This window comes from Odocoileus virginianus, chromosome 3 (genome assembly GCF_023699985.2).
Source record: "Odocoileus virginianus isolate 20LAN1187 ecotype Illinois chromosome 3, Ovbor_1.2, whole genome shotgun sequence".
NCBI lineage: Eukaryota > Metazoa > Chordata > Mammalia > Artiodactyla > Cervidae > Odocoileus > Odocoileus virginianus.
Genome location: NC_069676.1, coordinates 12,370,525 through 12,494,464, shown reverse-complemented (window position 1 = coordinate 12,494,464; position 123,940 = coordinate 12,370,525). Strand labels below are relative to the sequence as shown.

General features: G+C 48.8%; 4 protein-coding genes, 2 non-coding genes and 1 pseudogene across 9 annotated transcripts in view; 3 read left to right on the top strand and 4 right to left on the bottom strand.

The window, feature by feature from the left end:
- Positions 1 to 15,316: 15,316 nt before the first annotated feature.
- Positions 15,317 to 88,323, top strand: OLFM2 (olfactomedin 2). Of its 2 annotated transcripts, none has more exons than XM_070464031.1 (6): positions 15,317 to 15,497; positions 81,321 to 81,470; positions 84,361 to 84,507; positions 85,013 to 85,232; positions 85,562 to 85,668; positions 87,157 to 88,323. In XM_070464031.1, the coding sequence occupies exons 1-6, from the start codon at positions 15,426 to 15,428 to the stop codon at positions 87,832 to 87,834; spliced, it is 1,374 nt and encodes a 457-aa protein (XP_070320132.1). In that variant the 5' UTR covers positions 15,317 to 15,425; the 3' UTR covers positions 87,835 to 88,323. The 2 variants fall into 2 exon arrangements, with proteins under 2 accessions (XP_070320132.1, XP_070320123.1); XM_070464022.1 differs by lacking the exon at positions 15,317 to 15,497 and adding an exon at positions 33,591 to 34,085.
- TRNAD-GUC (transfer RNA aspartic acid (anticodon GUC)) lies at positions 17,015 to 17,087 on the top strand. Its single transcript has one exon. It is a non-coding gene; the product is annotated as a tRNA-Asp (tRNA).
- LOC139034550 (small nucleolar RNA SNORA70) lies at positions 58,142 to 58,276 on the bottom strand. The gene has a single exon (XR_011487088.1). It is a non-coding gene; the product is annotated as a small nucleolar RNA SNORA70 (small nucleolar RNA).
- LOC139034551 (small nucleolar RNA SNORA70) lies at positions 77,908 to 78,049 on the bottom strand (annotated as a pseudogene).
- Positions 88,324 to 92,927: 4,604 nt separating the features above from the next.
- On the bottom strand, positions 92,928 to 104,968 carry PIN1 (peptidylprolyl cis/trans isomerase, NIMA-interacting 1). The gene is made up of 4 exons (XM_020908302.2): positions 104,821 to 104,968; positions 102,289 to 102,501; positions 94,387 to 94,497; positions 92,928 to 93,548 (listed from the first exon to the last, which is right to left on the bottom strand). The coding sequence occupies exons 1-4, from the start codon at positions 104,876 to 104,878 to the stop codon at positions 93,439 to 93,441; spliced, it is 492 nt and encodes a 163-aa protein (XP_020763961.1). The 5' UTR covers positions 104,879 to 104,968; the 3' UTR covers positions 92,928 to 93,438.
- Positions 104,969 to 112,275: 7,307 nt separating this feature from the next.
- UBL5 (ubiquitin like 5) lies at positions 112,276 to 113,926 on the bottom strand. Its single transcript, XM_020908297.2, has 5 exons — positions 113,732 to 113,926; positions 113,312 to 113,429; positions 113,071 to 113,154; positions 112,872 to 112,909; positions 112,276 to 112,436 (listed from the first exon to the last, which is right to left on the bottom strand). Exons 2-5 carry the CDS (start codon positions 113,365 to 113,367, stop codon positions 112,393 to 112,395), a joined length of 222 nt encoding a protein of 73 aa, XP_020763956.1. The 5' UTR covers positions 113,368 to 113,429; positions 113,732 to 113,926; the 3' UTR covers positions 112,276 to 112,392.
- Positions 113,927 to 118,706: 4,780 nt separating this feature from the next.
- Positions 118,707 to 123,940, top strand: part of FBXL12 (F-box and leucine rich repeat protein 12) — a 6,797-nt gene continuing 1,563 nt past the window's right edge. The window contains exons 1-2 of one of the 3 annotated variants that reach the window (XM_020908292.2): positions 118,707 to 119,051; positions 119,162 to 119,234. In XM_020908292.2, coding sequence (XP_020763951.1) covers positions 118,966 to 119,051; positions 119,162 to 119,234 — 159 coding nt within the window. In that variant the 5' untranslated portion in view covers positions 118,707 to 118,965. The other 2 variants (XM_020908293.2, XM_020908295.2) reach the window with 2 other exon arrangements.

The window sequence follows — 123,940 nt, the reverse complement described above, 5'->3', positions numbered from 1 at the left end:
CACCACAGCTAAATAAAATAAATAAATAAATGCATCTTTTAAGAAAAAAAAAGAAGGTCTATAATGGGAACTACCCTGGTGGTCCAGTGGTTAAGACTCCAAGCTCTTAGTGGAGGGGGCTCAAGTTCCATCCCTGGTCAGGGAACTAGATTCTACATGTAGCAACCAAAATCCTGTGTGCTGCAGTCAAGACCCATCTTAGCACCCCCAAAAGAATGCTTAATAGTATCACTAATGCTGTATGTTATTTTCCTCTTCCTGGGCACACGTAATTGAGATCACATCTCACAGCTCCCCTTGTAGTCAGGTTGGGGACAACTGGGTCTTGGCCGATAGGATGTGTGTAGCCATAAAACCTCCCACACAGCCCTCCTTGCTCTTTCTCTCCATTCCATGAAGACCTTAGAGATCACATGTGTCAGAAGAGAGTATCACATGTGGAACTAGAAAGGCTGCTTCCATTAGTTATTTACAGCTGACACTTGAACCAAGGCTGGGTTTAGGAAAGCCAACCCCTGTATAGTAAAAAATCTGCACATAACTTTATAGTCAGACCTCTGCATCCATGATTATGAATCCATGGGTTCAACCAACCTTGGATCACTGTAGTACTGTGTGAGCATGCTAAGTCGCTTCAATCATGTCCAACTCTTTGCGACCCTGTGTACTGTAGTCCACCAGACTCCTCTGTCCATGGGATTCTCCAGGCAAGAATACTGGAGTGTTTTGCCATGCCTTCCTCCAGGGGATCTTCCTGACCCAGGGATCGAACCCACATCTCCTGTGGCTCCTGCTTTGCAGGCAGATTCTTTACCGCTGAGCCAACAGGGAAGCCGGTGGTACTGTATATGTTTATTGGAAAAAAACCTACATACAAAAGAACCTGTGAGTTCAAACTCATGTTCAAGGGTCAACTGCACTTGGAAGAATGCTGTCAGGGGGAACTCCATTAGATGTGATCAAGAAATTACTTGTTTTAAGCCCTTGAAATTTTTTAAGAGTTGCTTGTTACAGCAGCTATCATTAATTATCCTGACTAATACAGTGAAAAAATCCAACTTTTACTGAAGGTCAGCATGTAAGCATGTGTGCAAACCAGGAGGTCTCATTGCAGGAAAATCAAGCTAAAATTTACTATTGAATATCATTATCTTCAAATGTGTCCACCACTGTGAATTTGTCACTGGAGATGTGCTCTTCCCAAGCCCAGATTTCCTACCATTCTCTCGCCCCCTACCATCTTTCCCTCCCTGATAGCTCTCCTTGCCTAAGTCTTCACTCCTTTCCTCTAAGTCTTTCTGCTCTTTTTTTTTTTTTTTTAATTTTTGGCCATGCAGTGTGGCTTGTAAGATCTTAGTGCCCTCACCAGGGATTGAAACCACACCCCCTGCAGTAGAAGCACAGAGCCCTAAACTACTGGAGCACAAGGGAATTCCCTGGATAAAATTTATCTTGCTAGATAGAATTTATCTCACTTTCTTATGAAGAGTAATCCCCTCAACCCTTCTTTCAGACCCTGTCTCCATGCCCACATGATCCATGATTAGTTCAACTCACACTATTAATAATGATAATAAAGATCATCAATTGTCTCCATGCCAGACACTGTTCATCAAATGTCTTCCCTGAATGCTTTTATTTATTTCTCATCACCATCTTTGAAGAAGGTTCTGTTGTGCTCAATTGCTCCAGTCGTGTCTGACTTTGCAACCCTATCGACTGTAGCCTGCCTGGCTCCTCTGTCCTCTAGGCAAGAATGCTGGAGTGGTTAGCCATTCCCTTCTCTAGAGGATGGCAGATTCTTTATTGTCTGAGCCACTAGGTTCTCTTACTACCTCCTTTTTGCAGATAAGGGAGCTGAGAAACAGAGGTAGAGAGTAACTCGCCCAGAGTCTACAGCTAAAGATTTTGCTAAGCAAAAAGTCATCTTCTCCCTAAAGGGAATTATTTCCAACATAATCTTAAAAATTACACCCAATAACAGCCCAGGGTTTGAATGCAGGTCAGCCAGCATCTGCTTTGGCAACTGCAATCCCATGCTGGTACAGGTATTTTGGAGGGGAGGACCAATTAATAGTGTAATGAGGACTCTTTAATTAGGTAAAAGCTCATTAAAGAATTAGAAATCTGCCCTGCTAAATTAAAGGGTAATTGACAAAGATGTAAGGAGGGAATTCTAGGCCTGGCTCGCCTCTGCTCTGTGTATTTACTCAGCATCATCACCAGCACCCAGGCGGCTGCTAGGAAACCCCCAGCTGATTTGCATATTCAGCAGCCGTAATTAATCACACCACTAGTGCTTCTTGAGTAATTACTCTCGAGGTGGTGGTGGGGGTGGGGGCATGGGATGGCCAGCAGGGAGGCCTGCCTGTGGCTTTAGACTGGGCTATAGAGGGTGGCTGGAGCAGGGGAATTTACACATACTCTCTGACAACATTGTCAGAGATACAAACAATGACATACACAGACCAAGGGCAGGTGGAATCAGACCCTCATCTTGTCACCTCCTCCCCTCCCCCTCTGCCACCAAGGACTGCAAGTCTGGACCCACAAGCAGACTCAGAGAGGCAGACCTGCCTTACACATACCCCTACATCCTTAGCCAGATGCAGATATGCTGAAATGCATAGCTGGCCACAGACAGTTATGTCTGGTTGCACACCCAGAGCCCCCCAGACAACCGTGTTCACAAACCCACACTCAGAGATGGAGCCACCTCTGGAGGGAGATCCTCATTGTCACACACAGAAGTACCACATCCTGGGGCCTGGCAGACACTATATACACAGACGGACACACAACCCCACACACAGACTTGCCATCAACACACAAGCCACAAACGTAGGTCCAGGTAAACTCCATCACGGTTGTTTCAGAGACAACCCTTGCTCTGCCCACTCATTCATTCAATCAATCCACCAATGTTTTTTAATATTTAATTTATTTATTTGGCTGCACTAGGTCCTAGCTGCAGCATGCTGAATCTTTCATTGCAGAGGCCCACAGTTTCTAGTTTTGGCGTGGTTGTGATGCAAGGGCCTAGTTGCCCTGCAGCATGTGGGATCCTAGCTGCTGACCAGGGACCGAATCCACATTGTCCCATGCATTGCAAGATGGATTCTTAACCACTGCACCACCAGGGAAGTCCCAACAAATCTGTATTAAGTACCTATCAGGTGCCAGGCACTGTTTTAGGCTCCAGGGACCCAGCCGTGAACAAAACAAAGATTCCCTGCCCTTGTGGAGTTAACACTCTAGTGGGGCTGACAGGCAGTAAGCAGATATATATACATGATGTGTCAGGTGGCACTATGAAAATAAGGCAGGGAGGAGGACTAGAGGGGTGTTCTTTAAGACACGGTAGTCAGGGAAGTCTTCCTGGAGAAGGCATCTTTGAAGTGGAGGCTAATACAGAGAGATAGAGGGGGAGCCAAGCAACACCTCACACAGCCAGGCCCAGAGGCAGTGAACCACTCAGAACGACGCCGATCCCCACCTGGTCACGCAAAGACGTCCTGACCCCACAAGAGCAGACGTGTGGCCTCCCATGGTTAGTGTCCCAGACATATCAGAAGTTCCTTTCGAGAGGACGGGCCCTGACCCTGAAGATGACTGTAGCACAGGAGAGATGGGAGGCTGAGCAGACGAAAGACCAGATTGACATCAAGAGATTGTCATATCCCTCCGTGATGCTGGTCTCATCTCCCTTATATACACTTTTCCTCCCTTGCTATATTTATTTTACAGTTTTTTTGTGTTGAAAACTACATAACATAAAATTTACCATCTACCATTCTAGATTGGACAGATCAGTAGCGGTAAGTATGTTCACACTGCTGGGCAACAACTTTTTCATCTTGCAAAGCCGAAAACCTATACTCATTAAACAACTCTTCATTCCCCCCCACCTCAAACCCCGGTGCTCACCTTCTATTTTGTTGTTGTCGTTGCTGTTTGGTTGTTTGTTTTTGGCTGTGCTGGGTCTTGGTTGTTGTGCACAGGCTTTCTCTAGTTGCAGCAATGAGGGACTACTCCCGAGTTGTGGTGAGAGGGCTTCTCACTGCAGTGGCTTCTTTTGTTGCGGAGCACAGTCTCCAGGATGCCTGGGCTCGGCGGTTGTGGCACACAGGCTGAGTTGCCCCATGGCATGTGGAATCTTCCTGGATTAGGGAATGAGCCCTTCTCCTCTGCATTGGCAGGTGAATTCTTTTTTTTTTTTTTCCATTTATTTTTATTAGTTGGAGGCTAATTACATCATTACAGTAATTTTTGTTATACATTGAAATGAATTAGCCATGGATTTACATGTATTCCCCATCCCAGTCCCCCCTCCCACCTCCCTCTCCACCCGATCCCTCTGGGTCTTCCCAGTGCACCAGGCCCTAGCACTTGTCTCATGTACCCAACCTGGGCTGGTGATCTGTTTCACCCTAGATAATACAGATGTTGCAATGCTGTTCTCTTGAAACATCCCACCCTTGCCTTCTCCCAGAGTCCACAAGTCTGTTCTATACATGAGTCTCTTTTTCTGTTTTGCATATAGGGTTATCGTTACCATATTTCTAAAGTCCATATATATGTGTTAGTATACTGTAATGGTCTTTATCTTTCTGGCTTACTTCGCTCTGTATAATGGGCTCCAGTTTCATCCATCTCATTAGAACTGATTCAAATGAATTCTTTTTAATGGCTGAGTAATATTCCATGGTGTATATGTATGGCAGGTGAATTCTTTTTTTTTTTTTTTTTACATTTTTTTTTCTATTTTTTTTTTTAATTTTTATTAGTTGGAGGCTAATTACTTTACATCATTACAGTAGTTTTTGTTATACATTGATATGAATTAGCCATGGATTTACATGTATTCCCCATCCCAGTCCCCCCTCCCACCTCCCTCTCCACCCAATCCCTCTGGGTCTTCCCAGTGCACCAGGCCCGAGCACTTGTCTCATGTACCCAACCTGAGCTGGTTTCCGTTTCACCCTAGATAATATACATGTTTCAATGCTGTTCTCGGCAGGTGAATTCTTAAGCACTGGCTTACCTGGAAAGTCCTGTCCCTAGGAATTTGACTCCTCCAGGAACCTCATATAAGTAGAATCATGCAATATCTGTCTTTTTGTGACTGGCTTATTTCACTTGGCATAATATCCTCCATGTTCATCTGTGTTATAGCCTGTGTCAGAATTTCCTTGCTTTTTCAGGGTTAGTAATGATCCATTGGATGGTTGGCCCACATTTTGTTTATCCATTCATCTGTTGATGGACACTTGCTTTGCTTCCAGATCTTGGCTACTGTGAATAATGCTGCTATAAATATAAAAGTGCAAGTATCTCTTTGAGACCCTGCTTTTGATTCTTTTGGATCTGTACCCGGAAATGGAATTACTGGATTGGGTATTATTTCTTTTTAGAAGTTGTTTTCATTCAGACATGCATTATGTATAATAAAATGCATTGATCTTAAGTGTTCTTGTGGAGGAATTTTGACAATTGTCTACACACCCTAAACAAGATGTAGACTGTTTGCAGCACCCAGAGAATTTCTCATGTCCTTTCCCATGCCTCCCCCAAGACACACCCTCTTCTCAGATCCGTTCCATGTGTGACAAAACCTATGAATGAAAAAATGGAAGTTGTACAGAGGCTGTGAGGTATAATGTTTAGAGCCAAGTCACACGGTGCAAGTGTCAGATCCTTTGCTATAACAGATGTGACCTTCACCACACTGAGTCTCAGTCTCCAGAGCTGTAAAATGGGGTGAATAATAGCACCTACAGCATCAGATTTGTGTGAGGACTGAATCAGTTAAAAGAGATCACACACTTGGAACAATGTCTGCCATGAGGTAAATGCTATACAAATGTTGTATTTAAGTGTTGCATATGTAAAAATATGCATATATATGAAACACTTAAATGCAGCATATATATCCACATATGGAGAGAGAAAAAGAGAAATTTTTTAATGAACACACATATGCCTACCACCCAACCTAAGAATAAAGCATCATAACCACAATTGAGATCCGTGGGTTGGGAAGGAGCAGGGCATGGCAACCCACTCCAATGTTCTTGCCTGGAGAATCCTATGGACAAAGGATACAGTCCATAGGGTAGCAAAGAATTAGACATGACTTAGCACGCACGCACACAAGATTATATTTCCACCATGGCATTTCTCTTCCTTCTCCACCAAGGGTAGATGAATTTCAGTGAAAAACATGGGTTTAATTGTGGTTGAAAGTATATACTATAAAATTTAAACCATTTACCTATTTTAAATGTCCAGTTCAGTGCCCCATCCCCATTGTTGAGCCATCATCTCCACCATTCACTTTCAGAACTTTTTCATCTTCCCCAGCTGAAGCTCTGTCCCCATGAAACACTAACTCCCTATTTTTTCCTTTCCCTAGGTTGTGGGAATTTTTGACCTCATTATTTCTCCATGTTTACCTCATACAGGAAGTTGTATCCAGGGGTGATGCACAACATGATTTGGCAAGTTTCTAAACTGTCCCACATGGGTACAATATTGAACATGCTCTTTTGCGACTTGCTTTGTTAGCTCAGCCAGAGATTTTTTTTCCCATCTTCTCCATGTAGACACAAGTATTTCTAATCTTGTCTCTTTAATTGCTTTGAGAAGGTTTACCTCAACAGAGTTAGCTGTTTTCTTACTCATAAACTTTTAGGAGTTTCCCATTTTCTTCCTCTGCAAACATCCAGGCATGTGTGCACATGGCTAAGAGTATCCAGGGCGTGCATGCTAAGTCACTTTAGTCGTGTCTGATGCTTTGCAACGCTACGGACCGTGGCTGACCAGACTCCTCCATCCATGGGATTCTCCAGGCAAGAATACTGGAGTGGGGTTGCCATGCCCTCCTCCAGGGGATCTTCCCCTTCTAGGGTGTATAAATATATAACAAAACAGGAAATTTAAGGTCAGGGAGAAAGTACATGTTCATCTATCCTGAGTATGATCTTCATGCTGGTTGTCCAAACTTCACTGTGTACCTTTCAGCTCACCACCCTCCTGAGGCTCCCTGTTGGCCCTGAGACAAAGTCCAAGTTTTCTACCTGCCTCTCTGGTCTCACTGGTCACCATACCTCACCAGAAGACATAGCCTCCTGTACCCCATGGCCCCAGGTCCTTTGTACCTGCACTTATTTCTGCCCAACACACCCCGTCAGCTCTTACTCAACCTTCAGGTTGCAACTCTGGTGTCACTCTGATGCTGACACCCCCAGTCAGCAAACCCTGCCCCACTCCTAACTCTCAATTATTTGAAAATGGGGTTGCCTCAAATCCAGTGCAGGCTGGGCCCAGATTGAGTTCCCCGGTCTCTGATGCTGGCTAAGCGGAGGAGTCCTTGCATCTGCCTTAGGGCTGGGGCGGCAGCTGCAGAAACACCTGGGCTCCAATCCCAGTTCCACTGTTTCCTGGCTGTGTGACCTCAGGCAAGTGTCTTAACCCCTCTGAGTTCCTCACGCTTCTCTTCTGTGAAACCCTTCCCAGGGCTGTTGCAGGGGTTCAAATGAGCCCCAGCCAGACCTGGCTCAGGATAGACCCCTATTGGTAGGAGCTGCTGTGGTTCAGAGCCAAGTTCCAGCCCCACAACTTTGGACTAGGACTTCACTCCTTCCTGGCTTGGCAGGGCTGGGAAGCAATGCTGGGTCTCCTTGTCCCGCCAACTCAACCCTCAATTCCCAAGCCTTTAATGAGAGCCATATGCGCTGGATGCCTGCCCACCCACCCGCCTGCCCTCCTCAGCCTCCTCCCCCAGAGAGGCCTCCTGAGTCATCTGGTCCACTTCCCCCCTCCCAGCTTCTCACAGCCTCATTCCCACGCTGCCCCGGCCTGGGATTTGCGTGTCCAGGATGTTTGTTGTCGTGTCATGGGTCCCTGTGGATCTGTATGTGTGTCTGAGCTGTCTGCCTGTACTGTTTGTGTGTGTGACCATGTCTGAATTGTGGGCCTGTGGGTAGGCTTTAAACAAACAATGTGCCTCTTTCTGTGTGTCCTTGTGTTGCATGCAGTCTACCTGTCCTGTTTTGTGTGATTGCCTTGTGGGTTTGTGCATGTTACTGTATTTTAAAAAAATGTTTATTTATTTATCTGGCTTAGTTGCGGCATGCAAACTTATAGTTGCAGCTTATGGGATCTAGTTCCCTGACTAGGGATCAAACCTGGGCCTCTGCATTGGGAGTGCAATTTTAGCCACTGGACCACCAAGGAAGTCCCGCATGTTAATGTAGTAACAATCTGTTTTACAAATCTCTATGTGTGTGAATCTGTGTGCATGAGTGTGTGCCGGAGCTGTGGGGTTTGTGTATTTTTTGTGTTGGGGGTCTGTGTGTGTATTGGGTCAGTTGTGTGAGCGCTGGTTCCTGGGTAACTGGCTTGTTCCCCTCTGATGCTCTTCCTCCCTTTGATGGGTGTGTGTGTGTGCCGGGGTTGGGGGGTAGTTTCTGTGGGCCCTTGTGCCTGGAACATGTATCTGGCTGTATGTCGATGGTGGTTGTGTGTACTGGGTCTGGGTGACACTGTTCGGTCTGAGCATGGCGTTGTGCCTGGACCACTCATGGGGGTGCAGTGTTCCTGCCCATATGCTCATGTTGTGTGCTTGTTTGTCAGTTGACTTGAGGCCAGTCCTGTGCAACTGGGGGACAAATTCCTATATTCAAGTGATCATTCAGTGTGTGTGTGTGTGTGTGTGTGTGATACCTGGGGAGGAGGGATTTCCTGGGGTGGCTACAGTCCCCCGCTGAGAAAGGCCCACAAGAAGGAAAGAATGGGGCTGGATGGCGGGAACAGTCTGTGGGGAACCCCAAGTTCAAGGGCTCAAACTTGGAGCCTTTTCCAGGACACAGAAAGAGAGGTGGGCTCCATTCTGGGTGAGCAGTGGGAGGGGCGGGATTGGGAGCCCTGGACCGGAAGGGCCCTGGAATGATCGCCATGGAGATGCGGAAGCTGGGGATGGGAGGAGATGATGCTTAGCTCACCTGGGATGGACCAGGTCTTTTGGAAGCCTCGCGACACCAGGGGAGCTGGCCCAGATATCCCCGGCAACCACAGCATTAAGAGCCCTGTGGACTTCTCTGGTGGTCTGGTGGTTAAGAATCCTCCTGTCAATGCAGTGCACACGGGTTCCATCCCTGGTCTGGGAAGATCAGATATGCTGCGGGGCAACTAAACTCATGTACCACAACTATTGAGCCCACACACCCTAGAGCCTGTGCTCTGCAACGAGAAGCCACTGCAATGAAGGGTAGCCCACAGTCTCCAAAATTAGAGAAAGACTGCACACAGCAATGAAGACCCAGTGCAGCTAAAACTAAATAAATAAAATTAAAAAAATAAAGAACCTCGTGTCTGGAATTGCACATGAATCAAATTATGGTCTTAAGCTCTGCTGTACACCCTCTGTGGCCTTGCTCAAACATCTTAAGTTCTCTGAGCCTCAATTTCTCCATCTGAAAAATGGGACTGAGGCAGATGATGTCAGTGCCTTGCCTGTATACCTTTTGCCCTCACAGGTTCCTGTGCACATTTCAGCCTCAGGGATCTCTCAGCTCACATGCTGGCCAGACCAGAAATGCTGAGGAGCTGACACTTCTGGGAGCAGCCCTCCCCCAGTGACACGTGGGACTTGGAGGATAAAAACGCACCTCCCTCACCCTCCCGTGGGAAAATTATGAAAGGCAGCCAGCATCTACACACTCTCCCAGGGGTCTCCAGGAGAACTGAGCCTCAGTTGTCTAATCGGAATTGATAGGAAAGGAAAGATGCAGATCAAATAACCCAATACAATACTACGGAGGTCAATAGGTTGACTTTGAGTCAGACAGAACTGGATTTGAATCCTGTGTCTGCTATTCATAGCTGGGCAGCCTTGGACAAGTTACCTAGCTTCTCTGAGCTTCAGACTTTTTGATCTTAAAATGGGGATAATAATTCCTACCTCAAGGCTTGTTGGAGGAATTCAAAGAAGCAATGGAAAAGACTTCACCTGGTGTTGAGTCCTAAGTGGGAGCTCGATGAGTGGGATGGTTGTTATTAAAGAGATGTAGGAAATTCCCTGGTGGCTTAGTGGTTAAAACTCCACACTTCCATTGCAGGGGGCATGGGGTTGGTCCCTGGTCAGGGGCCCACAAACTGTGAGGCATGGCCAAAAATTAAAATTAAAAAAAAAGAGAGAGAGATGTAGACCTGAGTGGGTAGTCTCACATAGCCTGGGGTATTAGAGCTTCATGAATGATGAGGTTTTCTCCATACAAAGAAGAGGAATGCATGTTCTAAGCACATGTCAATCAGGGATTAGCTGTGGGAAATAAGAACCAAAATCAGGGAACTTTGTGCTCCTAGGAGCTTCTGCTTCTATTATTCACAGGAAGGTGGGGAATAACATACTGGGAACCACTGACTTCAAGAATATACCATATTGCGTAAGTAAAATCTGGTCCAGTCCTACAGTGGAATACTGCGTGCTAAGTTGCTTCGGTTGTGTCCAACTCTTTGTGACCCTATGGACTGTAGCCCTCCAGGCTCCTGTGTCCCTGGGGCTTCTCCAGGCAAGAATACTAGAGTGGGTTGCCATGCACTCCCCTAGGGGATCTTCCCCACCAAGGGGTCAAACCCACATCTCTTTGTCTTCTGCGTTGTCAGGCAGGTTCTTTACTACTATCTCCACCTGGGGAGCCCACAATGGAATATTATTCAGCCATAAAAAGGAATAAAGTTCTCACACTTGCTATACCATGGATGAACCTCGAAAACATTATGCTCAGTGAAGAGGCCAGACAAGAAAGGACAAATACTGTATGATTCTACTTATATGGAATATCTAACATTTTGGGAAGATGAAAAAGTTCTGAAAACAGTCTCATGGGGGAGGGATAATTGGGAGATTGGGATCGACAAATACATATTACTGCATATAAAATCGATAACTCATAAGGACCTACTCTATAGCACGAGGAATTACTCAGTACTCTGTAATGACAGATATGAGGATAGAATATAAAAAAGAGTGGATATGCGTATATGTATAATTGATTCACTGTGAAGTACACCCGAAACTAATACAACATTGTAAATCAACTCTACTCCAATAAAAATGAATGAAAAGTAAATAAATTAAAACTAAAAATTGAAAAAAATAGTGTTGATAATTTCACAACACCACAGAGGTAATTAATACCACTGAATTGACCCTTAAAAATGGTTTAAATGGCAAATTCTATGATACACGTATTTTAATACAACTTAAAAAAATTAATACTGCAATATACCAAACTCCACTGAATTATACATTTTAAAGAGCAAATTATATGGTATGTGAATTATATCTCAATAAAAGTTATATATATACACACACACATATATACACACACACACACGTATATATACACACATACATATATCTCTCCCTGGTTTTAACTTAGAGATTTGGAAGCTTCCATCATTGTCACTTGCAACTGCCTCTCAACAAAAGTGAGTGCAGACAGTAACATTCCTGCAGGAAAACCTAGTTTCTCTACAAACTGTGCTTGCTAGACATCACTGCAACACAATAGAAAGATGACCTCCACCCACCTTCACTCACTTCCTCACCCACATCTCATGCTTCTAATTGATAGCATCTCATTGCCATATGGAAATCTAGCTGCAAGAGAGTCTGGAGAACATAGTTTTTAGCTTTGAAGCTTCTGTAGTATAGGAAGGCACACTAGGGGTTTGGGGTGGTGCTGAGACAGTTCATTGTCTCTTGGTTTTGATACACAGAAGTTTTTCCCTCTTTCAAAGGTAAAAGTTTCATATCCTCCACCCCTACCCCCTTGTTTTCTATCCAAATGAGGCTAACTCCTCTTTCTGTTTCCAGAGGGGTGATCTATGAACCAGGTCTGGTCAGGCTACACAGTCAAGTCCTCTGAAATATGATTGGCTCAGAGATAGGTACATAATTTGAGATGGGCCAATGAGAGTCATTATTTTGCAAGCTCTCTTTTTGCTAAAGCTGCTGAGCTTGGAAGATGAAAGCTTCTGGGAAGTATCTATGTCATCTCCTGGCTAAAACAGATCCCTTATAGAGAAGAGGGATTAAAAAGCAGAGACATCACTTTGCTGACAAAGGTCTGTTTAGTCAAAGCTAAGGTTCTTCTAGTAGTCATGTATGGATGTGAGAGTTGGACTATAAAGAAGGCTGAGTGCCAAAGAATTGATGCATTCAAACTGTGGTGCTGGAGAAGGCTCTTGAGAGTCCCTTGGACAGCAAGGATATCCAACCAGTCAATCCAAAAGGAAATAAATCCTGAATATTCATTGGAAGGACTGATGCTGAAGCTGAAGTTCCAATACTTTGGCCATCTGATGCAAAGAGCCAACTAATTGGAAAAGACCCTGATGGTGGGAAAGATTGACAGCAGGAGGAGAAGGGGGCAACAGAGGATGAGATGGTTGGATAGCATCACTGACTCAGTGGACAGGAGTTTGAGCGAACTCTGGGAGATAGTGAAGGACAGAGGTCCTGACATGCTGCAGTCCAGGGGATCACAAAGAACTGAACATGACTGAGTGGCTGAACAACAACGACATAGAGAATAGTAGAGATGATAAATGGGGAGAGACAGAATTCTGATGATAGAACAGAATCCCTGGATCCACCCATGCCTGCATTCCATTACCTCTGGATTTTTTTTTTTCAGTTATGTGAGATAATAGATAGTCTTTACTGTTTAAGACAGTTCAAGTTGTCTTTCTGCTACTTGCTATCAAAGGAGCACTGAATAATATATGGTGGGATTAGCAAGAGCAAAGGCATGGATAGACATGCATGGCTTAAGTTCATTTACTCCTTAAATTATTCTTGATCATCTTGTCCATGTCAGGCCCTGTGCAGAGTAAAGGAAAACAAAGGCCTGGACTGTTTCTTCTTCTAGCTGGACACATAGAGGGGTCATAGGTGAGGAAAGCTAATGGACCCAACAACACCTGATGAGAATTTGCAGGGATCTACTGCTCACCTACTCTACCTCTGCACACTGTGGCGAGCTGACTGCCAGTGCCAGACCTCAAGCCACCTGGCCCAACAGTTTTGTTGTACAAGGTCCTTGAGAAGCTGATCTCTTTTCAACACTGGTGCTCAGTTCTGACCACTACACTAACCACAGAGGAAGGCAGACACCACGCTAATCATAGCATTGACCATGGTGCTGATCTCGGTGCTGATCTCAAAGCTGATGACGGTATAGCCAGGACCCTGAGCATGACACTGACCACAGTAAAACCTGATCATGATTTTGATGGTAGCATGGCCAGGGTGTCCCAAGCTAGGTCAGGACCCTGACCACAGCATGACCAGGACAGTGATCGTGACTCTGAGCACAACACAGCCAGGAAGCTCACCACCACACTGACCACAGCACAATTAAGACCAGTAGAGACCACAGTACTGACTGTAATGCTGACCCCAGTAGAACCAGGATGCTGATGGCAGCACAGATCACAGTTTAACAGGACACTGACTACAGCGTGATCAGGACACTGAAATTGGCCACCGACCACAGCTGTTGAATGTATTGGTCAGGGTCCAGTCAGAAAAACAGAGCTCACACCAGATAGTTCAAGAGCAAGAATTTAATATGGGGATTTAGTCACAGAGATGGCAGTTAAGCTTTAAGAGTAAATAGGAGAAAGTGAATCTACTCAGGAGCAGCAAGCTACCACCTCCAAGGGCTGAAGCAGCAAAGGGAGGAGGGCATTACCAGGGTGATGGCCACCTGGCAGGAGCTGAATGAACCATGGTGAGGACTCCCAATGGCACTGATGTCCAAACTGACAACGTACAATCAGGACACCGAGTACGACCCTGACTGCAGTATGACCTGATCATAATTTTAACATATCCTTCATTGTAGTAATGCCCTCTGGGAATTGAGCGCTGGCTAGGTGCTTTCTTTATGCATGAATCACAAAGTCCCCAACAACTCAAGAGGAAACAGTTCTCCCAAGAGAACGAAAGCTCTTTGCCTGGCATTGCATGGCTGAGAACGGACAGACCAGTGTGGAACCCAGGTCTTATCATAAAACAAGCTCTTTCTCCTTGCTTAAGGGGCTTCCCTGGTGGCTCAGAGGTTAAAGCGTCTGCCTCCAATGCGGGAGACCCGGGCTCGATCCCTGGGTTGGGAAGATCCCCTGGAGAAGGAAATGGCAACCCACTCCAGTATTCTTGCCTGGAGCATCCCATGGTCGGAGGAGCCTGGTAGGCTACAGTCCACAGGGTCACAAAGAGTCGGACAAGACTGAGCGACTTCACTTCTCCTTGATTGACAAAAACATCCATAACTTGTTATCTGTCCCACACAGTAGGATCAGCAAAATTCCATGCTTCCCCATTCCCAATATTTATGATTGATTCCTCTATAACCTAACGGGCTTGCTCCCTCACTACCCCTCCCCCCAAAAAAAGCCATAGAGGGACTTTGGAGAGAGAAGATGATTGGGAAAGCCGAGGAGGGGGGAGGCAGAGAAAGGATGGAGGCAGGACAAGGACGCCCTTCATATGCAAATAGCTTCGTGTGGAGGTGGCGTTAACAACGATTCTCTTAGGATTCTAGTCTCCAGTCTTGGGCCATTGAAATGAGAGGGAGAGACTGTCCCGGGTGTGGTGGGGAAAGGGAGACTGAGCCCGAGGACCCCTGGAGAAGAGGAGGAGGTGAAAACAAGGTTCCCACCAGCTGGACACCCCCTTCGGCCTAGTCTGACGATCTCCTGCCCCCTGTATCTGTCTTCCTTTTTGTCCCCATCTTCCACCCCACCCCTCGCCCCCCATGTAATGGCCGTGACCCCTTCCTGCAAAGAAGAGTTTCACAGACCCTGCCTCAGTTTCTCTGTTCACTCCTGACTTCTTTAAACATGAGGCCTCTCAATGTCTCTTCTTTGCTACCAGGCCTTCCTCCTACTACTCCGTCCCTTGATCCGTCTCCCACCCCCCACTGACAACGTAGGAAATGTCCTGGGAGGGGGAAATTGACAGCCACGTGATGGAACCTCACCGCCCCCCCCCAGTCTGCATGACCACTCCTTCCATGGCCCTGGGGTTCTGGGTCGCGTCCCCAGCTACCCTCCCCTTCTTCCTTCCATCTTCCATCTTCCTTCCCCCTCTTCCCCACCCCCAGACCCAGCAAGATCCGCTCCCGAAACCGAGCTGGGGGTTGGGCGGGGGGGCGGAGCCCGCAACAAAGACTCTGAGCGCGCGCGGGGGGCGGGGGTGGGGCGGGATCCCAGCCGCCGGCGAGGCGGGGGAGGCGGCGGCGGAGGGTCGCCCTGGCCGGCGGGCGGGCGGGGTCGCGCCTGGTGGCGGTCCCCGGGCCGAGGCGCCGCTAGGGCGGGCGGGGGACGGGACGCCGGGCCGGGGGCACGTCATGTGGCCGCTCGCGGTCCCGCCGCCGCCGCCGCTGCTGCTGCTGCTACTGTGTTCAGGCCTCGCCGGACAGGTAGGGGCCCGGCCGGCAGGTGCGGGCGTGGAGGGCTCCAGGAGGGGAGGGGGCTCAGGGGGTCTCGCAGAAACGGGACTGGGGGCTCCATGCCCCACCCCGGGGCGGTGAGGGAAGGGGGGTCGCCCTGGGGGAGGGGCTGGGCCATCCACCCTGGCTTTGGGAATAAGAAGGGAAGCTTTAAATTCAGCTTCAAAGCATCCTAGGTTTGGGGGACCACCTGACTCCAGCTTCGGGGTTCTCAACCTCTCGGTGACCCGGAGCCCACACCCGCCATCTCGCTCGAGCTGAGTGGGGTTGTGGGAGGGGACTTCAGGGGGGTTTGGGCATTACTTGTCCTTCACTCGCCCCAGCACGGCCCCCCACTCCTCGCCAGCACCCCAGTGTGGGCAGGGGGTGGGACTCACATGTGTGTGACTGATGGGGATGTGTGTGAGGTGCTGGAGGGGTGCTGGGTAAACGTGGGTGCCTTTGTGTACGGTTGGGTGTGACTGAGAGTTTGTGTGTGTGGCTGTGCAGGTGTGGGGCTGGCTGTGCGTGAGTCGGGGCGGGATTGGGAGAGGGTGTGTGTACGTGAAGCAGAGTCTGAGTGTCACAGCTGGAAGCGGTGACTTGAAGGGCTGTTGTGACAGTGCGAGGCTTGTGAGTCTGTGACCCGGAGTTGTGTATCTGTGTGTGACTGGCAGAGTGACAGCAAGTGAGGTCTGTGTTAATCCCAGTGGTATTTGGGCAGCTGCGACTGTGTGTAAAGGACTGTGTGTGTCAGTGTCCCCATGACTGTGTCCATCTGCCTGGGTGTTCTACAAAATGTGTGTGACCAGGTGTGTGGCTGTGTGGGAGCTTTGGGTAACTGTGTCATTCTGTGCCCAAGTCATTCTAAAAGGGGGGTGTGTGGGGCAAGGACTGTGTGTGCGGACGTGTATATCCATGTGTGTGTGTGCACTGCACACCATGCTTTCATGGAAGCATGTCTCATCTCCATGCTCCCTCACCTCTTGAGCAGGCTTTGCAAAATGAGGGGTGGTCCCAGCTTTCTAATGCTATTTGAAAACCTCTTTCCTTCCCCATCTTGGGGGTGGGAGCCCCCTAAGTTCTCATCTTTAGAAGCTCAGAAGGAAGCTGGAATCCAAAATAACAGAATAATAATTAGGATAACAGCTAACGCTTATTAAATGCTTATTATGTGCTGGGCACTGTTTCAAGCACACAGAATGAACTAAGGCATTTAATCAGCAATTAATGGGTGCTCATGTTACCTTCACTTTACAGATAGGGAAACCAAGGCACTGGAAAGTTAGGGCACTTGCTTAAGCTCAGACAGTTAGGCTGTGGCAGAGCTAGGACTGAAGCAAGGTGGTCTGGCTCCCGAACCCACACATTTACCATCTTGTTAAATAATCCACTCCATGGGTGTGGACAGTGCCTGTGTAGACACTAGAAGGGTTTCTAGGTAGAAATTCAGAGGAAGAACAGTCCTGGTACCGTCTCTTTTGTGGTCAAGAGAAGAAAGAGGGACTTCCTTGACAGTCCAGCGGTTAGGACTCTGTACTGTCACTACTGAGGGCCCAGGTTCAATCCCTGGTCGGGGAACTAAGATCCCACAAGATGCGCGGTGTGGCAAAAAAAAAAGACAGAGAGAGCTAAGAAGGAAATCAGACCCCATGCGCCCACCCCGGGGGCCTGGGGACTTTGGGAGGGATGGAGATCGGACTCTAGGTAGAAGGATTTCCGGGCCACAGAGGACCTCAGGAGGCCCCCTCCCTCACTGTTTCCCCATCACAGTATCAGTACTGGCTGGGATAGGGAGTATGCCTAGTGCCAGGCGTCAGGCTGCACTCTATAGGTGCTCGATTGATACATGAATCCCAACGAAGTAAAGAAAGTCAGCTGAGTGAGAGACAAGAAACCAAAAGATGCCTACACTCAAGAGAAGGGTGTATAAAAATGTACCAGGAGGGAAGTTGAATTGGGTTTCCAAAAAGGATCCTTGGAACCACTATCTGGGGACTCTTCCCACACCCCTGCTAACCTTTAGGAAACTCTAGATTTCCTGTGCTGTGGCCAAGATTGTCTAGGGGTGCGGGAGAGTACTGTGAGAGGTGATTTGGGTGACCCCAGAGGAGGGTGGGAGATGCTTGGGGGCGGGGCTCACATGAAGATTCATGGAGGAGGAGCTAAATGAGGCTGTTTGGGGGCGGGGCTAAATGGTGGATGGGGCGGAGCTTAGCTGGGGTAGTCAGTTGGGGTTGCTGGTCGGGTCCTACCACTAGCTACAGTGGGCGCTACTGTGTTGTGTATCCCAGCTTGCCCACCCAGCCTAGCGCCCCAGGGAAGAGAGAAGTCTGGGAAATGGACACTCTGTCCCCTCTGAGTCTCCTCCATTGTTTCCCAGAACCTCCTCCTCCGTCATTGATGGGCCCTGGGCTCCACCAGGGATCCTTTCTGGAAATCATGCATTTGTCCATTCAGTCAGCAGATATGAAGAAGCACTGGAGATACAGCCCTGAACCAAGTCATCAAGTCCCTGCCCTCCTGGGGCTGACCTTGTAGCAGGAGAGACAGACGAAAACCGAATAAATATATGATACAGTGTGAACAACTAAATCAATATATAATACAGTGCAAGTGGTATGAAGAATAATTAAACAGGGTAAAGGGGGTTAAGGGCTTCCCTTGTGGCTTAGTGGTAAAGAATCCACCTGCCAAGCAGGAGATGCAGGTTCTATTCCTGGGTGGGGAAGATCTCCCAGAGAAGGAAATGGCAACCCACTCCAGTATTCTTGCCTGGAAAATCCCATGGACAGAGGAGCCTGATGGGCTATAGTCCATGGCGTCACAAAAGAGTCAGACATTACTTAGTGACTAAATGACAAAGGAGGTTAAAGAATGAGGGGTGGGGGGCAGAGCTGTTTTATCAGGTGTGATAGAGATGGTGTCTCTAAAGAGGTGGTACTTGAGGCTCCCTGAGAAGGTGAGAGAGATGCCTTCTGTGTCCAGCGGGGAAGCTTTCAAAGCAGGAACAGCAAGTGCAAAGGCCCTGAGGTAGGAACAAGCTTGGAGTGTTTGAGGAGCAGCAAGAAGGCTGGTGTGGCTAGACAGGAGTGAGTGAAGGGGAGGTTAAGGGGGAGATGAGGCCAGGGAAGCCAAGAGGGACCAGACCAAGTGGAAACTTGTGGGCTATGGATGGGAGCTTGGATTTTACCCTGAGAATAGGAAAGTAACACGTCAGAGGAGTTGTCCATCCATCCAGGGTCTGGAGCTACCAGAGCTTGATAGCTTCAAGGCGCACCATCTTTACTATTGGAAAGATGCTCCCTTCCTGACCACTGGGAAGTCCTCTTTCAGATCTAGCTACATTGGGATTTCCCAGGTATTCTAGTGGTTAAGAATGTACCTGCCAATGCAGGGGACACCGGTTCAATCCCTGGGCTGGGAAGATGCCACATGCCATGGAGGGCTACTAAGCCTCAGTGTGCCTCAGTTACTGAGCCTGCATTCCCTAGAGCCTGTTCTTTGCAACAAGAGAAGCCACTGTAATGAGAAGCCATTGCAGTTTATACTGCATGCCTCAGGGCCTTTGCACATGTCATTCCCTCTGCCTAGGACACTGTTTCCCTAGGTAGCTACTCAACTTCCTCCCTCCCATTCTGCTTAAATATCACCTCCTCTGAGAGCTCTGACTCTGTGCTGTTTTTCTTGATAGGCTTTGTCCCTAGGTTTCCAGGATTTGTTTATTCACTTATTGGGCTTCTTAGGTGGCTCCGTGGTAAAGAATCTGCCTGCCATGCAGAAGACATGGGTTCAGTCCCTGGGACGGGAGGATCCCCTGGAGAAGGAAATGGCAACCCACTCCACTGTTCTTGCTTGGGGAATCCCATGGACGGAGGAGCCTGTCCGGCTACAGTCCATGAGGTCACAAAAGAGTTGGCCATGACTTAGAGACTAAACAACAACAAATTATTGTTTCTCTCCCCCTAGAGGGGCAACTTATCGGGTCCGATGATCTGTTGTATCAGTGTTTACAGCAGAGCCTGGCACGCAGTAGGATCTCAAAAAATATCTGTGGAATGAATGGATCAGTCCCTCCTCCTCTTCCCCCCACAGAGTCTCTTTCTTTCTCAAACAGTGGGACTCTTGTGCCAAGGGAAGGTCAGGGAAACAACCCTCCCCTTGGGCTATCCCATACCCCTTTCAAGTCAACCGTTTGCTCCTGGATCGCGGGCATTAGGAAAACTCATCTTCATCTGTGCCTAAAAATTCCAGCACTCCAGGGCACCACTATTTAGGATTAAGATGCTGTTCCCCCAGGGCTCCATTAGAAAATGTAAATGTTTCGGGTGGAGGGAAGTAAAAGGAAATCTCGAGGACTCCCAGATAATTAAGTGAATTGGACGTTTTCTTCCTAAGGGGTTGCTGCTGAACTCAAGCTGAAGGAGCTGGGGCGACATCTAGTGGTAGAATGAGGTTTGCTCAGAGACTGTGTGTGTCCCGTTGACTCTGGTGAGGATGTGCAGGCAGATGCCCTTGGCGGGGGTGTGTCAATCAGAGTCCTGGCTAGGGTGTGAGACAGGTGAGGCACTCGCCTTGGGTGCAAAATTGAAGGAGGTGCCAATAGCTTCAGAAACCAATGTTTTTTTCAAAAGATTTATTTTTGTTTTTTGGCTGTGGTGGGTCTTCACTGCTCTACGCAGGCTTTCTCTAGCTGAGGCGAGAAGGGGGGTCTACTTTTCGTTGGGGTGCTCGGGCTTCTCATTGTGGTGGCTTCTCTTGTTGCGGAGCACAGGCGGGCTTCGGTAATTGAAGCCTGTGGGTTCAGTAGTTGTGGTGCAAGGACTTAGTTGCTCCGTGGTATGTGGGATCTTCTTGCATCAGGGATCGAACCAGTGTCCCTTGCATTGCAAGGCAGATTCTTAACCAATGGGATACCTGGGAAGCCCCCAAGATAAATATGTTAATGCAGTATTTTAAGAAAATCAAAATCAATGCAAAAAAAAAAAAAAACCCATGATGAACAAAATAAAATTTTAAATAAAGGCAGAATCCAACACTGCTTTTGCATGACTCACTTCACTCTAACCTTGCCCCAATAGTAGTGTGTCTGTAGTGTCCATGCACATATGTGTGTATGTTTAGGAGCCATGTACTTGGCATTGGTCAAACAGGGCACCAGGACACACGTGTGCCATATTCACACCTATGGGTATATAGACATAGTGATTCTGTGTCCATACAGGTTGACCACATGGATGTGTGTAGATTTCTCATGATCTCAGCAGCTGGTGTTAGCAATGACTCTGTCCCCAGAATTTGGTGGCCAGTGCCTGGGAAGCAGTGACTGGCTGTTTTCACTTATTCATGCATTAATGTATTCATTTAGAAAGCATCCATTGTGAGTCTTCTGTATTTTGAGCCTTATACCAGACACTGAGGCTGGGTGACTGTTTGAGCTCTCAAGGAGTGAGATGGAAGATTTAACTTCTTTGAAGTTGAGTCTGGCTGTGTTGGGGAGAAGGGCATTGTGGCAGGGGCAGGAGACTTGGTTCGCATTTTTCCAGGAATTCATGTCTGAGAACATTGACTTATCTTCACTTCCAGAACAGAAGCCTGGTCTGTCTCACAGCCCCATCCATTCAGACTGATGGTTGCTCAGTTGTGTTCAACTCTTTGCGACCCCATGGACTGTAGCTCTATCTCTGGGATTTCCCAGGCAAGAATACTGGAATGGGTAACCATTCCCTTCTCCAGGGGATCTTCCTGATCCCTGGACCAAACCCAGGTCCCCTGCATTGCAGGCAGATTCTTTACCATCTGAGCCACTGGGGAAGCCCTCATCCATCAGAGCTCAGCCACAAATCAAGGAGAAACCAGAAGGAGCAGAGAGGAGTCAGAATAGGTTCCATGAAGTCTGTGCAGAGAAATTGACTTGTGTTGCTTCTGGGAAATCCAGTAGGTTCTCAGTGCTGGTTTACTCTTTAAAAAAAAATACGTGTTACTATTTTAAAAAAATAAATTTTATTTATTTTTAATTGTCTTTATTGCTCTGGGGCTTTTATATAGTTGCAATGAACGGGGGCTACTCTCAAGTTGCGGTGTGCAGGCTTCTCATTGCGGTGGCATCTCTTGTTGCAGAACACGGGCTCTAGGGCACTTGGGCATCCGTACTTGTGGCATACCAGCTCAGTAGTTGTGGCTCCTGGGCTCTCATTTTAAGGTGTGTAAGGTGATTCTTCATTGTGGCATTTCATTAAGTGATGTTGGAAAAAGAAGAATTAGTGATGTTGAGCATCTTTTCATGTGTTTGTTTGCCATTTGTATATATTCTTTGGAGAAATGTCTAGTCAAGGTTTTTGTCCATTTTCAAAATTGGGATGTCTGCTTTTTTGTTGTTTAAATACAAGGTTTTTAAAGCCAGGAATGGGACATGGTTGGATTCGTAAGAGGGAGGGATCCTCTGGTTGTAACTTGGAAGACAGGCCAGCATAGGGAGAGTAAAGGTATGAAAACAGAATTATTACAAGAGCTAACAAAACCAGAGGCAAGTTGGTGGCATCCATGCGTGGAGCAGGACCAACATTTAGGGGGCAGGGGGAATGTACCTCTCATTGTATACTGTCCAAAGTCCTCAGCCAGGCCTCCTGGATCCTTTGGAGTCTTCTCTTGGAATTCTGAACCAGGCAGGAAAGCAGAGATGGCAAGACAGAGAATTCCAGGGAGAAAAGGCTTCAACACCATTTCTAAACACTTGCTGTAACCAAGCAAATAAAACAAAAAACAACTCAAGGCAGGCCCAGGCTAGAAGATTAACACCATGTGTGTTCTGAGGAATGCAAAACTGTGTACGTGTGGACAGAAATTCATGCCTTTCCTCTGTGTGAAAGAAATATGGAAGCCAACATGGTCTCTTTGACAGAGGCCACTTGGCTTCTTGCAAAGGACACTGAGTTTTGCTTGGTTTATGTTTTCTAGCTTTTCTACTGGACATTCTAGCATTTTTACCTGCTGCACATCAAACAGAAATGACACTTACCTTTTATACTTGGTTGGTGTTAAGTTGCTAAGTCGTGACCGACTCTTTTAGGACTCTATGGACTGTAGCCCGCCAGGCTCCTCTGTCCACGGGATTCCCCAGGCAAGAAAACTGGAGTGGGATGTCTTCTTTCTCCAGGGGATCTTCCCAGATCAGAGACTGAACCCGGCTCTCCCGCACTGGCAGGCAGATTCTTCACCACTGAGCCACCTGGGAAACCTCTTTATGCTTGGTACTTTAGTTCATATTTTTGAGTGAACTTCCTTCTTGACATAAAACATACCTACAAAGAGGTATGCAAATCACAACAGTGCTCTTTAGAAATTGTCTTAAAGTGCCATAATGTGACCGGTACCGGGTTGAAAGACGGAACTTGGTAAGAATCCGGAGCCCCCTGATGCCTGTTTTAGTTGCTATCTGCACTTTCACTTTCTTTTTTTTCCACTTATTTTTATTAGTTGGAGGCTAATTACTTTGCAATATTGTAGTGGTTTTTGCCATACATTGACATGAATCAGCTATGCACTTTCACTTTCCCCATCCACCTAGAGTAACCACTGAAGGTGGTGTCTCTCACTGTGCACTGGTTTGACCTGCTTTTCAACTTAATGAAGTCACTAAATATATAGTTTTTGGTGCCTAGTTTCTTTTGCTCAGCATAATGCTTGTCAGATTCCTCCATATTACTGTTTTGTGGTAGATTGCTTGTTTCTATTGCTTTGTGGTGTTCCATTGTGTGAATATATTGAGTGTGATATATCCATTCTACTGTTTCTTGGCATTTGGGTTGGTGAAGTTTGTGGCTGACATGAACATTCTTAAGTAAACACTCTGACGCATACCTTTAGTGATGCTTGTTTGTGTTTCTGTTGGGTGTATATATACAGTAGATTCTTTTTTTTCAAAGTGATTATGTTCTATAAAGAATTAGTGAAGACTGAATGCTGTGAATACTGAGTCATCACGGGATTAGATTCCTGCAAGGCTCTGGTCACATTTTTGTTTACCAAACAATATGCAAACCCCTTTTATGAATGTTGGTGTTGAAAAATGCTTTATTTAGTATATGTTGCTTATTCATTGGCATCAAACTCATGGCCAAAGGCATTTTTTTTTTTAAAAAACTTAGTTAAATTAATTTATTTGGTCTTAGCTGTGGCTCGCAGGATCTTGTGTCATGTGGGATCTTTCCTTGCGGTGCATGGACTTTCTCTAGCTGCGTCTCTAGGGTTCAGTAGTTGGCGGCAAGGGGCCTCTCTAGTTCTGGCGCACAGGCTCCAGAGCATGCAGGCTTAGCAGTTGCAACACTCAGGCTTAGTTACTCCTCAGCATATGTGATCTTAGTTCCCCCAGCCAGGGCTCGAACCTGCATCCCCTGCATTGCAAGGCAGATTCTTAACCACTGGACCACCAACTGAGTCCCCCAAAGACACTCTTGAATAAAGCTTGTCAATGAGTCCTATTTCCTCTCGAAGACACTTTACAACCTTCTTTTGCCTAGAACACTAGACAGAACTTAGCACTGTGCATGTGGTCCCTTAAAACAGCGAGATCACCAATAAAATACACGAGAATGTGAAAATTTCAGCATCAAGTAGACTGTGAGAAAGTTGTTTGCAGTTTTGAGAACTGAAACAAGAGGCCCACAGCATGGCTGTGTTGGATCTCCATTGGGAACCTGTGTGTCAGTGACTCAATAGTTTTGCTACCCTGCGAACATCCATGGATCACCACAAAAGTTCCAGGAGGATTGATTTTGGGGTTATGGATAAATCGTAGTGAGTAGGTGAGTTTGACAACATGGAACCCACAAATAGTGAGAGTCAAGTATATATACCTAGGAGAAGGACTGCTGGGTCGTAGGGGAGGAATATGGGCTTCCCAGGTGGCTCAGTGGTAAAGAAGCTGCCTGCCAATATAGGAGATGCAGGAGACACAAGTTTGATCCCTGGATCAGTAAGATCCCCTGGAATAGGAAATGGCAACCTACTCCAGTATTTTTGCCTGGAGAATCCCATGGACAGAAGAGCCTGGTGGTCTACAGTCCCTGGGATCACAGAGAGTCAGATATGACTTAGTAACTGAACACATACACAGGGGAGGAATATATTGAATTTGAGGAGGTAAGTGCCAAAGAGTCTTCGAAAGTTTCAAAGACTCTTCAAAGAATTTACCAGTTTACTGTCCCACTGGTAGTTCCTGAGCATTCCAGTTGCTCTACATCATTACCAACACTTGGTGTTGTCTTTCTGTTTCACTTTAGGCATTCTGATGAGTGTATAGTGGTTTCACATTTGGGGTTTAATTTACATTTCGTGATGACTAATAATATTTAAATACCTTTTCACATGTTTATTGACCACTTGAGTATTCCCTTTTGTGAAATGCCTTTTCAAGTCTTTTGCCCATTTTGCTATTAGGCTGTCTGCCTTTTTCTTATTAATTTGTAAGAATATGTGTTTTGTATACATCCAAATGTTGTATCTGTATTTCTGTTTCTCATATAAATTAAAATTAGGATATCCATTCTTTGCTGGACATAGGATTGCAAATATCTTCTCCTACTGTGTAGCTTGTCTTTTTATTCTTTAATGCCTTTGATAAATAGAATTTAATTTGAATGTAGTTTATTTCTTACTATGGTATGTTCTTTTTTTTTTTTAACAAACGAACTTCAATTATTCTTGGCTGTGCTGGGTCCTCATTGTGCTGCTTCTCTGGTTGCAGCTTGCAGGCTTAGTTGCCCCTCAGTATGTGGGATCTTAGTTCCTTGACTAAGGACCAAATCCACGTCCCATGCTTCGGAAGGATAATTCTTAACCATTGGATTAACCAGGGAGATCCCTGAATGTAGTTTAAATAATAATGTTTTCCCTTCAAGGTTAGTGCTTGTTGGTGTCCTGTTTTAGAAATCTTTGCCCACCCCACAGTAATGAATATATTCTTCTATATTTACTTAAAATACTCATTGTTTATCTCTCACATTTAGATGTAAAATCTATCTGGAATTGATTTTTGTATATGACGTGAGGTACAGATCCACATTTATTCTTTCCCCTTTGAATAGGGTCGAATGACCCAGGAACAGGCCCCAGAGTCTGGGCTAGATTCCAGGGGGTCTTGGAAAAATTTCTTAGCATCTCTGTGCCACTATTTCCTCATTTAAAAAATTGGGATTGTAACCCTGTCTACTTCATATTGGTATTCTGAGGGTAAATGAGTTACTACACATACACGGCTACCAGTGGTGCCTAGCTCATGATGTCATTGTTGTTCAGCTGCTAAGTTGTGTCCAGCTCTTTGCAACTCCATGGACTGCTGCACGCCAGGCTTCCCTGTCCTTCACTATCTCTCAGAGTTTGCTCAAATTCATGTCCATTGGTTGGTGATGCTATCTAACCATCTTAGCCTCTTCTGTCCCCTTCTCCTCTTGCCTTCAATCTTCCTCAGCATCAGAGTCTTTTCCAATGAGTTGGCTATTCACATCAGGTGGCCAAAGTACTGGAGATTCAGCATCAGTCCTTCCAATGAATATCCAGAGTGGATTTCCTTTAGGATCAAGTGGTTTGATCTCCTTGCTGTCCAAAGGACTCTCACGAGTCTTCTCCCGCACCGTGGTTTGAAAGCATCAATTCTTCAGTGCTCAGCCTCCTTTACGGTCCAACTCTCACACACATACATGACTACTGGAAAAGCCATAGCTTTGACTATATGATCCTTTGCTGGCAAAATAATGTCTCTGCTTTTTAATACACTGTCTAGGTTTGTCATAGCTTTCCTTTGAAGGAAAGCTCATGCTGCTGCTGCTGCTGCTAAGTAGCTTCAGTCGTGTCTGACTCTGTGCGACCCCATAGACGGCAGCCCACCAGGCTCCCCCGTCCCTGGGATTCTCCAGGCAAGAACACTGGAGTGGGCCGCCATTTCCTTCTCCAATGCATGAAATTGAAAAGTGAAAGTGAAGTCGCTCAGTCATGTCTGATGCTTCGAGACCCCATGGACTGCAGCCTACCAGGCTCCTCCATCCATGGGATTCTCCAGGCAAGAACACTGGAGTGGGCCGCCATTTCCTTCTCCAATGCATGAAATTGAAAAGTGAAAGTGAAGTCACTCAGTTATGTCTGATGCTTCGAGACCCCATGGACTGCAGCCTACCAGGCTCCTCCATCCATGGGATTTTCCAGGCAAAAGAGTACTGGAGTGGGGTGCCATTTCCTTCTCATGATAACTACTCAATAAACCTTAGCAGTTATTGTTACTGTTTCTGACAGTTACAAACTTTTTTTCCTCCTGATAGCTTTCAGGTCAGGGAAAAAAATTTCTTCTCACGGCTCCTGGTGTGTTCAGGTTGCTGTAATAGAATAACATAGACTAGGTGGCTTATAAACAACAGAAATCTATTTCTGTTCTGGAGCTGGGGAAGTCCTGGATCAAAGTGAAAGTGCTGGTAGGTTTGGTGTCTGGTGAGGACCAGTTTCTTGGTGTCTTCTCACTGTGTCCTTATGGTGGAAGGGAGAGGGAGCTCTCTGGGGTCTCTGTATAAGGGCGCTAATCCCATACAGGAGGGCTCCACCCTCAGGACCTAATCACCTCCCAAAGACTTCACCTCCAGACACTATCACATGGAAGGTTAGCTTTCAGCATGTGAATTTGGAAGGAGTAGGGGGATACTGACATTCAATCTGTAGCACTCCCCAACACGATGTTTAGAGCGGTGATGGTGACAATGAAAAAGGGACACTTTCTGGAGATTTCTCTACATCAATTTCAGCTGGCATTGGTGACAATATGAATGGAGGAGTAGGGACAAAGAAAGAACACAAGAGGGCATAATTGATAGTTTCTAACTGTGAGTACATCTGGGCCAGGACCAGGGTAGGGCAAGCAAGAAATCTAGGATGTAGAATTTAAGGAAGGGACTTCCTTGGTGGCCCAGTGTAAGACTCCGTGTTTCTACTGCAGGGGTTGTGGGTTCAATTCCTAGTCGGGGAATTAAGATCTCACATGCTGCAAAAAAAAAAAAAAAAAAAAAAATTAAGGAAGAACTCATTCTCATATGTCAGTACAGGGTTCCTTGCAGGAGGAAGCTTTCAGGGAAAGTTTAGGGATGGTCTCCCTTTTAAACAGTTTTTTTTGAGGTATAATTTACATATCATTGGTCTTCTCTGGTGGCTCAGACAGTAAAGAATCCACCTGCAATGAAGGAGACTTAGGTTTGATCCCTGGGTCGGGAAGATCCCTTGGAGAGGGAAATGGCAACTCACTCCACTATTCTTGCCTGGAGAATCCCATGGACAGAGGAGCCCAGCGGGCTACAGTCCATGGGGTTGCAAAGAGTCTGACATAATTGAGCAACTTTCATTTTCACTTTGTATACCATTACATCCACCTAACTGTGCAACTCAATGACTTTTAGTAAATTTTCAAAGTTGTGCAAACATCATCTCAATCTAATTTGAGGACATTTATATCACTTGCAAAAGATCCCTCACACCTGTTCGAAGTTCATACCCACCCATCCCATTTCAGACAATCACAACTCTAATTTCTTTGTCTCTATATTGGCCTTTTCTGGACATTTTGTGTAAATAGAAGTCATACAAAATGTGGCCTTTTGTATCTGATTCCTTTCACTTAGCAAAATATGTTTAAGGTTCACCCATGTTGAAGCATAGATCAGTTGTTTGTTCCTTGTTTTTCTTTTTAAACATTTATTTAGTTTTGGTTGTGCTGTGAGTTCTTTTCTCTAGCTGCATTGAACGGGGGCCACCCTTTGTTGCTGTTCTCAAGCTTTCACTGCAGTGGATTCTCTTGTTGTGCAGCGCTGACTGTAGGGTGCTCAGGGCCTGTGGGCTCAGTAGTCGAGGCTATAGAGCACCGATGCAATAGTTGTGACACACAGGCGTGATTACTCTGTCACATGTGGGAACTTCCTGGATCAAAGGGTCGAAGCCATGTCTCTTGCATTGGCAGGCGGATTCTTGACTACTGAGCCACAGTGGTATGGATGTGTTCACCAGCTGTATGGATGTACCACAGTGTATGGTACCGTAGTACCACCAGTAATGAGGGTTTCAGTTGTTTCATTGTGAGCAATGCTGTTATGAATATTCATATGCAAGTCTTTCCGTGGACATATACTTTCATTTCTCTTGAGTGGATGGAATTGTTGAGTCTTATGGTCAGTTTCTGTTTAACATTTTAAGAAACTGCTAAATTGCTTCTCAAAGTAGTTGCAAAAGTTTTTTATTTTTTAAATGAATTTTTGGCTCGCTGCACTGGGTCTTTGTTGCTACGCATGGGTTTTCTGTAGTTGCAGTGAGCAGAGGCTACTCTTGGATGCGGTCCAGGGGCTTCTCACTGAGGTAGCTTCTCTTGTCGAGGAGCAGGGACTCTAGAGCGCAGCTTCAAGTTGTGGCGCATGGGCTTAGTTGCTCTGTGGCATGTAGGATCTTCCCAGATCAGGGATCGAACCCATGTTCCCTGCATTGGCAGGTGGATTCATACCCACTGGGCCATCAGAGAAGTCTACAACATTTTATGTTTCCACTAGCAAGAGGTTTTGGTCTCTTCACATCATCACCAGCACCTGCTTCTGCCTGTCTTTTTGATTGAGGTTTTTCCTGGTGGATGTCATATGTGATTAGTCCTGTGAAAGACACAGGTGGAGATGTGCACGGAGGAGATGGGCATAGGAATTTGAGCTCTAGGTGGGGATATGGCCTGTGGAAATACCTTTGGGAGTCTCAGTTGTAGATTCAGTCAGTTCAATCATTCTTGAGCACCTGTGCATGTGTGCATGTGTGCTCAGTCGCTTCAGTCATGTCCAACTTTTTGTGACCCTTTGGATTGTAGCCCACCAGGCTCCTCTGACCATGGGATTTCCCAGGCATGAATACTGGAGTGGGTTGCCGTGCCTTCTTCCAGGGCATCTTCCTGACCCAGGGATTGAACTCGTGTCTCCTGCATTGCAGGTAGATTCTTTATCTACTGAGCCACCCAGGAAGCCCCTTGAGCACCTACTATATGCCAAGCACTATCCTAAGCTGTAAGGATGCAGCTGTGGAAAACACAGGCATGTAGGAGCCCTTGTGAAGCTGAAAGTCTGGTGGAAGAGACAGACCAGAAACAAAAAAAGTACAATACAATGTCACATGGTGATAGATATTGTTAAAAAAAAAATAGAGCAGAGTAAGGGACAGACAGGTGGTAGTGCTGCTGGCGGGTGCTGTCGGACATGAGGTGGCCAGGGGAGGTCTTTGAGGATACAATGGTCAGATCATTCAGAGTCCAGGCAGGGAAACAAACCACTCCAGGTGTTTCAAAGAGAGGAAATGTATTAATAATATAGAGAAGTAGTTTGTCGCGAAATGGAAGAGTTGAGAAGCCACACTGATGGAATGATCAGGGAATCCAGGAAGAAGCCACAGCACAAAGCTACTGGAGGGACAAGACAAAAGGGGGTGTGATGAGGAAGAGGCTCGTGTGTGGGAGCTGAGATCATGCGATCATAAGAGAAGGTATGGCCACTGTCAGAATACATACTCCCACCCTAAGCAGAGAGAGAAAGAGGAAATACCCTGGCCTCTCCCTTCCTCCTCACTCTCCAGTCTCCCTCCAGTGCCTCTCAATGGGTGGGACTAACAGGAAGCCAGGGTACCTGGGAAATGGAGTTTTCTGGAGAAAGGTAGGATATGGCACTGACCTACACAGTGATAGCCCAGAAATATAAGTGAAATAAAGGAATAAACCACAGAGACTTCCTTGGACATCTAGTGGTTATGACTCTGCGCTTCCATTGTAGAGGGTGTAGATTCAATCACTGGTCAGGAAACTAAGATCCCTCATGCCAGGTGGCATGGCCAAATAAATAAATAAATACAGTTAGGGACGTCCCTGGCGGTCCAGTGGTGATAAAACTCTGACTTCCAATGTAGTAAGCCCAGGTTCAATCCCTGGTTGGGGAACTAAGGTCCCACATGCCATTTGTCCCACATGTTTAGTCATTCAGTCGTGTCCAACTCATTGTGACCCCATGGACTGTAGCCCATCTGGCACCTCTGTGCATGGGGATTTCCCAGGCAAGAATACTGGAATGGGTTGCCATTTCCTTCTCCAGGGGATCTTCCCAACCCAGGGATCGAACCTGCGTCTTAAACATTGCAGGCGGACTCTACCATCTGAGCCAACAGGGAAGCTCTCACATATCATGGTACAGCCAAAATAAATAAATATAGTAAAAAAAAAAAAAAAAAAAGAACGTGTCTATCTCTGTTAATAGTGAAGACAGCAAGTGCAAAGGTCCTGAGGTGGGAGTGTGCTGAATGGAACCAAAACCCTAGGAGTGAGTGTGATGGATGGGCCTAGCAGAGAATACAGAATGACAGGGCTAGGAACCTAGGACAAAGCCCCAGGAGACATTTAGGAAGAAGGCAGGAACCTAGGACAAAGCCCCAGGAGACATTTAGCAAGAAGGCAGGAGACAGTGACGGTGCAGCACTGAATTCAAAGGACAAATGACTTTCAAGAAGAAGGGGATGATCCATGAGGGCTTACCTGTGAGAGTGACTAAATGAGGCTGTGAGATGAACAAATTGTAGGGTCACTGGTCCTTTAGTGAGAGGATTGTGGGAAGCACACAGGAAATGGGAGGTGAGGGAGCAGAGACAGCAAGTGTAGATATGAGTGTAGCCCACTCCTTCAAGGACTTTGGCTGGGAGGAGCTAGTGCAGTTTCCTACATCACCAACAGTTAGCGAATGAGAGTATCATCCTGTTCCAAATTCTCTAAACCCGGAGGCCTTGGAGCCCAGTGGCTTGGGGATCTGAAATCAGACCCACCTAGGTTCAAATTCTGGGCTCGAATTTATCTCCTGGCTCCTCTCTGAGTGGTTTCCTCTCTTGTAAATAGGGAAGATGCTGTACTTTTCATGGGAGAATTCACCCAGTACTCAGCAAGTGTATTTGCAAAGTGTTCAGCACTCCTAAATGCAAGCTGTAGTACAAGTAGGCAAAGAGACATCTCATTTTTCTAAAGCTCATTATCAGTCGCAGATAATAACAATGTCAGCTATTTATGAAACACGATGTCCCAGACACGCAGCAAAGTGCTTTACAAGCACCATCTCTGCCCAACCTACTCTGATGCAACCTGCACACTGGTGTCTTTCCTGTTCCTTGAACACTTGCTTCTGTCTCAGGGCCTTTGCACTTGCTCTGCTTCCTGCCTGGAGCTCTTCCTTCAGATATCCAAATGGCTCCCTCCTTCACTTTCTTCAGGTCTCTGCTCAAATGTCACTTTTCCCAACCACCTCGATTAAAGTTTTACTCCCCTGCTTAGTCCATATGCCCCTTCCTCTCCACCCCCATTTGTTGTCTGTCTGATCCTATTGTTGTTCAGTCACTCAGTCTTGTCTGGCTCCCTGTGACCCCATGGACTGCAGCACACCAGGCTTACCTGTCCATCACCAACTCCGGGAGCTTGCTCAAACTCATGTCCATTGAGTCGGTGATGCCATCCAACCATCTCATCCTCTGTCATCCTCTTCTCCTCCTGCCTTCAGTCTTTCGCAGCATCAGGGTCTTTTCCAATGAGTGAGCTCTTCACATCAGGTGGCCAAAAGTATGGGACCTTCAGCTTCAGCATCAGTCCTTCCAATGAATATTCAGGGTTGATCTTTAGTATTGACTGGTTTGCTCTCCTTGCAGTCCAAGGGACTCTCAAGAATCTTCTCCAACACCACAGTTCGAAGGCATTAGTTCTTTGGCGCTCAGTCTTCTTCATGGTCCAGCATGTGTACATGTGTACATGACTACTGGAAAAACCATAGCTTTGACTAGAAGGACCTTTGTCGGCTATAGAATGTTCATCTCCACAAAGGCAGGGCTTTTTAAATCTGTTGTTCATGGTGCTTGGGACATAGTAGATACTCAATAAATTTTTTGCTTGATTGTCAGGACAGTGGAGCCATTTACAGGCGTTAGGTCCTTGGATACTTACAACCATTCACTTTGCAGATGAGGAAACTGAGGCAGAGAGCGGTCATTGCTGGAGGTCACATAAGGGCAGAACCTGCCTCTCCGGATCGTTAAGCTCAGAAAAAAAAAAAAGGATTGTTCAAGACCCCCACCGTCTCTACCCCCCATGCCCAGCGCTTCTCCCGAGGGCGGTGAGCGGCCACTACCCAGGAAATGCCTGAGTCATCGCCGCCTCCAGACGGCGGCGGCCGCGGGCTGAAGGCGACTGTGGCGGCGGCCATGCGAGGTGATGCGGGGACGCCAGGAGGGGGCGTGAGTGCAGGGAAAACAGAGGAAATTAAAACCGGCCGGGCTCTCCTCCTGGCGGCCTGGCCGTCCCCGCCGCCGACTGGTGCGTGGGTGGAAAGTGGGGGGGGGGGCACTGCATTCCCCCCTCCTTCGAAGGGGCGGGCCCGGGAGCTGGTCTCTGGGGTCTGGAGGAGGGTCCGAAGCATCAGTTCCCCGCCCCCACCTTAAGTTCAAGTTGTGAGTGGAGACCCGCCTGGCACTTGTCTGCAAAAGGCTAGTTCCTGTCTCAGCCGTCGGGGGTGGCCATGCCGCCCCTTGGAGTCATGTGGGGAGAGCGGGTCCTCCTGCTGCAAAAGTGACCCCATTCCCGAGCCTTCATCCGAGTAATCACATCTATTGGTCTCGGACGCGCCACTCTAGGCTTCCCTCGTCCGAAAACGACCAAGTGGTCCGCAGAGTAGTCCTGGTACCGAGGTGCCCCTTCCCCAAGGAAAGGAGACCCTTGGCCTTCCCATTCAAGGGAGCGCACCAGAATCCCCCCACCCCATGCTTGGGCTCCCAGTTTTTAGGGAGCCGGGGTCGGTGTCCTAGCACTAGGTGGATGGGGACTTGTGACTCCGGCCCTCCCTTCTACCCGCCAGCTTTAGATGGTCGGGGTGGGGCACCCGGGGGTCTAAGAGAGGGGCTGTGCGTGGAGAGTGGCCCGGGAATACCTCACTGGGGTTGGCGGGGCTGGGGGCGGGGACACCGCTGGGGGCGGGGCCGGGATGCCGCGGCAGTGGGGGTGGGGCAGGTGGGGAAGGCCGCCAGAGGGGGCCCCTCGCGGGATGGGTGGGTCCCGCGCAGAGCGGGGTGGCCAGGCCCAGGGGGGTGTAGTCCGGGCGCCCCCCGCCCCCTGCCGGGCTCCGGGCCGGAGCCGTGACGTCACGGCGGCTGGAAGTGCCCGGCGCGGAGGCGCGGGAGGGGGTGCGGGGGGGGCCGAGGCGGCGCTTTATAAGCGGAGCCCCGCCGGGCGCGCAGAGCCGCAGCCCGCGTCCCCGAGCCCCCCGGCCGGCCTGGCCCCGGCCCGGCCCCCAGCTCGCGCTCGCGTCCCCTGGGGCGACTGGGCTGCGAGGGACCGAGCGCCAGGCGGCGGGCGGCCCCGGGGCATGAGGCGGGGGCGCGATGTCGGTGCCGCTGCTGAAGATCGGGGCCGTGCTCAGCACCATGGCCATGGTCACTAACTGGATGTCGCAGACGCTGCCCTCGCTCGTGGGGCTCAACGGCACCGTGTCCCGCGCGGGCGCCTCCGAGAAAATCGTGAGTGGCCGCCGCGCAGGGGGCGCTCCCGAGGGGGGGGCGTGGTGCCCGAGCCGCCGCCGCAGCCCCCAGGGGCCCCCGCCCCCTTGCTTTCCCCACGCGCCCGGCTCCGGGGGGCGCCCTCCACGGGCTAGGGGCTGGACGCCGAGGCGGAGGCGCCCTGGGACCCCTGGCCACCTCCGCGGCGCCTTTATTATTGTTACGATTATTTCTTAGGCTTAATGTGCAGTGTCCGAGTGGCAACAAGGTACTAGGCTCGCTCCAGCCCCGGGGCGCAGGCGGCAAGGGCTGCGGAATTGAGCCTGGTCCGGGCTGAGTGGGGCAAAGAGGGAGGGTAGATTCGGGGGTCTGGGAGGAACCCAGCCTCTGAATGGGGAAATCTCGGGGTCTCAGAGCGTCTCCACTGTCACAATCTCTCCCTGCTCGTGTCTTGATGTCTCTGAGTAGTCCCGTCTGTCTGTCTCTCTCCCTCTCTTCTAGCTTCGTCTCTCTCTGTTTCCCTGTCTCTCTCTGTCTCCTTGATTTCTTTTTCCTCTGGTTTGTCTCTGTTTCCCCTCTCCGTGCGTCTCTGTTGAGCTGTCTCTGACTTGGTGTTTCTTGTTTTCTGCCTCTCCTTTCCTCTCCCCTGTGCAACCTCGCCCCCGCCCCCCAGCCTCTCCCTTCTAATTACCTGTCTCTCCATGTGCTGAAACCCTAGGAGGCAGATGCGGGTCTCAGACTCCCTGGGAAGGGGGTGTGGGGAGCAGGGCCTGGGGCTCTGTGCTGCCCCCAGAAAGTCCAGGTTTGCTGCCTTCCCCATACCATCCTATCCCCCTCTATCACCTTCATCCTCTAGCTTCCCAAGTCATAGAATTTGGCCAGGGGTTGGGGGGGCACGACGGGAGAGGGCAGGATGTGTGTGTGTGGGGGGGGGGGGGCTCCTTCAGGGCTAATAATGGTGGTCTTGGTATCCTGGGAAGACGTTCTCCTGGACAAATTTCCCTCAGGCTCCTCTAGGTATGCCCCATACCCCTCATTCCTTCTCCTCTTCAGTCTGGTTTTGGGACTCCTCCCAGTATCTGGATCTGGGATTCATGGGGGTCTCCCCCTCCTGCTTGACAGTCCCCCAGCTTCATCAGCTTCCCTCTTGAGCCGCCAATGGCCACCACCCTGAAAGGAAAGAGGTCTTTGCTCCCAAGGGTTGCGTGCAAGTAGAGGCAAGGTGCCATGTCTTTCGCTCAGGCTTCATCAGCCCCTGGAGGGAATTGTCACTCGGCTTGGCCCAGGTGAGGGCTTTCAGTCTGAATTCTCAGAAAGTCAGTGTGTGAAACAATGTCGTTCTGTGTGTCAGTCACATCAAGCAATGTCCTGGCGTATCTATGTGTGGGTTTTGGTGTGTGTATGGGGGCGTGTGTGAGTGGAGGTTATGAGAAAGTTCATGAGCTTTGCTGGCATTAGGGCACAGATGTGTCTGCCTGTATGTAAGGGTGCATTCCAGACTGAGTGGGTGTGTCCCTGGGTACTCACTGTGTCTGGGTGTGGATGTGTCTAAGTGTGTATCTGCAGTTGCATGTCCCTGACTGTGGGTTTGCATGTATGTAATTGCATGTGTGCATATGTTTGCCTACATGACTCTGAGACAGACTTCTTGCTGTTGCCTTTGGGGGTGGGGGGTGGGGGAAGATGCTGTCTCATTGAAATCAGAAGCCGGATTATTCCACTCCCTTACCATCTAAAAAGTGTGTGTCAGTATAAATGTGTGCTTGTATCATGTACAGCATATGGGTAATGTCTGGGGAATGTGTACATAAGTGTATAACAGTATGTCTCTGAATTATGACTGTGTGTGTGTAAATATGTCTTTGCAGATATGTACATGTGCATATAAATGTGGACATGTCTGTCTTTAGAAGTGCATGCATATATGTTCAAGTGTTTATCTACGAATGGTGTGTGTGTCTAGTTTGTATGTGTGTGGGTGGATTCCTGTGTGTGTTAATTTTTCTGTAAGTGTGAGGGTGTATGTGGTCTGATGTGGTCTCCACTCTAGCCTATCTGTAGCTGACAGGACCTTGATCCAATGCTTCCATGACATTGCCTGCTAAAAGCTAATAGTTCTCCCATCCTTGATCCCCACCCCCATCCCTCAGTCTCACTCAGCCTTGCTCAAAGAGCTCTATGGAGTGAGATGCCAAGGAACTCAGGGTAGGACCTAGAAGGGGACTGTGACATGAGAGTGCTCTAGAAAGGGTCTTGGGAGTCTGTAGACATAGGTTGAAATGCAGACTTTCCCCCAACTTGCTGTGTGACTTGCACTCCGGGCCAGTGACATGACCACTGTAGGCAGAAATTTCCGCATCTATAAAATGGGAATGGTAATTTCTACCTCACAGAACTGTTGTGGGTAAGAGGTCTATCATCCAGGTCTTCATCCATCCATCCTTTCATCTATCTATCCACCCAACTATCTTTATACTCATTGGTTCACTACCCATACATCTGTCCACTCACCTATTCATCCATTCATTCATCCAGCCAGCCATCCTCCCACCCATTCATCTCTTCATCCTTCCATTTGTCTCTCCATCCACCTCTCCATCCATCTATCTTTCCAGTCACCTATTATTCATTATCTGTCTCTTAATCAATTCTTCCATGCATCCATCCTTCCATCCATCCATCTCTTTTGTTTATTTGGTAAACTTATCGAGTACTTTCTTTATGTCAAGTGTGTGTATGCTTGAAAATCCCAGTTCAGTCCCTGACATAGTAGATGCTCAGTGGCAGGACTCTGAGTCAGATGAATCTGGGTTTGAATTCTGGTCCTACAAGTTACCAGTCTTATGACCTTGGGGAAAATTATTTAATCTCTCTAAGCTCCAATATCCTTATTCATCAAGGAGGGTCCCCACTAAACCACAGGATCCATGAGGACATCTGTGTTTTACTCATTATTGAAACCTAAGACCTGATGTATAGTAAGCCTACAACAAGTATTTGTCAAGTGGCTGAATCAACAATTGCATCTTCATAAGGATTCCACCTTCAAACAAAAACAAATGGCTAGGCTCAGTAAGGAGAGGTTTCTCTGTTTGCCATTACAGCCAAGCACATAATAGACATGGAACAAATATTTGTCAAGTGTCTGAATCATTAATCCACCTTCATAAGGATTGAGGAACAAATGAAAGGCACAGAGTAGGTGTTTAATAGGGAAGAGTTGTAGGAAGGTACATAGCAGCAGCGTGGTTAAGCTGAGGGGTTCAGGAACCCGGATAGTGAGAATTCCTGGTCTGGAAGCAGACAATTGGATGCTGGTGCTTGACTTTAAAGAGGGTCTCTTTGACGACGGGATGAGCCCAGATCCTCTGGCCATTCTTCACCTCCCTGATCTGATCCAGGGAAACAGCTTAGCATTCTAAGAGATTCTGAGAGATACTGTTACAAACCATCTCTGGAAGAGAGGGGGAGGGGGAACTGCGTCTGCTGCTACCTTTGGCCAACTCCCAGCCATAAACCATCCCTGCGGAATGGGAGCCTTCAGCGGAAATGGTTTCTCACCTGGGGGTCATAAATTCAGAACCAGACTAAGCATTGTCAGCCCCATTGCCAGCGGCTGCCGTCATTACAGGGCCTGAAGTGAGATACCTGCATCTTATATGTTATGCCCTTGTCCATCCCCTCCTCCTTGAGGGATGGAAGGAAGGAAGGGGAGATGAAGGAGGAATATTCTGTTTGGGGAGGACCCTTTTCCTCCTGGGAGAAACAGGGACGGTCTGGCAGCTATCAGCAAGAGGCTTTCTGAGGACTTCCCAGTAAGAACCAAAGTTCGGAATCCTTGTCTTTTCTTGATGGTTTTCAGTGGGGAAAGGACCCTAATACTCAGTCAGTTGAGGCAAGGAAGGACTGTAGCAAGTGGCCTCACTACTCCGTGGTTTAACATGGCATTGGTTTATTCTGTGCTTGCACTATGCATCCATGTTGTCTGGTGAGCTCTGTCCGTGGTAGGGACCTGGAATGAGGGAGGCTCTATGGTCACAGGATCGTTGGAACAGGGACAGCAAGGCACAGCACAGCCCCCCTCTCTGCCTCCTACAGCTTTCCCCTGGAAACCCCCTGTTACTTCTGCTCACAGCTCATTGGCCAGCACAAGTCACATGGCATGCTTAACTCCAAAGCAGGTGAGACAGGAGGTCCTACTATGACCTGGAACAGAGAGAAGTGGCCAAATATTTATGAACAACCCTAAACATGGCTGTATACTACTGATCCCTCCTCCTCTTATTCTATAACAAGAATTCTCTTGGAGATTCTCTCCATTCATTCATTCATTCAACAAATATTTATTGAGCATCTATTACGTGCCAGGCACTCCTCCAAGTGGTAGGGATATGATCATGAACAAAACAGATATCTTGTCCTGGTGGAACTGACATTCTAGGGCAGGAAGAGGGACAAAAAGACAAGTGCACAGATAAATTGATAATACATACATAGTGATACAGGGCTTCCCCCATAACTCAGTGGTAAAGAATCTGACTGCAATGCAGGAGATGCCGGGTTCAATCCCTGGGTTGGGAAGATCTCCTGGAGGAAGGCATGGCAACCGGTATTCTTGCCTGGAGAATCCCATGGACAGAAGAGCCTGGTGGGCTACAGTCTGTGGGGTCAAAAAGAGTTGGACACAACTAAAGGTGACTGAGCTCACACACACACACACACACACACACACACACAGAGTGATAAATGTGTTGTGAAGAAGCATAGAGCAGTATAAGAGGAGTAGAGAGTCTTGGGGAGACTATTTTAGATTGAGTAGATGTCTCTGAGGAGGTGACATTTGAATAGAGATCTGAAGGAAGTAATTGGAGGTAACAGCAAATGCAAAGGCCCTGAGGTGGGAATATGTTGGAAATTTTGGAGTGACGGTGAGGAAACCAGTGTGGCTGAAGCAGAGTGAGTGAAGGGGGAAGCGAGAAGAAATGAGGGCAGGGAGGTGGTGGGAGCCACATCATGTTTGGGGGAGAGAGACTTGCAAGGATTTTAGATTTAACTTGCAAGTTGTTGCACATTATCTGTCTTCCTTTCATGCTTTCCTTTTCTGCATTGCACTTTTTAAAAACAATTTATTTATTTATTTTTGGCTGTGCCTTGGTCTCCATTGCTGCACTTGGGCTTTCTTTAGTTGCGGCAAGAGGGGGCTGTTCTTTGTTGCAGTGCTCGAAACTCTTATTGTGGTGGTTTCTCTTATTGTGGCATACGGGCTACAGGCGCACAGGCTTCATTAGTTGCAGCACATAGGCTTCATTGCTCCACTGCGTGTGGGATCTTCCCGGGCCAGGGATCGAACCCTTGTCCCCTGAATTAGCAGGCGGATTCTTAACCACTAGACCACCCGGGAAGCCCTCAGCATTGCACTTTTAACCTTCTGTTGCTCACAGTGTAGTTGATTTATTTATTTTATCCTCCCCCCTGAAATGCCAGCTCCATGAGGGCAGAGATTTTTTTAAAATCCATTTTTGTTGACTGTTTTAGCCCCTGTGCCCTAGCACTGGGGCTGGCACACAGTTGGTGTTCAGTAAACAGTTGTTAAGTGAATAAATGAGATGCCTGGGGGTTGCTGAGCACAAGCGGGATGGTGACTCAGGTGTTCACAGTTTTTCTCTGGCTCCTGTAGGATGGACAGACTCTGGGAGGTAAGGGCAGGAGCCAGGAGACTGGGGAAGAGGCCACAGCGCTGGTCCGGGTGATGATGGAAACTGGACCGGGGTGGGAATCAAGGAGGTAAAGTATTGTGGATTTCACCCGCACCTGCTATTCACCTGCTCCTAATTGTGGACTTACGGCTTCTGCTCAAACACCTCAAAATGCCAGGAAATAATTGAGTAACTGTTTTGTACTGGGAAGAGTCCTGGACTGTGGAATACAGAGATGAATAAAGCCCTGACTTCAATCAGATCACTCTCTCATCCACAGGACTTGTGACACATCATGGTATGCATGGAGACAGGGATATTTCTAAAGTGTTATGGGGACACAGGAGAGGGGCACTGAAATCAGCTGGGGTGTGATGGAGGTTTCCTGGAGGTGGTGATGTCCAACTGAGTCTTAAAGTGGAGAAGGGATTGGCCAGGTGAAAGCAGAGCGGGGGGACTCCAGACAGAAGGAACAGCACGGACAAAGGCTCGGAGGTGAGGAGCATCCTGTTGAGGACAGAGAGATGCAAGCAGTTCAGAAAAACTGAACACCTGAGTCACCATCCCTCTTGTGCTCAGCACCCTTCCTGGCATCCCGTTTATTCACTTAACAGCTATTTATTAAACACCAATGTGTACCAGGATAGGAAAAGTGTGGAAGTGGCCTGAGTGGCCAGTGGGGACCATGTCATGATGGGATTTGGCCTGAGGTGCCTATACTTCATTCTTTTAAAATTTTTTTTATTCATTTTTATTTTTGGCTGCACCGGGTCTTCCTTGCTGGTGAGGGCTTTCGCTAGTGGCGTTGAGTGGGGGCTACTCTCTGTTGCAGTGCGAGGGCTTCTCATTGCGGTGCTCCTCTTGTGGAGCAGAGGCTCTAGGCTTATGGGCTTCAGTAGGTGCAGTGTGTGAGCTCGATAGTTGTGGCTTGTGGGCTTTGGAGGCTGAGCTCAACACTTGGCGTGCATAGGCTTAGTTGCTCCATGGCATGTGGAATCCTCCCAGACCAGGGATCAAATCCACGTCCTCTGCATTGGCAGGCAGATTCCTACACAGTGCACCACCAGGGAAGTCTGCCTTTATTTCATTCTGAGTGTCAAAGAATGGGAGACCTGGAGGACTTTGGAGCAGGAAAGATATATGAAGCTGCCTGTTGCATTTTTCTAGAGACCTAATTGTTAGCATATCCTTCTAGATTGTGAGTGTGAAATTTGTCTCATTTAAAATTTTCCCCATCTCACTTGCGCCAAATCTAAACTCCTTACCTGGCCCAATTCAGTAAACCTCAGTTTCTTCATTCATAAAATGGGGACAGTAGAATATAGACCATATAGCATTGTGTTTAGCAGTGTGCCCGGCATGTGGAAGGAACCTGTGAAGGTTAGCTATTATTATTATCACAAATCCCTACCTGCCTGAGTTTCAGATCTAGGAAGGACCACTTTTCCATCCCACGCTAGTCTTGTTCCTGTCTCTAGAACTTGTTCTCATCTTCTGGGAACATCCTTCCTCTCATCAGCTCCTTTTCACCCCTCTCAGCTCCCCTGGCCTCCCCAGCTAAAACGCTCCCACTTTATTATTTGAACCTGTTCTGTTATGTTCCCAGTACTCATACTGATCTGAAATCATGTTGGTAACTGTTTTCCACCAACAGGATGGTACTGTCATGCAAGCAAGAACTTTTGTCCCTCTTGTTTATTACTGGAATTGTCTCATTTGGGGCAGTAGGTATTTCCTGAATGTTCTGCCCCATGACACTACTGCCCCTTCTTTCTGCTACTGAAACTTCTGAGCCTTGATTGAGTCTTTCTGTGACTATATGAGTTTGAGCAAACTCCAGGAGATAGTGAAGGACAGGGAAGCCCAACACACTGCAGTCCATGGGGCCGTAGAGTCAGACATGACTTAGCAACTGAATAACAACAACTCAGTCTTCTCCCGTGGCTCAGAAGTGCCTGTTTCTTTCACTTTTCTATTTAATTAATTAATTAATTTGGCACTGTGGCTTGTAGGATCTTAGTTCCCCAATGGGGGATTGAACCCTCACCCTCAGCAGTGAATGTACAGAGTCCTAACCACTGGACTGCTGGAGAATTCCATAGAAATGTCTGTTTCTTAAAATTTTTTCCCCCTTGTGTCTTTGTTTCTCAACTCTTCTCTGTTTGAATGGATGTCCAACAAATGGGCACATTGCCAGCAGCCCCCATGAAAGTGTGAAGTGATCTTGCTACCAGAAAGCAATCGTCCCCGACTAGCAATCTCTGAGCTCTTCTGTGCCAAGTTCTGTGCTGGGGGCTGGGGATACAGCAGTGAACAAGAAAGACTTGGTCTCTTTCCTCACAAAGCTTCGTAGGGAGACAGTGAACCCGGAATTGTGCAAATAGCCATTTGCACACTTCTAGTTAAAAATTAGTTGGGGCTGTGAAGGCGAAGATGTGGAACTGTGAGGACAGGAAGCTGGGAGGGACTGGTCACCTTCCCTGAGGAGGTTATGTTTGCCCTGAGACGTAAGAGCTGGGTAAAGACAGCTGGTAACTTGGAGGGAGAGAGGCCAAGAGAACAGGGCATGTACAGGTGTTGGGATGGAATGGCAGGCGTTCTGTTTGAGGATCTGGTGAGACAGGCAGGGACCATAGCCATTGGGTGCTGCTGACTACCACCCGAACTTGAGGCAGTAGAAATGGCTTGAAATGCTGCCTTTGCCATCCAGTCGGCACCACTAACAGCACCATGGACAGCTACCAAGGGAGGGTGGTTTGGACCTTGGGGCTGCTTGAGTGCAGTTAAAACTGGCTTCCCTCTCTTCCAGAGCGAAGCTCTGGTTTTTGCCTCTTGGCGTCTGCATTCCCCCCAGCATCCTTCTCACCTCTGGCCCTGGGTGGCTAACGCCTCTTTGTGAAGCTCCAGTGAGGAGCAGCCGCGAAGCTGGGCGAGGAAGAAAAGCAGCCTTCCGGGGGAGGTTCAGGCGCTTGGAGAGAGTTTGATGTGGGGTTGGGTGTCTTTGTGTGTGGGAGTGAAGAAGTCGCCACTGAGAGATCTGAGGGACCAGGCTGGTTCTCAGTCCTCTCTTGTCTCAGCCTTGATGCTTCTCTATTTTTAAACATTGTCTTTTAAGTCTCTCTGTGTCTCTCTCTGTGTCTCTCATATCTTTGTCTCATTAGCTATCTTTTTTCCTCTCTCTTTGTCTTCACTGTGTATCGCCATCACATAATAGAAAGTGAAAAAGTGAAAGTCGCTCAGTCGTGTCCGACTCTTTGCAACCCCATGGACTGTACAGTCCATGGAATTCTCCAGATCAGAACACTGGAGTGGATAGCCTATCCCTTCTCCAGGGGATCTTCTCAACCCAGGGATCGAACCCAGGTCTCCCACATTGCAGGCAGATTCTTTACCAGCTGAGCCACAAGGGAAGCCCATCACATAATAGACAGTCAATAAATGGAGGCTTTTTCCCTTTGTTTATTATTTGTATTTATTTGGTTGCACTGAGTCTGAGTTGCAGCATGCAGGATCTTTTATTAATAGTTGCCACCTGTGAACTCGTGGTTGCAGTATGTGGGATCTAGTTCCCTGGCCAGGGATCGAGCCCAAGCCCCTTCGCGTTGGGAGTGTGGAATCATAGCCACTAGGCCACCAGGGAAGTCCCCTCAAAAAGCGTTTGTTGAGTGAATATTGATGGTTATCTGTCTGCCTGTGTCTCACTTCTGCCTCTCTTTGTCCCTGTCCCACTCTCTTCTCTCCATCTCTCTCGTCTCTATCTCTGTCTGTAAGTCTCCTTCCTCCTTCCTGGGTGTCTCTGTCTTTATGTGTCTCTTTCGTCTCTGGTTCTGTCATCTCTGCCTCTTGGTGTATTTGCCACTATACCTCTTCCACGTCTGGCTCATGTGCCATGCCCTGTGTGCGTGTTAGTCGTGTCTGACTCTTTGCGACCCCATGGACTATAGCCCACCAGGCTCCTCTGTCCATGAAATTCTCCAGGCAAGAGTGCTGGAGTGGGTTGTCATTCCTTTCTCCAGGGGATCTTCCCAACCCAGGTATCGAGCCCTCGTCTCCCGCATGTCCTGCGCTGGCAGATAGATTCTTTACCGCTGTGCCACGTGGGAAGCCACGTCTGTCTCAGTCTCTGTCTATCTATGTCTCTCTCTAGGATTCTGTTTCCATTATTGACATAGTTGCTATATCACAGTCCAGGACCCTGACAGGGGTTAGGAGTGAGGCTCAAATTCTCAGACCTGAGAGGGCTCCTGAGACAGGACAGAGCCAGAACCTGTGTTGGGCAGGATTCAGTGAGTGGGACGGGACAGGCCAGGCCAGCATCAGCCCTTGAAGGCCCTGGAGGGACAAGCGGGGAGTGTCTGTACCCCTGGTGATGCTGGGGATGCGGGCCATGCTTTAGTGGGAGTCTGGGGTGAAGGGTGGGTGGGTGCCCAAGCTCTCGGCAAGCCTGAACCCTCCCCCACCCTCCTCCACCCACTCTGCTGCCCAGGAGGGTGTCCCTCTAGGACCCAGCCACCAGGACCCAGCATTGGCTCCAAGATGGAACAGCTGTCTGGGCTACAGCTGCGGAAGCTCATTTTGAACAAGGAAGATGATTGCAGGAGTGATTGGGGGAGGGAGAGCGAAGGGGAGGGGAGCAAGGGCCAAAGAGGAATCAGGCTTGATGGTTGCTGCTGCCGCAGTGGGTAGTTTGCCTGGGAGATGGGGAGACCGGGCGAGACGGGAAAAGGCAGAGGAAGGTCTGTCGGCCCAGCCGCGGTCCATCTGTCCCCACTTCTGGTCCTCCCTGGTGTGAAGTTTCTCCGCCCATCTCTGGCTGTCTCTCCCTCTGCCTGTATTTCAGAGCCTGAATTTCTTGACTCTGCCTGAGTCGCTTGGTCTCCCTATTGCTTGTTGCCGCCGCCTGCCGAGTATTTCAGTTTCCCCGTGTTTCCCTGCCTGCATCTCTGTCTCTCGGCCTGCCATTCCGCGTGGGTCTCTGTGTATCTCTGAGCCTCCTCACCCAACCCCTCAGTGCTGCTGCCATCATCAGAAGCACAGCTAAATCTCCAGCAGTCTTTTGGATTGCTCTTTCTTTTGTTGTCATTTCTGCGATGCTCAGGGGCTGCGGACAAATAGAGATGGCAAATTCCCAGGAAATGATGGGATCGTGTCCTTCCATAAAGGGATATTTACAAAGATATCTCAATTAGGACTAATTAATTAAGCGAGCCACTTCCCCTGCCCTCTCCCCCACCCTGCGGTCCCGCAGCCTCCTGGGAGAGAACCAGCCAATGAGGCGACGGCAGTCTGGTGCTCAGACGGCGTCTCAATGTTTAATTTATAACAGCCTTCTCCCTGCTGCCCTATCCATCCATCCAGAAGAGCAAGGTGGCCTCGGGTGCATAGACTCAGGCAGAGGCTGGAGACCTGCTGGTCCCCCCAGAGCTGCACTGGGTCTTTGTGAGATCTAGTTCCCTGACCAGGGATTGAACCCGAGGCCCCTGCATTGGGAGCTTGGAGTCTTAGCCACTGGACCACCAGGGAAGTCCCCGAGTGGCAAGTCTTGATCCCTTATTTGCTCCTCTGTAGCTTCCCTCCCTCAGGGCATAGCGCCAGGTTCCCCATTTCTTCCATTGCTCTAGTCCCACCAGGTCCCTTGGGATTACTTCTTATCTCTGCCTGTCCCTTCCCACTGCACACAGTCTGTTGAGGCAGCCCTCAGCATAGCATCCACCAGTGATGCTTCCTTCAGTATAATGGCAAAGACGATGATGCCCCCCCTTAATGTGATGCCAGAGTAGCATCGGGGCGATAAACATACCTTGAAATGTGACTTCAGTTCTGCAGACAGGCACTGGCTGGGGCATTTGGTGCAGTGAGAAGGAAGAGAAATTTGCTCATTCCGGTGAGAACATTCTCTGGCTATTCTGGGAGACCAGGAATCCCCAGCCCTGCTGGCCGAAGCTGGCTCCATTAGCCCTTGTAAAGTGCCATGTGACCTCAGCAGGACACTAGGCTTATTAGTAAAGCATAAATTCTGCAGGAATATTTCAGGACTGACTGCCATGCTAATGAATTGGTTGAGGAGACCTAAGAGTACAACTGACAGAACATATACAGATGTCAGTTCCTGCTGAGAGGAGTGTGGAAATATTCGCTGTTACAGGCAGATGGACACAAGTGAACATGGAGAGCTATATTAGTACATGGAAGGGCAGGGATCTTCTTGAATGGACACAAATGTGTAACATGTTTGTGGCTCCCGATTAGACATACATATACGTACATGGCTGTGCAGGCTAGCACACAGAGGGTCATGGGTGTTTATAAGGGGATGTTCCCTTCTGTGATGGGCACTTGGCAGTACAGCTTCTAGATTAAGCAGTATGCGTTTATGTACGTGGCTACACAGTAGCACGTGAACTTGACTCAAGAAGAGAGGTATATAGATACACATGTATGCAGTGTACACCTGATGTATATAAAGATATGTCATTGTTGTTTAGTTGCTAAGTCATGACAACTCTTTTGTGACTCCATGGACTGAAGCCTGCCAGGCTCCTCTGTCTATGGGATTCTCCAGGCAAGAATATTGGAGTGGGTTACCATTTCCTTCTCCAGGGGATCTTCCCAACCCAAGGATTGAACCCATGTCTCCTGCATTGGCAGGTGGATTCTTTAGCACCGAGCCACCTGGGAAGCCCATATATGGGCCTTATGTATGTATAATACGTATATATATATTTAAGAGTCCTTTTGCAGGCTGACTTGTGGGCTCACAAATTGCATATGGGAATAGACGCTTGTGAACACATCTAAATGAACATTTCTGGACAACAGTGCAAGAGGCATGTATATTTGCACTCACCCGGTGATGCACACCAGCATTCCCCTAGATTTATGTTCATATGCACCCATGCACATGACTCGTCACAGATGTGTCCGGATGTTCTGTCCAGAATGCAGATGCTCACAGATGCCTGTGGATGAACACTGATGTCCACAGTCACAGAGCCCCCTGTGTACCCCAGTACCCACATGTCACTGTTTGGGATGCATATGACCGACACCGCCCCCCCCCCCCCCCCCCCCCAGTTACCCAGGGTTCCTGGCAAAATGAGATCTCAAAGCCAGCATGAGTGACCTTTTCGGACCCTTTTTAGAGAACCATGGAGGAGAAGACCCGAGTTACACGAGTGCAAATACAGAGCCCCGGGCTAGCCTCACTCAGGCTGTCTTAGTTGAGATTCTCTCCTGTTTGACACCCCCCTCCCATCAGGGCCAGTTATGGCCACCAACGCTCAGGCATAGCTTAGAGTGAAGCCCAGCACAGGTGGAGCTCAGCGTGTGTTAGGGACTATATCACTGACGAGAATCATCATTATGAATATTCTTTTTTAAAAATAATTATTTATTTATTTAGCTGTACCAGGTCTTAGTGGCAGCACAGGGATCTTTAGCTGCAGCATGCCCACTCTTAGTTGTGGCATGTGGGGTCTAGTCCCCTGACCAGGAGTGGAACCCAGGCCCCCTGCATTGGGAGCACGGAGTCTTAGCCACTGGACCACCAGGGAAGTCCCCTATTATGAATATTTTTGAAACGCAAAGAGATTCTTTATTCTCTGCATTTCGGTCCTGGCATTACCATGGTGTCCCAGTAGCCTTCCAGCATCATCTGTTTCTCTCCTGTTCTGAGAGTCAGTCCTTTAAAGCCATGGTTTCCTCTCCCACTGTGCGCTCTTCCCTGACATCTCTCTTCATTCTCATTTGCCTCCAAACATCACAGTTCCCGTCTGTCTGCCTGGGGATGGGTGGATGTCGGAGCATCTGTTTGGAATAAAAAGCCCCCTAATATGGCCCAGTGAAGTAAGAGTTTTAGATAAAGAACACAGAGAGTCTCAGAAAACCCAATAACTGGGGCTTCAGGGACTCAGGAAGCTGTCATTCACTTACTCATTTAGCAATTCAGTTAGCAAATATTTATTCTCCACCTACTAGGCACCAGGTAGACAAGAAAGACAGGGTGTTTGCTCTCATGGAGCTGATATTTTAGTGGAAAGAGATCAGTAACAGGGCTTCCGTGGTGCCTCAGCGGTAAAGAATCTGCCTGCTAATGAAGGAGACACAGGTTTGATCCCTGGTTGGGGAAGATCCCACATGCCGTTTAACAACTAAGTCCATGCATCACAACTGTTGAGCCTGTGCTCTGGAGCCCAGGAGCCACAACTAATGAAGCCTGCATGCCCTAGAGTCTGTGCTTGGCAACAAGAGAAACCACCACAATGAGAAGCCTGAGCACCGCAATTAGAGAGTCGCCCCCCACTTGCTGTAATTAGAGAAAAGCTTGTGCAGCAGCGAAGACCCAGCACAACCAAAAATAAAAATAAGTAAATCAATAAAATTATACATAAGAAAAGAGACTGGTAATAAATGAGAGATTATCAGCCGGTAACGGCTCTGTGCAGATGCAAACCAGGGTGAGGGATGTGGTGGAGGTGGGGCTCCTATGGATTCAGGAGGAAACCCTCTTTTCTGTCCCATCCTCTACTCTGAGGAGTCTTCATTTCTGCACTCCTCACTCCAGCCTGTCATGGCTTTGGTTTCTGCAGCCCCTGATCCGCCATGCATCTCCAGCTCCAGGGCCCCTCTGGCCCTCATACCTTTTAATTGCCTTCACCTCCATGTTCCAATTCCATCTCCCTGGACTAGAGAATTTGGCTCTTTCAACTTGTATCAGGAATCCACTTGTTGTCCAATTTGTCAGATACCCTGGGTTCCTGGGGACATGTGGTTTGGAGGTCTCCCACTCAGTAAGGATTTATAAGTAGGAGTTTTCTCTTGGAAGGGTCACTGGGAAGGGAGGCAGTGCTAGACATCATCACTCATTCACTCATGAATGCATTCACTCCACAAACTCTGATTGAATGCCTAGAGTCTCAGGCACTGTTGTAGGTGCTGAGACGCAACTGTGAATATGATGGGTCTACTTCAGTCTTGTGATGTGTGTATTACATGGAGACACAACAAACACATAAGCAGATATACAAGCAAGTTTGTTTTAGAGAGATAAGTGCTGTTATGAAACGAACAGGTAAAAGAAAGTGACCAGAGAACTTTATTTTTCAAGATACCAGGATAGGGCTCTTTGGGGAGGTGACCTTTTTCCAGCTTTATTGAGATATAATGAACATATAACATTGTGTAACTTTAAGGTATACAAGAAGATGATTTGATACACACATGTATTACAAAATGGTTTTCACCATAGAGCTAGTTAACACCTCCATCACCTCACATCATTACCATTTTTGTGTGTGTAAGGTGAGAACATTTAAGATTTCTCTCTTAGCAACTTTCAAGTATGTAATACAGTGTTGGTAACTATTGTCACCATGCTGTACATTAGATCCCCAGAACTTATTCATCTTAGAAGTTTGAAGAGGTGACATGTCAACAGAGACCTGACAGATGACAAGGAGACAGCCATGGAAAGAACTGGGAGAGGAAAGACCATTCTGGGAGAAGTAAGAGCATTCTGGCAGAAGAGTGTTCTGGGAAAGGGAAAGAACTGGGAGAACGGCATTCTGAGAGAAGGAGAGAACTGGGAGAGGAGCATTCTGGGAGAGGGAAAGAACTGGGACAGGAGCATTCTGGGAGAGGGAAAGAACTGGGACAGGAGCATTCTGGGAGAGGGAAAGAACTGGGAGAAGAGCATTCTGGGAGAGGGAACATGGGAGTGAGTTTCATGCCTCCTGGAAAGAGGGCTGGGTGACTTCAAAGGAGGAGAGGACTAAGGTCTTACAGTTTGGCAGGGGACACTTCATGCAGGGCCTCATGGGCCAAAGTGAGTTGTTGGGTTTTATTCTATTCTAAATACAATGAGACACTGCTGGACAAGTTGCAGCGGAGAGGGGAGCCATGATCTGATTCACATTGTTTAAAGATCCGTCTAACTTCTGTGAGGGGGAAAGGATACCATTGAGTGAGCCTGGGAGCAGGGAGATCAAGGAGGAGGCGACTGCAATGGTTCAAGCAAAAGCCAGAGGTGGCTGGGCTGGGAAAGAAGCACCTGGAAAAGTGACCAGTGGGCAGATTGGCACGTTTCTTAGGAGAGAGCCATCAGGGCTTGCTGATGGATCCGATTGATGTCTGGGAGGAGAAAGTGAGGAACAGAGAAATAGGATGATGTTTGGAGAGAACCAGAGACCTAGGGACCATTTCTAAAGGTCGGGGTTGTTGGGGGAGGGGGCGGTGTGGAATAGAGCAGACCAAATACAAACTGGGTCACCTTGCCCATTAATAACCAGGAAGATATAATGGCCTGAATTTCCCTTCTAAGTTCTGTGGAGGGCATTTCATTCCCCAAGATTTACCCTCCACACTCCTTGGAGGGCCTGTTTTCTCTTGGTCATCCCTGCCTCTGTCTTCCCACTTCTACAGAATTATTATTCTCCACTTTGCATCTTGTGCCTTTTGGTCTGTGTTCTGACCTTTACCTGGATTGAGAGCTCAGTCCTTGAGGTCATGGAGCTTCTCAAATGCCAGAGCACATCACTCTAACCTGATCCTAAAAGCAGTGTGGCCATTTATCCAATCATTAATTTATTCAACAAATAACCGTTGAGGACCTACTATGTGCCCTTCTTGGGAGATAAGATGGTGAGCCAAGCAGTGCATGGAGCCTCCTTCAAAACAGAAAGACAGGTGATGACCAAATTTTACAAGTAAATATAAATGGCAGCTGTGATAACAGCTCGAAGAAAGATTCTTGGTGTCAAAAGAGCCTCTAATAAGAGGACCTGATCTAATTTGGAAAGTCAGGGGAAGTAAGAGTTGAAATCTGAAGCAGAGAACAAGGGGTACTCCAGGCAGAGAGAACTGCTTCTGCCAGGGCTCTGGGATGAGGCAGACTCTACGGCAGACCACAGATGGCCTTGGAAGGGAGAGACGATGTAGCATGAAAGCAGAGAAGTAAATACAGGGCAGGCCTGCAGGGCCTCGGGGCTGTGTTAAGGGGTTTTATCTGTATCCTAAGAATAAAAGAAACCTGCCAGTGAGGTTTTGGTTGGGAGAATGATATCATCAGTATGCATTATAAAAGTTCCCTACCCTCCTACACTGTTGGTGAGAATGTAAATTGGTACAGCCACTGTGGAAAACAGTATGGAGGTTCCTCACAAAACTAAAAATAGAGTTACCATATGATCCAGCAGCTTCACTCCTGGGCATATATCCAGACAAAACTATAATTCAAAAATTACATGCACCTCTGTGTTCATAGCAGCATATATGTAATAGCCAAGACATGGAAACAACATTAATAATCATTGACAGATGAATGCATAAAGATGTGGTCCATATACACAATGGAATATTATTCAGCCATAAAAAGGAGTGAAATAATGCCACTTGCAGCCATGTAGATGGATCTAGAGATTATCATAGTAAGTGAAGTCAGTCATAAAAAGAAAGACAAATACCATATGATATCACTTATATGGGGAATCTAAAAATATGACACAAACAAATTTATCTGCAAAACAGAAACTGTTTCATAGATATAGAGAACAGATTTGTAGTTGCCAAAAGGGAGGGGCATGGGGGAAGGATGGATTGGGAGTTTGGGATTAGCAGATACAAGCTATTTTATACAGAAGGGATAAACAACAAGGTCCTACTGTATAGTACAGGAAAACTATATTCAGTATGCTGTAATAAACCATAATGGAGTAAGGAATATGAAACAAAGGTTCCTGAGGCTCCCATGTGTGGAGTGAACTGGTAAGAGAAAGGGTAGATCAAGACTGATCAGATAGACTTTTTTAATTGTGAGGGTGACTTGGACCATCGAGTGATGATACAGCGTGGAGAACCCTGCATGAGTTGTAAAAGTATCTAGGCTTCCCCACTGGCTCAGAGGGTAAAGTGTCTCCCTACAATGCAGGAGACCTGGGTTTGATCCCTGGGACGGGAAAATCCCCTGGAGAAGGAAATGGCGACCCACTCCTGTACACTTGCCTGGACAATCCCATGGACAGAGAAGCCTGGTAGGCTACAGTCCATGGGGTCGCAAAGAGTTGGACACGACTGAACAACTTCAATTTCACTTTCAGACCAAGTGAGAGAATAGAAATGGGGGTGGGGATAATGCCTGGGCATCTGAACCACTGGTCGGGGGTAGGGAAGGGGATAGAGGAGGTAACCTAGGAATATGGATCTAAACTAGGTTCAGGAGAGAAGATTGCATTTCATTTTGAGCATTTGGGGAGTGAGATGCTTTTGAGATGTCCAAGGGTCTTGGGTGAGGGGGAGGGGATCAAGGAGTCAGATATATATATATATGTATTTGGAGTTCTGAGGATATACATACATGCAACTGATGATAGGAGATTTGGTAAGAGTAAGTACCCTCAGAGAAAGATCGAGGGAACGAGAGAGCCTAAGACTGAGTCTGGAGCACTTATTCTCAACTTGGAGGTGATTCTGCACCCAGGGAGACATTTGGCATTGTCTGGGGACATTTTGTTGTCACAGCTGAAAGGGGATACTACTGGTGTCTAATGGGTAGAAGCCTGACATACTGCTGAATATCCTACAATGCACAGAATTGTTATCTGGCCACAATATCTGTCATGCTCAGGCTGATTTATCCTGATCTTGAGTAACATTTAATGTCTACGTGGAGGAAGATGAATCTGCAAAGGAGATGCACTAGGGTGGGAAGAAACCATGCAAACATGTGTGATGGCAGCCAGGGAAGGAAATGTATCAAGAAAGAGAGAAAAGTCAACATAGTTGAACCCTGATGAGAGGTCAAGAGAGATGGCAGGCTGAAAAATGGCCGTTGTGTTTAGAAACATGGAAGCCGTGGATGGACTTGGCAACATCTGTGTCGGTGGTATGATGGAGTCAGAAACTAGACAGGAGCAGTGGAGGTGCTAGTTCAGGAAGTGAGGAGACGGAGGCAGTTAGTGTAGGCAACTAAAAAGAGGAGGAGAGGAGTTGGAGACAGATGGAAGGAGGAGTCAAGTAAGGGGTTTTGTTTTTTCATAGGAGAGACTTGAGTTTATTTAAAAACCAATGAGAAAGTTCTTTACTTACAAAACAGAAACGGATTCACAGACTTAGAGAACAAACTTATGGTTGCCGGGGGGAAGAATGGGAGGGAGGAAGAGATAGTTAGGGAGTTAGGAATCGACATGTACACATTGCTATATTTAAAATGGATAACCAACAGGGACCTACTGTACAGCAAGGGAACTCTGCTCAATATTATGTGGCAGCCTGGATGGGAGTGGGGCTTGGGGAGAATGGATGCATGTATATGTATGGCTGCATCCCTTCACTGTTTTCACCTGAATCTATCACAATATTGTTAATCAGCTATACTCCAATACAAAATAAAAAGTTTAAAATGAATGAGATAAATAGATAAGTACAGATAAAAGAGATCGTATAAGAAGGCAGAAGACTCTTGAGAGTCCCTTGGACAGCAAAGAGATCAAACCAGTCAATCCTAAGGGAAATCAACCCTGAATATTCATTGGAAGGACTGATGCTAAAGCTGAAGCTCTAGTACTTTGGCCATCTGATGCGAAGAGCTGACTCATTGGAAAAGACCCTGCTGCTGGGAAAGATTGAGGGTGGGAGGAGAAGGGGACGAGAGAGGATGAGATGGTTCACCGATTCAATGGACATGAGTTTGAGCAAACTCTGGGAGATAGTGGAGGACAGGGGAGCCTGGCATGCTGCAGACCATGGGGTTGCAAAGAGTCAGACACAACTTAGCGGCTGAACAACAACAGCATAAGAAGGCAGAAGAGGACCAAAGCAAGAAGAGCTGCGTGATCTTTGAAATGAAGGGCAACTCCTCTACTGTAATGGGAGGGAGGGGCCAGAATGGAGCAAATGTTTGTAAAATATGTCAGGAGAGAAGAGAGGTTCTACTTTATGGCTGTTATTTCCCCCGGGAGATCAGGGAACATTGGAGGAAAATGGAGAATAGTTTGAGCCTCCCAGTTTAGCTCAAGTTGCCCCATGACAGTGTGCAGGCGTTCGTTCCCATTGTACCCACTCATGAAGAAGACCCTCTTCAAAGTCTGCTACTGAGCTCCTGGCCTCAGATTGGGCCTCTGAGCCTAGAGAGAGATCAGATGGGGAGGGGGCGTCCAACTCCAGTGTTTGAGTTAAGACTCTTGATGGATTCTCGTAAACTCCCCAACTCTTGAAGATTAATGCTGCTTGTAATAGCTTATCAAGAAAGCCTTGCAATAATCCTTGAAAGACCCATAAAATCCACACTGGTGAATTTTAGATAATGGCATTGGAGAGATAAAATCCCCCTACCCCCATTAATCATGGGACACACCAATCATTTGAAGTGGACATTCATTCAAGAGGCCTAAGCACTTGTTGGGGGAAGTGATCCATGAGTAAGGAGATGCTCAGAAAGAGGAAATGTCAGCTGTGGGTTTACCACTGATTGTTGAAAGTTGAGCTTGGGTAAGGGGACTCAGATCCTGAGATAGACCTGGGGGAAGCTGGGTTCTGAGTCAGAACAGGCTTAGCTCAGGTACTGAGACTGGAGATTAATTCAAGTCCTGCAGAGCAGAGATATACCCATGAGGTCTTAAGATACTCCACGGTTGACTCTGAGACAGTCTAGGGTCAAGCCCAAGCCCTGGATCAGCAAAGACTGAACTTCAGTTTAGGGATAGACCAGAGATAAACCTGGTCCTAGGAGACCTAGGAGCCCAGGAATGAACCCAAGTCCTGGATGAATCGAAGCTACAGTTCAAGCTTGAGATAGGCAAGGTCAAGTCCAGGTCCTCAGATGGACCAGAGTTGAACCTACGTCCTGAGATGGACCAAGAGTGGCTCAGATGGTAAAGAACCTTCCTGCAGTGTAGGAGACCCGGGTTCTATCCTTGGGTCAGGAAGATTCTTGGAGAAGGAAATGGCAACCCACTCCACTATTCTTGCCTGGAGAATTCCATGGACAGCGGAACCTAGCGGGCTCCAGTCCATGGGGTTGTAAAGAGTCAGACACGACTGAGCAACTTAACACTTTCACTTTCTTTCACTTGCCTGAGATGGACCAGTGCTGACCTCATATCCTGAGACCAGAGAAGAGGTTATGAGGGTAGGAAAAGAAAATGTGCTTCTCTTGGGGGAGGGGGGGTTGAGGAGAGCAGGAATCTCCCTACCTGTTGAGCCACTTTGCTCAAACCGTTGAGTACTGCTGATTAATGTGCATTGTAAATGACATAGCATGTCTCAGGACTAATGAGGGGAAGTGATTTTTATTTTCCAATGCCAGGTCATCCTAGGACATAAGTTGAAGCTAACTCAGGCCCTTGAGCCCAGAAACATATTCAGCAGGGCTGACAGCTTGGGAATGCCCAAGGTGGCCATGCCTCCCTCCATGTTGACTGTGACCACTCTGATGGAGACTAGAGTGGTGCTTTCACTTCACACCGACTCATCACACACAGGGGCTCAATTCACACTGCAGCGCACAGACACACAGCATCCAAACCCATACATGTTCCTCAAACCCACAGCAACACGCTGTGCACATGCATGCACACTGGTACAGTAGCTGTATATAAATCCTTGCACACACACACATGGGCACAGAACGAATGGCAAATACACTGCCAGCCAGCCAAGGCAGCGCATTCAGACACAGCCTCCCACCCTACGATACTTTCATGTTTATTGCAATGCCACGACTCCAGGGGATGTGGTGTTCTCAGAGAACAGTGCCCCCCGGAGTTGTGCAATGCAGTGCAATGGAGTGCCTGGCCATTCACATTCACGTTTTTTTTACCCACCTACAGAGCCTTGCACACTATTACTCAGTCCCTGTTTTATACACTCGTGTGTGTCGTTCCATACACTTGCTGATGCTTGCACTTAGGCCTGTACCCGGCTACACACTCACGTGGGTTCTTGGCCGCACAGACACAGATGTGCCACTCATCCATCTCACACACTCAGGCTCTGTGCCAGTCAGCGCAGGCAAGGCTGCACTGCATAACACACAGCCCCCAAATCTCAGGGGTTTAGCACAACCAAATGAGCAGTTGCTCATGCTACATGCTGGTTGGCAGGGGTTTCTGCTTCATGTGGCCAAGTGCTGGAGGCTTCTCATCCACACGCACTTCCCCAGTTACTGAGGCAAGAATGTGGCCAATCACGCACTGGCTGTTAAAACTCTTCCCCGGAGGTCACGTTCACCCACACGGCATTGGCTAAGGGAAGTCTCAGGGCCACACTGGGGAAGTAGAGTCTTATCCTGAGCCCAAAAGAGAACTAGAAACTGTGTGAACACTTCTACCAGCTGCCACAGTCTCTTTCACATTTGAAGAGATACTCACAGATGCAGGTCCACACACACACACACTTTATTTCTTCGCTTACGAACTAGTCTTTGGGATCTAATCCCCTCCATGGGACGGGACAGGAGGGGTTTGCCTCCAGAGCTCCTTTGTCTCATGTATGTCTGAGGGGTCTCTCAGCCCCTTCAGAGCTGGGGGGTCCCAGGGTAACAAGTTTCCAAGCCGGAGCTATCATCAGAGCTGAGAGAACAGCACACACCCTTCTCTGCCCCCCGAGTGGGCGGTATTTTTCCACAGACACAGGGGAAGAATAGTAATAGGCATTGAGAGATCTCCATATTGGCCGAGAACCTTCCTCATCTCAGCAGCTGCATTGGAAGAGGAGCCCCGAAGGGAGAAGGCAATTCCAGAGAAAGCCCAGTCCTCTCCACCCGCGCGTCCTCTCGTTGCCACCAGGACCCTCTCTTTCCCCTCTCACGGCCCACCCCACTCCTCCTCTGACTACTTGAATATTCTGAAGCAGGAAACTCATGAATATTTATAAGGGCCTGGCAGTGAGGGAGATAAAAAAAAAAAAAACATTTGGAATTTATGAACCAGGATCCGTCTATAAATAACAGGCCTGTGACTGGCGGGGCTCTTCCCTCACCCACCACATTCCTTCGACTTCAGCTCCAGCCCCATCCAAGCCTCCCCGAGCTGTCCCTCCCCCCTTCACACACACACGGACACACACACGCACACGCACACACACAGAGTTTGGCTGTGGATGCATGAATCCTCGTTGTCCTGTGCGCTGTCACACACACACTTTCCCACACAGCTGAGCACACACACATTCCCACCTGTCTGGGATCAGGCCCGCTGCCTCCCTTCCACACACACACACTCACATGCAAAATTTGCCTGAACATGTCCAGGCAGCCTCCTCTGATGTCGGCGTCCGGACAGATCCAGGCATTCAGGCTCAGACCAGCAGAAACAACTCAGAATCCCATACGGTCACACATACACCCAAAGAAATGCCTGTGGGCCACTCTTGGACCCACCGAGTGTGGCACTTCCCTTGGCGGGTCTCCGTGTCCTCATCTCTGTGGGGGGTTGCTAAGAGTCCCTGCCTCATAGGGTGTTGGGCAAATTTTTTTTTTTTTTTGCTGTCCCATGTGGCATGTGGGATCTTAGTTCCCTGAGCAGGGATCAAACCCGCGCTCCCTCCATTGGAATCGTAGAGTCTTAGTCACTGGACCTCCAGAGAAGTCCTGCTATGCAATTTTTTTTTTTTTTGATAGGAAAGTAGCACTACTGGTGGGTATGAGTAGGTGGCCCAGTGGTAAAGAATTCACCTGCAGTGCAGGAGACGTGGGTTCCAGCCTGAGATGAGGCTGACCCTGCTTAATCTCCTCTCCCTGACCTGCCACCTGCAGCGCATGGGAAAAGAAGGCATTAATGCTACCAGTGGGGCTTCCCCAGTGGCTCAGCAGTAAAGAATCTGCCTACAGTGTAGGAGACGGCAGAGATGAGGGTTCAATCCCTGGGCTCGGAAGATCCCCTGGAGGAGGGCATGGCAACCGCTCCAGTATTCTTGCCTGGAGAATCCCATGGACAGAGGAACCTGACAGGCATAGGGTCACATAGAGTTGGACAGGACTGAAGCGGCTTAGCACACACTCATGAGTAAGGTGGGGACAGCAGCCAGGCTCTCATGAGCACAGGGCCCACCATTTGTCCAGGGGGCCATGATTAAGGATGTATTTGACCCCACAGCCATCTGGAATGAGCTGCTTTTCTGCCACCTTGTTTCTAAGTTCATCCACGTTAAACTTAGTAAAACCTCACTTCTTGGAGATGTAGATCTTCTGGCGGCCAGGGAACTTGAACTTGGCCCTGTGGAGGGCCTCAATCAAACACTCCTTGTTCTGCAGCTCGGTGCGGGGGAACATTATGACCTGCCCAGTGCGGACCCTGGCTACTGTGCCCTGGGGCTTTCAAAGGCACTTCACACACCTGTCTGGAGGCTAGACTGGGGCTAGCATGCCACTCATGAATGTCTACTGGAAAGGACTGTCTCCAAGGTCCCTTAGGGCAACCTGTATAGACAACAGGATGCCTACACTACCAAGGGGGCTGCTGTTTGCAGCCTTTGCACACTGGGCCCCCATGGGGAAATGGCCACAGCTGGATTAATTGGCTGCAAATATGCACATTTTTTAAAGTAACCAATGAATACCTGTGGTATGCAAGGTACTATCCTAGGCACTGGTGATACCGCAGTGAACAAAAACAGGTGAAGACCACTGCCTGACATTCCAGAAAAGAAGAAGGATAACACACAAAATTAATGCGTAAATGATGTAGTGTGTTGGAAGCTGATAAAGCAAAGAAGGAAATGGGTGGTGCTGAAACATTTGTTGTTCTGACAGGGGTGAGGTGGGGGGACCGTCAAGGAGGTCTCTTGAAAGAATGATGTTAAATAAAGGAAATGGAAGGACATTTTCCAGGCAGGGGGAATAGTGGTTGCAAAACTTGATGTGGAAGAAGTGTGCCTGGGGTGTTGTAGGAACAGTGAGGAGGCCTGTGAGGCTGGAAGTGAGTGAGGGGGAGCATAGAGGAGGTGAGGGCAGAGGGGTGACAGGGGCAGATTATGCAAGGCCTTGTGGGCTGTGGGAGAGCTTTGCTATTTACAAGTGAGGGTGGGAGTCATAGAGGCTTCTGGTCGGAGGGAGAATACGATCTGACTTATGCTTGTAGGCGGCCTGTAGCTGCTGCAGGGGGGAACGCACTGCGGGTGGCGAGAGTGGGATCCAGGGGACCAGGGGACCAGGGCAGAGGTGACTGCACTAAGATGTCCATCCAGAGAGCAAAAAGTGCACAGATTCTGAGTGTAGAGAAGTAAAAAAAGATGGGTTTCCCAGGTGGCGCTAATGATAAAGAACCTGCCTGCCAATGCAGGAGATGCAAGAGACGAGAGTTCGATCCCTGGGTTGGGAAGATCCCCTGGAGGAGGGCATGACAACCCACTCCAGTATTCTTGCCTGGAGAATCCCTTGGGCAGAGGAGCCTGGAGGTCCGGGCTACAGTCCATAGGGTTGCATAGAGTCGACTGAAGCGACTTAGCACACACACACGTAAGAGAAAGAGACATTTAAAGTTGTTTCTAAGTGAATGCATTCAAAGGATTCGTTCTTTAATTCCAGAAATGTTTATTGAGCACCTACTGGGTGCCAGGCCCCGTTCTGGCTTGCAGATACAGCAACACACAAAGGGATAAGCATCCTTTGGATGCTGCCCTTGGAACGCTGACAGCATCACAGGGGAGACAGACAAACAAGATAAATTTTAATGTAGGGTCAAGGGGCAGTACATTTTATGCAATAAAATGCAGCAGAGTAAGCCTTGGAAAGTGATAAGGGCTGCACATTGTAGGCTGGGTGGACCGGGCAGAATTGGGGATGCATTTTGAAGCGAGAGCTGTTCTCGGGATTAGCTGGTGGATGACGTGTAGGTAGAAATGACAGAACCTGGTGCCTGGGTGTGAAGATGAGCTTTGAAGGGACACTCACATAAATGCCCTCTCCTATTGGAATGTTCATTGTTTCTCCCCATCTTAGGTTGGGTTTGTGAGAAGCAGAACCCAAGACGGGGGTTTGGAGCACATGACTAATTGTGAGTAGGGGGAGGGGTAAAGAGAAGTGGGACCAGGAAAGGGGACTCAGGTACACTGGCCTGATCCACAAGGATGGGGGGAGCTCTGGAGTGTAAATTGCATTGCCGAGGGGTGGGCTTTGGCATCAATCAACCATTGGCTGCTCCTGGGGGTGGAGGAAGCCTCTGAGGCATCTCAGGCATGTGGTAGCTCCCAAAAGCCAAGGGCAGGACTCCAGAGAAGGTCAGCAGTGCTAGCTCTGAGCTTCCACTCTCAGCATCTGTGGGGCCGGTGTGCCCCATTATAAGAAGATCTGGGCAGAGCCCCAAGAACATCTACACCCCCAGGCTCTAACAAAGAGGGTCACGGGAACACTAGGCATTTATGCCAATCACAGCGCAGATGTCTGACACCAGAACTCGTTCTTAGCTCTCTTGGGATGAAAATCAGGCCAACTTGGCACCGGGGCTCCCCCGACACAGCTGAGATCCTTTCTGGATTCATTAACTGCCGGAGGCTCAGCCCTCCACTTCCCAGACTTGCCTAGGAATTGCAGAAGGGAGCTGTGAGGAAGAGATACATCCCGGAAGCAGTTCTGAATAGCTCACCTCATTCTCCCACGGTCCTAGAAGACGGCACTGCCATCACGCTCGTTTGGCAGATGCGGAAACGGTTGCACAGAGAAGTTGAATCACTTGCCAAGGTCACATAGCTAGAAACTGGAGGAGCTGGAATTGGAACTCAGGTCTTCATGGTCTGGGATCGTTGTGCTTCTGAGACACATTCAACTGCCTTAGACCCCATGTGTGTTAGTCACTCAGTCTCCAGGCAAGAATACTGGAGTGGATTGCCATCCCCTTCTTCAAGGGGTCTTCCTGACCATGGGATCAAACCCAGATCTCTTGCACTGCAGGCAGATTCTTTACTATCTGAGCCACCAGGGAAGCCCACCTTATACCGCGTGTGTGTGTGCTAAGTTGCTTCAGTCGTGTCCGACTCTTTGCAATCCCAAGGACTGTATCCCGCCAGGCTCCTCTGTCCATAGGATTATCCAGACAGGAATACTAGAATGGGTTGCCATTTCCTTCTCCAGGGAATCTTCCTGACCCAGGGATCGAACTCATGTCTTTGGCATCTCCTGCATTGGCAGGTGGGTTCTTTACCACTAGCGCCACCTGGGAAGCCCTTAGACCCCATGACCCCTTTGAAACCTGAAACCCCTGCCTTCACCTGAGAAGGGATGGGAAGAAGGGAGGAAATCCCTGAGAGAATAGAGCAGAGAGTGTGTGGAGGGCGGGAGAGGAGGAGGTCACCTGGAGGACTCAGAGTAGGTCCATTTGTCCATTCATTTGTCCATTCATTCATTCAAGTCCTGATGATGCCTGCCTATTCTGTCCAGCATGTGCTGGTATTGGGGCCACAGTGGGAAAGAGCATCTAGTTCTGCCCTTTTAGAGCTCATAGCCTGAAAGAGCACAAAGACACTCACCCAGGCAAGAAAAGCTATGAGATATAAGAACCTTGTAAGAAGGGAAGGGTGGGGACTTTGGAGACACACACAGAGGGGACCTTGACCTATCTGCAGAGATGGGGAGGCTTTTTAGGGGCAGTAATGTTTCAGAGGTGGCCTTCCCAGGTGGCTCAATGGTAAAGAATCTGCCTGCTAATGCAGGGGATTCGGGTTCAATCCCTGAGTCAGGAAGATCCCCTGGAGAAGCAAACAGCAGCCACTCCAGTATTCTTGCCTGGGAAATTCCAGACAGAGGAGCCTGGTGGGCTACAGTCCATGGGGCCGAAAAAGTCAGACATGACTTAGAGACTAAACAACAACAATGTTTACTCTGAACCCTGGAGAATGCAGACAGTTTGGACAGTCCTGGGGTAGCTGGTAGATGGCAGAGTAGAAACACCAGCCTCTCTACAGTGCCACAGAATTTGGTTCATAATTCCAGCTCTACTACTTAATTTACAGAGCAAACAGCACCACTTCAGGGTCTTAAAAATTATTGTACAAATGTTTATTGAGCACCTGTGAAGTGAAAGTTGCTCAGTCGTGTTTGACTCTTTGCGACCCCACAGACTATACAGTCCATGGAATTCTCCAGGCCAGAATACTGGAGTGGGTAGCCTGTTCTCTTCTCCAGGGGTTCTTCCCAACCCAGGGATCAAACCCAGGTCTCCCATGTTGCAGGTGGGTTCTTTACCAGCTGATTGCCACCAGGGAAGCCCAAGAATACTGGAGTGGGTAGCCTATCCCTTCTCTAGGGGATCTTCCCAACTCAGGAATCGAACCAGGGTCTCCTGCACTGCAGGTGGATTCTTTACTCACTGAGCTATGAGGGTTATTGAGCACCTACTGTGTGCCAAGTGCTATTCTAGGCACTGGGAACATGGTCGTGACCAAGACATAAGGTCCTTGTATTTGTACACCTCTTCTCTAGGGGGTCATACACTACACTAGCCAACAAATATAGTTTGATATCTGCTGTGACAAACAAGTGCCAGGCAGAGAGTTGGGGACTGAGAAAGTCTCCTTCCCAGTTAAGAGTCACCTAAGTTTAATGCGGCTGATAAGGGACTAGTCACCAAAATTTACAAACAGCTTAGGATGCTTAACAGCCTCAAAACAAACAGCCCACTCAAAAAACGGGCAGAAGATCTGAACAGACATTTCTCCAAAGAGGACATACAGATGGCCAACAGGCACATGAAAATATGTTCAACGTTGCTAGTTATTTGAGAAATGCAAATCAAAACTACAATGAGATATCACCCCACACCAGCCAGAATGGCTATCATCAAAAAATCCATAAAGAACACATGCTGGAGAGGGTGTGAAGAGGGGGGAACCCTCCTTCCCTGTTGGTGGGAATGTAAATTGGTACAGCCACTATGAAGGACAGTATGGAGGTTCCTTATAAAACTGAAAATAAAGCTACCAATGACCCTGCAATCCCATTCCCGGACATATTCCAGAGAAAAACATGATCTGAAAGGATACATGCACCTCAGTGTTCACTGCATTGGCTGTTTACAATAGCCAAGACAACCCAAACATCCATGGACAGAGGAATGGATAAAGAAGGTGTGTTGGGGCGGGGGCGGGGGGAGTGTGTGTGTGTGTGTGTGTGTGTGTAATGGAATATTACTCAGCCATTAAAAAGAATGAAACAATGACATTTGCAGCAACACAGATGGGCCTAGAGAGTGTCATGCTAAATGAAGTAACTCAGACAAAGGAGAAATATCATGACATCTCTTATATATGGAATCTAAAAAGAAATGGTACAAATGAACTTACTTACAAAACAGAAAGAGGCTCACAGACTTAAAAAATGAGCTTATGGTTGCCGGAGGGAATCGATAGTTAGGGAGTTTGGGAAGGTTATGTACCACTGCTATATTCAAAATGGATAACCAACAGGGACCTATTGTATAGTACATGGAATTCTGCTCAGTGTTATGTGCCAGCCTGGATGGGAGGTTTAGGGAAGAATGGATACATGAATATATGTGCTGAGTCCCTTCACTGTTCACCGTAAACTACCACAGCATTGTTAATCAGTTATACCCCAAAACAAAAAATGGTATCTGAGGGAAATTGACCCCTGAAAACTACATTTCCCAGGTTCCCATGCTCACTGGCTTCCTGTTAGATTTGGCCAATGGGAAGCCGTGGTAGGAGTTGTAGGTGGGAGGAAGAGAGAAATTAGGGGATTTCTGTCCCTGTTTCTTAGCTGCAGGCAGTGATCTCATGTCCCCTCCTTGGGACCAGCTCGAGTAACCCCCTTTGCCCTGCCAACCTTGCAGCTTATTACAATTGCTATTCTTCTGATCACTTTACGATCCCCACTTCCCTCATCCAGCCCTCTGGGTCCTTGGCACCCCACTTCCCATATTAAAGTTTCTCCATGGAACCATCTAGCATGGGTACCATCTCCCAACAGACTGATGGCGTGTCAGGTTCTGTTACTTTCCTCTCTGACCTTTGACTTACGACACCCCCTACATCCCACAACTGTTGTGAGATGAAAGGGGACAACCCTATCAGGGGGTGACCTTCCACAGTTCTGTTATTTCTTTTAATATTGTTTTGTTTTTGCTGTGATTACTTTTAGGATTATCTTTAATTTATGGCAAGGGATGTGTGTGTGTATGCTTAGTTGTGTCCGACTATTTACAATCCCAAGGACTGTAGCCCACCAGGCTCCCTTATCCAGGGAATTTTCCAGGCAAGAATACTGGAGTGGGTTGCTATTTCCTACTTCAGGGGACCTTCTCCACCAGGGGATCGAACCCAAGTCTCTTGCATCTCCTACAGTGACAGGCAGATTCTTTACCACTTCACCACCTGGGAAGGCCCCTGCCTTTTTAAAATTAATTAATTTGGCTGCACTGGGTTGCAGGATCTTTCATTGCAGCACAAGGACTCTCTAGTTGTGATGCGTGCGCTCAGTAATTGCATGGGCTCAGTTGCTCTTAGTTCTGAGATCAGGGATCAAACCCATGTCCCCTGCATTGCAGTGCAGATTCTTAGCCACTGGATCACCAGGGAAGTCTCCTTCCGCAGATCTTCTCACTCGTGGTTTGAAACCCTGTGTGCCACTCACCTCCCCTACAGTCCTAAGAGGTGGGTGCTGCTGTTGGCCCTGTTTTAAAGATGGGAAACTGAGGCACTGTGAGGTTCAAGTAGCTTGCTGAAGGTCACGTGGCTAGGAGGTGACTGGGAATTTCCTTGGGCGTAGACGTGCATGCATAATGCCTCCCAGGTAACTCCAGTGGTTTACCTGCCTGCCAATGGAGGAGATGCAAGAGACTTGGATTCAGTTCTGGGTTGGGAAGATGCTACAGGGAAGGAAATGGCCACCCACTCCAGTATTCTTGCCTGGAGAATCCCATGGACAGAGGAGCCTGGCAGGCTACAGTCCATAGGGTCAAAAAGAGGTGGACACGACTGAAGCGACTTAGCATGCACGCACGCACATGAATGGCACTTGGCAAGGCTAGAGATAAATGTTAACCGTTCCGTATGAGGCCGGATCTCTGGTGAGTGCAGGTGATGCTGCAACTTCACTTTGGACGGACGTAGGAGCCAGCAGCCACAATGCATGCTGATTGAAGGCCCTTCCAAGACCCACCACCTGGCAGAACAATTCCCAGACTCCTGCTGGCTCCTGTCCCAGCCCCGGAGGAGAAGGGGCAAAGGGCCTCTCTATAGCAGCTTTGGCTGGGAGCAGCTGCTTCGTGCTTAGCCAGGATTGATTTCCCTTCAAGTGGCCCATTCTCGCTAACAAAGGGCTCCGGTGACCCTGATGGCCAGCACTGCCTCCTCCCCTTTCTGAGCGGAGGATGTGCCCTGTGGCTGGGGCTGTTTTCTCTGAGATCTATTTCTTTGAAAGCTCTGGAAAACTCCAAAGCAGGGGCTGAGTCAGCCCTGTAATGTGTTCAGTTGAATCTTGCTGGTGGATTTTTCTGCCTTTCTGTCTCGCCCTGGCCGATCCACCCTCAACGATCTTCCTGACCAGACCTTTTCCCTGCTCACACGTGGCTATGGGCTGAACAGTTCTCCCTCTCCTCCCTCACTGCAGATTCATATATTTGTTTTGTTTGTGGCTGTGCTGGATCTTTGTGCCACCGGCTTTCTCTAGTCACGGTGCTCAGGATTCTCATTCTGGTGACTTCTCTTGTTGTGGAACGTGGGCTCAGTATTTGCCCCTTGGCATGTGAAACCTTCCTGGACCAGGGATTGAACGTGTGTCCCCTGCATTGGCAGGTAGTTTCTTCATCCCTGGACCACCAAGGAAGTCCCACATCTGTACTGTTCTTAGTACTGTGGTACAAGTGGAGAGATGGAGGCCCAGAGTGGTTAAGTCATTTGCCCAAGATCACACAGCAGAGCTGAGAGTGGAACTCAGGCAACCTGGCCACAGAGTTGGCCCCCTGAATCACCATGCACTGTTGCCTCACCTTGGCTGGGGGAATTGAATGCGCATCTTTGAAACCCTGGAATATGTATCTCAGGTGTAACCAAATGATCAAAGCTTTGGACCCCAAATTAACTTGCCACCCCCAGAGGCGCCCATGGAGCCTCCGGAAGTCAGTTTCAGACAGTACTGATGCTTGGCTGTCCCTGTGAATTATTAGCCAGCAAATTGTCACCTCCTGACTGCACTGTCCAGCCTTCAAGGCCTCCCTCCCTTCACCTCTTGCCCAGGAGCCTCATAGCGAATGCTTCCATTTTGTGCCAGGACGTCCCTGGCTCCTAGCATGAAATTCCTGAGCCAGCCACGGAAGATCAATTTCCCCCAAGACGACCTTTTCCACGCACCGCCGCATTGATTTCAGGAATCCAACCTCAGCCAATGGGCCCATCCCCCACAGCGGGGGCTGTTGGCAGCAAATTTATGCCCAGGCCAGAAATTGAATTCCTGTAAGTCAGGAGAAGTGTCGGAAAAGCTCACCCAGGCTCATTTTTACTTCTGACAAACTTCAGGCGAGCGATTAAACCTGGCTCGGTGTCTTTCAGCTGCAGGGACCGTGGTTGTGGGGTTGGTGAGGGGGTGCAAGACGACCTCGATGTGTACATTTTTCTTCCATTCACTGGCTGCACCTTGGCCTGCCAGAGCTGAGGAATAAAAAAAAACAGTGAGACTCCCAATGCCTGCCTGGCTAAAGGGCATTCCCATTCTGACTAACTAATGTTAAAAAGGAGCACGCTGTGTGTACCCAGAGGCAGGTCTCTTGATCCCCGTGGCAAATATTGAGCCATTCAGAGGGATGGGAAATAAAACTTCTAATTCATTTCTGGGTTTCCCAGGTGGCTCAGTGGTAAGAATCTACCTGCCAATGTAGGAGACACAGGTTCAATCCCTGGGTTAGGAAAATCCCCTGGAGAAGGAAATGGCAACCTAGTCCAGAATTGTTGCCTGGGAAACCCCATGGACAGAGTAGGCTGGTGGGTTGCAGTCCATGGGGTCTCAAAAGAGTCAGACACAATTTAGTGACTAAACAACAACAATAACAATTCATCTCCATCACCAGCCATGCCACTTTTTGCACCAGGTCCTGAGGCTGCTTCAGCCTCGGCAAACTTCGCAAGGTTCTAATTAAGCTTCCTTGGGCTATGACAGAGAGGACATCAAAATGTGGATAATTCCATAGTTCCCTCACCCCTCCACTCTGCCCCTGCCTGAAGGCTGGGGAGGGAGAGACAGAGAAATGAAATGGTGGCACTGGCAAGGAAGAAACCCTCATCTTGCTAGAAAGATCTCTCTCACTTGCCTTTAAAAATGAGACATCTGATACAGACGTAGCCACTTCCCTTTGGTACAAAAGCCCCTAAATATTAAAGAAATGAATCCTTGATGTCTACAAAGAAAGGATCAAAAACGAACCTTTCTGAAAGGAGAAGAGCTTTTATTTCTCTGTGAACTTTTCTAGATCTAGCCTCTGGCAGGAATGCCTGTGGAACATAGAGTGCGGAGGATAAAGAAATAAATGACTGTCATTCATGTGTTCATTCATTCAGGAAGTGTCTGTGCAGCAGCTCCTGCGTGCTAGGCATCAGGCTGGGAGCTAGGGAAGCCTCAGGGAGGAATTAGAAGCTGGTTCCTGCCCCTTCAATGCCAGTGGGACCTGCTACAGAATCTCTGATCGGTAGTCCTCAAAACTGCCAAGGTCATGAAAATCGAGGAAAGATGGAGAAACTGTGACACACCAGAGATTAAGGGGGTGCTACAACTAAATGCAATGTGGGACCTGGATGGGAGTCTGGACCAGAAAAGGGACATGAGTGGAAAAACTGGTGTGTGTGTGCTCAGTCATGTCCGACTCTTTGTGACCCCATGGACTGTAGCTCACCAGGCTCCTCTGTCCATGGGATTCTCCAGGCAAGAATACTGGAGTGGGTTGCCGCTTCCTTCTCCAGGGGATCTTCCCAAACCAGGGATCAAACCTGGGTCTTCTGCATCGTAGGCAGATTCTTTGTTGTCTGAGCCACCAGGGTACCCCTGGAAAAACTGGAGGAATCTGAGTAAAGTCTGACGTTTAATGAGTGATGTGCCTGAACTTGTTTCTTAGTTGTGACAAATGTCCCATGAATATGTAAGAGGTTAGCAACAAGGGAAATTGGGTGAGGGGTGTATGGAAGCCCTCTCTTTACAACTTTTTTGTAAATCTAAATCCTTCCAATATAGAAAGTTTATTTTTAAGAAGTTAGCAGGAAGGACTTCCGTGGTGATCCAGTGGTTAAGAGTCCACTCTTCCAATGCAGAGGGCAAGGGTTTGATCTCTGGTTAGGGAACTAAGAGCCCACCTGCCTCACAGTATGAGTGCATGCTAAGTTGCTTCAGTTGTGTCCGATTCTGCAACTCCATGAACTGTAGCCCACCAGGCTCCTCTGTCCAAGGAATTCTCCAGGCAAGAATACTGGAGTGGGTTGCCATTCCCTCCTCCAGGCAATCTTCCCAACCCAGGGATGGAACCCATATCTCTTACATCTCTTACACTGGCAGGCAGGTTATTTACCACCTGTGCCACCTGAGAAGCCTGAATAAAATAAAATAATACATAAAGAGTTAAACAGTCATCAGGGGACATAAGACAGTTCTAGAACAGTGCTGTTTCCATTTGTTGTTTTTCAGTCACTCAGTCATGTCTGACTCTTTGTGACCCCATGGACTGCAGCACGCCAGGCTTCCCTGTCGATCACCAACTCCTGGAGCTTGCTTAAACTCATGTCCAGTGGGTCGATGATGCCATCCAACCATCTCATCCTCTGTCGCCCTCTTCTCCTCCTGCCCTCAGTCTTTCCCGGCATCAGAGTCTCTTCCATGAACTGATATAAAAACTCCCACTGACTGGGCTTTCACAATGTACCACACACTGTGACTAACTCTTGACATGTACTAATTCATCATTTTGACAAGAGTTTTGAGAAGCCTGGCCATTATGATCCCAACTTTTAAATGAGGAAGCAGAGGGGTGAAGAAAGGCACAGAGGGGTTAAGCTACTTGCCCAAGGTCACACAGGAAGGAGTAGATCAGAATTGGAGCTGAAACAGCCTGTACTGATGAACTCTATAGCCACCTGTTCATGCACAGGTATTTATTGAGGAGCTAAGGTATCTTCGAGGCTGGTAAGAGAAACAGAACTCTTTTAGGGCTTTCAGGGATCTTAATTCAAGCAATTGGTTAGTTTTATTTGTTTATTTTTTGGCTGCTTGGTATGCAGGATCTTAGTTCCCTGACTAGGGATTGAACCTGCGTACCCTGCATTGGAAGCTCAGAGTCTTAACCACTAGACCACCAGGGACGTCTCTTTCCATCCCATGCCCTCTGCTGAGGGCATGCAAATACTTATCTCCAGCCAAACACTCTCTCTTCCTCGCCCCAAATACCTAACTTGGCATTTCCACGTGGAGGTGGTCAGAGTCCTGTGAACTCTGTCTTTTTTAATTTTTTTGGCTTTGCTAAGTAGCATGCAGGATCTTGGTTCCCAGACCAGGGATCAAACCTGTGCCCCCTGCAGTGGAAGCTCAGAATCTCAACCCCTGGGCCACCAGGGAAGTCACAGGCTGTACCTGTAAAACACAAGAATCTGCCCATTTTCTGTCTCCATTCCATCTGCCCTGGGGCAAGCCGTCACACCAGAATGACTTTGGGGTAAGCAGCGTGTTCAAAGGCCCTGGGGTGATAAAGAACTCAGGAGGCGCTGGGGATCTGAAAGGAAGATGGTAAGACTCAGGAGACTCAAGTGAGAGTCTGTTTCCTCCCAGAGGGGTCTTCTCAAATGGGGTGTTCTTGAGGCCTGGAGACAGAGAACTTGTCCTCTATCGAAGCAAGCTGGTATGAGGACTGGAGTGGCCCTTATATGGTAGCCTGGATGCAGAGCTCTGCCCATAAACCCTGCTCTTGGGGCTATCTATGGGGATCCGAGGTGATTCCAACAGTCTGGGCCACATTCCAAGGGAATGGACTGTGTTTGTAAATTTTTGCACAAGGCAAGCCCTCTCACACCTTCCCTGTACCCCAAGGAGGGCAGTCAGTCAAGCTCAAAGATCTGTGTCTCTTCTCATCTCTCCCAAGAAAGTCTGTTCCATTCGTTATTGGCCTCCATTGGCACTTTAATGGCAGAGCCTAGGATCTATGTGTGTGGACTGGGACCCAGGGGTCACTGGGGGTCTTCTGCCACAGCTTGGGTGGTTTCAGAGGGGAAGAGGTTGTGTGTGCCAGCCTGAATAGCCTCTCAGGGCAAAATGGGTAATCTACATAGGAAGGATATGAAAGAATAAATGAATCAGGGGCTTCCCTGGTGGCTCAGTGGTAAAGAATCTGCCTGTGAGTATGGGAGATACAGGTTTGATCCCTGATCTGGGAAGATCCTACATGACTTAGAGCAAGTAAGTCTGTGTGCCACAACTACTGAGCCTGTGCTCTAGATCCTGGGAGCCACAACTACTGAAGCCTGCGTGTCCTAGAGCCCGTGCTCGGCAAGAAGAGAAGCCAGCACGATGAGGAGCCTGCACATCTCAGATAGAGTAGCCCCTTCTTGCTGCAACTGTAGAAAAGCCCACACAGCAACGAAGACCCAGCACAGCCGAACATAAATAAATAATATTATATTTTAAAAAAAGAATAAATGAATTGGGGATTTCTGCTGGTCCAGTGGTTGAGACTTTGCACTTTCACTGTCAAGGGCTAGGATTCCATCCTTGGTGGGGGAACTAAGATCCCGAAAGCTAAGTGGTGCAGAAAAAAAAAAAAAAAGAATGAATGAATGGATTTACAGCCGCCCCGCACCCCCCCTCCCCCATCCCATCCCAGCCCCTTCCCTGGCCACAGGCTCTCACCGGCCAGGCCCCAGCTGCTCAGACTGAGGGAGACCCTGGTTCTCCATCTCAGCATGGGTGAGCTGATGTCTTCTTTAAAGCCTGTCAAGCTTATCACTCAGGGGGGATTTGCCCAATATCGCTAGGTTTGACAGGGGCAGCCTGCTATTATCTCAAGCCCTCCAGAGGGACTCAGGACCCGTCACGGCTGAGATGCGGCAGACAAGCATGTCCCTGATCATTCATCATGGCCCTGCTGCCATCCCCAGAGTCAGGGGAGCCGCAGCTGCCTCCGTGCCTGCCTCAGCCAATCTACCATTTAATCTCAGCCAGTCCCTCTCTGGAAGAGATGGAAACCCATTTGGTGGCGGAGGGGAAATGCATGGTGGGTCTGTGAGGATGTTTGCTCTCTGACTCACCAGCCCATCAGCGTCTAGTTACTCAGTATTGATCATGCCAGGGCTGGGGGATTCAGCAATGACCAAAGCAGACAGAACTCCCTGTCTCCATGATACTTTCTGTCTGAGAACAAAGGTAGGCTTTGAGCCAGTGGTCACACCCAAGAGGTCCCAATGGCCATTTTTTAAAAAAAATTATTATTTTATTTTGAAAGGATATGATTTTATTCATTTATTTTTTTGCTGTGCTGGGTCTTCATTGCTGCTTGGGCAGCTTCGTTGCTGCGTGGGCACACTCTAGTTGCAGCTTCTCATTGCAGTGACTTCTCTTATTGTGGAGCATAGGGCTCGAAGGCTTCAGTAGTCACCTCTCCTTGGATCTAGAGCACAGGCTCAGTAGTTGCGGCGCAGGAGTTTAGTTGCTCCGTGGCATGTGGGATAAAATCCCTAATCAGGGATGGAATCTGTGTTTCCTGCATTGGCAGGCGGATTCTTTGCCACTGAGCCACCAGGGAAGCCCCTAATTCCTTTGTTTTTCTTTTTCCCCCCCATATTTATTTGTTTGGCCTCATTGAGTCTTAGTTGCCCTGTGGTATGTGGGATCTTAGTTCCCCAACCAGGGATTGAAACCAAGTTCCCCGCATTGCAAGATGGATTCTTAACCTCTGGACCACAAGGGAAGTTTCCCCCAGTGGCCATTGTGATCAGGGCTGGAAGGAGGACAGGGGAGCTGTGGTGTGGTGATGAGGACTGTACAGCCAGATGGCCTGTGTTCGAACCTCAACTCATAAAAGGCGAATAATGACAGTCCTGTCTCTAAGTGTCGTGGTGAGAACTCCATCAGTTAAAGCATGCAGAGTGCTTAGAACAGTGCTTGACACACCCTAAGAAGAAATAGAAGTACTAGGGGGGAAAAAACGGTATAGGATGCCTGAGAGGTGGGTAGCATGGGGAAGGGACAGTGGAGGCTGCTTTTGGAAGAGCTATTTATGCCTGAGCCCTAATGGGGAAGGGTTAGCCTAGCCATGAGATGGGGCAAGATTAAAAATGGTTTTTTTCTTTTTCAATTTCTTGGCCATGCTGCATGTCATGCGGGTTCTCAGTTCCCCGACCAGTGGTCCAACCCATACCTCCTGCAGTGGAAGCTCGGAGTCCTAACCACTGGAGTGCCAGGGATCTCTCTGGCAAGAGTTCTTTTTTAAAAAATTTTAAATTTATTTTTTAACTGAAGGGTAATTGCCTTACAGAACTGTGTTGTTTTCTGCCAAATATCAACATGAATCAGCCATAGGTATGATTCCTTCCCTCTTGAACCTCCCTCCCACCTCCCTTCCCATCCCACCCCTCTAGGTTGTTACAGAGCTGTGGTTTGAAGCGGGATGTATGGAAAGAATAACATGGAAACTTCATTACCATATATAAAATAGATAGCCAATAGGAATTTGCTGTATGACTCGGGCAAGCGTTTTGATGGCAGAGGGTCCAGCCAATGGACTGGTTTTGGGGAAAAAGCATGTTGTGTTCCAGGAAGAGTAAGATGACTGGCAGGGGTCCCCAACCTCCAGGATCTAATGCCTGATGATCTGAGATGGAGCTGATGTAATGACAGAAATAAAGTGCATAGTAAGTGAAGTGTGTTTGAATCATCCTGAAACCATCCCTCCCACCGTGCTTGGTCCGTGGAAAAATTGTCTTCCATGGAATCAAAAATGCTGGGGACCACTGGCCAGAGGATGGGCCACAGAGAGCAGGGTCGTGCGAGCCTTGTTGATTGCCTGTTACTGAGAAGCAGGACTCCTTTCCACCAAATTATGTCAAGGAGATGGTCTGGAACCAGAATCCGGCCAAGTCACGTGGCAAGTAAGATGGAGCAGCATCTCTGTCCCTCTTTGGCAGGATTTGATGCTCTCTTTCTTTATCTCTCTGCCATCCGGCTGTCTGTGAGTCTTCCTCATCTTGCATTCTCAGTCCCAAATCAAATGGACTTTCAGTGACTCTTTTTTTTTGTTTTTGGCTGCACTGGGTCTTTGTTGCTATAAGAGGGCTTCCTCTAGTTGCGGTGAGCAGGGGCTACTCTCTAGTTGAGATGCTCAGGCTTCTCATTGTGGTAGCTTCTCTTACTGTGGGGCACCGGCTCTAGGCGCTCCAGCTTCAGTAGTTGCAACATGCAGGCTCAGTAGTTGTCGTGCTCGGGCTTAGTTGCTCCTAGTTCTGTGGGATCTTCCTGTACCAGGGATTGAACCAGTGCCCCCTGCATTGGCAGGCAGATTCCTATCCACTGTACCACCAGAGAAGTCCCCCTGCTTTTTTTTAGATTTTTTTTAAGTGGGCCATTTTTTAAAAGTCTTTATTGAATTTGTTACAATACTGCTTCTGTTTTCTGTTTGTTTGTTTGCTGTTTGGGCCGAGTGACCTGTGGGATCTTAGCTCACCGACCAGGAATAGAACCGGCACCCCTGCTTTGGAAGGCAGAGTCTTAATCACTGGACCACCAGGGAAGTCCCAGCACCAATTCTTCTTCATCATCTCAGTTCCATGCCTGCATCACACTCAAACCATTTTGACTTCAGGAAGTCACTGAATTGGCATTAGAGTGTCATGAGGATTATAATAATAACAAAAGCAAACCCTTCTGTAGCATTACTATCAATACATGCTGATGACTCTTCTCCTTGCTCACACATGTAGTCTTGACTCATTCAAGCTTCCTGGCAACTCCATGAGGTAGGTACAGTTATCATGTCCATTTTACAGATGAGGATATGGAGGCTTATAGAGGTGAACCCACTCACACCACAGGGGAGGGGCCACGCCAGTACATAAACCCAGACAGTCTGACCCTTGGGCCATCTGAGTAGGGAGAAGGAACATCCAGAGAAAACGACTCATTTCTACCGTAAGGATGTTGTCTGGAAAGATCCTGGTGACATCACATGGGCTCCTTTTTTGGGGAGGACCGTGGGAGAGAGCCTTGCCTGTTCTTGGTACTAAAAATAGTTAAGTTTTCTCCTGAGCATCTGGCATGCTTTGTTTCAGGACACTGGGAGCCGCATAAATGACCAGCTTTCCCTTTTTGAGTTGGCTGCTAAGGAGCTGGGAGCCAAATTTATGGCCCGACCATATGCTGGTTGTTCAGGTTTTTAAAGGCTGGGTTTTTCTTAGCCTCCCTTCGAGCTCTAGTGTGTCTACTTTTTCTCTTTCTTCCCTTTCTCCCTTGCAAAGACAAAACTTTAAGGGACTGGAAAAAAACTCTTCACGAGAACAGTCCATGTTTATTGTAGAGAACTTTTGCTTCAAGATACATTTAAAGATGGCGATAAAACTCCCTGCTTGTTCTCAATTTTAATGGGTGCATAGTATTTCCCCTGGGCTTCCCTGTTGGCCCATGTGGTAAAAGAATCTTCCTGCAATGCAGGAGACCCAGGTTTGATCCCTGCATTGGAAAGATCCCCTGGAGAAGGCAATGGCTACCCACTCCAGTATTCTTGCCTGAAAAATCTCATAGACAGAGGAGCCTGGTGGGCTACAGTCCATGGGGTCGCAAAGAGTCGGACACAACTGAGCGACTAACATGCACACACACCGTATTCTTCCCTGTGGAGTTTTTAGTTTATTTCATCTACTTCTGGTGCACTGGGTCTTCTTTGCTGCATATGGGCCTCCTCTAACTGTGGCGGGTGGGGGCTACCCTCTAGCTGCGGACCTCGGGCTTCTCACTGTGGTGGCCTTGTTGCAGAACACGGGCTCTAGGCATGAGGGCTTCGGTAACTGCAGTGCATGGACTTAGTTGCCCCACAGCATGTGGAGTCTTCCCAGACCAGGGATCGAACCTATGTCCCCTGCACTGGCAGTGCGATTCTTAACCACTGGATCACCAGGGAAGTTCTGCTGTGGAGTTTATCAATCAGCCTCCCTACTGGCAAAAGCCTGGAAAAGGAAAAAATTCCAGCTGTCCAATTTTAGACAGCATTTAATGAGCATTCTTATAGCCATCGAGTGCTCGTCCACACCATTTCCCTGGGCTACATTCTTAGTGTGGGATTGACTGGGTTAAATACAAAATGCAGACGCCTGAAGGCTTTGGCTCTGGATTGACAGCCTGCCCTCCAGAAATATCTAATTCCTGCTCTCCTCTTTAATTGGAGCTATCGTGCGGTATTTTACATATCCTTGTAAACCACTTGCAGTCCCCTCCGGAACAAGGCGGGGAACAAATAAATATATGAGCCCCAAGACACTTCTGCTTCCTGATTAAATTATACAGCCTCACATGCAATAATATCTTTGACTCATTAAGAGACAGCCGCTTGCTCTGTTCCTGTCGGCTAAACCCCTGAGAGCCAGCACTTAATGGTTGGCTGCCCCTCCCCCCAGGATTCTCTGGCCATCGCTCTGCTGCCGAAAGAACCAGGAATTGTTTTCTGAACCAAGACGTAGGTGATGGAGCTGTAGGCTGAGCTGACGATCCCGGACCTGACAGCTAGAAAAACTTTCCCTGCGTGTCTCATCCTTAGTCCTGGACTGGTTACAAAGACTGCTGTTTAATTGGGGCAGTAGCCTGGGTGAAAGCATTTGAAAAATTCTGGCCAGAAAAGACAATTTGAGGAAGAGCTAGTTGAATGCCTGGCTTATGCTCTTAGAGCCCATTAGCAAGAATATTAAACTTGGAACCAACCGCTCAACTGACAGTGGCTGGCTTCCTCCAGTGTGTTTGCCACGTTAGAGGTGAGATGGGCTACCAGACCAGAAGTGTCTGTACCAGGAGGGCTCTCACACCTGCTGATACAAACATTTCCGTTAGTGATGTGCTCAGTCATGTCTGACTCTTTGCAACCCCATGGACTGTAGCCTGCCAGGCTCCCCTGTCCATGGAATTTTACAGGCAAGAATACTGGAGTGGGTTGCCACTACCTACTCCAGAGGATCTTCCTGACCCAGGGATTGAATCCTTCTCTCTTAAGTCTCCTGCATTAGTAAGCAGGTTCTTTACCACTAGTGCCACCTGGGAAGCCCCTTCCATTAGTTATAGGTGTTCTCTATTCCTAGGACTGTGACCTCCAAGAATTTGTGACTTTGGTTCCAACCTCAACCCAGTCTGGGGAACTGGTATTTAGATACTCAGACGCTGAGCCTTCCAGGACATTTCAGCAATTCCCGGGGACCTGAACTTGACCGTGTATTTGAACTTGAACCCCACGGGTGAAACTCAGAATCTCTGCCATGCAGAGATTTGGCAGCCAAACCCCAGGCATTTAATTGTGCTGCTGCAGAAAATACTCCGGCAAGGTGCATCCAACGCAGACAATTAATTTAGGCAAGCCATGAAGGCCTTCTCTGCGTGCCACTTAAATCTTGCTTCTCTTTTACAATTCAGTATTTCATATGTTGAGAGAAAATGGCTTGTTTGCTTCAAAGGACACGCTACAGAATGTAAGAAAGCGATGTTAATTATGTTGAACCGGGCTGCTTTGTCTCTGCATAAATGAGAATCTTTAGGGGATTCCGTCCAAATTGCTTGGGAACCAGGGCCAGGGGAGCACAGATGGAGGTGTTTGAACTCACATTCTTGATTCTGTTTTTGTTTGTTAAGAAGTGTATTTGCCATGAAAAAAGGTGAAACTAGTTCTGCGTTCTCTTAGACCCAAGGGGGAAGGCATTCCTGGGTCACTCTTCTTTTCTTTTTAAAATGTTTGTTTTATGTTGGAGTATAGTTGATTTACAATGTTGTGTAACTTTCAGGTGTATGTACAGCAAAATGATCCAGTTATACATATACATATGTGTGCTGCATGCTTAGTCACTCAGTCGTGTTTGACTCCTTGGGACTCCATGGACTGTAGCTAGCCAGGCTCCTCTGCCCATAGATTTTCCCAGGCAAGAATACTGGAGTGGGGTGCCATTTCCTACTCCAGGGGATTTTCCCGACCCAGGGATCAAACCCCTGTCTCTTGTGTCTCCTGCATTGGCAGGCAGATTCTTTACCATTAGCGCCACCTGGGAAGCCCCACGTATACATATAATCTAATCTTTTTCAGATTCTTCTCCGATGTAGGTTATTACAGAATGCTAAGTAGAGTTCCCTGTGCTATATGGTAGGTCCTTATTGATTATCTATTTTATATATAGTAGTGTGTATAGTAGTGGGTGTATGTTAATCCCAGCCTCCTAATTTATCTCTGCCCTGGGGTCACTCTTCTATCCTTGAGCTATCCTCCTTTTTTAAAAAAAAAATTTGTTGGTTTTTTTGTTGTTGTCGTTGTTTTATTTTCTTACTGCCCATGCAGCATGTGGGATATTAGTACCCCAACCAGGGATTGAACCCACACACTCTGCATTGGAAGCCCAGGGTCTTAACCCCTCTGGACCAACAGGGAAGTCCCTTGGGGCATCCTTCTTGTTTTAGACCAGGTGAGCTTCCTTGGTGGCTCAGATGGTAAAGAATCTGCCTGCAATGCAGGAATACCGGGTTCAGTCCCCGGACTGGGAAGATCCCCTGGAGGAGGGCACGGCAACCCATTCCAGTATTCTTGCCCGGAGAATCCCATGGTGGGCTACAGTCCATGGGGTCGCAAAGAGCTGGACACGACTGAAGCAAATTAGCGTGCACACATGAGTTAGGAGGGGACAGTGCCCAGGCTCTCATGAGCGCAGGGCCCAGCATTTGTCCAGGGGGCCACAATGAGGGATGTCTTTGACCCCACAGCCATCCGGGATGAGCCCCTTTTTGTCGCCGTGGTTTCAAATTTATCCGCATTAAACTTAGTAAATCCTCACTTCTTGGAAATGTGGATCTTCTGGCGGCCAGGGAACTTGAACTTGGCCCTGCAAAGGGCCTCAGTCACATGCTCCTTGTTCTGCAGCTCGGTGCGGGTGGACATTATGACCTGACCACTGTGCCCTGGGGCTTTCCAAAGGCACCGTGCATACCTGTCTGGAGCCTAGATTGTAGACAGCATGCTGGTCATGAATGTCCACTGGAAAGGACTGTCTCCTGTACAGACAACAGGCCATCTACACTACCGAGGGGGCTGCTGTCTGTAGCCATGGCATGCTGGGCCCCCATAGGGAAAAGAGCACAGTCGGCTTAATTGACTGCAAACCACCTGGACCATTTCTGCTCGCAAGGGAGGCTGGGAAGGTAAGTGGCTTCATTCCCTCATGGGGGAGACGTAGACTCTCAGAGAGGTGGTGGTTGTTGTTCAGTCACTCAGTCGTGTCCAGCTCTTTGCGACCCCATGGACTGCAGCACGCCAGGCTTCCCTGCCCTTCACCATCTCCCAGAGCTTGCTCAAACTCATGTCCATTGAGTCAGTGATGCCATCCAACCATCTCATCCTCTGTCACCCCCTTCTCCTCCTGCTCTCAATCTTTCATCAGGGTCTTTTGCAGTGAGCCGGCTCTTCACATCAGGTGGCCAAAGTATTGGAGCTTCAGCTTCAGCATCAATCCTTCCATTGAATATTCAGGGTTTATTTCCTTTAGGATTGACTGGTTTGATCTCCTTGCTGTCCAAGGGATTCTTCAAGTCTTCTCACAGCACCTCGTACAGTGGGGGTTCTCTCAACCTCCAATATGTGTATATAAGGTGCAAGAAATGACTAATTACAATAGTTTCAGTTGGCATTTATGAATGGTTTATTTTTCTTATAAATTAGTGGAGGAGTCAAGCTCGTCTGTACAATGATACCACTTGTTCACATTCCAATTAGCTTAAAAAAAAAGACTTTATTGAGTGGGAGAGAAAATAGGTGGGCTAATAGCTGGAATCTCTAGGATTGCTCATAATTCACAGTCTGGCTTTTATCTCTGCTACTGCTCATGGAAACAGCCTCTGCTCAGTGATAAGCAGCAGCTGTGCAAATAGTCCATGGTAGTGGGGCTTTGTTTCTCTGTAAAACACTTGGGGTTTTACTAGACTGTCCTTCCTGTCTGTAGGGATGCATTATGGATAGGACCAGAATCTTCTAGTTTCTTCCCATCTCTTCAGTGTCCACCCATCTGCCCTGGTCTCCCACCCTCGACACCCCCAGTCTGTTCCCCCCACAGCAGCCAGGGGGCGCCTGTGAACATCTGAGTCACATCCTGTCTATCCTTTGATCAGAACCTTCCCTGGCTCCCACTTCCCTCAGACCAACAATCAGTCCTCCCCATAGGCTGTCCTGTCTCATCCCTGAACTCATCTGCCCCATTCCCACTTTCCCCCTTGTTCCCTCTGTTTTAGCTATAGCCTTCTCTGTGTTTCCCAAACACACCAGGCGTGGTCCTGCCTCAGAGTCTTTGCACTTGCTGTTCTCTTGGCTTGGACCATCTTTCTCTTGATATCACCAAGGCTTCTCCCTCACTTCCTTCCCGTCTTTATTCAAATGACACCTTCTCATGAAGGCCTTCCTGGGGCCCCTAAAATTGCAAGCTTCCCAAGTGACTCAGTGGTAAAGAATCCTCCTGCCAAAGCAGGAGACAAGGGGTTCAATCCCTGGATAGGGAAGATCCCCTGGAGAAGGAAATGGCAACCCACTCCATCCAGTATTCTTGCCTGGAAAATCCCATGGACGGAGGAGCCTGGCGGGCTACAGTCCATGGGGTCGCAAGAGTCAGACATGACTTAGCAACTAAGCAGCAACAACATTGTCATCAAAATAAAAAAGATTGGGACTTGTGACTGGCTGGAAGTATGTTCTGGGGAAGCTCAAGGCGGCGTGATGTGTGCTCGGTTCATTGAGGACTTGATGCTTTTTGAGCAGTGTCTCTCCAATTCCTCCATATAATGATCAGAATTGGAGGGGTGGGGTGTGCTGTGTGGTGCAGCAGGTGGCATCTTAGTTCCTGACCCGAGATCGAACCTGAGGCCCTTGCAATGGAAGCGCAAATTCTTAACCACTGGATCACCGGTGATGTCCCACTGGTCAGAATTTGTGTGCCCAAAATGTCGCTTCCTCTCTCCCCTTCTCCTGGCTCACTCATTCCTCCAGTTCAGGTTATGTGTCCCTTCCCTGGGATACCTCCTCTGAGACTCCCAGCCTAGGGAACACCCCTTGTCACGCTCTGCACTCTCTTTGTAGCGTCCACTGCAGCATATAGTTCTAAGGGCTTCCTTGGTGGCTCAGATGGTAAAGAATTCGCCCGCTATTCAGGACACCTGGGTTTGATCCTGGGTTGGGAAGATCCCCTGGAGGAGGGCGTGGCAACCCACTGCAGTTTTCTTGACTGGGAAATCCCATGGACAAAAGAGCCTGGCAGGCTATAATCCACGGAGTGGCAAAGAGCAGATACGACTGAAGCAACTCAGCATGCGTGCACATAGTTCTGGAAGCATCAGTGGGATTCCATACTTGAAGTCTGCCTCCTCCACATCCGTGGGGAGCAATAGATACACTTTCTTCATCTCTCCTCTCTTCCTAGTCCCTATCACAGACCCACGCCTGGCATACAGTAGGCACTCACTAGATATTTTCTAGTAAGTTTGGGAAATTATGGCTGAGTTTCCTGATGCACAGGAGCATTTCAAAGGCTCTAAGTCCTGCACTTAAAAAAAAAAAAAACTCATTTCACTCAGCATTACACAAACATATTTGACCACAGAGCACCCCTTTCCTCGCATGCCTGGTAAGATTGCCCGGGTTCCAAGAAGCCAGGTTTGGGAAACAGCTGTAATTGATTATTGAATTATCTGAGTGGAATCATCTAACTTGAAATTTAGTGTAGGAGTCTGAAAATGATGCCTTCCAGGCAAAGACTTGAAGGTGTTGGTGAGGACTCTGTCACCCTTTTGGCCATTACCTTGCTCGGGCTTCTAGGGAGCAGGAGTTGGGGAAGGAGGGGTGACATAGGTGGAGGGTTTTTCTTTTTTAGTATTTATTTGGCTGCATTGGGTCTTAGTTGCTTTTCATTTTGATGTACAGACTCTAGTCGTGGCACATAGCCTGGTTGCTCTGCAGCATGTGGGATCTTAGTTCCCCAACCAGGGATTGAACCCGAAGTCCCTGCATTGCAAAGGTGGATTCTTAACCATGGGACCATCAGGGAAGTCCCCTGGTCTATGTTCTAATGGTGGTTATGGAGGCAGTGGTGTGTGCGTGTGCAAATATGTGTGAGAGAATGAATTCTCATCTTGTGGAAGGGCTTGTATCCCACAGTTCCTTGCTGTGTTCCTTCACCCCTCGTACCTCAGTCTTGTCACCTGTAAAATGGGGCTTTCCCTGAGGAAGGATTTAGATCACACACCCCTGGCACGCAGAGCACATGTTCTGGGACATCCCAAGCATCCAGGGAAGGGCATCTGTCATCTCCCTGGGATCTCCTTTTTCTCCCAGGAGGTGTGGGGGTGAATCCCCCTTGGGGTTCCCGTTCTCTGACCCTGATCTCCCCGCAGACCCTCTTCCAAAGCCCAGAGGAAGGCTGGCAGCTGTACACCTCAGCCCAGGCCCCCGATGGAAAATGCATCTGCACGGCTGTGATCCCTGCACAGAGCACCTGCTCCCGAGACGGCCGAAGCCGGGAGCTGCGGCAGCTGATGGAGAAGGTAAGAACCGTACAGGTTCCCCTGCGAAAATCTCTCACTTCACCCTCCCTTCTGCTTCCCATCAGGTCAGCCGGACCGGATCTAAGCGATGATTATGCAGAGCTGGTGGATAACCTGGCTGCCCTCCGGGCGGGTGTTTTAGTCAAAAATCTCTTTGCTGCTTCTTTGGAGGAGAAGCTGAGTACTGTGCGGGGACAGGGAAGGTGAACTCCAGTGGCAGCATCTGCATCTCTGGTGTGTGAGCTCCAGCCCCACCGTGTACTCAGCCTCAGGACTCAGCTGCTAAGAAGGGTCCCACCCTCCATCCCAAGATACGTAAAGATATCTTCCCCTTCTGATTGTGACTGATATAAACTGGTCCCCATTCAATCCAAGGGCTTCCCAGGTGGCTCAGTGGTAAAGAATCCACTTGCCAATGTAGGAGATGCAAGTTCGATCTTTGGGTTGGGGAGATTCCCTGGAGAAGGGAATGGCAACCCACTCTAGTATTCTTGCCTGGAGAATTCCAGGGACAAAGGAGCCTGGTGGACTACAGTCCAAGGGGTCAGAAAGAGTCAGACATGACTTAGTGATTAAACAACAGCAATTCAATCCAAGGATATTTGGGTGCCCTTTATAGGCTGATTGCTATCCCTTGCCACTACCCAGATGAACTGCTTATGAGTCAGTTCTGATGTCAGTGTTGAAAGGGACTAGCCCCCTCCCACCATCCTCCTATAGAGGAGGAAGCTGAGGACAGAGACCCTTGTTGGCACCAAAGTCTTGTCTGCCTGTGACATTAGAACTGTTCAAGATGACCATGTGGTGTCCTCTGATTGTTTTTATTTTCTTTCTTTTTTTAATTATGAAAGTATGGTAAAACATTTACAGGAGACTTGGAAAATACAGAACAAAGTTACATATAATTTCCACTATATATTACAACTTTTTAAAGCAGGTAAATTTTTTAGTTGGAGTTTTAATATCAAAGTCTAAAAAATAAATAGAATGAATAGACAAAAAGTAGAAGGATATAGTAGACCTGAAAAGCACTATGAATCAATTTAACATAATAAGATTTATACAGGGCTTTGCTGGTGGCTCAGATGGTAAAGAATCTCCTGCAATGCAGGAGACCCAGGTTTGATCCTTGGATCGGAAAGATCCCCCAAAGAAGGGAATCTCCAGTATTCTTGCCTGGAGAATCCCTTACACTTAGGAGCCTGGTGGGCTACAGTCCATGGGGTCGCAGAAGAGTCAGACACGACTGAATGATTTTCACACGCACACACAAGATTCATACGATTTTCACACAATAGCAAGATACAAATTGTATTCAAGTTCCCGCAGACTGTAAACCAGGATACACTGAACACTTTCAGGGGGTGTCCCCCGATGGTTGACAATGACTTTTAAAATGTTTTGTGACATCCAGGATGGTCAGGCTGTTTGTTGGCTTTCTCAGAACTTCCAAGTGTCACATGAACAATGGTTCAGGAATGTCTGCGTATTTCAATAAGCATCCAGCGTTGTCTCTGAGTTCACCTTGACTGGGAGGAGCTCACCTTAGCCAGGGGGAGGTGGGACCTAGGGGGCCCTCGGGCTGATTCAGAGAGGTCAGGGCAAGGGAAGTTTCATTCCATCATTTACCCATATTTATTGAGCATCTAGTATTTATTGAGAATTCAGCTGTGGACAAACCAGACACCGGGTCTGCCTCTGAGGACCCCACCTGAAGGAGGCAGATGAATAAGAACGTTCCAGGTAGTAGTCACAACTGGAAAAAAAATAACCACATAAGGGAGAGAGGGTGAGTGGCCCCTTGAGGGAGGGTGATCGGGGAAGGCCACTCTGAGGAGGTGATGCTGATGCTGAGACATGAAGGATGAAGAGGAGCCAGCTGTGGGAAGACAGAGGGACAGCGCTCCAGATAGAGGGATCAGCAAGTGAGAGGCCCATCAGTCATGGACAGATGTGAGAGTTGGACCATAAAGAAAGCTGAGCGCCAAAGAATTGATGCTTTTGAACTGTGGTGTTGGAGAAGACTCTTGAGAGTCCCTTGGACAGTAAGGAGATCAAGTCAGTCACTCCTAAAGGAAATCAGTCCTGAATATTCATTGGAAGAACTGATGCTGAAGCTGAAGCTCTAATACTTTGGCCACCTGATACCAAGAGCCGAGTCACTGGAAAAGACCTTGATGCTGGGAAAGATTGAAGGCAGGAGGAGAAGGGGGTGACAGAAGATGAGATGGTTGGATGGTATCACCGACTCAATGGACATGAGCAAACCCTGGGAGATATCGGAGGATAGAGGAGCCTGGGGTGCTACAGTTCACGGGGTTGCATGACTTAGCGACTGAACAACAACAATGGCCCTGAGAAGGGAAGGAGCTTATGAGAGTGAAGTTGGGCTGGTGGTTGGAGTGGGTGAACATGGAGAGGAGGCAGGCGAAGGGGCAGAACCAGCTCACAGGGTCTGCAAGAGAAGGTGACTCAATCTTCCTTTTGAAAAACTCCCTCTCCAGACTTTCCGAAGGGTCCAGAAGTTAAGACTCTGCGCTCCCACTGTAGGGGGCATGGGTTTGCCTCCTGGATGGGGAGCTAAGATCCCACATGCTTCTCAGTGTGGACAAAAGAAAAGAAAAAAGAAAAATTCCCTCTGGCTGCTATGTGGAAACTTGACTGTTGTGAATGAGGGTGGAGGCGAGGAGAGCGGGGAGGCAGGGAGAGGTGGGAGGCGGTGGTGGCCAGACCAGATGGATAGATTGGGCATGCCTTTGGGAGGTTGCTGGTAAGGTCGGGAGGAGAAGGTTGGTTGGGTGTTTGGCCTCTGGCCCCACCAGGTCTTGTCTGCGGCATCCCCGGGGATGGGGACAGGAGTCTGGCTCGCCCTAACCCTCCCACTTCCTAGGTTCAGAACGTCTCCCAGTCCATGGAGGTTCTTGAGTTGCGGACGTACCGGGACCTCCAGTATGTGCGCAGCATGGAGACCCTCATGCGGAGCCTGGATGCGCGGCTCCGGGCAGCTGACGGGTCCCTCTCAGCCAAGAGCTTCCAGGTGCGTCCTTCAGGGTTCAGGTCAGAGGTCAAAGGAAGAACTGGGATTGGTGCCCATTACTTCCAGGAAGGACAGAGGGTTGACTGGGATCTGCGGTCCTATGTGGGCTGAATGTCAAGAGTCAAGTGTGCATCAAAGATAAGGGGTGGGATTGCTGGCACCAACTCTGTAGACATGAGTTTGAGCAAACTCCGGGAGATAGTGAAGGACAGGGAAGCCTGGCATGCTGCAGTCCATGGGGTTGCAAAGAGTCGGACGTGGCTGAGCGACTGAACAACAGTTGCGGGCAGGTGGGAAGGAGGCCCAAGAGGGAGGGGATGTGTGTATACATTTGCCTGATGCACTTTGTTGTAGAGCAGACGCTAACACAACATGGTAAAGGGATGATACTCCCATAAAAATAATACTCGTCCCCCCAAAATGCATGAAGTTGTGGGTTGAAGGTTGGAGCCAGGTCTGGGTCACTGGTCAGGGATCGGGGTCAGCGCGGGTCTCTTGGGGGCAGGAGCTGAAGGACAGGATGGCAGAGCTGTTGCCCCTGAGCTCGGTCCTGGAGCAGTACAAGGCGGACACGCGGACCATCGTGCGCCTGCGAGAGGAGGTGAGGAATCTCTCCGGCAGCCTTGCCGCCATCCAGGAGGAGATGGGCGCCTACGGCTATGAGGACCTGCAGCAGCGGGTGATGGCCCTGGAAGCCCGGCTCCACGCCTGTGCCCAGAAGCTGGGTATGCCTCGATGCTTGACCTTGACCCCTGACCTCCACCTCCAACCCCAATTCCCTCTGTGTGTTCAGAGCACGGTTTTGACCTCTAACTTCTAAACGTTGATCCTTGACTTTCCTACCCAAGGTCAAAAATAGACCCCCAAACCTGGAAACGGCCCTGACCCTACCCCTCCTCACCCCCAAGCTAACTCTGCCTTGGGACCAGATTTCTGGATCTTCCCTCAGCCCTGGTCCCAGCGCTTCAGTTTAATCACACCCCCTCATCCTTGCCCTGTGTCCCTTGGGCTCTTCCCATCCTCCACCCTCATTCCCCCTGTTGCTGCCTCCCAGGCTGTGGGAAGCTGACCGGAGTCAGTAACCCCATCACCATCCGGGCCATGGGGTCCCGCTTTGGCTCCTGGATGACGGACACGATGGCCCCCAGCGCGGACAGCCGGGTGAGTGTGCCCACACCAGGGGTCAGAACCTGGGGGCAGGGAGACATAGCCCGTGGCCCTCCATAGGTGCCCAGTGACTCCACATCAATGATTATCTTATCTACGGTTTCCAGGGCCCTTGACATCCCCCTGACTGTCTAGCGACCACCAAGTGACCAAGAACTTTCCAACTCTGTGAAACTGCAAGTCAGCTGACCTCCAGTGACTGTATAGAGACTAATGGTTACTAGTACCACTGACCAGCTCCCAGTGAGCACTGATCTCAAAATAACCACCAGTGACCAGTGCCTTCCAAGGACTGGGATCTCTGAGCACCACTCGATGACCTTTGAACTTCCAGTGACCCCCATGGTCACAACTGCCTGTCACCTCTGGCCCATAGGAACCATCCATTAACTGCTCAGTGATTATTCTAGTGACAGATATTGGTCCCTGGGCAGCCACCATCATAGGTCATTCAGTCGATAAGTCATGCCTGATTCTTTTGCAATCCCATGGTCCGTAGCCCACCAGCCTCCTCTTTCCATGAGATTCTCCAGGTCGGAATACTGGAGTAGGTTGTCATTTTCTTCTCCGGGGGATCTTCCCCACCCGAGGATCGAACCCGTGTTTCCTGCATTGGCATTCTTTACCACTGAGCCACCTGGGAAGCCCATAATAGCCACTTCCCCACCGTGATCACTGACCTCCTGAGGCATCATGGTGGTTCAACCAAGGGGTTAAGAGCCTGGGTTTGAGGGGAATTCCCTGGCTGCCCAGTGGTTAGGACTTGGTGATTTCACTGCCGGGGCCCAATTTCGATCCCTGGTCAGCAAGCCACACAGTGTGGCCGAAACCAAAAAACAACCACCACCAACAACAGCAAAACAAAGAAAAGAGCTTAGGTTTGGGAATCAGACTTGGATTTGTATCCCACTTCCACCAGTTCTTAGCTAGGGAATCTCGGGCAGATTCCTTAATGTCGCTGAGCCTGAGTTTCCTTATCTTCAAAATGGTTATAATAATGTTGGCCTTACAGTTTTTAAGATATTTAACCCAATAACCAGCACTGGTAAGGGCACTCATAAATGCTAATTGCCATGGTAACAGTGAATGATATTGACGGAGAGGATGGTGGTGACATGGGAGTCACCTATCGTTACTGGGATTACCCACAGGCAGTGGATTCAAGTGACCTCTCGCCACCCCAGGGCAGTCTCATGACTGTGAACCGTCCCATATCCAGTGACCAGTCAATTCCTAGGCCCAGCGAGTCCCCGGGGACTGCAGTTTCCCCTGATTCTTGGGGCTCAAGCCCTGTCCTCCGAGTGTCTGGGACCAATGGCACTGACCCAGTGACCCCAGTCACCAGGATGTTGCCTGGTCACGAAGGGTCACCAGACGTCCCGTGATTGAGTAATGACCCTCATGACTACGTGATTGCTGTGTGACTGTTGGGACCCCTGGTCATCGGTGGTGGCCCACCAGTGACCAACAGCTCTCTCGCAGGTCTGGTACATGGATGGCTATTACAAGGGCCGGCGCGTCCTGGAGTTCCGCACTCTGGGAGACTTCATCAAGGGCCAGAACTTTATCCAGCACCTGCTGCCCCAGCCGTGGGCCGGCACCGGCCACGTGGTGTACAACGGCTCCCTGTTCTACAACAAGTACCAGAGCAACGTGGTGGTCAAGTACCACTTCCGCTCCCGCTCCGTCCTGGTGCAGCGGAGCCTCCCCGGGGCCGGCTACAACAACACCTTCCCCTACTCCTGGGGTGGCTTCTCGGACATGGACTTCATGGTGGACGAGAGTGGGCTCTGGGCCGTGTACACCACCAATCAGAATGCGGGCAACATCGTGGTCAGCCGGCTGGACCCGCACACCCTGGAGGTCATGCGCTCGTGGGACACCGGCTACCCCAAGCGCAGTGCCGGCGAGGCCTTCATGATCTGCGGCGTGCTCTATGTGACCAACTCCCACCTGGCCGGGGCCAAGGTCTACTTCGCCTACTTCACCAACACGTCCAGCTATGAGTACACGGACGTGCCCTTCCACAACCAGTATTCGCACATCTCCATGCTGGATTACAACCCCCGGGAGCGGGCCCTCTACACCTGGAACAACGGCCACCAGGTGCTCTACAACGTCACCCTCTTCCACGTCATCAGCACCGCCGGGGACCCCTAGGGGCTGCCGCTGCTCACGCTGCCACACGAGGGCCGCGGGGCCCTTTCCACTCCGCCTGTGTCCCTCCGAGTTTATCTGTCTCTGTCCTGCCCTCTCTTTCCCTCCCTCTCTTCCTCCCGGTACTGTTTTTTCTCCCTCCACCTTTGCGCCCAGCTTTCATTCTCTGCCTCTGTATTCTATTGGTGCGTTTTCTCTGTATTGTCTCTTCTTTATGATCTGATTTTGATACACCTTTCTTTTTTTTTGATGCCTCTGTCTCTTTCATTTGATCTGACTCTCCAGGTCTCTTTCTCTCTCTCTGCTTATCTGTCTCTCTCTCCCCTCCCTCCCTCCCTTTTTTGCATCCCACCCAGACCCTCTTCTCCTCTCCCCACGTCCCTTCCTCCCAGCCCAAGGAGTTGAGTGCATGGATCTGTTTCTTTTTTTCTTTTTTTAATTTACACTTTTTATTTCCGGGTTGCTGGAATAAACGGGACCTTTGACATTTGACGCTGTAATTGCTCTGCGTGTCTAGAAGAGGCAGAGGAGGTGAGGTGGAGGGTGAGCCTGGAGGCCCATCCCAGCTGGGTTCCCTTGTCCGAGGACACGAGCTTTGTGAATAGGGGCAGGTAAGCACAAGTCCGGGGCGTCCTAGGTGGCGCTAGTGGTACAGAACCTGCCTGCCAATGCAGGGGGCACAAGAGATGCAGGTGCGATCCCTGGGTCTGGAAGATCCCCTGGAGGAGGGCATGGCAACTCACTCCAATATTCTTGCCTGGAGAATCCCATGGACAGAGGAGCCTGGTGGGCTACAGTCCACAAAGGCGCAAAGAGATGGACATGACTGAAGGGACTTAGCATGCACAAGCCCAGCCTGAGGGTGGGGGTGAAGTGGGGGGGCGGTGTTGGGGGTAGAGGGTGGGGTAGGAGGGATGAGGGCAGGGGTCATGGTAGGCTGAATCCTTTGGGAAGCCAGGTGAGGAGACCCAATCCAAAGCTGTTTCAGTTGATCCAAACAACAGGATCCAAACAACCGCAAATTCTATCATGGCACTGAAGACTGGCCTCAAGTGAATATTGTGTTTTTTTTAAGGCATTTTTTGATGTGGACCATTTTTAAAGTCTCTATTGAATTTGTTACAGTACTGCTTCTATGCTTTTGTTTCTGTTTTTTGGCCAGGAGGTATGTAGGATCTTAGCTGCCCAACCCAACCAGGGATCAAACCTGCCCCCCTGAACTGGAACGTGAAGTCTTAATCACTGGATTGCCAGGGAAATCCCATTGTCATTTTTTTTTTTTTTTTTTCTTCTTTCACTCATTGATGACACTGGTGCACCACTATCATCTGGCAACTTTTAACTTTTTTTTTTTTTTTTTAACAATTTGGCTGCTTTTAAGAATATAGGTATGATGGGACTCCCCTGGTTGTCCAGTGGTTAAAACTCCACTCTTTCCACTGCTGGGGCTGTGGGTTCCATCCCTGGTGATCTGGCGGGGAACTAGGATCTCTCATGCCTCATAGTGTGGCCAAAAGAGAGTATCAAACCAGTCAATCCTAAAGGAAGTCAACCCTGAATACTCATTGGAAGGACTGTTGCTGAAGCCAGAGCTCTGAAGACCGACTCATTGGAAAAGAATCTAGTGCTGGGGAGGATTGAAGGCAAAAGGAGAAAGGAGCAGAGCAGAGGATGAGATGGTTGGGTGGCATCACCGACTCGGACGTGAGTTTGAGCAAACTCCAGGATAGTGGAGGACAGGGAAGCCTGGCCTGCTGCAGTCCATGGGGCCACAAAGAGACATGATTGAACACCAACAGCACCAGGAGAGTGGGACACAGAAGAATTTGCCCTCTTTCTTCTGTTTGGGCTTTGTAATTTCAAAACCATTTTGTATAATTTGCACCTGAGTTATTAGTTCTGAGTGAGCTAATAACAAAAAGGTAGCAACAGTCTGAGAGTGCATGGGGGTCTTCCACTGGACACACCCACACCCGATGCCCTGGCTTGGGCAGGGGTAGTCCTCACCGGGGACCGATGTGGAGATCGGAGCTCCTGGAGGCCAAGAAATGGGCAAAGCTAGCAAGTCTCAGAGACAGGAAGGGTGTGTTGAACTAGTCGGGAAGAAATTGGAGAAGTCAGTAGAGTCCAGGTCCTCAGAAGCCTTGTTGATGTGACTGAGGTGGGGTGGAAGGGGGTCACAGAATGGGAAGGACACAATGAAGGCTTTATTTTAGCCAGATCCTTGGTGGCCTGGGCAACAGACGGCAAGGCGAGGGGGAAGGACAATCACCTCAGGAGCTGTGGCCAGGAACAAAGATAGTGCACCCCATACCCCCACCTTCGCCCCAACGCATAGCCCCCACCCCACCGAAATCTCTAGCAGAAACATCATGCAAACAGCCCCATCCAGCCGGGCTCCCCATCCCTCCAATCCCACCGCCCCCTGCTGAGGCCACAGAGGTGACCAAACCTGCTCCTGTGGGAGGAACCCTCCCCCTCCCTGTCTCCCCATCTTTAATTAATGGCCTCTCTTGATTAAATCATCTCTGCTCTGTGCTGGCATCTCCTGGAATGTGGGACACTGGGGCTGCATTGCCAACAAAACCAATGAATAATAAATGTGACTGCCTGATGCATGCATTTAAAACCAATTTTTAAAGAAATCATCAAGAAAAGCAATTAATTTCCATTTAAATGAGCAAATTTGACATGAAAAGAATCGATTCCTGGATAAGTACTTTGAGAGGCACTTTGCTCTGTACCTGCTTTAAAGAAAACACACACCCAAAAAACCCACCTTAGAACATCTGTACCCCATCCCTCCAGTCCATATTGGGCATCTGATGCCCACAGGTGCCTGGCATCAGAACAGCTCCTTCCCTCATACACACAACACAGGGGCAGGCCCCACCCTCCGATACTTTTGCATTGGTGGCTTTTGTTCCAACAACCCTGAATACTCATTGGAAGGACTGGTGCTGAAACTGAAGCTCCAGTACTCTGGCCATCTAATGTGAAGAGCTAGCTCACTGGAAAAGACCTTGATGCTGGGAAAGATGGAGAGCAGGAGGAAAAGGGGGCAACAGAGGATTGGATGGGTGGACAGGAGTTTGAGCAAACTCCGGGAGATAGTAGAGGACAGGGAAGCCTGGCGCGCTGTGGTCCGTGGGGTCACCAAGAGCAACTGAACAAAGGATAGCCAGGAGAAATAACCCCCCATCCCTTGACCCTGGCCTGGGTCACATGTCATCCACCTGTGTCCAAGGTGGCTTGCTGATCCCATCTTCCCCTATAATGGATGAGACTGGCTTCAAGGGGGAAGCTTTGCAGACCATCCAGTGGCAGTACCGAACTGTTCAGTTCAGGACCCGAACTGAAGTGACTGCAGAAGCCCAAGCTGGTGCACATGGAGGCCAAGTGGAAACCAGCCCCTAGGGTAGTTTGGGTGGGGAGGCGCCAGACCAGTGGCATAGACTATACTCTCATCATCCTGAGGGCCTGGGATCCAGGGGCCTGGATTCTGGGCAGGAGTGGGTGGGTGGGAGTGTGGAGCAGGTGACAGAAGCCACAGCTTCTGAATTATGGATGCTGAGTGGGCTCCAGGGCATGTTTATCTAAGAGCAACTTTCTTCTGTGTTTGGGGTTTGGCTGCTGCTAGACAAAGGAAGAGGGAGGTCCACAGAGGCAGGTGGTCATGCTCAGACGTGGGGACCCCAGGGTCGCACAGGACAGATACACACTTAAGGACAACACGGGGCACATGTTCCATCCCTGGTCAGGAAACTTAAGATCCTGTAAGCCAGGTGGCAAGGCAAAAAAAAAAAAATTCCCTACCAGCCCCACACAGGAAAATGCACCCACACTCTTCCTTGGGCGTTTGGTGTTAAGAAAGGGGCACAGGCCCACTTTTCAGGTGGTACTTTGAAGGAGGACCCTGCAAACCTTTCTGCTCCCAAGTACTCATTTCCAGTCCTTCCCAGAGGCTCCACTGGATGGACCAGGACAGGGAGCGATGGTTCCCCTAGCCCCAGAGAACAATAGTGGGGCCTCTGCCTGCTTCACGGCCCCCACGATGGTGGGAGAAGGTTCTGTCTGGAGGGGCAGCCAAGCAGCCAGCTCTGCCCAGCCCACAGATCTGAGAGGAGGCTCATTAAACCTTCCTAATGACAAGTGCGCTGGCAGGCAGAGAGCAATTGCTCCAGAAACTGGCCAGATGGGAGTCGGCCCAGGTGACTTTTTATGAGCAACTAACTCAGGCCTGTGTTAAGAGACTCAGCTTTGGGGGGTGGGGGGTGGGGGCTCTTCCTTGGGGTCAGGCCAGGCAGGGCTTATTTTATTGGGTTCCCAAGCCCTACTAGCCCACCACTCCTAAGATCCAGGCTGGTCCCCATTAAGTGTGCGTGTGGGGTGCAGAACAGACATAACACCCTCTCCAACACACCCATGAACCCCCTGACCGACCTCTGAGCCTCCTGCCCAGGGCTGGATCCAGGGGCAGCTCTGAGGAGTTATGCAGAACAGGTGGGTCACACCCCCAGCCCCCACCTGAAGAGTCCTGCCCCCTCCCCCATCTACTGCAGGGATTTCTTCTGCTCAAGACTCTCCTCCCACCCGCCACCGGAAGGCTGGGCAGGACCCCTGCTCTCAGAGACATCTGGCAGTACCCCTGCTCGCCGGCCCCCGTTGCCATGGTAACAGCATCTGCAGAGGTGCCTGGGTCCTGGCAGAACGCTTACGGTGACGGGGAAGCAGGCATCAGTGTTGGGAGTAATTCGTTCCAACTGAAGTGGGCTGGGGGGTGGGGGTGGGGGTGGCACCAAGGGTGAACAGGGCCTTCACTCTGGTTCCCTGAGGATTCTCCTGCTCCACCTGACCTGCTGAACGCAGAGCTGTGCAGTTAGGGCCCTTGCATTCTGGAACATTCCTCAACACCCAAGTTTGAAGACGGCTGTTGTTCCACTTCCCTGAGAGTTTGCTGCTGCTATGAAGCACCCCCGGCCCAGGAAAGGAGCGCCTTCCCCGGGAGGCAACATGGCCTGGACACCTGGACGCCAGGGGTGGTGGGAGATCATTGCTGCCCCGAGGGTGGGAAATGAAATGCCAGACAGCAGAGCAGTGGTTCCATGTTTAATCAAGGGTGGGGAAGGTGCTGCATGGCTGCTCAGAGAGGCCCCACAGCAGCCAGCAGCCTGGGCCCCACGCGGAGCGTCTGCTTTTTACAACTGAACAGAGAAACATGGCCTAATCAGCAACAACTCAAGGCCCATCTGCCCCCATCCTGGACCTGGTGTGGCATGGGGGCAGCTAACTAGGCCTTCTCTTTGGAACAGGTCACCCCCAACCCTGGCTCTGGAAGCCCAGGGAGCCTCTCCACCCTGTGCCCTTCTGAAGTCGATTCCTAAAGGGGAGGGGGGTCTAACAGGGACAGCCCCAACGGGAGCGGACAGGGAGCACCCGGTGGTGAAGGGCCTCCTCTCGGCCATCTGGGATCAATAAATACTGTGTGACAGGAGAAGGGAGGGGTCCCTACTGGTCGGCCGGCAGCAGGGAGCAGAGTCTGCGGGCCCAGCCACCCTGTCCCACCCGTCTCCCCCCGGGGGGCCAGGCCTGGGCCATCGACACCCCTCACTCCGTGCGAAGGATGATGTGGATGCCCGAGTCCGTGAACACGGGCCCGCTCATCTCCCCTGTCCGCAGCGCAAAGGAGGCGTCTTCAAATGGCTTCTGCATCTGACCTGGGGGAGGAAGCAGGAGATGGCGTGTGGGGTCCAGACCTGCAGGCGGGACCGGGCAGACGGGGCTCCCACTGCACCCCCAGCGCCCTCATTCAGACTCATCCATCACGCACTTTATGGCCCTGTCACGGTGCCTGAGCTGGGCGCAGCTGGGGGCGGCAAGGCTATTAGGAAGGCCCCAGGAAGCCTGAGGACAGCATGACGAATGAGGGCAGAGTGGCTGTCTCCACTGTGCACTGAGAGATGAGTTTTAATGATGAACTGGTCTCCCCAGGCCCGGTTCCTGGGCCCTGCCACACTGTCTGTCCCGCCTGCCTCCTGGGGCCGCCCACAGCCCCTTGCTGGCTCCCCGACACCCCTCAGCCTATTCTGGGCCCTTCCCTGATGCTCTTGAGACCCCAAAGATGGAGGGGGGAGGCGGCGGCGGCCTGGTTCCCTCTGCTCCTCCAGTCCCACAGCCCCAGGTGGAGAGACCTGAACTGGGCGGGGCTGGTGATCTGACCCCCTCCTCCCCTCACTCCTAGTTTCTCCCCCCAGGAGGGCGGCAGAGGACTCGGGGGGATGTGCTCTGGGACTCTTAGGGGCCCCAGCTTTGCACCTCAACAGGAGGAGAGGGAAATGGCAGCGAGCACCCACCTCGGCGGGCCCATGATGGGGACAACTGAGCAGAGAGACACAGGCGGACGCCCCGCCCCGGGAGTCCGCCACCCAGGAGAAGAGCAGCCTGAGGAAGGGACCCTGCTGCCACCTGCTGGGCCCCAGGGCACAGTGCGACATGGGCCATCCCCCTAGGTGGGGTGCGGGCGCCAGTGGGTCGGGGTGCCCATTCCTTGCGCACCTCTGCTGAAGGCACCCAGGTCTCCCCTGGCCTTGGCGGAGCTGCAGTCGCTGAACTGTGAGGCCAGGGATTCAAAGTCCTCCTCTCCAGACTTAATCTTCTGGATGTAGCCTGCAAGAGGGACACAAAAGGAGGCCTCCTCGTCAGGGTGGGGCAGGTGGGCGGAGGGTTCTGGGCAGGGCAGCACTTCACTCAGAAAGGAGCCTGCAACCCCTGCCGATAGTGTGTGCATGAGTGTGCATGCACAATCAGAGCTGGAGCCATACACACCACCCATGATGTGCATGCACCCCATGACCCTGCGGTGACCTCAAGAGCAGCTGGTCTCATACCCCAGTCCTACACCCCCTTCTCTGTCACTTTCCCCGCCCCCACCCCCTCCCCCCCGCCACAGGAACACATAATGAATATGGCATGGCCTCTTCCTACCCCCACACGCACTGAGAAAATCTACCTCCAGGCTCTGCTGGGGAGGACAGCAGAAGACAGGACAGACGTTAAATAGGGACACTGGGGACTTCCCAGTGGTTAAGACTCGGGGCTTCCAAAGTAAGGGGCACAGGTTTGATCCCTGGCTGGGAATTAAGATCCAACAGCAGCGCAGCCAAGAAAATAAAAATAAAAAGGGACACTGGGACGCCCCAAGGCAGTGGTAGGAAAATTTTCTAGAGGCTTCTAGGACAAAGGCAGGAGGCCACAGCACTAGCCCAGCTCTGCCACAGGAGATGGCTGAGCCCTCAGCCCGAGGGCTGTCCAAAGCATGAGAAAGGCCAGGGCCACTTACTGGGGTGTCATGAAGAACCCTGGAGGTGGCCTGGCTGGGATTCGGCAAGGGACAGGCGTCAGACTGCACCCCGGGGCAGCTAACATGGGTCTTCTCCCAGCCGCCTGGATGGGGTGTGTTGGCAGCGCCCTAGATTCACCCTCTGTGCAGCCCAAACTAGATACCAACTCTCCCTGAGGGGACAGGGAGACTGGGCTGATGGGACGGAAGGAAGAGGACTGAGGGAAAGGGCTCCCAGCGTCTGACCTAAACGAGGCTGTGACATGCCTGGTACCTTTCTGAGAGCCACACGGATGCTGCTGATTAATCCACTTGGTGCTCAGAGACCCACACCCCCAGCCAGACCATCTGCCTGTCGCTGAGCTGGTGGGAACTTCACCCTGGTCCACGGATCTCCAGCTCTGTTCTGTCACTGTCATCCATCTGTCCGTCCGGGACGACATGACAGCACACCCGCCACCCCACCCGCCATCTCACTACAGGTGACGGCAGTAACTCGTGCCCTAGTATCTGATCGGCCTGGCCGCTTCCACAGCTGCGCCCGTGAGCCCTGCCTGCCCTGTGTCCCTGTGCCTCTGAGCCTCGACCATCGGGCACTTGCCAGCCGGTCACAGGGACACGAGGCACAGTTCCAGGAACCGAGAGACAGCTCGGCAAACGGCACTTGCTGTCAGCATTCTGTTCTCCCTCCTGTGCGCCCCGCCACTCGGACTGCCCCTGCTTCTTTCTGACCTGCGTGCCCCGGCCCGGCCCTCCTTGTCTGCACCTTGTGGTCTGCTCTGGCTGGTCAGACAGGCTCTTTGCTGTGACACAGCCCCACCCCATGGCCTGCACGCTGTGGCGGCTTTTTCTGGGGGGCAGTAGGGGGGAGGCTGCACCCTGCAGCTTGTGGGATCTTAGCTCCCTGACTAGGGATCAAAGCCAGGCCCTCAGCAGTGAAAGCCCGGAGTCCTACGCACTGAGCCGCCAGGGAAGTGCCTTCCTTGGCAAAAGGCAGAAGGGCAGTGCCTTCTGCCGTGAAAACCCGGGTGGGCTCCCAATGCCCCCCGCGGCTGCCAGGTGGACCCCCTGTGCCTGACGCACCCGCAGGTGACTCCGATCTGAACTGGATGGCACAAGGATTCCCCTCCTCCATCTCTTCCTCTCCCTGGATTCTGGTTATGTCTTCTGTCTCACCCGAGCAATACTGAGATATGTTCCCCCCCACCTTTCCTGGCTGAACTCCAGTAAACCCAGCCAGGGAATCCTGAGTGCAGCGCCCCCCAATGTACCTGCCCGCCTCCAGGTACTTTGCGGGAGCACCGCTGCACGGGCCCAGCACTTGGGGAGTCGGGCCCAATCCTGAGCCTGGTTCAAGCACCCCTTGCAGCATCCTCCAGCCACTGGGGCTGTAGGCACAGCTGCAGGGATCCCCGAAACTAGGTGGCCTGGCAAGGGACGCACACACACAGTGTGTGTGCATGCAAGAAACAGCAGCCTAAGAACTGAATAAAAGCTTAGCTTTTCTCCCCATCGTTCACAGCACCCACATCTTCCTGTGTTCAGCAGCTCTCAGAATATATTCTGCTTCAGGACTTCCCTGGTGGTCCAGTGATTAAGAATCCGCTTTGCAAAGGAAGGACATGTGTTCAATCCTTAGTTGGGGAAATAATATCCCACATGCCTCCGAGCAACTAAGCCCACAAGCTGCCAATAGAGTCTTCATGCTGCAGTGACAGATCCTGTATGACCCAATAAAGAGCCTGCGTGCCTTAACTATGATCTGATGCAGCCAAACACATAAATACATTTTGTTTTCAAAAAAAAGAAAATATTCTGTTTGGATGGGACCCTGATTTTTTTTTTTTTTTTTGGCCACGCCCCACGGCATGTGGGATCTTAGTTCCCTGACCAGGGATCAAACCCGCATCCCCTGCATTGGAAGCATGGAGTCTTAACCACTGAACCACAGGGTAAGTCCCTGAAATGACTTTTTAAAAAGAAACAAGACTTCCTTTCTGAGCTCTCCTTTCTAAAGCTGACCTTTGGGAGTCTGGCCACAAGGCAAGGTGAAAGGCTAGGGACTTCCCTGGTGGTCCAGTGGCTAAGATTTCATGCTCCCAGTGCAGGGGGCCTGGGCTCAAACCCTGGTCAGGGATCTAGATCCCACATGCCTGCCTGCTGTTACTACTGAGACCCAGTGCGACCAAATAAATAAAAGGCTCCCCCGAAGCTCTTTCTTTCTCCATCACATGCGCTGAGGTAAGGCGTGTGAGCACACAGAAGGTGGCAATCTGCAAGCCAAGGAGAGAAGCCTCAGAAGAAACCAAACCAATCAACACTCTGATCTTAGACTTCCAGCCTCTAGAACTGTGAGAAATAAATGTCTGTGGCTAAGCTACCAGGCCTGTGGTATTCTGTTGTAGCAGCCAGAGTTACACCATAATGATTCCAGGGACAGTGAGTGAACAAGTGGAGCGGTCTCTGACTCTAAAGAGGTTTAGAGACAAACTAGGGAAGGGGTGTGGACGGGGAAAAGGTGATGGAATTAGGTCTGTCTTCCTCAAGACCCAAATTCCAGGGACTACCCTGGTGGTCTAGGGATGCTGTGCTACCAATGCAGGGGGCAGATTTGACCCCTGGTTGCAGAAGCAGATCCCACATTCCCCAACTAAGAGTCTGCATGCTGCAACTAAGACCAGGCACAGCCAAGTAAATATTAAATATTAAAAAAAAAAAAACAAATTCCAGGAGGGAATGTCTAGAGATCAGAGACCCCAGCCTGAAACCAGGAGTCTGGAAGGGAGCCACCCACCGTGAGTGGGGACACTGGGTGGAAGGCGCTCATTAACCCTTTAGACCCTGGGCACGGGGTATGGGGATGGGACTCACACTGGGGCCTCTCTGCGACCTTGGGCACGTGGGGATGGAGGAATGGGCACCAGGCAGGAAGGGCTTCTCTGTGGCCTGGCTTCCTTACACAAGGACACTGGCAATGACAGGTAACCAGTCCCCAGATCCCTGAGAAGCCTTTGGCCGCAGCCCAAGAGCTGCAGAGGAGCTGGCCCAGAGAAAGAAGCCTCGGCAGAAAATGTGAACACACTGGTTTTCAAGGCAACTGGGAAGCACAGGTTCTAAATGGGTACTGAGAGACCCAGGCTGCCAGCGGCAGACTGTGCCACCAAAAGGCTGATCTCGTCATTACCTGGAACAAACTCATGATAAGAGGGGAGGGGGGAGAAACATCCTTCTTCATGAAAGAGGAAACCAGGCCCTGATGCCCAAAGCTTGCTGACCTGGCACATGGATGTCTGGTGACCAAGTGTACCACAGTCTGCGCCATCTTACTGCACCCTCATCATGACCCCCGAGGGGGCCCATCTCAGGACACTGAGTAAGACCACATGCCAATGTCAGTGGAGGGTCTGCATACTGAGCCCACAAGGCCTCCCATGTCCTGGCCCAGAGTGCCACCCATGGACCATGAGCAAGCAGGAGAGGCTGCGGTAGGCAAAGGCCTTGTCCTGACCCTGGTCCCCACCACACACACCTATAAGACTGGGGTCAAGGCTCTACCATGCAGACACCAAGTGGCTGACACTGAGCCCACTGCTCTGCTAAGCGTTCAGTGGTCAGCTGGCCCCTGGATCTTCAGGCCACCCTGTGCCCATTCTACAGATGAGGCCAACTGAAGCTCTGAGAATGAAGACACTTGCTTGAAGCTACACAGCTGGCTTCCCTGGTGGCTCAGCTGGTAAAGAATCCGCCTGCAATGCAGAAGACCTGGGTTTAATCCCTGGGTTGGGAAGATTCTCTCGAGAAGGGAATGGCTACCCACTCCAGTGTTCTGGCCTGGAGAATCCCATGGACTACAGTCTATGGGGTCACAAAGAGTTGGGCATGACTGAGCAACATTCACACAGCTGGCACCGAGATCCATCTGTGGGCCAGTCCAGCGTGGGTCACCCTACTTCTGACCTTAGTCGCTCCCTGCCCCTCTAATCTATCACCCAGTTCTCCTGATTCTGCCCACTCAAGCTTGCTAGAATTGACTCCACCTGCCTCCTACCCACTCCAAGTTCAAGTCACACTGTTTCTAGCTGCAATTCCTCCCACGGCCTCCACCAGGGCCCCTGGCACAGGGAGGCATGTTCGACCCCTGCTAACACTTCCAAGTGTACACTGATTTAAGGTGAGGCCCCAGGGCCCAGCTGCTTACTGGGCGCACCCACAGATACCCCTTCCCCAGACCCAAGCTGACCTTAGTACTCCCAGGCTCCCACTGCAGTGTCAGCCCCACTAGACACGTCCTTGGCCCTCGGAGATGGGATAGGCGGCACCACTCCCAGGCACTCCCTACAGCCCAACGGCTCTTCTTCCAAGCGATGCTCAGATGTCCCCATGTCTACCTGCCATCTCGGGCTGGGGCTGTCCCCCAGGCTTCGGTCTCTGGCCTGCTGCTCTGCTCAGTCCAGATCCTCTCATGGTTGCCTCGCCAAGGTCTCTTCCTCCGATCTTCAGACCTAGTGAGACTCTCCCCAGACTGCGCCTCTTCCCAAGTCCCCTCGGCCAGTGATGACATCTCCTGCCACTCACTCTCCAAGTGCCCGTCACCTTCTGTGCTCTCTCATGTGGTCCAGAAGCCTCAGAACTGGGACCACTTGAGCTAAAAGGATCCAAGAGGTCATCTCGTGGTTTCTTCTGAGCTTCCCGCCATGTCCTCTTCCCCTGAGTGGCGGCCAGACCCCACACATCACTTACTGTTCACTGCTGGCCTACCCAGCCTGGGGCTGGACCTTCCGGCTTTCCTTGCCCGTCAACCTCCAGCCATACGGCTTTCTGAAAAGCCAGGACTGTAGGGCCCTTCTCCCAGGGTCACGTGAACATGTGTTTCCTGCAGCCTCTGGAAAAGGACCCAAACTTTTGGCCTCAGGCTGGGCCCTCCTCCACCTGGCTGGGACCTGCCCTGATGGGTTTCATCTCTCTTCAGTCCCCTGCAGAGTCTTCCCCTGAGTCCTGCCTGCAGCCCAGCCCCAGGCCTTCATTTCTGCTGCTTCCTCTGCCAGGAATCCTTCTTGCTTCCTCTGGGTTCAGGAGCCCCGGCTGTGGGCACTATTGTGGGTCATGCTTTGTGTCGGGTATGCAGTGGGCAAAGAGACAGATCCAGCCCTTGCCCCAGGGAGCTCGGGAGGCGAGCTATTTTTCTTTTCTTTTTGGCTGGATTGAAGCATGCAGGCTTCTCTAGTTGTGGCACACAGACTGAGTTGCCCCAAGGCATATAGGACCTAAGTTCCCTGAGCAGGGTTGGAACTCGCATCTCCTGCACTGGAAGGTGAATTCTTAACCACTGGACCATCAAGGAAGTCCCCAGAAGTTAGCTCTTTAAATCTGCCTTCAAGATTCTGTGCAAAAACTTGTCTCCACTCTACAAGACTGAGAGGTGGGTGGCTAACATGTGCCATTTATCATGCTGGGGACTGTATGAACAGGTGTGGGTGTAGGTGTGTGTCAGTAGTATCCTACAGGACAGTTATGTGGCACAAAACAACAGCCAATATGGACTAAATATGCCAGGCCTGTGCTAATAACCACCATCATAATGGCCACCAGCAATCACAGGACATTTACTAGATGCCAAGAGCTGTTATTCGTGCTTTACTGCACTAGGGCTTCCCTGGTGGCTAGAAGATAAAGAATCTGCCTGCAATGCACGAGACCCAGGTTCAATCCCTGGGTCAGGAAGATCCCCTGGAGAAGGAAATGGCAACCCACTCCAGTATTACTGCCTGGAGAAATCCATGGACAGAGGAGTCTGGTGGGCTACAGACCACAGGGTCACAAAGAGACAAGACTGAGCGACTAACAATTTTTTTTCTTCACCCAGTGTGGTGCATCCTATTATCTTAACACTAACTTTATAAGTGAAAAGACTGCGGCTGAGATGTTAAGTAGCTTGCTCAAGGTCACACAGCCATGACCTGGCAGAACTAGATGGGCACTCAGGCTGTTTGGGCTGGGGTGAGACACTGGTTCTGTGGGGTCGGAGGGCCTGGGAGGTGTCTGGATCTCTGGTGAGAGAGGCTGAGTGGATGATGAAACCACACTTGTGATCCAGACCAGCACTGGCCAAGAGAACTTCCTGCAAGGATGAAATATTCTGCAGCTGTGCTGTCCAAAATGGCAGCCTAGTGGGACTACTGAATAGTGTGGCTGGTGTGACTGAGGAGCCAATCTTCAATATGACTTAAATTGAACTAATTTACATGAAAATAACCACATGCAGATAGAAGCAGCCACACTAGATAGCTCTAGACCAGGATGCTGAGAACTACAGCCATGTGGTTAAATCCTGCTGTTTCTGTAAATAAAGTTTTATTGACACATGGCGATACCCATTTGTTTACACATCACCTGCGGCTACTATGGAGTTACCAAGCAGAGCTGACAGAGACTGTATGGCCCACAAAACCTAAACTATTTACCATCTGGTCTTTCAAGAAAAAGTTTGCCTACCAACTGCTGCCCTAGACTGTGGAGGAAACACAGAACTGAGTGAGGAACAGCCTGCTCAGAGCCGAAGTAATTCAATGACTATCGGCTAGTTCTAACACTGCTACCTTTCCAACCTCCTTCCTGACGCATCCACATATGTGCCCCAGGACCCTGCTTGATGACACTACTCTCCCTCTGAATGACGACCCACACAGTGACAACCGTGGCCCACCCATTACATCACTTCATCTCACTGAGCTTTCACAATGGCCCATGAAGGCAAGGAGATGACGATGTCCATTTTACAGAGGTGAAAACCGAGTCTCAAGGAGTGACATGAATCTCTCAAGGTCAAGGAGCTCCTAAGGGCATAGTGACCATGTGAACCCAGGTCTGCCAGCCCTAAGGCTGCATCCTCTCCACCAACCCTGGCCCACTCTCAAACACCAGCTGGGGAGGAAAATGAGAGGCAGCCGTGGGAGCCAGGCTCATGCCACCAACAGACACTTATAGGTCGGCCAAGGCCACAGCTGACAGCTAAGCTGGCTGGGGTGGAGGATCTCATGTGATTTCTGCAAAGCTTGCACTGCCCTTGAGGAGAAGGACCGCCCCTTTCCCCTCAAGCCTGGTCTCCAACCACTGCTCACCATTGATCAGCTCCAGGGCCTCCTCCTTGGTTCGGGTGATCTTCTCCTGCCGCCAGGATGAGGGCCGCCGTGACTGGCTGTGTTTGACCAGCAGGTGTGAGCAGCGGACCCTGGTGGGCTCCCCTTGTCCATTTTTGCCACTGCCACTGCTGTTGCCACTTGGCCGCTCCCACTGGCTGGCATTAGTGATGTGATTGAAGTAGTACACCCGGCCTAGAAGGGGTGGGGGTGGGGAGACAGAATTCAGCTGGGACCTGCTCAGAGGATACCACCGTCAAGCCATGATAAGGAACTGGCCAACAAGATGCCTTCATTCAACCAGCCCACTGCTGTCCACCAGTGTCACCAGGACTTAGGGAGCTAACCCTCTAGGTGGGAGGCAGACAGACAATAAACAAGCAAGTAAGACCACATAACTTTGGTCATTAATAACTTCAAGGGGGGAAAATAACCCAAGGTGAGAAAGAGAGGTTCGAAGCGTGCACTCAGCAAGCCAGACTCCCTGTTCAAATCTGCCACTCACTCCCTGTATGAGCTCCCTTCTCCGGGCCTCAGTTTTCTCACCTGTAAAATGGAAATAACAACAGTACTTGCCTGAATGGTTTTTGGAATGACTGTATGAGTTCACATCTGTAATGAGTTTAGGATAGCACTTGACATGTATTAACACATTATCGACTGGGGGATTTTGGCAGAAACTAATGCCTGTGGCTGGCGATTTGTTATATAAGTGAATGTTGAGACACTCCAGTCAGTAACATTTGGGTTACAAAAGACATACTAATACATCTCTGGTCAAAACATGGGGTTCCCAGGTAGCACAGAGGTAAAGAATCTGCCTGCCAATGCAGGAAGCAAAAGAATCTTGGGTTTGATCCCTGGGTTGGGAAGATCCTCTGGAAGAGGAAATGGCAACTCACTCCAGTATTCTTGCCTGGGAAATCCCATGGACAGAGGAGTCTGGTGGGCTATAGCACACGGGGTCACAAAGAGTAGGACATGACTTGAGCATGCACATGTCACTGTGAGGCGTCTGGTCAATAAGAGTGCAACAGCTACTAGTACCTCCAAAACAAAAGAAATTTTCTACTGTTTATTCTGCTGCATAAACTGTACCCATGTGTGTCAGACACAAAAGCTTTGTCCTTTTCCCCTACCGAACTGGGGTCCAGCATTACTGGGGTCAGATGTTATCCAGAGACTAAAGAGCATGGAGTGAGGGCTGCCAACAAGAAGCTTGAAGTAGGACCCAGTAGAGACAGGGTGTCACTCCTGGAGCAGAGTCTGCCCTGGCTACACGGAGGACTTGTGCCGAACACCGTGAAGGCTGTCACCCTCAGGGAACATTGTCAGGATTGAACTGGGCAGAAATGGCTGGAATGGGAGCCCCAAATCGGGCAGAGCATCGGCTTTACATTGTAGGTCACATCCACAGGTCAAGGCTGCAGGGTGGGGTGGGGGTTGGTGAAAGCTGAGCCACTGACTGCCTCAAAAACCTTGGCAATGGGTTCCATCTCCCTGAACCTCAGTTTTCTCATCTGAAAAGTGGGGGTGAGAGAATAAGGACATCAAACCTCCGGGGGGTTAATGTGGAGAGTGGATGGTGCTGTATGTAAAGTGCTTCTGATGTTCAAAAAATCAAATTATTACTGCGACTATGATTGCTAGGCTCTATGGAGAAAGAAGTGTGAAATACTGGAACCTGCATCTTGGTAGTTTGCAGCAAGAAGGGTAGGGGGCTCTGGAGTCAGAATGACTGGGTCCGAACCCAGCCCCCACCCCCTGAAATCAATGACCTTGGGCGGGTTCCTTGCGTTTTCTGGCCTCGAGTTTCCTGATCTGCAAAACGGGGGTAACTATTACCTCTCTCCTCAAATTATGCCAATTAGAGAAAGCACACACCCAAAATGCTTGGAACTATGCTTGGTTCTGAGATAAACGTTACCTATTCTTGACATTATTATTGGGGAAAAGCCTTAAATCGCGTTCCGGAGCACAAGGGCAGTTCTCAGGCAGAATACCACCGGCCGGATATCGCAAACTCAGAATATGGTGTGGATGGCAGCAAGCGTTATTAGCAGAAGGAGGTTGTGGATCCGAGGCCGAACAACACCCTAGGGCCCCGCCCTGAGCATGATGTTGAGGTGTCCTCCCCAAGGGGTCCCCTCTGGGACCAGGGGTTGCACAGACGTTCCCTCAGGACTTCTGGTGCATTAGCCCGAACGAAAATGTCAGTCAGACCGGCAGGGCCAGGGCCATTGCCTGAGGGAGTGCCGCGGTATCACCATCCCCCTGCCACCCCGGGGGCACCCTGGAACTCCCCGGCCACGCCCCTTGCCTCAGTTTCCTCGGAATTACCCTCTCCTCAGGCTCGCAGCCCCCACGGGGTGGGCCGGGGCCGTTACCCGGGGACGACGCGGAGGAGCCAGGACCCCACGGGAATCGAGCGGCGGCGCCGCGCTCGAGGGGCAAGCTCGAGCCCTGCTTCTGCGGGCCCTCGCGGCCCCGTCCCAGCCCCGACCCCCGCGGCACCTGAGCTGCGGCTCATGCGCTTCTCCCAGCCGGGCGGCAGCTTCTCCTCGTCCGCCATCTTCCCTCCTGCCGCAGAGCCCGCTCCGCCTCCGCCGCACCGCCTCTGCCGCCCGCGTCCGCCCACCGCTGCTGTCGATTGGCTGAGCCCGCCCCGCACGGGGTCCTGGCGACAGCACTCATTGGGCACTTTAACTGTCCGGACTGACTCTCTGGCTTCCTATTGAGCAGAAGCAGGGGTGGGAGGAGCCTCCCACCTTTAATCTGGGCCTCGCCCCCGGTCGGCCTCACGCAGGTCCCGCCCTCTTCCTTTCTTCGGCCGCTAAATGGTGGGAAAGGGACGCGAACACGCCTTATCAACGCCCTCTGCTGAGCTTCCAAAAGTCCCGACCCCTCCTTTGCGTCCTTCGCCACAGAGCCCATCCGATTGGTTACTACTGCAGCGATTCCCGCCTTCCTAAACCATAGCCCGCGGGCTGCAGCCTCCCGTTGCGGAAGTGTCTGGCTAGTGTGGAGGTAACAGCAGCGAAGGAGGTTCGTGACAAAGGCGGTGCTGACTTTGGTGTTGCCATAGCAACGCCGTTACCTTGGTGATGAACAGCTAAGAATCCAGAAGCCTATATTTGGCTCCTCCGTTCTCCCTCGTCCCACCTGTTTCCCCAAGATGTCCAAAGCTAGCCCACCTTTTAATTTTTTGTGCAAGACTCTTTCCCTATTTTACTAACCCAAACACCTTCCACTTACTTTGAAATCTACTTTACTTCACTAATTCCTTCCCACTTTGGCTTCTGCCTCTGTCCCGCGTGACTTGTGGGTGTTGGCATTGCCATTCAGATGACAGGGTGGCTTTGTGGGTGGAAATTTGTGGGTGGAAGCGCGGGTGGGAGGATAATGAGCTCGTTTGAATCAATTTACTTTTTAAATTTATTTTTTATTGAAATATCAGTTGAATAAGTCAATTTAAAATGAAGGCTGTGGCACTCAAGGGACATTGAAGAGGTGGTTGGAGACCTGGGTCTGTAGATTGACGTGGGAATTGGGACACCAACAGGGAAGAGTTCAACTACATTTCATCTATAGAAGGAGGAGAGTGAAAAAGCTAGCTTAAAGTGCAACATTAAAAACACTAAGATCATGGCATCTGGCCCCATCACCTCATGGCAAATAGATAAGGGGAAAGTGGAAACAGTGCCAGATTTTATTTTCTTGGGCTTCAAAATCACTGCGGATGGTGACTGCAGTGATGAAATTAAAAGACACTTGCTCCTTGAAAGGAAAGCTATGACAAACCTAGACAGGGTATTAAAAAGCAGAGACATCACTATACTGACAAAGGTCTGCATAGTCAAAACTACAGTTTTTCCAGTAGTCACGTATGGATATTGAGAGTTGGACAATAAGGAAGGCTGAGCGCCAAAGAACTGATGCTTTTGAATTGTGGTTCTGGAGAAGACTCGAGAGTCCTTTGTACTGCAAGGAGATCCAACCAGTCCATCCTAAAGGAAATCAATCCTGAATATTCACTGGAAGGACTGATGCTGAAGCTGAAGTTCCACCTGGTGCCATCACTTTGACCACCTGATGTGAAGAGCCAACTCACTGGGAAAGACCCTGATGGTGGGAAAGATTGAGAGCAGAAGGAGAAGAAGGTGACAGAGGATGAGATGGTGGGATGGCATCACTGACTCCATGGATATGAGTTTGAGCAAACTCCAGGAGATGGTGAAGGACAGGGAAGCCTGGTGTGCTGCAGTCCATGGAATTGCAAAGAGTTGGACACAACTTAACAACTGAACAACAGAGCAGAGAACCTTATGTAACTGTTAAAAAGAATGAGGTGCAGTGACGTGAAACACGGGAAAACATGTCTAGGACAAATTACAGAGGCAGGATGCAGCTGAAGGTTAAGAGCACTCAGGAGCCAGATTGCTTTGAGTTCAAAGCCTGGCTCTACCGCTTGCTGTGACCTTAACAAATTACTTAACCTCTGTACTTCCACTTCTCTATCTGCAAAATGAGGGTAAGAAAAAACATGTCTCATGAATATCCTTGATGTAAAGATTAAATGAGTTCATCTATAGAAAGCACTCAAAAACAATGTCTGGTCCATAGTAAGGGTAGGTATTGCTGGGTGAAAAAAAAAAAGCAAAACATAGTACAGCATAGCAATTATAGTATGTATGAAAGCATAATAAGGGACTTCCCTGGTGGTCCAGTGGCTGTGACTTTGTACTCCCAAAGTAGGCGGCCTAGGTTCAATCCCTGGTCAGGGAACTAGATCCTACATACCGCAACAAAGACCCAGTGTAGCCAAATAAATCTACATTTAAAAAAAGAAAGCATAATAAATCCAAAAAGATCAACAAAAATTAACTTTGTATATTATTAGAGTATTATAATTAACTCAAACTGTATAAAAATAGTTGTGTATCACTGAAAATTTCTGGATTTATCCAAATATGTTAATGACTAATATTGGTGATGCAGGTGAAGGAAGAAATGAGGAACTTAAGGTATAACATTCTGACTTTTTAAACAAGCATGTATTAGCATAATAATCTTTTTTTTAAAGATAATTTTAGATTTAGGGCTGGACTGCAAAAGTAGTATAGTTCTCAAAGTCCTTCCCCAGCCATCCCTTACATTAGCATCTTACGTAATAGAATAAAGGCTGTCAACCAGGGGTGATATTGTTCCCCAGGGGACATGTGGCAAGTTTAAGACATTTTTCGTTGTCACAAAAGGAGAGAGGGGCTACTTGCATTTAGTGGGTGAAGGCCGAGGATGTTACTGAACAGCCTGCAATGTACAGCCTCCACAACAGAGAATTATCCCCCCAAATGTTAACAGTGCCAAAACTGAGAAATTCTGCCACAGAATAATGGTGAAAACTAAGAAATCAATATTGGTCCTATACAATTAACTAAACTAGATTTTAAAAGAACGTCCTGTTTCCCTAGTAATATCCTCCTCCAGGATGTGACCATTTCTAGGCCTTCCCTTGTCTTTCATGATCTCGATACTTTTGAAGCGTACAAGGGCTTTCACTTTTTTTTTTAATGGCTTTCATTCTGATGTTTGGACATGATGATGTCTGTCTGATCTTTTCTCATGATTTATTGAGGTTTGGACTTCCCTGGTAGCTGAAATGGTAAAGAATCCACCTGCAACGCAGGAGACCTGGGTTCGATCTCTGGGTTGGGAAGATCCCCTGTAGAAGGGCATGGCAACTCACTCCAGTATTCTTGCCTGGAGAATCCCCATGGACAGAGGAGCTTTGTGGGCTACAGTTCATGGGGTCACAAAGAGTTGGACATGACTGAGCAACTAAGCACCACCAGCACATACATCATTGGGAAGGACACCACAAAGATGATATGCCATTCTCAGTGCATTGTACCGGGCGATTAATGACGTTGCAATGTATTACTGGTTGTACTAGAGTTCTATTGCTGTCTAACATGTTAGCCTACAATCTAGTGGATTAACATTTGCCATCTCAATTTCTATGGGTCAGGAATGGAGTGCAGTTTAGCTGGTGTCAGCAGGAGCGGCAATGGTCTTATCCCAAAGCTTGACTAGGCAGGATCTGCTTCCAAGCACCCTCATTTAGTTGCTGGCAGGATTTAGTTGCTAACAGTGTGGAATTGAAGACCACAGTTCCTCACTGGCTATTGGCTGGGGGTCAACAGGGCAGCTCACAACATAGTATCTGACTGGCTTTCATCAATGAGCAAGAGGGCAAGATGGAAACTACGTTTCACAACTAATCTCAGAAACAATATCCCATCACTTTTGCCATAATGTTGGAAGTTAGGTCTGGCCTAAGAGGAGGGGATTACACAAAAGTATGAGTGTGGTCCTAGCTCATCAGGGGCCATCTTAGAGGTCACCTCCCACACCTGGTGGTATTTTTGATCACTTGGTTAAGACAGTATCTGAACTATTTTCCCTTTTGTAATAAGTAAATACTTTTGGAAGATACTTTTGAGTCTGTGCAAATATCCTCCTACTTAAACTTTTACCCCCAAATTTTAACATCTCTTAGTGCATCTTGCCTACAGCAATAATTACTATGGTGATGCAAGGATTGGTAATTTTTTTTAAAAAAACATTGGTGAGTTCTTATTTTCCTCTTTCCTTCTACAATTAATTGAAATCCTTTTGTAGTGAAGGGTTATCCCTTCTTCCCCACTCATTTACACTTTCAGCTATTTATTTCTATGAGCTTGGGCTTGAAGATATTTATTTTATTCTTTGGGTTATAGTCCAATATTATTCTTTTGTTACTCAAGTTGTTCTACATTTGGCCACTGAGAGCTTTTTCACAGATTGGCCTCTGCGCTCTTTCAACATGCTTCTATCATTTTTGAGTACTTCTTACCTCAAGATGCTCCACCCTGAGCTTGAATTTTCCCTGCTCTAGCTCAGGAATCAATCACTTCTCCCAGAAACCCTGGTTCCTTTTATTGGAGAATATTGTTTAGAAACCAAGATCTGGGGCTTCCTCGAAGGTCCAGTGGTAAAGAATCCACCTGCCGATGCAGAAGACATAGGCTTGATCCCTGGCCCAGTAAGATCCCACATGCTGTGGAGCAACTAAGCCTGTGCACCTCAACTACTGAGCCTGTGTCTAGAGCCAGGCAGCTGCAACTACTGAAGCCTGTGTCCTAGAGCCTGTGCTCTGCAACAAGAGAAACCACTGCAATGAGAAACCCATGCACTGCAATGGAAAGTAGTCCCCCTCACCACAACTAGAGAAAAGCCTGAGCAGCAATGAAGACCCAGCACAGCCAAAAATAAATGAAAAGTAAAATTATATATATAAAGAAACCAAGACCTGGAACTATTGATACTGGGTATCACTGCTTCTGGTCCTTCTAAATGGATAAACAAGGAAATGTATGTACATATGCACACATCTGTATTTCTGTGTGTGTCTGTAAACATTTTAAATGCAAACCATGAGTTCATACCATGAGTTCATACTGATGCCTCCAACTCTAATCAGTCCCATGGGGTTCTATTCACCCTCTTTCACAGTAACTTCTTTCTTCAGCAGCAAGACACCTGGCTTAATTATCTGCAGTATATGTATATTTATATGTATAATTATCTGCAATATATGTATCCAACTCTGTGTGTGTACAGATGTATATTAGTAGGACTGGATTTGAAATTGCAAAATCATTCTGCTGTGAGGAACATATTTACCAACTACAGTACAGTGTTTGTGTAATTCTTTTTGTCTTTAGCATTATAGTATCAAATCAAAATACATTTTCCAAAATTATTTAGATCAGCTCCTTTCTCCCCCACCTCCTTCAGTGGGGTCTTATGATTCACTTATATATATGGATCTGTTTGACTGGCTGCATTTGATCTTTCTATATCCTGGTTGACAAATTTGGAGTCCTGCATCCACCACCATAATTCCAGGTGTGGCAATTCCATCACCACAAAAATCCCTCATCCATACTGCCCTTTTACATAAAAAAAAGCAAAAAAAAAAAAAAAAATCAATAAAAACACCAATTAAAAAGAATGAGACCAAAAAAATCATTAATATAGAAAGATGAAAAGCATAAAAAAAGAAAAAACTACTGAATGGTATACAAATATTACAGAATGTATAATTTTTCCAATTGTATTTCAGAAAATTTCTGGATTCACTCAAATGTTAATTATTGCCACTGTCAGTAGGGGTGTTATAAAAGTAAGAAACTTAATTTTTTTCAAAACATGGATTTTTTTTTTACAAGCAGATATTAGCATAGTAAATTTTTAAAAAATTAAATTGGGGACTTCCTGGGGGTCCAGTGGCTAAGACTCCATGCTCCCAATGCAGGGGGACCTGGTTCAACCCCTGGTCAGGGAACCAGATCCCACAAGCCACAACTAAAGGTTTGCATGACACAAACTAAAGATCCCATGTGCTGCCAAGTAAATAACTAAAAATAAATATTAATTAAAACAATTTTTTAAATGGAAGTTTACATAAATACACTGAAAAAGCCTTCCCCTCAGGAGAGAGAATGGGGCCAGGAGCAGGGTCTTATTGTTAGCTTGTACTTTTCTATGCTAGTTTGAAAACAAGGACTCCAGCATGTCAAGTCTGTCATGAAATTTAAAAAAGAATTGGGGGGAGGGGGTTTCTTTTCTAAGCAGCCAGGTAAGGAGGAGACTGAGCTAAAAGAGCAGGGGCACCAGCAGACAGACACTTCTGATTTGTCAGGAGGAAGGGGAATCCTAGGGACAGTAGCGAAGCCAAGGGGACAGGTAAAAAGGAGGCCAGCGGAGACCAAGGAGAGACCAGCTTTAGTGGACTATAGGCCAGCATCCCAGGCAGTCCGCAAGACTGAGTCCCAAGCTTGATGGCAAAAAGAAAGCATAAGGCTTGGGGGAAGGGGAGGAGCAGTGGACTAGACTTGAACATGGTTATGTCCTGAGGAAGGACCTACCAGGTCAATACACAGGGAGGGGAGAAGGGTTGGAGCAAGGTTCTAGGTGAAACTCTCGAAGCAGCTCCAGAATGTGGCTCTGGGTAAGGACAAGGTCAAGGCTGACCTCAGGAGGTTTGGCCAAGGGAACAGAAATGGAGTGTTTGATGTCCCGTCTACTCATACCTGAAGGAAGAAGCCCAGAGATGGATATAGCACCGGGCATCCTGCTGTTTTAACTGCATTATCTCATGGAGATGTGGGTGTCATCATGGTGCCCTTTTAGAGGAAGAAACAAAGGATCAGGAAGGGTTGAATAGCTTAGGTCACACTGTTTTACTCTGTCCACTGGCATTTCACAGGTGCCAAGAACTGTGGCTGCTTAATCATGCTTATCTCATCTCTACTTCACAACATACCAATGAAGTAAACACAATCAGTTCGATTGGATAAGGAAATGAAGGTTAAGGGAGATTAAGTAACTCCCCAGGGTCACAGTTCCTGGTAGGGCTGGGGTTCCACCCATTGTCTGTCTGAATCTAAACCTGTATTCCTAACTACTATTATTTCTACTAAGGTCCCTGCCCAGAGGATCCTTGGTCTATTGATGACAATAATCCCACGATCTCTTGACCTTCAGGAAAGTGTTAGTCCCTCAGTTGTGTCCAACTCTTTGTGACCCCATGGACTGTAGCCTGCCCGGCTCCTCTGTTCATGGAATTCTCCAGGCAAGAATACAGGAGTGGATTGCCATTCTCTTCTCCAGGGGATCGTCCCCATCCAGGGATCAAACCCAGGTCTCCCGCATTGCAGGCAGATTCTTTACTGTCTGAGCCACCAAGGAGACCCAGAGACATATGGCTAGCCCCAGAGCTCAGGTCCTCCACTCAGGCTCCCAGTCTACTGGCTCCCTCCTTGATCCAATCTTGAAGTATTACTGAGCAGCTGGGTGGGTACTGAGAATACAGTGACAACCAGATACCAACCCTCCCCTTAAGAGAGAACTCTCACTCAAAGATGACAACGAAGCGGCCTCTAAGTTTTTATTAACATGAGTTTCCAAAAACAAGCATCCATATTAGTGTGGGGAGTGAGGGTGGGAGGAGGGGGAAGGGCAGGAAGAAGGAATTCTGCTCTATTGGTAATAAAGCTCCAGGTTCATCCCATCGTGGATTTCATCTGAAGTGAAGGTGTTAAGGAACCCTTACGGTGGGCTCCATCCCCATCTCTCACAACTGCCACATTTGGGACTGGATCATTTTGATTTGGAAAGAATCTAAACTGTAAAAAGTTCATGTGCCTTCTGCACAACAGACATCCCGGAATCTTGCTCCACCCCGATCTCCTGTCTCCACTCAGGTGGGGCTTAGTAATAAATATTTTGACGAGAAAGTGTCAAAGTCTTACCAGCGAAGTCAAAATATTTCACCAACCACCCTCCTCCCCCAACAAAATAATTAGATGGTTCCCACTCTCTAAATACTTACTATGTGCCACATTATGAGTTAAATAGCTTATGTGCATAGTGCATAATCTCATACAGACCCGAGTATTGAACATAGAGAACCCAGTCTGGGTATGTAGATCCTTCCTCAAGAAGTCAAAAAAGGATACAGTCCCCCAGAGACACGTGGTCCTTAAAAATCGTGTACCTGTGGGATAAAAACTTTTTAGAAAAATGTCTAAGGAGACTCTTCGCCCCAGAGACCAGCTGAAAAAGTTCTGCCTAAACAAATGGCTGGCTGCAGCCCTCCCCCAACCAAACCCTTCTGGCCCGCTCCTGTCCAACCCCTAGCTCTACCCCTGTACTCACCACTTCTTCAGTACGATCTTGTTCCAACGGGTGCCAGTTTGGGCTGCGATCAGCTTCTTAAGGTCCCCGATGGTGTCATCCGTACTGGACGCGGAGGAGTTAAGGAAAATGGAAAGGGACTCTCCCCATCCCCGCCCCAACCCCCGGGTTTAACTACAATCACCCTAAAACAAAGACTGAGTTGCCTGCCTCATGCCAAGCATCCCCCGGAAGCCACAGCCTCTTGGTCGCCAGTGGATACTTGCACTTAACGCGCACCTTCTTCCCCAGACGGTCGTTGCAAACAACCTCGATCATCCTGGCTGGAGCAGCACAAGGCGGGGACCGGGAGGCAACTGAATCGGGACTTCAGGGGTCCCCTAGGCACCAAGACCCCCGGTTATTGAGACTTAACGTTCACGTCCCCATTACTCCCCGTCTCCATCACTCCCCCAGATTGGAGTCTCCCCAGGCCCCAAGTTCCGTGTCCCAGGACTTCGGACCCCAGGGCTACCGCGGACGCCGGGCAGCCGTGCTCCTCCCCTCCAGTAACTCGCCCAGGCCCCGACCCACTTCAGGTAGCCTGAAGACCGAGCCGAGCCTCTCGCAGGCCGGCGGATCCTCGAAGACCAGGTCCCATCCCCTTTCCCCGACTCCGGACTCCTCTACCTGGCCCCCTCACCTCAAATAGCCTGGAAGAAGCAGACGCCACAACCTCCTCGCACTGCTGCTGAGACCAGGCCAGAGTCGCCGCTAAGAACCTTCGCTAAAACAGGAAGCGGAAGTGCGCAGCCGGAAGCTCCGCCCCCCAGTGGCTGTCAACACGCAGCGGAGTGCTCATCCCAGGGTACGACGTGGGCTTGCATTTCCCAGAAGCGGTTTTGGGGTCCCAAGCCTGAGCAGGGAGACACCTGTGAACGGAGCGTTGGGCCCAAGTGAGGGTCCCGGCTAGGGAGAGGAGTGGAGTGTCAGAGGTCTTGGACTGGCGCCCAACCTTTCGGAGAGCCTTGGTTGAAGGCCCTTCGTTGTGCCGAGACACCGTCTAGTGTAGCATCTGGTGGGGACGCCCAGGCACATCCCGGGAGAACAGGGTTGACCTCCTGTTCTGGAGCCCGACGAAACCTCTAACAGCAACTTCAGGGCTACGGGGAGCCTGGATCAAGTCCTGCAGTTGTACTATCCGCCCCCCCCCCCCCCCCCGCCTTCATTCAGGGCTGGACCCCGGAAGCGTTTTGCTCATCCCTCCCCTCTGGCTATCTCGCCTGCCCCCAGGGACATCTGAGGTGTTGACTACAATCAGTAAGTAAGGAGTCTTCTGATTCTGGCCTGGGTACCAGCACTCCAGAATGGAGTTCAGCACTTACCAGAATGCAGCACTGATGAGGAAGCTGGAAAACAGCACACGTGCGACAGCTCCCAGGTCTTCGTCTTCAAGGAAGGTCGCTCCTGCCCTGCAGAGGGCACTGTGTATCAAATCCCAAGCTTGCTTTTCAGCCCCAGAGCAGCCCCTGGACTGATCTGGTTCCCCAGGGCTGGTGGGACAGGGAACACCCCTTCCTAAGTACAACCTGCCTGTCGAACTCACTATTGAACTGTTTCTTCTCAGCAGACAGGATTCTCCTAGTTTGACGAGCCTAAAAGGATTCATTCTGAAAAGGGGCCAGCAACCTCTGATTCACCCAATCCACCTTCTCAAAATAGGATGTGAGATTAGGCAGAAGACGTGCGATACCTTCCTGGGGAAAGGAATGCTCTGCGACCCTGTCGGGGCTGCTCTGACTTAAGGAACTGGCTCAAGAAGTACCACCCCAAACACTAGACTCAGGGGCCTTCCTGCCTCAGGACTTTTTCTTTTTTCTGCCTCAGGGCAGAAATCTGTTATTTCTCCAACCTCTGCAGAATCCCACTGAGTGAGTTTCAGAGGGCAGGGAATCTTAATGGAAAGTTTATTCAGATTGCAGACACAGATCCAGATGATGAATCGAAACCTCAGCCTCATTCCTTAATATTAAGCTGCATGGTCTCAACGGGCTTCCCAGATGGCGCTAGTGGTAAAGAATACACCTGCCTGGGTTGGGAAGATCCCCTGGAGAAAGGAAATAGCAACCCATTCCAGTATTGTTGCTTGGAGAATCCCATGGACAGAGGAGCCTGGTGGGCTACAGTCCATGGAGTTGCAAAGAGTCAGACACGACTGAAGCGGCTTAGCATGCAAACATGCACACACATGATCTCAACACTTCCCCTCTCTGATTCTTTTCCTTATCCAGAAGAATAGGTGGGGCAAGAAGGGAGATGGAAGGTAAGGGGTAAGCTTGAAGGGACTGATGTGCCTGGGGAAGTTTAGAAAGAGCACATCTTTGCATTCGCATAGAAAAACTAGGTCACACCAGGCGTTGATGGTGTTGACCACTAGACAGCAGAATTGCTGAGTCCATATTCCTCTTTTTGGTGCTTTTGGTGTTTTCCCAGTTATCGACAATGAACATATGTTACTCTTGTAATGAGGGGGAAAATAAAGTTTTAAAAAATATTTATTGATTGCTTTGGCTGCATGGGGTCCTAGTTGCCGTATGTGGGATCTTTGTTCCCCGACCAGGGATTGAACCCCGGTCCCCTGCATTGCAAGGCAGATTCTTAACCACTAGACCTCCAGGGAAGTCCCAGAAGGAATTTTGGGTTTTTTTTTTTTTTTTTTGCCGTACCGCACAGCATATTCAATCTTAGCATCCTGACCAGGGATTGAACCCATGCCCAATGCAGTGGAAGCACAAAGTCTTAACTATTGGACCACCAGGGAAGTTAAGTGTTATTTAAAAAAAAAAGTTCTCACTCATTTTTTATGTTTGATTCAAAGGTAGCTAGGCAATTCCCTGGTGGTCCAGTGGTTAGGACTCTACTCTCTCACTGCCTAAGGCCTGGGTCCTTGGCTGCAGAACTAAGATCCTGAAAGCCATGCAACACAGAAAAAGAAAGAAAGAAAGAACTCCCTCTCCTCAAAAGAAACCCCACAAATTAAAAAAAAATTTTTTTTAATTATCAAAAAGATAACTAAAGCACAAGATTATGATGCTGAGCTTATGGGCTGGGGGAGAATGAAAAGGGGTAAAGAGTGCTGCTGCAAGGGGAGAGAAATAAAGCCTGGGGTTGTTGGGAACTTGGGGATCTACTGGGGGCCTGCCAGTCCCAACTGGGTTAAGGCATTCTGAGGAAGTGGAGGGAATGGGCCGTGGGAAGTCCCAGGACTAGGCTGCCACTGCTGCAAGGACTCTCCTCCAGAGCTGGGTGGGAGGGGGAAAGGCCTTAGGAGACAGGACAATTCACATTAGAGCTGCTGCTGCTGCTGCTGCTGCTAAGTTGCTTTAGTCGTGTCCGACTCTGTGCGACCCCATAGATGGCAGCCCACCAGGCTCCCCCATCCCTGGGATTCTCCAGGCAAAAACACTGGAGTGGGTTGCCATTTCCTTCTCCAGTGCATGAAAGTGAAAAGTGAAAGTGAAGTCACTCAGTCGAGTCCGACTCTTAGCGACCCCATGGGTTGCAGCCTACCAGGCTCCTCCGTCCATTGGATTTTCCAGGGAAGAGTACTGGAATGGGTTGCCATTTCCTTCTCCAGACTCACATTAGAGACTTCTCTATTTCCTGATAAATGTCATTCAGAACTTCTCACGAAGAGACTCAATACCTGCCCACTGGGGGTCAGGACAGCCCCATGCTCCCATCTGGGCCTCAAAAGGATCTGCTGTCATCTGCTACTGGGAGGAGCTAGGGTCTTCATAGGAAGGAGAGTTCTGAGTCACAACTCAAGGCTCAAGCTGGGCAGGGCCCCTCTGCCCCTTATTACCTAAGTTTCTGACCCAGAGGAAAGAGCTTCTATGTGGAGGTGCCCATCCTTCCACTCCTGTTTGCTTGATGGGGAGGAGATGGTTCCTAGGACACCTGTGTAACTGACAGAGGCATTGCCCCTTCATGATGCCATGGGCTTTCTAAAGAGAATCACAGCCAGAGAGCACTGAGATAGCGGCCCACACTCTGGCATCAGAAAAATCTGGACTTGAGGCCTTAGCAAGCAACATGACATTTGCAGGATCCCTGGTGGGGGAATTAAGATCCCACATGCACTGTACAGCTGGCCAAAAGAAAATTTAAAAAAGCAAACTCTTAGATGTAGATGTTAAATTTCTGCAACTATCTATCAACTATATCTGAATAAAGCTTAAAAAACCTATATTGCTTTCACTTATCCATAAATAAATACATAAAAAGTAAAACACTGTGGTAGTCACCTGTTAAGACGCGGAAACCAGAAACCCCTGGACTACCAGAGTCCAGTGGACCACCACATCAACCATTAGACGACCAGGGAAGTCCCAGTTTTGCATTTCATACACAATTTCTTCTGTGTGTGCGTGTATTAAAAACATATTTTGCCAGGGAATTCCCTGGTGGTCCACTCAGCACTTTTGCTGCAGGGGTCTGGCTTCAGTCCCTGCTTAGGGAACTAAGATCCCACAAGCTACACAGCATGGCAAAACAACAAAGCCCCCAACAAATAAACAAAAACCATGTATTACCATTATAGGTTCTTGGGAGTGTGATTTAGCAAAAGCTATTATATGTGTGTGTGTGTGTGTGTGTGTGTGTGTAATATATACTTTCTATGTTTCTATTAGAAATACAATTTATTTCTATTTGATAAATAAAACCAGGAATTGGATTGATGTGTCAAAGGACATGTGAAGTTTAATTTTGAATAGCTTTTGCCAAATCACACTTTCAAGAGCCTATAATGGCAATACACGTTTTTTTGTTTGTTTGTTGGGGATTTTGTTTGTCTTGCCATGCTGTACAGCTTGTGGGATCTTAGTATATGTTATATATGTATGTATATATACTTTGGTCACCTGATGCAAAGAACTGACTCATTGGAAAAGACCCTGATGCTAGGAAAGATTGAAGGCAGGAGGAGAAGGGGACAACAGAGGATGAGGTGGTTAGCTGGCATCATCAACTCGATGGACATGAGTTTGCGCAAAGTCCGGGAGTTAGTGATGAACAGGGAAGGCTGGCGAGCTGCAGTCCATGGGGGTCGCAAAGAATCAGACACGACTGAGCCACTGAACTGAACTGAACTAATATATGTATATAAAAGAATGTTTAACTCCAGTATTGTTTAGCTTACCTGGAAGCAAGCTGAATACTCATCAATACAAGAGTGTTTGAATAAATTTACTACCCTTATGACTTGGCAACTTTAAAAATGAGTGTTATATATGTGGAGGAAGTGTCAATTCAGGCTCTGTGGAGAACAATTTGGCGCCATCAGTAAAAGTAAAAAATTCAGTGTCTTTTAACAAGCTATTTCACTTCTACAAATGTATTCTCATGCACAAAAAAGCATTATTAAGTTTAAAAAAAGGGGGGGGACTCCCCTCTCCGCCTAGCGCTCCGCTTTTGGTCCCGCACTCAATCCCGTCGTTTAGGGATCCCACTCACGCAGGAGCTTGGTCCTAATCTCCAGCCACGCCCCCAGTCTCGTTCCCGCCCTTAACCCCGCCCCAGGCCTCAACAACTTCCGAGCTGAGGCTTATGTGTTTGGCCCGCCTCTCCGGCCGCGCCCCCGAGTCTTGTTCCCACCCTTAACCCCGCCCTGGACTTCGTCATTGCCTTAGCCACGCCTCCCGGGCTTGGTCCCAGGCCCCGTCACAATCCTCTGTGCAGAGTTCTGATACCGTGCTGGTCTGGCTCCCAGGTCCAGCCACATCCCCTCAAGAGGAAAGCCGAAACTCCGGCAGCTACCGGAAGCTGCGACCACCTCCCTCTACGCACCCTCTCTTCCCCCCGCTTCTTAGGGCTCCCACAGGGCGAGTCCCCGAGTTCCTTTAGACGGAAGCGGAAGTGCGTGTCAACGGGATAATGGCGACTTTTGCCGACTTGCCCGACTCGGTCCTGCTGGAGATCTTCTCTTACCTCCCGGTCCGGGATCGGATCCGAATCTCCAGGTGCGGCCGCCCCCTGCGGGAGGGAAGGGCCAGGCGGGGGGCGCACCAGGAGATGCACATCTGGTCCTCGCGGAGTCGGGGTCGTTCTAACAGCGGGTCCCCTCCCCCAGGGTCTGTCACCACTGGAAGAAGCTGGTGGACGACCGGTGGCTGTGGCGACACGTCGACCTGACGCTCTACACGGTATGCGGGTCTGGCCGGGCAGTCCTGGGCCGAGGTCGGGTTGGTCAGACTTCGAGGACCACGCCTCCAGCCCTGTGTTTCGAGCGAGGCTCTCCCGGGTGCGTCCCGCCCGCGTCCCTTACTTGCTGTGCAGTGACCTCCAGGCCTCAGCTTCCCCATCTCCAGAATGGGTATAACCAAGGTCTTGCAGGAAAAGAGCTTATTGATGAGTTTCCCTGGAGAAATTTTCTATAGGGTCAACTTAGTTCTAGAATTAATCTCCTGAGTAGTCAACCAAATCATTTCAACTTTCTCCCGCTTGGGCTTTATTTGTTTTTCTTTGTTGTTCAGTCGCTAAGTTGCCCGACTGTTTGCGACCCTATGGGCTGCAGCACACCAGGCTCCCCTGTCCTTCGCTGTCTCTCGGAGTCTGCTCAAATTCATATCCTTTGAGTTAGTGATGCTCTCTAACCGTCTCATCCTCTTCTGCCCCCTTCTCCTTTTGCCTTCAATCTTTCCCAGCATCAGGTCTTTTCCAATGAATTGGCCCTTTACATTTTTCTTTTTATTATGAACTATTTCAAATAGATATAGAAATGTATAGAGGATAATATCTGAAACTATGTACCCACCACCTAGTTTTAATCTTTTTAAACCTTTGGCCTTATTCACTGCAGATCTTGTGAAATACACATACAAATGTTTCCATACAAACATGCATACAACATTTGCACATATGTTTCTTGCACTTTTGAAACCCTCCTCAGAGATAACTGGGACTATAAAGTGGATTTGTATCCCTTCATGTTTTTATTTACTGCCTATGTGTGTGTTTATAAGCAATATACATACAGTGTTGTTAATGTGTTTATAAAATTGAGATAAAACTCTTCTACTTTTTAGATAATAAAGTGCTATTTTACTTATATTAATATATCCACCCATAAACAACTTTATTCACACATCACTTTTGAGATTTATTCTAATTAGTACTTGTAAATCTAACTCATTCCTTTTAATTGCTGTTAAATGAATATACCACAGTTTGTTTCTTTATTTTCCTGTTGACAGCTGGTTAGATTATTTCCAACTTTCTACTGTCACAAACAGCTTTGTAAGACCGTGTCTCAAACTTTATTGTTTGAGAATCACCTGTTGAATCACCTGCATATGAATCACCTGTTGGTGTTGGTCACTCATTTGTGTCCAGCTTTTTGCAACCCCATGGACTGTAGCCCTCCAGGCTCCTCTGTCCATGGGATTTTCCCAGGCAAGGATACTAGAGTGGGTTGCCATTTCCTCCTCTGGGGGATCTTCTCGACCCAGTGTATTAACAGGCGGATTCTTTACCTCCAAGCCACCAGACTATTTTATTATGAAAACTTTCAAACGTATATAATAGTTAAAACAACAGTACCAAGAACACGGAGTTGCCCACCACTAATACTTAATACATTTGTTTTATCATCTCTTCATCCATCCCTCTTTCCATAAAACTTTTATTTTATTTTTAAAATTTTTATTTATTTTGTTTTCCTATTTTATTTTTTAAGTATGCTTCAAAATCAGTTGCAGATGAGTCCACTTCTAAAACACTTCAGTACACATAATAGAGATTAACTAGGACATTTGTTTTACATTTCTCTTTTTGAGGTTTAATTTTTAAAAATCACACATGAATAATTCTTACAAAAATGTGGAAGTGGTATAACTATGTATGGTGATGGTTATTAACTAGACTTATTGTGATGATCATGTCATAATACATACAAACACTGAATCATTACATTGTATGCCTGAAACTAATATAGTGTTATATGTTAATTATATCTAAATTAAGACAAAACAAAACCAAAAAAACATTGAAATATTGTCACAAATGAAGCTAAGAGCCTTTGACAGTCACCCCCTGGTATCTCTACCCTTCCCTAGAATAACCACTATTATGTGGAATTTCCTTCTGTAGCATTTTCTATGCTTTTGGACCCTTGGGGCTTTATAGGGAAAGAAAGGGCAGTGGTCACAAGAGCAGGATTGGCCTTTGGGGTCAGGCTGTGTTGAATCATAGTTGTACTCTTGCAGCAAGATTCGGCCAATGCATTTTTTCAGGTGAGGGGGTGGGGACGGAGACCTGCTGTGCAAGGTCTTTCTAGTTCAATGCTCAGCACTGCGTTTGGCAAACAGTAGTTGCTCAATACAAGTTAACCATTATGGTTGAAATAATTGTACCCATATAAATTATAATATATATGTATAATAGTCTTCCCAGGTGGGGCTAGTGGTAAAAAAATCTGCCTGCCAGTGCAGGCAACATAAGAGACGCCAGTTCAATCCCTGGGTCAGGAAGATCCCTTGGAGAAGGAAATGGCAACCCACTCCAGTATTCTTGCCTGGAGAATCCCTTGGACTGAGGAGCCTGTTGGGCTACAGTCCATGGGGTAACAAAAGAATCAGACATGACTTAGCAGCTAAAGAACAAAAATACTATTGTTTCTTTTTTCTTTAACCTTGAAGGTATCCTTTTACCACTCCTTCCTGCATGTCTTGAGGAGTTACCCATGTTTGAATCTTTGAATCCTCTTTGTTCTTAGTTGCTATCTACATGGCTGTTATCACTGGACATTTTTGCTGTTAAAACCAGGATGTCAGAAACCAACGTTTCTGTAAGGTAAATTCCACAAAACAGGTATTACTAGGTTAGGCAGTGTGTTCATTTAAACCAGCTAAAGAATTCATTTAAAAAACATAAGTGAGGGAGGAGCCAAAGATAAATGCACAGGATTGAAAATGTACAAAATTATAAACATTGGAAAGTAAGGTCTCTCCCTGCTTCTGTCACCCAAGTCACCTTGTTCTTTCCCAGAAAGGCAGTAGATAGTCCCGTATTTTTAAAAACAGAACAGGTGCCAGTGGGTGTCCATATTTTAAATTTCAGTAAAAACCAGATTGCATTTCAAAGTAGCCAGACCAAGTCCCACCAGCAGGACCCAAGAACTGCTTCTCCACATCCTGGCTAGTGTTTGATATCATGAGACTTAAAGGATTTTCTGATTTTGTCTTTTTAAAAGTAAAAATGACTCAACTTCTGGCTTTGCGGCCATTTGATATTTTGCCAACAGTGGCTTCCACGCTTGTGAGTTACCTTTTAGTAGCCAGTGTTTCTAGTGAGTCCCTTTCCTCAGCCCAAATTTGCAGGTCTAAATTTGATCATTAAGATTTGATTCCTCTATCAAGAGTAGTTAACAGGGGGAAGGGATAAATTAGGAGTTTGAGATTAAAATATACATACTACTATATGGAAAATAGATAACCAACAAGGACCTACTGTATAGCACAGGGAGCAATATGCAATATCTTGTAATAACCTAAAATGGAATAGAATGTAAAAAATATATATATATCCAGCCATATATTCACCCATATATAGATATATACATATGGACTTACCTGGTGGCTCAGATGATAAAGAATCTGCCTGAAATTCAGAAGATCTGGGTTTGATCCCTGGTCAGAAAGGTCTCCTGGAGAAGGGAGTGATTACCCACTCTAGTATTCTTGCCTAGAGAACTCCATGGACAGAGGAGCCTGGTGGGTGACAGTCCATGGAGTCACAAAGAGTCAGACATGACTGAGTGATTAACTCTTTCACTTTTACATATATATTATATATATACATGTATATATATAATATATATATTGCTGTACACCAAATAGCAATCACTGAATCACTTCTCTCTGCATCAAAACTAATACATTATAACATACTGTAAATAAACTATATTTCAATGAAAGTGTGAAAAACATGAATTTAGGAACAAAAGGATTAGGAATACCAGGAACCCAACAGAAAAGGAGTAGCTGAGAGACAGCAGACTATTGTCTTGCCTGGTCATAGATTTTGCTAATAAAAAATTCATATTTACCAAAACAAGTCAACAAACTCTATGGTATGCAATTTCTTTTTTCTGCTTTTTTTTTTTAAAGGTAAACTGTACATACAATAAAATACATAAAATACTAGTTAGTTATAGTTTGTTTGTTTTCTACAAGTCTAACTTCCCAGGGTTAAATTTTGCAGCTTTCACTATTACTAAGCTATGATTTTTTTTTTTTTAAACCTAGATCTAATTTACCCTGGGCAGTTTTAACCTTTTTCAGTTTTTATTTTGTGTTGCTCATTTCTATGAGGAGGTGGTCATTAAGAATGGGATAGGCATTTCCTTGGTGGTTCAGTGGTTAAGGCTCCAGACTTCCACTGCAGGAGGCGAGGGTTTGATCCCTGGTTGGTGAACTAAGATCCCACATACCACATGGGATGCCAAAAAAAGAAAAAGAAAGAAATAAAAATATTGCTGGGTGGATTCACTTTTAAGAAAAAATCTTAAAAAGATATAAAGTTTTATTAAACCTGGAGTCAATAGTATTACTTCATAAATTAGACAGTAGTAACATTTTCCTAGGGTATATATATAGATCACAGTGGTTTTCATTGTGCAAGGAGTTGAAAGGTTTAGAAACAGGCTTTTTGTTGTTGTTTCACTTTCTTACTTATTCCAGAAAGTAATGAGACTCACTGTCCTGGTAAAGACAGATATATTATGATGATATCCACCATTGCTTTTGTTCAAACTTAGAGGTCAAAATGGTGGGGTTAAACCATCCTGTTACTCCTGGAAAGGCATCTGGTTGAGTGAGGCTGGGGAGGGAAGGACAGAATTCCCAGGGAG

What these genes read in the sequence shown, in the direction of transcription:
- OLFM2 (XM_070464022.1), top strand. Translation starts at nt 33,951, where the DNA reads ATGTCGGTGCCGCTGCTGAAGATCGGGGCCGTGCTCAGCACCATGGCC. An exon ending in TCTCAGCCAAGAGCTTCCAG is followed by an intron (nt 84,508 to 85,012) that starts GTGCGTCCTTCA and finishes TCTTGGGGGCAG; the next exon opens with GAGCTGAAGGACAGGATGGC. An exon ending in CGCCTGTGCCCAGAAGCTGG is followed by an intron (nt 85,233 to 85,561) that starts GTATGCCTCGAT and finishes GCTGCCTCCCAG; the next exon opens with GCTGTGGGAAGCTGACCGGA.
- PIN1 (XM_020908302.2), bottom strand. Translation starts at nt 104,878, where the DNA reads ATGGCGGACGAGGAGAAGCTGCCGCCCGGCTGGGAGAAGCGCATGAGC. An exon ending in GCGCATGAGCCGCAGCTCAG is followed by an intron (nt 102,502 to 104,820) that starts GTGCCGCGGGGG and finishes CACCCCTTCTAG; the next exon opens with GCCGGGTGTACTACTTCAAT. An exon ending in CCTGGGTGCCTTCAGCAGAG is followed by an intron (nt 93,549 to 94,386) that starts GTGCGCAAGGAA and finishes TTCCTCCCCCAG; the next exon opens with GTCAGATGCAGAAGCCATTT.
- UBL5 (XM_020908297.2), bottom strand. Translation starts at nt 113,367, where the DNA reads ATGATCGAGGTTGTTTGCAACGACCGTCTGGGGAAGAAGGTGCGCGTT. An exon ending in AAGGTGCGCGTTAAGTGCAA is followed by an intron (nt 113,155 to 113,311) that starts GTATCCACTGGC and finishes CTCCGCGTCCAG; the next exon opens with TACGGATGACACCATCGGGG. An exon ending in AAGATCGTACTGAAGAAGTG is followed by an intron (nt 112,910 to 113,070) that starts GTGAGTACAGGG and finishes TTTATCCCACAG; the next exon opens with GTACACGATTTTTAAGGACC.